The 123,768-nt window shown below is 44.8% G+C and overlaps 4 protein-coding genes across 6 annotated transcripts; all 4 read right to left on the bottom strand.

Moving 5' to 3' along the window:
* Window positions 1–6,203: 6,203 nt before the first annotated feature.
* On the bottom strand, window positions 6,204–28,285 carry Supv3l1 (Suv3 like RNA helicase). Of its 2 annotated transcripts, XM_041656433.1 has the most exons (15): window positions 27,973–28,285; window positions 26,297–26,374; window positions 25,611–25,718; window positions 22,870–22,984; window positions 21,022–21,190; window positions 19,576–19,687; window positions 17,334–17,411; window positions 15,568–15,659; window positions 13,764–13,944; window positions 13,548–13,641; window positions 11,895–12,114; window positions 10,113–10,193; window positions 9,524–9,700; window positions 7,676–7,824; window positions 6,204–6,655 (listed from the first exon to the last, which is right to left on the bottom strand). In XM_041656433.1, exons 1-15 carry the CDS (start codon window positions 28,247–28,249, stop codon window positions 6,241–6,243), a joined length of 2,346 nt encoding a protein of 781 aa, XP_041512367.1. In that variant the 5' UTR covers window positions 28,250–28,285; the 3' UTR covers window positions 6,204–6,240. The 2 variants fall into 2 exon arrangements, with proteins under 2 accessions (XP_041512367.1, XP_041512368.1); XM_041656434.1 differs by lacking the exon at window positions 27,973–28,285 and having other exon boundaries at window positions 25,611–25,717; window positions 26,297–26,360.
* Window positions 10,247–10,697, bottom strand: LOC121451002 (cytochrome c oxidase subunit 7B, mitochondrial). The gene has a single exon (XM_041656436.1). The coding sequence runs from the start codon at window positions 10,622–10,624 to the stop codon at window positions 10,382–10,384; it is 243 nt and encodes an 80-aa protein (XP_041512370.1). The 5' UTR covers window positions 10,625–10,697; the 3' UTR covers window positions 10,247–10,381.
* A 4,525-nt stretch (window positions 28,286–32,810) lies between the features above and the next one.
* On the bottom strand, window positions 32,811–63,280 carry Vps26a (VPS26, retromer complex component A). Its single transcript, XM_041656432.1, has 9 exons — window positions 63,154–63,280; window positions 54,038–54,187; window positions 45,550–45,625; window positions 44,347–44,503; window positions 43,090–43,254; window positions 40,948–41,054; window positions 39,629–39,697; window positions 36,149–36,291; window positions 32,811–34,391 (listed from the first exon to the last, which is right to left on the bottom strand). The coding sequence occupies exons 1-9, from the start codon at window positions 63,154–63,156 to the stop codon at window positions 34,278–34,280; spliced, it is 984 nt and encodes a 327-aa protein (XP_041512366.1). The 5' UTR covers window positions 63,157–63,280; the 3' UTR covers window positions 32,811–34,277.
* A 4,393-nt stretch (window positions 63,281–67,673) lies between these two features.
* Srgn (serglycin) lies at window positions 67,674–105,012 on the bottom strand. 2 transcript variants are annotated; one of them, XM_041656248.1, is made up of 4 exons: window positions 104,912–105,012; window positions 82,532–82,732; window positions 71,611–71,758; window positions 67,674–68,659 (listed from the first exon to the last, which is right to left on the bottom strand). In XM_041656248.1, exons 2-4 carry the CDS (start codon window positions 82,605–82,607, stop codon window positions 68,395–68,397), a joined length of 489 nt encoding a protein of 162 aa, XP_041512182.1. In that variant the 5' UTR covers window positions 82,608–82,732; window positions 104,912–105,012; the 3' UTR covers window positions 67,674–68,394. The 2 variants fall into 2 exon arrangements, with proteins under 2 accessions (XP_041512182.1, XP_041512183.1); XM_041656249.1 differs by lacking the exon at window positions 104,912–105,012 and adding an exon at window positions 98,218–98,311.
* Between the last annotated feature and the right edge of the window lie 18,756 nt (window positions 105,013–123,768).

Raw genomic sequence — 123,768 nt, 5'->3', positions numbered from 1 at the left:
GAGCCCGGCTCACGACAGACACAAGCTTCTCTTCCTCGATCCAATATATATCTGGTAACTAAGGTTCTGGTGGGTTGAGTCTTAACTAGCCTGAAACCTGAATACAGGGCAGTGCTTCAACAGACCCTTCCTGGTAGGGAAAAGGGGTTCCCTGAAAAATCCCCGACTCTTCTCTCCCAAATACTAAGAAAATGTGTTGTAAAGCTAACAGCTGACTAGGTGGCTGAGGCACCCCCAGGGTCTTGTCTCCTACTGTCCAGGTGGCCTCTGTGTCACCCTGGTCAGCTTACAGCCTTAGCTTTAACTGCTTTTCTTCTGCACAGTCTTACCAATCAAAACAACGCTGGCCACTGCCTGGGCAGGGACCTTCCACAGCTGCCTCTTCAGAAACCCCCGGAAGCCTGGCCCAGGTGATCAAAAGATCACATACTTTCCACGGACCAACATAACCACCTCCCCGATGGAGAAACCTCAGCCCTTTCGGTCTGTTTACCCCTAAACTGTGACTTTTATCTCCTTTGCTTATCGCGTAAGCAAACAAAAGGTTAACCTTCAGTTTCCACTCAGCCCCCAAAATGCACACTGCTGGGATTCAGAAATGGTCTCGAACATCATCTTGGGCAGGATGGCTGTCTAGGAAGGACACTGTTAACTTAATTTCTTCTCAAGTGCCTGTGGCACCAGCTGAGGGCATCCACTGCAGGCTGGGATATAAGGTTAGGACCGGCAGTGGGCAGAAGGACACCCACTCCAGCAGAAGTCTCTGCAGTCCCGGGCTGTCTGTGAGGCAGGAAGGTAGGCAGCCTGTGCAATCTCACCGAGGCAAAGGACACTCGGCTGTCCCTGTCAAATGACACACTGCCTCTCACCTAAGCACATTGGCATCTACCTTCCAGGTGTGAGTTAGCTGAGCAACCAAAGAGGTTTAATGATGGTTAAAGACCATGTGTATCCAGAGTCATCAGAACAGACCCTTCATCTTATAGTACCAAGATGAAATAATCCGGTTGGCTTGCCATTCTCTCATGGGCTATCCCTTGGTGTGTTTCACCCCTATACAAGCTCTGTACAGCTGGTCTGGGCATCCGCTTGTGGACCTCGCTTAAGGGCATGAGTGCCGTCACTGTTGTAATAGCTAATACCTATTGTCCGTTTGACCGAGCACCTCGACACAGGAAGTGAAGTTCTCTATACACACGTCCATTTCCACACAGCCTCGTCTAAGCCCAAAGCAACGTGGGCTCTCCCTTAGGTACTGAGCCCGACAGCCTAAACAAGCCTTCCTATTTAGGAAACGTGGAGTTTACAAGGTGCTTTGCAGTATTAATCCCTACAGCAATGACCACATTCTCCATTTTACAGATGGAGGAGTAGAGGCCCAGAGCCCCACTGGTATTTGGTAGAAGAGAAATTCAAACACAGGCAGTCTGACACCAGGGCACAGGGACGGCTAGGGACTCGTCTGGAAACAGAGAGCAGTGGCAAGTGCACAGGCCCTGGGTGCTCACTCTGGCTCTCCCTTCCCTCAAGGTGAAAGGTCAAGGCTGTATCTTCACAGTCACCTTGGTGGTCACTCTGACAGCGGAAGCAAATTGGTGACCACAGAAAAGGGGAGTAGCTTACACTGGGCACACCAAATTCATCGCCTGACTGAAGTCTTCTCAAGGCTGGGGACCCCTCCTAAAACCCCTATTTCATCTCCTACCATAGTCCCCGAGGAAAGGAAAATGTGTGTAGCCTTTCCCATCCATTCAATAAAGCACAACCGTAAGCCACGAGAAGGTACCAGTTCCTGTAAAGGAGTAGAGGCAGCCAGGAATGTGTCAAGATTTTGCTGCTGGATGAGGGTGGTGGAACATGACTTTAGTCCTGGCACTCAACAGGCAGAGGCAGGTGGACATCTATGAGTTGAGAGCAGACTGGTCTACACAGTCAATTCCAGCTAGCTGGGCTACATAGAGACCAGCAGTGTCAAATACTGTTCCTGTTATTAAAAAGAAAATACACTGTGAATGCTATACCGTGTTTCTTTCTAAGTCCAAAATTAAACTGTTCACAGTGCAGATCAGTGTGACCAATTGACATTCAGCTAGCTGCACAAGACTGTGTGGGAGCGAATGTCCACACAAGGACACCAATGCGGAATCTTCCAGACTCCACCACCAGGACAGTGCCCCGTGTCTTCAGGGTAGTGAGCACAGTGAAGCTAATGCTCAGCAGCTTCCTACCAATGGCCCACCATCCCTGCTTCTCACCTAGGAGAGAAGGGATGCTCAGGAACAAGCTAAAGCCCAACCCCTTTCCAGCATAACTGCACATCTGCAAAACACGAAAGACAAACCGCCCAAGGAGATGCAGTTCATAGGGCAGAAGACAACCAACCTGTAAAAGCAAATGAGACTTCTGGTTAGACATGGCATAAACCAAAGTGCTCAGAGCTGGAGAGATAGCTCAGGGTTGAAGAGCCCTGTGCTCTTCCAGAGGACTGGTGTTCAATTCCCAGCACCCACGGGGCAGCTCACAACTGCCTGTAACTCTAGTCCCAGCGGATCTGACGCCCTGTTCTGGCCTCCTCTGGGGACGGCAGACATGCACATGATACATAGACATACATACAAGCAGGATATTCGTACACATAAAATAAGCAAAAACTGAAAAACTAAACCAAAATAAAAGAACAAACAACAACAAATTGAAAAATGAACAAACAAGAAAAATAGAAGAAGACTCCAGGCGCTAAAAGCAAAAGCCGCAGGGAAGGACCCGCTGGCCACAAGCAGACCTGAAATCTGGCAAAAGGCTGTTCCCTGTGCCTGAGAAGAGGTGACTGACCCTCTTCTGTTGCTATTTAAACATCCAGGTTTTCTGCCACAGTTTTTGCCGTGTATAGGGATAATGAAGTGCTGTCCTGGAGTTTCTGTACAATGTATTAGTCTTTAAAAAAAACAAAACATTGTCTCCAGTTTCCACTCAGCTACTTCTACCTTGGTTGTGAATTTAAAGGGAACCGGCTCTGGGGTCCTGTCAGAGCTCGCTGGCTCATCTTCACTGTACTATGGACTCTGTAGCGCCCTGAACTCAGCCAACTCGTTTAGAAGGCAAAATAAATTAATGATATTTTACAAAGTTTAAAGACAGTTTTGTGTCGGGGCTGGAGATGGCTCAGCAGTTAAGAACACTGACTGTTATTCCAGAGGACCCAGGTTCAATCTCTAACACTCACATGGCAGCTCACAGTTGTCTCTAACTCCAGTTCCTGGGCATCCCTTGGCCTCTGACCTCCTGCAGCTCCAGACATGCATGTGGCACACATGCAGTACATGCAGCCAAACACCCGTATGCAAAATATAAATAAAAGGAAAATAATATACTTTTGTGAACACTAATTACACTTGTAGAATATCTGAATGTGCATTATGTTTATGCTCTGGAAGATTTATTTTTTAAAAGATTTATTTATGTATATGGCATTCTGCCTGTATGTACACCTGCAGGCCAGAAGAGGGCACCAGATCGCATTATAGATGGTTGTGAGCCACCGTGTGGTTGCTGGGACTTGTACTTAGGACCTCTGGAAAAGCAGCCGGTGCTCTTAACCTCGAAGCCACCTCTCCAGACCCCAGGAGCATTTGTTTAACAATGTAAAGATGTGTTTCTTTTGTTTCCGCTGTATTCATTTAACTCTGTGAAGCTGTGATTGATTCTCTGCCTGTCTAAAACTCCTGATGGGCTAATAAAGAGCTGACTTGCTGCTAACAGTAAGGCAGGGGAAAGACTAGGTGGGGATGGAAGGCAGAGAAAAAAATACAAGAGAAATCTGGAAGAAGGAGAGCAAGAAAAAGGGCAAGGGGAGGATGAGAGCAGGGATCAGACACCCAGCCAGTCTCAGAGTGAAAGCAAGCTATACAGAAGGACAAAGCCCAGAGGCAAAAGTTAGCTGGGTTAATTTTAGAAAAGCTGGTAAGAAATAGCCAAGCTAAGGCAGGCATCTATAAGTAATAATAGGCCTCCCTGTGTGTGATTTATTTGGGAGCTGGGTGGCAGGCCCCCAAAACACAAAAAGAGAGAGAAATAATAATAAAAAAAATCATACTCAGGTTTCCATAGTCTAAAGCTTTCAAAGAGGAAACTCTTGGCATGATACACATGCTTGTTTCCATACATGTATGCACCAAATATACTATGTTATGTTTGCTTGTTTTTGAGCTACAGTCTCACTGTGTAGCCCTAGCTACTCTGGAATTGGCAAGTGGACCAGGCTGACCTCAATCCAATTGTTTCTGCCTCCTGAATGCTGAGAATAAAGGTGTGCACCACCATGATCAGCAATAACTGTATTTGTCTGATCTAGGTACAGAAAGACGCAATTATGATGGTTTTGGGCATGAGACTGATGATTTGTGCTGACAGTTCTGTCTATCTACAATTCAAAGGAAGTTATTTCAAAAGATCTAGGGTCAGGTTAAGAGCACTGACTGCTCTTCCAGAGGTTCAGAGTTCAATTCCCAGGAACCGCATGGTGGCTCACAGCCATTTGTAATGGGATCTGATGTCCTCTTCTGGCCTGCAGGCGTATATACAGACAGAGCACTCATACAGACAAAAAAAAAAGACCTAGTGTCATGCTATAGATGTGCCCCCCCACGGATATAATATGCAAAGTATAACGTCACCAGTTGTTAATGGCAGCCAGATACATCTAGAGCTGAGGTCAGTATCTGAGCCTCAGTCCACACCTCGTGTTACTGTTCGGAAGAATCAACAATATCAAACAAAGGGTTCTCAGCCGGTGCTCCAAAGCACATTAGAATACTGCCAGGGGAAATGAAAACAGCTATATTTTTTAGAAAAAAATGCAATCATGATTAAAACCAAACATAAGCCCACAAAAAAACTGGCAGTCAGACTTCAACAAGACCAAGCTGCTCAGATCAGTGGTGCTGAGATCAGCTCGGCACCACTCCCATCAGTCCCCGCTTGTCTCCTTGCTGACACCTCCAGTCTCTTCTGCTAAACCACATGGCCTCCTGTCCCTGAGAAGGGAAGGGCAAGAGCAAACTCTCACTGTTCAAGAACCTTCTTCAGCTAAGCACTCGTGCAGCTCTTCCTGAGAGCCCCCTCCCTTTGTAAAAGCCCTGCTGTGGGCTTCAGTCCTTGAGGATTTTGTGAGACCACGTGGACAGAGTAAAGTTGACTCTGGAACCTGGCGTTGTCCAGCACAGGACACCCACACGCTCTCCTAGGCACTCCACTCCGTTCCCCACAAGGAAGGACAGCACTTCTCAGTCTTTGCTCCCATGAAGACAGAGGTCTGAGATGAAGACTGCCTTCTAGATAATGTCACCCCAACTCCTCAGCACCCTGAAGAAAAGCTGTGACACATGAATACCACATCGTATGTGGCTGTTCCTCGAGCCTCCACTCTGGAGTCAGCTTTGATTAGCACACACGTAGGAAACTGGTTTAAGTCTCAGAATGACCTGTGAGTTCCATTCTCGGGCAGAATGGTCCAAACCTTCAGGTTACTCTAGGAAATACTTGCGGTACGCAGGCTGGGACTGAACAGCCTACCATCACTTAACATCCAGCAACTCTGAACATGGCTGTCCACGCCTTCACACGTGCCATGTTGAACAAGGCAGAACCGGGTCTGTCCAATGCCTGAACTAAGGTCTTTAAACTTCTAGCTACGTTTTTAACCAGGGCAGATGGAGACCACCGTGCGGCAGACTGGCCTTTAAACATGGGTGGTCTGACAGTGCCCCGTCCTGAGGGAGCTGACCTTCCCCATCACTTATTTCTACACGTGTGCACTCATTTCAGAGTCACACTGCTTCCACGCTAGCCCACACACTGTGGTTACAGCAGCGCACTAGAGACACAAGCGTCCTTGCCCTGCTTTTCAGCTTCTAGAACAATCTCTGGTAGTGGGTGTAATAGCACTGTGTGCCACAGAATTCCACCTGTGACATCCTCAGAAACAGGCCCCAAGCTGATATGTGCAGGATTTCTGGAACAGTGGTGTCTCAGGGCTGCTCTACGAAAGGCCACTATGAACACGTAGGAAAAACCTTGAAGACGCTCTATTTTAAAGGTTGGAATAAGTACTTTTGATGGCTTTAGGAATTTACTGTTCTATGAAAAAAAAAAATAGTGCAGATGCCCACAATCCTATCACAGGCAATGAATGCCATGTGCATAAGGATTTAAAATTGATTTTTATTTGCAAAATTAAAAAGCCTAATCAGAGTTGGGGTCCTTTTTCTTTCTTCTTGTCCCTGCCTTTTCTCTGCCATGTTCGGGCTGTTGCGTCAGCCACTCTTTCTGGAGCTGCTTCAGCATGTCTGCAGTGAGGAGTCCCTGCTGCACCAGCCTGGAAGCAAGGGGCAGCTCGCTGGCACCGGAGCTGAGTGGCTCTGCAGCTTTACCCCCTGCACTTTTGGTGCCACGTGTCCTTTTTGCTGGGCTCTTTAAGGTTCCTGACAACTGTGACTTGTTCCCTGACTGTGAGCTCTCCAAATTCAAAAGCTTGCGTGACTCAGAAAGTTTAATCAGTTTGGTGATGTTGTGTACACCATCTTGGATAATGACATCCAGTTCTTTCTGGAGATTTCGAACAAGGCTGGAGTCTGGAAACATATCCATGAATCGGTAGCTGGGAAAAGAACAAAGAACATTAGAGCAACAGCTCTGAGCCAGCAGCAACAACCTACACACATTCTAGAGCAAAGCTTCTCAGCATTAATGCACAAGCTAAGACTGGAATCCTGGGTAAAATGCATGATCTGGGCTGCGGAGATGACTCAGAAGGGAAGGTGATTGATTCACAAACATGGTGACCTGAGTTAGAGTCACAGGGCCTACCTAAAACATGGAAGTAGAAACTCCACAAAGTTGGCATCTGAAACAAAATGCACTCTGGCATGTGCATTTCCCACCTACCCCTATCATACAAACATGTACACACACACGTACACACACACACACACACACACACACACACAGAGCAGTACTTTTTAAAAAGTATTTTTTATTTATTATGTATACAATATTCTGTCTGCGTGTATGACTACAGGCACCAGACCTCATTACAGATGGTTGTGAGCCACCATGTGGTTGCTGGGAATTGAACTCAGGACCTTTGGAAGAGCAGGCAATGCTCTTAACCACTGAGCCATCTCTCCAGCCCCCATTTTACTGATTTGTTTTGTTTTGTTTTGTTTTTGTTTTTCTGAGACAGGGTTTCTTTGTAGCTTTGGAGCCTGTCCTGGAATCAGCTCTTGTAGCCCAGGCTGGCCTCAAATTCAGAGATCTGTCTGCCTCTGTCTCTCGAGTGCTGGAAATAAAGGCGTGTGCCACCACCACCAGGCTTAGAGAACTAATATTTTTTTGATGAGAATTTAATTCTAGATAGAGCGGAGGTTCTTTACTTCTGAACAGCTCCCAAGGGATCTTACACTTTCATTAGCAAGGGTCTAGTCAACATCCTCATTAGGTTAAGTATTCCTGAAGTCTTTTCAGAAATAAGTATAAACCAAACTCAAGCACCTTCAAAAAAAATAGAAAGTACCCACCAATTACCTCTACCTTAAAAGAGTAGAAACTCACTCACAAAACCCTTCATTTGCCCCATGAGTTAGAAAATTAAGAGGATAGAAAGGAAAAGGGTTGGTACCTTAGCCACAGGTAGAGATCAAAAACATCATGGACAGCTTCAAGATCCATGAGGTCTTTAATATTCTTAGGTGGAAGCAAAGGCCACTTGATATACCGGCGTAACCACGCAAAGGTCAGGGGCTCATTCCTGCTGAACTGCCTGGCAAACTGAGAGCAGAGAACAAAGTTTGGTAACAACCAGAATCCTCTTAGGTCTAATTAGAAAGAAAAAGGAGGTACAACCTGTTAACTGTGGCTGTTTCAAAAGACAAGCTGGTTTCCTTCATGCTTGACACTTTCCTACATTTTAAAAAACATTTACTACTTTATAAGGGTTTATTTAGTTCAGACAAGGTCTTTTTCAAGCCAGGCTGGCCTCAAAATTGCTACCTAACCTAGAGGCCTTGAATTCTTTTTTTTTTGTTTTTTTTTTTTTTTTTTTTTTTTGTTTTTTGAGACAGGGTTTCTCTGTAGCTTTGGAGCCTGTCCTGGAACTCCCTTTGTAGACCAGGCTGGCCTCGAACTCACAGAGATCCGCTTGCCTCTGCCTCCCGAGTGCTGGGATGAAAGGCGTGCGCCACCACCGCCCGGCCCAGAGGCCTTGAATTCTTGATTCTCTTGCCTCCACCTGGGCACTGGGGTTATGGAACTGTGCCACCATGTTCAGCTTAAAAATATTTATTGAAAATAAAAATGGGCCAGCAAGATTGACTCCTTGGGTAAGAGCACTTGGTGATAAGCCTCATGGCCTGAGTTCAGACCCCAGAATCCACATGGTAAGAGAACTGATTTCTCAAGACCACCATGCTAAGTGGCACCCAAGGCCATCAGCAGACTGAGCTCCTCATAGTTCAGGATGGGATGAGGTAGCAGAGCAGGAAAACCCTCCAGATTTCCCAGCTCCCAACAGAAGGTCTAAGCAATGATAACTTGCATTCTTCCAGGGTCTTTCCTCTCTGGCAGAGGCTCCTGCTTTATTGGAATTGTTGTCTGGTGAATGGTGTAAACAGGACCAAGGCTACAGGAAGCAGCTCCAGTCATGTGAGCATACAGTAGCTGAAGATTACCCACAACCTCCCCCTTATTCCAGTTCTCCCACCAATGACATACTTCTGGGAAAGTACCTAAACACAGACCTCTAAGGCACACTGTTAAGAGATAAGGAAAAAGCAAGTTGCAAAATAATTCATTATAACATTTATGGGAAAACACCCACAAAACGGAACTGGAATTCCTACAGGTACGTGCATGAAGACAAGATACCATGTGAAATAAACTCTAATAGCAAGTGTTCCAGAGGCCTGAGATTGGGGATGGCAGACAGTGTTAACCTTTCCATAATGTGTTAATTTGGTATAACAAATATGTGTGTATTATTTACATAATTTTACAATAACTTACAAAGTAAACTCAGTAACAGATTTAATTGAAATCGAGCTGCTAAACATAATGTTAAGGCCTATGGTAGAGATGGCAAGAAGTCTGGAGAAGAGTTTAGCGGCATGAGGTGAGCACTCAGGATGGAGCACCAGGCAGTTCAGTTTCTAGAATCCTGTGCTCCTCACAAGTCACACCACAGCCCAGTGCAATGGATGAGAAGGAGAGGCGCAGCCCTTACAGTTAAGGAAGTGAGCACCACTGCTACACCAAACCCTAGCCCCTGCAAGTGTGTCAGCTTCTTCACAGTGGCCACCATCCAGGCCCAAATACAAGGCAAGGTTATCCTTCAAAAATTACCAAGTCACTTTATATTTCAATTTTCGGAAAGTTTCCTATATTTGGGGTACTCTCCCAGGTGGACAAAGTATGGTTTGGAGGGAAATAGGTCAACCAGAAACAACCCAACGGCATAGAGCTAAAGGCATACCTGTAACAGGGACGAGCAGACAAAAGGCTGTTTCTTGTTGATGGGGGCTGTGCAGAACACATACCTCACCCGTAGACTTAGTGGAATATGCTGGATCAGCTCTGCAGAGAACTTAAAATCATCCATATTGCAGACAAAATAGTGTCCATCAACTTGTGCAAAGTCTACAAAAATATCCTGGGGGAAGATAAATATGAAATTACTGGACCACCTGGATGTGAATTTCCCCCTGGATGTGAATAAAGAACTCAGGTCCACAAAAGACAACCTCTTTAATCCCCAGCGACCTCAGGAGAAGCGTGCTTCATACTGCTCTCTGAAGTTAGGATGTTTCTCCCATGGTCTTCCTAACCTGCATTTCTTTTTGAGACAGAAGCTCACTATGGCTCCCTGGGCCCGAGCACCAGGCTTACAAGTGTGCACTGACACTCTCAGCACTCCCAGACTTTGGAGGTTTTCATCAGCAGTATAAATTTCATGGACACCAACTGCACAAAAGCAGACTACCCACTCCTGTCCATGTCGTGAGCCAGTACCGACATGGTTGTCAACAATTTTAGAAGAAAACATTAAAAGAGCTTCCACCTACTATGAGGTTGGACAACGTGGTCTCAGGGAGATGGTAGGCAAACATTTCGATCTGCTCAGCAGTTGGGTGGAGACCCGCTGCCTGTAGAAGACAAGATAATCGTAAGCTGAGTTCCCCCTCTTCATCTTTTTTTTTTTTTTGAAGGTTTCAAAGGTACTTTATTTTTTCTTCAATATGCCATATTATAGGGAATACATGATTCTTTGACTTGGCATCACTTATTGATTGGTTTTGAAATAATTCCTTCATTATTGCACCAGCTGGCATGACTACTGATCTCTCCATTCCTTGGGGGTGACTCTGCCAACAGGTGACAGGTTCCATTCTATTCCAATTTGTGTTGCTGTATATGTCCATGCAGAAATACAGAAGAGGCCTCCAGCTGCTAATATAGCATTTCCATATTTGTCGTGGAAATTAGGTGTCCGCTTCTGATGGCTGTGTCTTGCCACCACTTGCTGAATACTTCGAACTTGGAGACGGCTTAGTGCGTTTTTGGCTAAGGGCAACATCGCGGAAAAGATGGAACTACGGTGACGACCGGTGCTGCCTCTGTGCAGATTCGACCCAGCTACCCTTGCAAAGCCCCCTCTTCATCTTTTGAATGGCATTTTCTTCTTTTGAAACAATGTCCCACATTAGGCTAATTTCTTATCAAACAAGTCCCATGCCAAGAATTTCAGTAATACAGAGAAAAAGACATGACTATTTTATATTTACTGTAACTAGAAAAGCTAATAGGACTATTTAATGAAAATGGCAGATATGTAGCCTTCTGCTATGTTTTAGTCAGAGTACTAGAATATGTATTTGACAGAATAACAAAAATGCCTTTGAGGATGAAACAATTTTCCTAATTCTAGTTCTTTCTAGGGAATAAAAAAGAACAAGGAGACCCCAGCTACTTCACCATGGGCAACAGAACATGAGAAACATCTGCACTGGAGATCAGCTGGCTTCTTATATACTGAAGTGTTAAGCAATGCCCACAGCGAGTGTGAGGACAAGGGAGAGAGGTGGAGGAAGAAGAAATCAAAAGATGCAAGCCCCAAACGTCACATTAAGTCCAGAAATGAGGTACACAGGAAGGAAAGGGGCTGAGTATCGAGTGCCCAGGAGCCATCCACTGAGGAGCAGAAGTTAGGCCACCTGCCTTCAGCCCATCACCTCCCATACAATTCCCTTTATATCATCTACTGACAAGTAAGCCACTAACGTGAATTTCTAGAAACGTAAAATTATTAAGTTAGCTTGCTTTAAAATATGATCCAATAACCACATATTGAACTCAGCCCTTACTTGCCTCCAACTGTGTAACTCAGGCTAAGTTTTTCCTCTAGTCAAGATTCAGCTAGTTCTCTACTTTATGACTCTGTGCACCCACAGCAGGAAAAATCAGGCCAACTAAACCTGCTGAATCTGGATCTTTCGCTTGTATACAGTTCTCTCTAAGAGGTATGGATGCCTCTCTAACATACTAGAGGAAAGGTGTGTGTGTGTGTGTGTGTGTGTGTGTGTGTGTGTGTGTGTGTAGCTGAAGCTGGAGTTACAGACAGTTATGAGTTACGTGGCATGGGTGCTGGGAAGCACTCTCGGGTGCTCTGCAGAAACAGTGTACACTCTCGATGCTGAGGATATACTCTCTCCAGCACCAAGGAGAGCTTTCTTGACATGGTTTCCCCAGCTCAAGCTGCCCTTCTGTTTCCCCGCATTTGAGGCAAGAGACTAGGGAAGGAGCGGCTGACCTGCATGCAGCAGGAGCAGTTACATGTTAAGTCTTACCTGTATAGGCTCCACAGGTCTGTTCAAAATCTCCTTCAATAAAGCCAAGTCCTCTCCGTGCATTGTTGTGACCTCTCCCTCTTTAAAGTGTGAGCTGAACCGGCCGGCTCTGCCAGCAATCTGCAGAGCTTGGGAGGTGGTGATTGGCTCTAGTTCTTTCTCTCCCTTTTCATTGATGCTGGGCTTTATAAGGGAGTAAAAAATAATTCTCCTTATGCTCCTGAAATAGAAATAAAAGTGACCCCATAGACTATACACGGCCCTGTCACTTGGGTCTTCACAGATGTGCTCAGTCCAACTCTCGTTTAAGTCAAATGGAGCTGGATAGACAGCTCAGCAGTTAAGAGTACTGGCTGCTCCTCCAGAAGACCCCAGAGTTCTATTCCCAGCACCCCCATGGTGGCTCACAATCATCTGCAACTCGAGTCCCGGGGGATAAGACACCTCCAATTGTACCACACACACACAAGAGTGTTGTGTAGAAATACATTAGGCAAATACCCATACACGTAAAATTAAAAAAAAGTTTTTCCCCTCTCTGCACAGTCTTTGACTTTCTGGGAACTTACTACGTAGACTAGGCTGGTCTACATATTGACCAATGAGTTCCAGGGCAGCAAGGGCTGTTACACAGAAAAACAAACAACAACAACAAAGACAGTCTCATTTGTAGCCCTGGTGGCTTACACCTCAGTAAGTAGCCCTCTTGAATTTGGGATCTTCCTGTCTAGGGTTATAAGTATACATTACCATGGCCAACTCTCAAGCAAGATGTCTGAATAACTGTGTGTATTTACTTACAGTCACCCTTTGAGAGGGCTAATTGTATGATATTCAAATTATTAAGCTAAAGAAAACGACACCAAATAAAGTGCTCTCATACTGCTACAGGTCAGCTGTGCTGGGAACAGTGTGGCCCAGGCCTCCAGTCCCAGGTACTGAAGCTGAGGCAGAGAGACTGGCTGAGCCCAGAAGTCTGAGGTCAGCCCGGGCAGTGTCGTGACACCAACTGAAGGGATGGCTCAGTTGAGGAGCTTTGGCTGCTCTTGTAAAGGACTGGAGCTCCATTTCTATACCTACCATACCTACATGGTAGCTCACAGTGACTATCGCCCCAGCTCCAGAGGTTCTGGCCCCTTCAGTACTACACACATGTGATGCACATACACAAGTAAAACACTCGTAGATCAGACAAAAATTTTAAATCCTTTTCAAAAATCAAAACAAACAAAAAAGACAAACTGAGTGGTAGCCAAGAGTTCAAGGTCAGTGTGGCCTGGGCGACCTGGTAAGACTGTCCAAAACACACACACAGGTAGCTGCCAAGAACCTTTAGTAGTAGTCTTAACAGTCTGGCCACTTTCACTATCTAAAGATAGTAAGTGCCCCACACTGGAGGGTCACATACCGTATGACTGAGAAACCTAAAATAAAGCAAGGGAACAACTGATTTGCCCTAGTAGGGGGTGCTCCAAACCCCAGTGTTCTGTGGTAATTCTCTTTTATTTCCCGAACAAGTATAAAAAGATAAAGCTTAAATCTACATTAATTCTAATCGATTAGAAAACTGAAAAAAAAAATAATAACCCAACCAAACAACAACAACAAAAAACCTAAATCTAACTCACTGTTTATTATAAACAAATTACTTACAAATTAAGTCCCATGCCAATTGCATCTGTAGCTACCAGGATTTTGCACGGATCACTGGGATCATTAAACTTTCTTGCTTGAGCAAGTTTGGTCCCTAGAAGGAAAAGTTCATGTATGTTAATTCCATCTTTCTTACTATGCTTTCTAAACATATCTCCACCTAAATAGAAGACGTAAGAGCTTCTACACCCCGTCACAGCGAAGGCCAATTATTACCAGGTGGGAGGCTGCCATAGATAACAGCGGATTCCAGTCCCCGAATTTCAATCTGTCGGCTCACAGAATAAATATCATTCTTGCTAAAACAGACAATGCAGTCCCCAGGCCGAAGGTTATCTAAAGACTCTAGTGCATGATCTAGCACGGAAATGGGGGTGAGCCTTTCATAGTTGTGAACCTGCAATAAAGACATACACAGAAAAGGAACACAGTCAAGTCAGTGCCAGGTCACTGGAAAGCTTGCAAGATGAGATAGATCTTTTCTGCCTTCTGTGGTCAGTTGCAGACAGGACCCAGTGCAGCGAAGTGCAGGATTTGAATCTGGTATTTCCCCCCCTGCATTCTACTCTATCTCCCTCAGAGACAGCATAAAAGTGTTACAGGTCAACTTAAAGCATTTCTACATCTCTATAAAAGCTAACCTTCACTGTCACCACAGACACATATCTCTGGGTGTGCCTTATGACAGTGTTTGCCAAAGGGTGTAACAGCAGGAAATACCCACCTTAAATGTGAGTAACACCATCCCATGGCTGGGGCTTGGAGAGGATAAAAAGCAAAGCTGGCTGAGCACCTGTGTCTGGCTCTCTGCTTCTGACCCTGCAACTGTGAGAACAAAAGAAGCCCTTCCTTCTTTCCTGCAACTACTTCATCGATTTGCCACAGCAATGAGAAGAGTATCAGATACAACCTTACAGTCTTATTAAGAAATTCTGAATTCGGGGCAGTTTCTAAAGGAAACTAGTGTCTCCCTACTCCACATCTGCAAAATGGGCACAAATTAGATGTGGCAATTACATAAATAACAAAGGCTCCAACGTGAGATACAGAGGACTGAGAACACTCAAGCTTAGGCTGAGCCCAAATAGTCTGGTTCACTTAGCTCTAAAGAGACTTAAAGTCCTGAGCTGTGGATGAAGCTCTGTAGTGGAGCATGCGTAAAGCCCTTGGACCCACTACAAGAAAGTAAACAAACAAACATTTCTGGCTCAGTCCTCCAAAGACTTCATGGAAATTAAAAGCTGAGTGTGTAGGCAATGCCTATAATCACAGTACTCAGGGAGCTAAAGCAGAAGACTGCATTTAAGGCAGAAACAACAACAACAACAACAAAACAGCCTGGCCTTGCCCCCAAAGAATCTCCTACCCACACTGTTGGAAGACACAGGGCCAAGGCTTCACCATCAGAACCTCACATTATGAAGGTTAATCTCATATATATACACATACATATAATATATGTATATGTATGTGTATATATGTATATGTATATATATATATATATATACATTTAAGAGCCGGTCAGTTATAGGAAAATACAGATTTACTTTTTCCTAAACTGTTTTTAATCTTTCTTTCTTTTCTTTTTTTGGTTTTTTAAGACAAGGTTTCTCTGTGTTGTTTTGGAGCTAGTCCTGAAACTAGCTCTTTTTTTTTGGTTTTTTTTTTTTGGAGACAGGGTTTCTCTGTAGCTTTTGGAGCCTGTCCTGGAACTCCCTATGTAGACCAGGCTGGCCTCAAACTCAGAGATCCGCCTGCCTCTGCCTCCCGAGTGCTGGGATTAAAGGCGTGCGCCACCACCACCCAGCTGTTTTCAATCTTTCTTTAAAAAATACTTTTTAGACTGCATAAAAATAAGGGGTCTCCTCATGCCAACCTCACATACACTGTGGTACTTGCGCACGGTGTGTTCAATATGTAGCTAAGTGCTGACTTTGCAAGCTGAGCACTCACAGGAGCCAATGGCTAAGTGCCCTAGGCTCTTGGGCATAGCCCATGGGAAAGCAGTCCAGTCTCTTACCTCTACCTCCTCACCAGTTGTGTACAGAAGCTCAGTGACCAGGTCAATAGCAGCAGATTCTCCGCACAAATGGACTTCCTCAGCACAGAGTCCTGTAAAAGCACACACAGATTTACATTGCTCTGTCTCTTTCTAATGCCATTGTAATTGTCCAACGTTTTCAGTCTCTCTGACCCAAGCCTTCTTTGTATGGGGCAAAGATGAGGCCAGTTTTATATTTTTCCCCCTGAGACAGGGTTTTTCTGTGTAGCTTAGGTGCCTGTCCTGAAACTCGATCTGTAGAGTAGTATAGAGCAGGTCTCAAACCGCCTGCTTCTGCTTCCGAGTGCTGTTAAAGGTGTGCACCACCACTGCCCGGCTCAGTTTTATAAATTTATAGGCCTTTGAATTGCTGCAAATAAGGCTGACGGGGTGAGGCCAAGCAGGACTGGAGGCTGGGACTCTGATGCTTAATGACGGGTGTTAGTTCTAGGCCTGTCTTCTTCAAGTTGGAACTCCACGGAAGCTGAGGTGCTTCAAGGGGTGATGGGGGCCAGTGAGCAGAAACAGCTCCTCCTCAGCTCCACGCTGTCCTACTGTCACCTACTGCCCCACAGGCAAACTCAGGGTCCAGCTCTTTGCTCTCAATCTGAAAATGCCTACCCTACAGCATCCTAGGTCAAAACTCAGTTCTAGCTAAGTATGGTGGGCTAGGCTATAATCCCAACACTTGACAGGCTAGGGCAGGAGGAGCTCAAAATCAGCCTGGGCTACAGAGTGAGACCCTGTTTGAAAAGAGGAAGAAAATTCACTTCAGAAATCAGGCAATACACAAGGCATGGTGGTGCACACCTTTAATCCCAGCAACTGGGAGGCAGAGGCAGGTAGAGCTCTGTGAGTTTGAGTTAATCTGATCTACAGAGTGAGTCCACAAGACAGCTGGGGCTACACAGAGAAACCCTGTCTCAAAAAACAGAATCAAAAACAAACAAACAAACAAACAAAAATCAGGCAATAGACATTTGTAGCCTATGAACCTGAAGAATTCCACTTCTAGGCTCCACCCTATAAAACAAAAACAAATCAAAGGTAGAAAGCTACATCATCAATAACCCTACTACAGCACTGTTAGTGATGAGGAAAATGCTTAGCATCATGAAACAAACGCAGTACCACTTTTCAGCAGATAATATCCAGACACATTCATTTGTAGATTATGAACAAGAGAACCAGAAAAAAGCAAAGTTCTGAGTACCACATGCATTAAAAACTGACATGAACCATACCAAGACATTAACAGTGACTGTAAATACGGCAAGACAAACTTTCTTTCCTTTTCCTTAAGGTAGCCCAGGCTGGCCATGAACTTGCTGTGTAGTTCACGATGATCCCCTCCTCCTCCCAACTGCTAGGATAACTGGAATGTTCAATCATACCCAGTTTATGTAATTCTGGGAATCAGACCCAGGGCGTCATGCATGGCCTGATGCAGGTCCTCTACAAATGAACTGTGTCCCCATACTCAAACTTTCACTGTTTTTGATGCTAAGGATTAAACTCAGAGCCCTCCCATGCTAGGATAGTGCTCTACCACTGGGTTATATCCTCAGAGATTCAAAAATTTCTATTTGTGTTATTTGGTTGTGTTAATTTTATAACTCATAAACTGGATTTTTTTCATTCTTAGAGTAATATTTAAATAATATTAAAGCTTATATCCATGACTTTCTGCTTAACTTTTCTCAGAAGGAGAGGCAGCAGCTGGCTGGAGCAGTAAGAACACTCACCTAGCAGTGCTCTGGTCCAGGCCCATCCTCTGCCTGAGTCTCTAATCATCTGAATCTCATCGATCACAGCCACTTCATCTTAAAACAAAAAGTCACCATGAGCAATAAAACCACTTAAACTGTAACCCCAGCCCCTCACCAGCGTCATTACCATGGTTTACTGGGTGCATCTTTTCTAGAAGGCTTTGTGCCTCTACACTTTTTGTTCCTCCAAAGAGTTTGTCCTTCTTAAGAAACTTATGAGGGTGGGACCAGGACCTATTCCTAGTGCTTGAACTGGCTTTTTGAAGCCCATTCTCTTTGGAGGGATACCTTGCTCAGTCTAGATATAAGGGGAGGACCTTGGTTCTGCCTCAAAATATGCCAGACTTTGTTGACTCCCTTACCCTCTCTGAAGAGTAGATGGGGTGGAGTGGGGGAAGGATAGGGAGAGCAGGAGAAGGGGGGGGGAATGGGAACTGGGATGGGTATGTAAAATGATAAAAGATAGTTTAAAAAAAGAAAAGAAAAAGACACTTAAGAGGTTATCTCCATTTGACAGGAAAGTACACGGAGGCCCAGAGAAGTTACACAGTATGTGTAGGGATGAGACTCAAACCCAAGCCACTTCGTTCTCAACACCACACTCAGAGCCACTCTCCTCCACTGTCTTCATCTGTCCCACCTCTGTAACCCCAGACACACCCTGCTAATTGCCTAATACAAATGACCACATCAGACTGCAGACAGCTTGATGGGTAACAGAGGGTACTTTCAGAGGACCTGGATCTGATGCCCTCTTCTGAACTCTAAGGGCACTTGTGTGCACAAACACACACACACACACACACACACACACACACACACTTAAAAATAAATCTTAGCACAGCATGGTAGGACATGTCTTTGATCCAGCAGTAGAGAAAAAGAGACAGGCAGACCTCTATGAGATTGAGAGAAACCCGGTCCATACAGCAAGTTCAGGCCAGTCAAGACAACAGTCTCACAAACAAACAAACGACCACATCTACACAGTGGCAGAGGAGAAGACAGGCACCTATGTTCCCAGGGGTGAGGAGTGGAGAGCCTTTCAGTGACTCAAGAAGCTTTCCATGAACAGCTCTCAAGAGCATCAAGTGCAGGGGATGGAAGGATCCCTCAGGCCAGCGGGCTCGGCTCATGCACGAGGGTTTTAAGCCCATCGTGGAAAGCAAAGTACTACCTGGTGTCTTTCCTCATGCACAAACACTTCTAACCACGCTACACTGGTTCTACAAGCCACTTTCATTTCCCTCCCAAAATACCGAGGAATTGAGAACAACAAAGAAGGCTAATTTATACTGAAAACCAGATTAAAAATTACTCATCACATCACAACATACAAACAGGCTAAAAATTGGGAAGTAGAGAACCTATAATTTGTGTGTGCTACTTGCACTTAAAGTGTATGACTTTTACAACACACTGAAAAATGTAAACTATTTAATCAAGCATTGATTTTGAAAAGAAAAGCAAGCTGTTAGTAAAAACCCTATGATCGATCCTTACTATATTTAACATAGTTACCTGATGCATACTATACAGTAACAACTAACAAAATCTGAAGACTAGCAGAGACTCGAGAATATACACCACGGGTTAATTAAAAGTCACCATTTGGAGACAGGTGGGATTAAAACATTACATACACTTTAGCATCTTAAAAATGAAGCCAGAAGTCCATTAATGCATTGTATACAATACAGACTTTTTTCACAACTGCAGAACCTAGGGCAAGTGCTCTACCACTGAGCTACATTTCAGACCCATGGCAAAATTTAATTAAACTAAATATTCCTTAATAGGGAAAATGCAGAATCTTTGCCATAAAAAAGAGTACCATGTAACAGTTTAAATATATATGTATATAAATACATATACACACACACACACACATCCAGACTAACCAGACTATGTCTGACTTTTTTTTTTTTTGAAAACAAGGTCTCATTACACAGCCCTGGCTATTTGGAACTCATTATGGAGATCAGGCTGTCCTGGAATTCCCAGAGACCCATCTACCTCTGCTCAAGTGCTAGGATTAAAGTGCTGGGATTAGATTTCATCCAAGACAAAGGACAACAAGCATTCAGAAGAAAGCATGACGAAGTTTACTGTAAAGCGCTAAGTATTTAGTGTACTATCTTCTAGATTTGTAACTTTGTCATCCTAGGCTGTATGTTCTAGGTTTAACTACACCGATTCCCGAGCAGCATATACATACAGGGAGTTGTGACACTGCACATCTCCACAGTACAAGAGACGTGGGCGGCTTGCTTCCCCTCAGGGTCAACCGTCTGCCGCTCTTCACCTGTCACCAAGTCACACGGGACACCCTGGAAGAAGAAACCCAGACTCATCTGACTTGAAAATGGTGTTTAAAGCATTTCATTCCACTACTATCAAACTTATTCAAATAGCTGAATAAAATATTCCCAATGCTTATTTACACCCACATATCCCTACTTTGCTGTACAGCTTAGATAAATCTGGAGAAACGTCCAATCAGAAGAACCCTCAGCAGAGAAACTATAGTGGTTCCCCTGTTTCCTGAGACATAGTCTCTAGTAGGCCAGGCTGGCCTCAAACTCACTATGCAACCACATATGATTCGAACTCCTGCTCCTCCTGCCTCCACTTCCTACATCCTGGGATTGCAGACATGCACCAAGGCTCCCAGCTAATAGTCTGGCTCTGCTGCTTGTTTCCTTTCATAGCTGTAGGTAACCCTACATGGGTCCTCTGAAGGAAAGCAAAAACTCTTAACCAGTACAGCCATTTCTGCAGATTAAAACACTTGAATTTGAATATGGATTAAATATTAAATAATAGTCTATTCTTACAGATAAATATTCTATAGTTATGTTAATGAAAAAACAAAAACAAAATACCAACCAGGTCTTTGTTCTGAAGACAAACATCTAAAATGTATGGCCAAAGTATTATGTATACAAAAAAAGTAAAAGTAATCTCTTTTTAAAATGCAGAATAAAAATTATCTAAACAAAACTGGAAAACCATCATGTCATACCATAGTAAGACAATAAAAAATAGCCCATTTAGTGACACAATGCTCAGACCAAAGGGCTTTGGTCCAGTTTTGAAACCGTGGCTCTAGTCCTGATCAGCTCACAGCATCTAAGTCTGATCCAAACACTGGGGAGCACTGTGAGAAGCCAAGGAGCACTTCAGAGGGAAGCTCAACTCCTGATGGTTTTTCTTAAAAAACCAAATAAATGTTAAAAGAAAAAAAAGGGGGGAGATGAAACACCTAAGAGATGGATGTGGGCTCCTTATCACGGACTGCAAGTTTCTCTACCTAAAATATCCAGCTCTATGTGCGCGGTGTTCTTTGATGTTCTCTTGGTTTTCTGGGACAGGGGCTCCCTACGTAGCCCAGGCTTGCCTCCTGCCTCCACATTCCAAGCGCTGGGACCACAAGCCTTGCATAGCATTTTTTCTGAACTAAGCACACAGCACGCTGGTGGCATGTCAGAGTCCTGCTGCTCTTCCTCCCGCAGCTGTATAGGGCACCACCACCTCTTACGGCTGATGGCTTCTCAGTACGTGACACAGACGCTTCTGTAGCAGTGAATTACTGTGTGCTCTTCCCCACCCCCACCTCACAGAGGAAAGCTATCAAGGAAATGAGTGTTGGTATTATACTAACAGCAGCGTTACTCTTCTCAAAGATCTCGTGGGCCAGCAGTTTCAGAGGGCCGCAGTACACTCCAGATCTTGCAGACAAGTACCTCTGGATTGCATGGTAAGTCTTCCCACTGTTGGTGGGGCCTGAGTGGAATATTATCTTCCGTTGTATGGCTCTGGCTTCTGGGTACCTAAAACATGAACAGACAAAGAGCTTAATTCTACCAACCTCAGAATCCATTCTAGCAGACAGTCTTTGAAAAACTCAATGAACAGATAAATAACCACATCAGGAATGGCACTTACTGGAGGACAAAATCCCGAATGCAAGTGAATGTTTTGGAGACCTCAAGGTTCTGAAAATGAGTTTAAACTGGTCCCATAGATAAGCTGACATCATTCCCACAACTCTGAAGATCAGACCCCAAAGCAGATCTCCCCAGGCCTTCAATTTCAGTTCTTCTGACTATGGTAACTGAGTCTCTGCTTCTGCCACGTGGACTGACTGGCGGGCGAGGAGATATGTGCTTCCACCACATGAAAAAACAAAACTGGGCAAAATACTGCAGCAACTCTTTGGGGCAGAGAAAACAGGCCGTGAGGACTAGACCCTGATGTAAGGGAACACTGGCAACGATCTCCTTACATCCCACCAGGACACTGAGACTGAACCCAAGCAAAGGACAACAGCTGCCCTGAACAAGCTAGAGATCAGACTTAGGTAGCTGCAATGTTTTTTTAAAGACACAGTTTTATGTAGCCTAGGTTGGCCTCCAACTTGCTATTTAGTCAAGAATGACTGAGTTTTCTTTCTTTCTTTTTTCTCCTTCCTTTTTTTTTTTGGGAGGCAGGGACAGGATCTATCTATGTAGCCCTGGCTATCCTGGAACTCTCTATGTAGACCAGGCTGGCCTCAAAATCAGAGATCCTCCTTCGTTTCCTGAGTGTTGGGACTAAAGGTGTGCACTACTACGACAGCAACTTTGAATTCTTTTTTTTTCTTTTTTAAATATTTATTTATTTACTTATTATGTATACAATATTCTGTCTGTATGTATTCCTGCAGGCCAGAAGAGGGCACCAGACCTCACTACAGATGGTTGTGAGCCACCATGTGGTTGCTGGGAATTGAACTCAGGACCTTTGGAAGAGCAGGCAATGCTCTTAACCTCTGAGCCATCTCTCCAGCCCCTGCAACTTTGAATTCTTAACCCTCTGCTCTAGCTCCCAAATGCTGAGATTACAGGCATATACCGCCATGCCTGGCTTTATGCAGTGCTGGGAATCAAGTCTAGAGCTTTGTCCCGCTCAATTGATCTATCAATTGAGCAAAATCTCCAAACTGGATTTTAGCAGCTGGAATTTGAATGGCAGAGGGCAGAAAAGATAAAAAGAGTGGGAGCCCCGAAGTCACCATGTGCAGTGGGAAGAGAGGGTCTGTGGGGTTCTGGCTAAGGCTGGGCTAGAACTATGTAAGGTGAGAACTGGCAGGGTTTAAAGAGCAGCCCGCAGGATTTGAGCGTCCGGAGCGTCTCAAAGGCGTCACAGTGCTGAGATGCTGCAGCTCCAACATCCAGGCAGTCGGCCAAGACATCTGGACTACAACATAGAGCAATTTTGCAAAAAAAAAAAAAAAAACAAAAAAAAAACCTTTATCTGAAATCCATCCTAAGAAAACCATAACTCAAGCTCTATCAGAATGAAAGGGACACACCAACAAAATGTCTGACAGAATTAATTCCTTTGTGATTTTATTTTGCTTTCAGGAAAAACAAAATGTAGACTCTATAATTTATTATAAAACAGAAGCATCAACATTAGTTTCCCCAAATGAGGAAATCCCATATCAGTAAGCACAACAAGAACTAACCAGTTGGGTGGTATCCTCAAGTCACTGATTTTACGGAGATCTTCCTTGCAGTCCAGTACAGGAAATATCTGTTTGGCATGTCTTAAGAAAAATGGAAATAAATCGTCCACGTGGGCTGTAAAAGAGCATAGTGCGTGAGCATACTAGCTCTGCATGAATATTCAAAACTGAACCTCAAACTTGCAGTCCTCCCAGTTCAGACCCCACTGCTACAGAAACCATTTCTTCCTTCCTTCCTTTTTTTTTTTTCCAACACAGAGATTTTCTGTGCAGCTGTAGGTGTCCTGGAACTAGCTTTGTAGACCAGGTTAGCCTTGAACTCACAGAGATTTGCCTGCCTCTGCCTCCTGAGTGCTAGCATTGAAGGTGTACAACACCATGCCCAATAGAAACCATTTCTTTTGAAGGAGGTGAGTTGGACACAGCCAGGGCTGCAGAGCAAGAGGCCCCATCTTTCTCTGGAACCCCACTTTCTATTCCCTCTTTCTCCAAACTTCACTACTTTTCTGGCAAAACAAAAAACTAGCTGCCAACTACCATGCTCCACGCTCTAACTCTCCAGTATAAATAAGCAAAGGTTAACACAGTGGGGAAATAAACTGAAAATAAAGAGCCTGGACATACATTAGAGAGACGTGTACTTTTCTTTTTTTTTGAAATGTCTTGGGTAAAATGGCTGTTGGGGCTTGAACCCAGAGTTTTGTACATGCTAAGCCTGTGACCAAACCCTGAGCTACACATCCACCCTAGCTCAAGACATTGTTTTAATAAAGATTTATTTATTTATTATGTATACAGCATTCTACCTCCATGTACGCTTGCATGCCAGAAGAGGGCATCAGGTCTCATTATGAGATGGCTCTGAGTCACCATGTGGTTGCTGGGAATTGAACTCAGGACTTCTGCAAGAGCAGCCTGTGCTCTTAACCTTTGAGCCATCTCTCCAGCCTTTTTTTTTTCCTTTTATTTTTTTTTTCCTTTTAATTTCAAAGACCAAAGAAAACCACACCTTAGTGACCATGAGAGGAAAGTAGAGTGTGTGTCCCATTTGGCTGTGTGTCAGGTTCTCCCTCAGTGCCACAATCTTAGAGGACAGCACAGCTCTTTCCTGACTTATATACCCTTGATGATTTGGAAGAAATGCAGACAGTAGGGAATACCAGACCCTGACACCTACAGGAAACTGAAATGGAAACTGCCTCTAGACAGACATGGGCCCTGTAAAATGAGGGCATCTCCAATTCAGTACAATTTCACCAGCTCCGGAATTACGGTCTCAAAGTCTAAGCATCAAATACATTTAACACTATAATTAAGAGCCCAAGATACCTGTGGAAATCAAACAATAATGTTCCTAATTTACTTTTTGTTTTAAGGCCCAGGCTGGCCTAGATCTCAAAGAAATCCTGCCTCAGCCTCCAGAGGGACAGGACTAAGAGAGCCACCATACCTAGTATTTTGTTTTTCTTTTAAGACATGAACTTTATAAAGCACGCTCTTTAATATATTCTTAAATTTCTCATGGCTTAAGAGAAGGCTCGGTGCACACAAGTGTTGACTGTGCAAACATTCAACCTGAGTTGAGACCCTGAGTACAGATCCACACACACACCTAGAAGGCCGGACAAGGCTGCCAGCACTTCTCTAGCCCCAGCTTTGGAAGGGAGAGAAGCAGGGAGACAGGAGGATCTCTAGGGCTTGACAACCACCAGCCCAGCTCTAGGTTTATGAAGAGCCAGTGATAGACTGGATCCTGTTGCCTTCCTCTAGTCTCTGTACGAGTACCCAAAGGAGCACACAGGTACACACACACACACACACACACACACACACACACAAAATCACTCATTTAAAAATTCTCAGTAGGCTGGAGCGATGGCTCTGTGGTTAAGAAACTGGCTGCTAATCCAGAGGACCCAAGTTTGATTCCCAGCACCCACATGGCAGCCCACAAGCATCTACAACTCCAATTCTGGGGGATCTGATACCTTCCTCTGGCCTCTGAGGGCACCACATATGTGATGCACAAACATATGTGCAAGCATAACACCCATACACATAAAATTAAAAATTTTTAAAACATCCTGTAGCTGGGTGGTGGTGGTGCACACCTTTAATCCCAGCACTCAGGAGTCAAGAGGTAGGTGGAGCTCTGTGAGTTGTACAGAGTGAGTCCAGGACAGGCTCCACAAGCTACACAGAGAAACCCTGTCTCGAAAAAAACAAAAAAACAAAAAGGAAAAGAAAGAAAAAAACAAAAGCAAAAAGACAAACACCCAGGCTAGAGAGATATCTCAGAGGTTAAGAGCACTGCCTGCTCTTCCACAGATCCTGAGTTCAATTCCCAGCACAGGTGGCTCACAACCATCTGTAATGAGATCTGATACACTCTTCAGGTTGTACAGGCATGCATGTAGGCAGAACACTGTATACATAATAATTAAAATAAAAAAAAAGAGAAAGAAAGAAAGAAAGAAAGAAAAGGGAAAAAAACCCCGTTAAGCAGGCCAAGGAGATAGCTCAAAAAGGAAAGATATTGTCAGACAATCCTAGAAACCTAAAGCTAGAAGAGAACAGAGTCCCAAAAATTGTCCTCTGACCTCCAGCCAAATGAGTGCCACGGCGTACACACACACACACACACACACACACACACACACACTCTTCTTCCCCCAACTCTATCTCCCTCCTCCCTCTCACACATACAAAGTAATTTTTAAAAATAATTCTCTAGCACTTGCCTGCACTGAAGCAGATGTCATTCAAGACAATGTGGATGTCCACATCCAGAGAATGAGATTGCATAATGTAATTTCTGAAGCTTATGAAAGCTTGGTGGAAGAGACGGGCTGTGGAAAACATGAAATCAAAGCATACAAGACTCAGTTTCTACTTCGCTCTCAATACTGAAACATATACACATTGCAGCAAGCTCTCCAAGAGTCTATTACCGTTTGGTTAGCACAGCTGGTTTACTACAAACTGGGCTGAAGAAAACACTAAGCAGAACACCGTGGCAGGCTGAATATGCAGCTCCTGCACTGTGCAGTCTGGCTTGCAAGCTGGGCTGCAGATCACCAGAAAGCAAGGAGAGAGACTTTTCTTAAGACTACGAGTACATAGTATGACTACATATAACAAAGTACAAAGGAAATGTATCAACTCTATAAAGATGTTATTGGCAGAGCTGGAGAGATAACTCAGTGGTTAAGAACACTGACTGCTCTTCCAGGGAAACAAGGCTCCATTCTCAGTAGCCACATGGTGGCTCACAACCATCGCTAACTCCAATTCCAGGATTTCCAATACTGTCCTCCATGGGCACTGCATGAATGTGGTACATAGACAGACATATATGCAGGCAAAAGATACATATAAAATGATAAAGATGATTAAAATAAATGTTAAAAAATGTTGTTGACCTTACCATCAAGTCCATAGTCAGCACTCAGTTTTTGGATTTCTTGCCTCTTATAGAACTTGTCTAAGACCTTCTTTACTTCATCTAAAAGAAAGATATAAAAGTTTAACATCTGTTTCCAAGTTTAGACACATACACAAAAAGCAAAAAGAATTTGAAATCATAGCACGAAAGACAGTAGCCTCAGGAATGCTACAAGAACGTGACACTCTGAGCTGATGCCTCCTGGTGAGGCCATGTGCAATGGAGTGTAAGAAAAACAACAGAAAAAACAACAGGAGAGCTGTGCTACACCACAGACACACGGAGAGAACCAACTCCACAGAGTGGTCCTCCAACCTCCACCTGCGCCCAAAGCTCCCAGAGCAGCTAGCACTTCCTAGAAGAGGTGAACCCTTCTGGTGTCCGAGGCAGATGTACCGCACTGCTAGGAGTAGTGTCAGCCATGGTAGCTCATGCCAGCAATCAGTAACAGTCTCCCGTCTGAGAACAGCCTGGGCTTCTTTTGAGGAGAAAAAGGGTCAAGGGGGAGGAAGGGAAAAAAAGAGAAGTACTAGTGGGGCAGGAGGTGGTGCAGGCCTTTAATCCCAGCACTCGGGAGGCAAAGGCAGGTGGGTCTCTGTGAGTACAGAGCTACTTCCAAGACGGGCTCCAAAGCAACAGAGAAACCCTGTCTCTAAAAACAAACAACACACACACACACACACACACACAGAGAGAGAGAGAGAGAGAGAGAGAGAGAGAGAGAGAGAGAGAACACTACTATTTGTTGAGCTTGGCAAGTGCTCTGTCCCAGGGCTATATCCTTGAGCTCATTTAAAAACAAACAAATCTTAATTTTGAAACAGGATCTCTTTAAGTTGCAGTTGCTGGTTTGGAACTCAACTCTGTAGCCCAGGATGGCACTGAACTTGCCATTCTGCTGCCTCAGACTCCCAAGATGAAGTCTATATTTTAAAGTCATAGTAGGACACACCGATTTTGTTATTAAAGGCAGTTGCTTAAAAGTCGTTCCTGGATAGCTTGTGCCCAGAAGGCCTGTGGTGTTCCTTCATTCAACAAAAATGTCATTCAGTTGGAGGAAACTTTTCACCCTCCTAATCATACAGTGGCAAAAACCATCCATATAATCTGAAGGCCCAGCCCGTTCCACTGAAAACAATTACACGCTTGTCAAACTCACCCACACCTAGTTGGTAGGACAAAAAACCCACTGCCACCCAGTAATGCTAAGTCTTTTTTCTTCATCTCTGGAGCCTGGACCGGTATGGGTATTTATTACTTTTGGCAAGGACACTTTTATCAACTTTTATCTTGTATTTACCTGCCGGTCGACCTCGTGGGAAAAATTTTTATTGAGAAATCGGGATCTGAGACTCGTCGTCTTGGCAACAAGACGGCATCTTAACATTGTTAGACATCTGCGTCCAGTCAATGGCAAAGAATTCTGAAAGTCCTCACTGCCATCCCTTCACGCCCTCTACGGACCCGAGGAGAACAAGCGGCGCATCACTTAAATTTTTCTTAACCCTCTCAATCCAAGAGATAGAGTTTAACCACTCAGAGGAGGGACGGGAAGGGTCAATGTCCCTATAAAGGGAGGTAAGAATAATTAGTTTGCACTGCACCCTGCAGGCCCGACCCTCAGCACTGCCGCTTCACCCGGCGGCTCCAAAACTCACTCTTGTCCAGAGGCCGAGTGAGCTCCGCGCCCACGTCGCCGTCGGCGCTGGGACCCTGAGGCTTCACTGTCAGAGGAACGAACAAGGACGTGTTCGGGGCTTTGGAGCCACCAGAGGCAGAGGAGGAGGAGGAGGCGGCCAGGCAGGGGACGCGTCCTGGAGCCCCGGGGAAAGGCCCCACGAGGGCGCGAAGGGCGGAGCAGGTGGCCGCCCGAGACCCAGCCCCGCGCCCCGCCGGGAGCCGAGCCCACAGCAGGGCACACCGAGGAAAGGACATCGAGACCACGCAGCTCTACCCCGAGCCGGGAGAAGCCCGGCGACTGGGCACTGAACAGTGACGCACGTTGGGAGCCCGCAGAGCGAAAGGACCCAGAGCGGGGTAGGGCTGTCCCAGAGCGCGCCTAACCACAAAGGAGATGTAAGTGCCGGAAACTCGCTCTCTTCAAGAGAGAATAACATCTGTAGGGTACAACCGAGGAAACGAGTGTGCATTCTCTCACTCTTTCGAAGGCAATTGGCAGTAGCTTTCTCCAAGGAAGGGAAAATAGTCAGGCATGTTTAGGGATGCCACAGATGAGCCGAGGGAAACCTTGCAGCGTCGTCACGTGATCAAGCTGGCCCCTGCGGTGAGCCAGCCTTCAGCTGCACGTGGCTTTAAATGCTAAAGTGTACGTCTAAGAAAATTGGTGCGTTTTTATCTTTAGTTTCTTGGTAGGATGACGTTAAAGGACAGAGCTTGACCTGTTACTGATCAAGACGGGTTTCAGAGACCTTTCGTTTACTTAACGACAGTTAAGTCCTTGTATGGCATGTGCGTCGCTCCTCGGTGCTAGGACTCGATGATGCTAGACATTTGTCTCACCACTGAGCTACAGGACTTAAACATGAACGTAAGCAGCTTGTACTCTTCCTCACAACTCGTAAGTCAGAACAAAGTGAAAGTAATTGCTGTATACCTGCTTAAAGATTAATGTTTTTGTGTTGGATACTATTTCCTCCCGAGACTGAAACATATTAAATTCAAAGCAAATGGTCACAAGTTCCTCTTACTTCCCGATTCCTACATTGCAATTTTGTAGCTAAATAACATGTTATATAAGTAATATCCGTGTCAAAAAGTTACAGTTTGCTAAGTGCCTTTTCTTGTTTTGTTTTTCGAGACAGATTTGACTTACAAAGTAATGTTAGGGATTTAAGGAGAGGTCCTTAAATTTTATTATGTTCGGTTGGAACCTCCAGCTCACCCCTGCATCTGGAAAGCTCCCTTCCTCCTTATCTACCTATTGTCAAAGTTTCCCAAGATGGAGGACCAACTGGTGAGCAAAGCAAGTTCTGCTCTGGCTAGTGCTTGCACTTGAGGGGGAGTCAGGGTCTTAATTTTTGTTCTCTGTGTATCTGTTGTGTCTTGTCCTCTTTGGCTGTCTCAAGTACAGAAGAGCTGGTCTGTCCTCCAAGCTCTCACTGCCCTCTTCACCTGAGTTACATGAGCAGTATTAATCCCTTCCCTAGGGGATTATCTGCTGTTGGAGGGCCCTGCTGCTTGGAGTTTGCAGTCCACCAAGTCTGGACAGCTCTCCTGAGCTTGGTGCCAAATGGAGGACTCCCTTCCCCTGCTTCCTGCTCTCTACCTGACCTTATTTGGAAGCTGCTTTGATTCCTGATGCCTTACTTTTGACATAGTTCCTTCAAATGTTCTTCCCCTGCTGCTTCCCATATGGTATTTAGGTATTGAAATCCAGCTGTTTGAGAGGCTCCCTGCTTCCAGGCAGTGGTGGCGCACACCTTTAATCCCAGCACTCGGGAGGCAGAGGCAGGCGGATGTCTGTGAGTTCGAGGCCAGCCTGGTCTACAGAGCGAGTTCCAGGACAGGCTCCAAAGTTACACAGAGAAATCTTGAAAAAAAAAAAGAAGAAGAAGATAGGCTCCGTGCTGCGAAATGCAAATTAGGTGATGCTCACGCAGCTAGTGTTCCCATCCTATATATTCCCCTTACTCTGAAATAAAGTTGAGCTGTAACACTGAAGCAGTCTCCTGGAAAGCTGTTTTCATCGCACTGCACAAAGCACTCCACCTCTGCTCCTTTTGTCCTTGCAGACGAGTCCTCAACCAACAGTGAGGAAAAGGGAGACCCCACAGATCTGCAAACCTACCCTCCCTCTCTTCCTAGGACAAGAGGTCTATATCTACATGAGCAAGTACACTCCTGCGCCCACCCTTCTTCCCTATCTTAAACTCAAAGATCTCACTTGAGATCTTCTCTTCTTGTAGGCTTCTCCAGTCTGGTCCCTTTGACTTTTTGCTTCCTAGATTCACATAAACCTTTCTCCACAATGGAGACTAACCATTCCAAACCTAAACCTACAATGCATGTTAAATATTTTCCTCTCAGTTTTGGGGGAAATTATTGCGTTATTCTTACCAAAGGAAAACTGCATGCTTTTTGTGAGGTAAGTTGGTCCTCATATAAAGTGGGCTGGCCAGCAGCTCCCTGGACCACACCACTGCCTGGCTCACGGTCACGGGTCCCCAGAACCTCAGTCAGTTCCCTTATATGGTCATTGGCTAACTGTTTGACAAAATCCCTATACTTGGCTCAAAATCTGTGCCCTCCAAAACCATCCTACTCTCCTAGTCCAGTTTCCACTTTGGAAACTCTGGTTAGCTCACCCTAACCTCTTCACCCACTTTTGACCCTGAAGATTCCCTTCCTCTGCCTCAGAATTCCCTCCCTACTCCCAGGCTCTCCCATTTCTTTCTAACTCAACCTCCCTCTTCCTTCTATCTCTCCTTGTCCACCTCCCCCAGCACTGAACTTGAAAATTCACAGACTTGGCTAGGCACAGTGGCACACAAAATCAATCCCAGCACTCAGGAGGGAGAGGCAAGAGTAATTCCAGGTTTGAGGCCTGCCTGGTCCATAAGAGTTTCAGGCTAGCCAAGACAACTGAGACCCTGTCTCAAAAAACCAAGGTTCCCTGGGACAGCCTTACTAGAAAGTCAAATGGAACAAGAGTATGTATGGAGCAGTATATATGGACTGGACATGACTAGAGCTGAAGATGTGTTCTGCAATGTAAAAGCTGACCATGCTAATCAGTAGCCAACTTTTGACAATTTCAGGACATTCAAGTCTTTAAAAAAAATAAATTGTACTTAAGGATGTATATTTTCCTCACTATGCTTTTGCATATGCCTGAAAATCTAAAATCTGTAAAGTTGCAGCAGAGGTATATGCCACTGGAGGATGCATTCATATAATGGTACAGCAAGTAACTTTCCCTTACACTCTAATTGAAAGTCCCATATCCATACTAAAGAGGTTCAGGCACGCCACTGATCCCTCACCTAGGAGATGACCCTTCCTGGAACTAACCAGGAAGACAGACTTATTCCCAAGCAGTAAGTGGGCACCATGCCTAAGCCACACAAAAGCTTATGCATCTTCCCAGAGATGCTGTTCTTTTTAAGAAGGTACATAAGCACAGAATTCTACCCACTCCTTTTGAGTTGTGTTTTGGAAACCTTTATAGGTGTATGGTCACATGGGCCTTCCTCTTTTATCATTTAGTGTAAAAGTACAGAGAATCAGGCACGGTGCTTCATGTCTGTAAACGCAGCATTCAAGAGACTGAGAAAGGTGGTGCATGCCTACACAATGTGGGGAGGGGAAGACAGGGATCAGACCTTGGTTAGATAAGGAATTCAAAGCTAGCTGGGCTATAAGACCCTACTTCCAGACAGGGTTTCTCTGTAACAGCCCTGGCTGTCTTGGAACTCTTTATAGACTAGCTGGCCTCAAACTCACAGAGATCCACCTGTCTCTGCTGGGAATTATTTTTAAAAGGTATTTCGAGGTCATCTGCAGCCATATAATAAATTTGAGAACAGCCCTGGCTGCATGAGACCATCTTAAACAAAATAAGAAACATGTTCAGTGTCTCTTCAACCGTAGGTAATTTTGTTTTTATGTTATGTCCAATACATAGAGGTTTTTTTGTTTTTTGGGTTTTTTTTTTTTTTTTTTTGAGATAGAACCTCATTATATAGCTCTAACTAGCCTGGAACTACGTAGACCAAAATGCCCCTGAACTTGTGGTAATCCTCCTGCCTCTGCATCTCAAACACTGGGATTACAGGTATGTATCACTACTCCCAGTGAGATTCTGATTTTACTGTCTAGGTGAAATCTAGGCATGACCATTTTTTTTCAAGTTCTTGAAGTAATCCCAACATTGGACTAAGACTGAGAATCACTATGACACTATGTGTGTCAGTGGACAAATTTAGCTCATAGTTTGCTATTGTTTTTTTATTTACCAACTTTTAAGTGAAATCCTAAATACAGAGTTGAGAAAAATTTTCAAATTGGTCATGCACCAGAAAGTCTCAGGTGGAGTAAAAAAGCATTTTATATGAATTTTTAAGCAAACTAATTAAAAGCATTATATGACTAGTTAAAACTGAAGCTGGTGGAGCTGGAGTGAGAGCTCATGGTAAATAGCACTGGCTACTCTTCCAATGGACCTGGGTTCTGTCCTAGCACCTACATGGCTGCTCACAACCATTCGTGACTTCAGTTCCAGGTGGTCTGATGCCCTTTTTCTGCCCTTCTTGGGTACTGCCCATTATGTCTGGACATTTACACATGCAGGCAAAACAGCAATACACATAAAATAAAAAAATAAAAAACTTAACAAACCTGAAGCTACATACTATTTATAAAAACTCACTGTTATGTCTTCCTAAACCACTGGCAATCCTGTGTTCAACGTACTAACAATGAGAAGATTTGAGAATAAAGTCATTTTACTCAGACTACAAGCACAGACTTTGTTTCAAATTATTTATTATATATCATAGTTGCACAACTTGAGGCTGGTTAAATACAATTGGTTTTCAAAATCTCTGAATATTCCTAGATTACTACATGCAAGTGACCATGAAAATATTTGGCATTTTGAAAATCTGAAACTCTGAACAGGCACTTACATGAAGGGAAACATGGCCATTCTTAGAAATCCACATTACAATAGCTGCTCCAGGACGCGGTATGTGGAACCTTGGCCAGGGTTGGTTGCTGGCCATTTTATCAAAGTGCCATCATAGTAAAATAGATTTAAAGAAATGTAACTCGGGCTGTTCAGCTTCCTCAGAAAGTAAGGCTAACTGACAAAACTTGCTCTGAGGTGTGTCAAGGAATACTGGTAGGAAAGAAAAATGAACTGAGTAACTCCCACACAGCAGGCTTGTCTTGCCCCATGTTCCACATTAGTGTATCTGTGCTCAGATGACTACAGCCACCTTCTTCAGAGACACTGGACAAATGACCTGAATTTAGTGTTTTTGGTTTTTTTTTTTTTTTTTAATGGACTAGGTGGTGTTTAATTGAGTTTGAACAAACCAGTGTTCCAGTTAACAAGAAATTGTCCAGATCTGGTGGATCCCTGTATTTGCTTCCCGGATCCTCTTATCCCCAAAGAAATATATGCATACATATGGCGAAGAATCCTTAAATTAAAAAGCATATACATGTTTCAAAGTACTTATGGAAAAATGATACAGGGCTAAGGCGTTCTAAAATGCAAACGTGTGAGCTCCACACTGCAGAACCTACATGGTAATACAGAAATAGCAAAAAAGGTTAACATGGGGGAAGAGGACCACAACCACATGCCATGTACGCTCTTGGTTGGAAAATTTTAATACACCTCAGAAGAGCCCAAAGATTAAAATTCAGGAAGCTGTGAAATGGCAGATCCAGAAGCATCTACCATGCAACACCAGGTTGGTTTTTGATACACATGTAAAAACAATTCTCAAAAGTACTGAGGAGCCGTGCCTTAAAACTATGCAAGACATAAGGACTGATCAGGTTTTCTCATTTTACTTAAACAAAAAAAATATTTAATTTTTTGCACATAGAGAATAAGAGGTAATCATTAGCATGAAAAAAGAGAAAAGAAATTTCAACATTATGTATAAAGGAAACAAAATTACAAATACCAGCCTACTCACATGAAAATCCTTAATGTTTTTTGCTGATGCATCTGAGTGCTTATCAGTGTGCAGTAAAAAAGAAAACAAAAAAGGCAGCTTAAGAATTCTCCAGTGTTTCCAAGAAAGCACTTTTTAAAATGTATATACACAAAGAATCTTTAATCATACTGTAAGATAAATGCAGCACTTGAGGATAAGGAAGACTAGCAGACAGAGTTGGACTTTCCCCAGGCTGTTACCATCTTTAGTCCACTGAGCTTCAGCTCTTGGCTACAGTTCTTGTTCTTGCTGCTTTTGTCCTATTCTGCTTACATCTCGGGCTGTTCTACAGATGCCTGTGATTCTGGAGATTCAAACCGCTGGTGAAAGTTCGTCCTCTGTTTTCTCAGTTTTTCAGGTGCTTTTCTCCACAGGATGATCTCCTAGGGGAAAATACAAGATAGCAGTAATATTGAAGTTCTCTGTTATGGCTTAGATTTTTACTATGAAAATACTGTCTGCAGGAAGCTGTAAAACAATCTCAATTCCCCCATCAAAGTCTCCAGCCGTCCTGACTCTTCCTGTTCCCACCTGCACTCATGTTCAACACCACCAAAAAATCCACCCTAGCACAAAGTCTTAGTTGTTATTGCTTTAGAGAATCCCCCAAATCTGCTGCGGTTCCATTGCTTTCATTAAGGTCAAGCCCTTGTCATGGCCTTAGAACATGGAACCTACTTTCTGGGAAACAGCTTCTCTTGTTCTAATTTATCCTTCATATCACTGCCGCATTATTTTTACTTGTACATTTCACATGTGTATGTATGCACTTGTGTGCCACAGCATACATGCACAGGCTAAAGAACTTCTCGAAGTCAGTTTTCTTCTTCCACCTTGTGGGTTCTGGGGGATGAATTCAGGTTTTCTGACTTGGCAGCAAGCATCTTTTCCCAGTGAATCATTCACTGGACCCCAAGTTGTCTGTTGTTTTGTTTTTTAATTTTGTGTGTATTGGTGTTTTGTCTGCAAGTATGCCTTGTGAGGGTGTCAGATTCTCTGGAACTCGAGTTACAGACAATTGTGAGCTGCCATGTGGGTGCTGGGAATCGAACTCAGGTCCTCTGGAAGAGCAGTCAGTACTCTTAACCACTGAGCCATCTCTCCAGCTCCCACATTATCTGTTTTATAAACATTGCTTGTATTATTCTTTGATAGTTCCTAGTACCTCCAGGATAAAATTCCAAACATGTGAAGCACCCCATACCTTATGCTAATTTACTAACTCCTTCTCTCCCAAACTGAGTTACTCTCTGCTCTGTATGATGCATGACAACTAAGCTTGCTGTACCTCTTCCCACTAATGCCTTCCAATCCCCACGGTGCTGTCTACCAGTCAATCCCGAAATCTCTCTTCTAAATTCCTGTTTGAAGGCATAACTGGCTGGCCTTTTTGTTTGTTTGCTTAGATTTATATTTTGTGTGTGGGTGTTTGGCCTGCATGTGTGTATGTGCATCATGTGCATATTCGGTGCCTAGGAAGGCCATATGACCCACAGTCTGGGTGCTAGGAACCAAATCTGGGTTCTCTGCAGAGCGACAACTGCTCTTAACTGATGAGCCATTTCTCCAGTCCCTTATTTAGTTCTTATGAGACAAGTTCTTACTATGTAGCCCAAGTTAGTCTCAAACTGTGATTTTCCTGTCTCAGCCTCCAAGTGTTAGAATTTCAGGCGTAAGCCACCATGCCCAGCTAGCACAGAATAATCTCTAACTTGGCTATGAAACACTCTATTAATCCACTTCACACTGAAGAAGACCATTCTAATTACAGCCCTATTCAAGACGCTGTAAAGGCTATTTAATTTCTCCAATGAAAAGTTCTATGTTACACTTAAAAAAACGTGTCAGAACTGGGTATTCCACAGGACATAACAACTACTTATTAAAAATAAAGTGACAACCTCAAAATCTATCAACTACAGACATTAAAAAGCTTGCTTAGAAGAAAAACAAAAGGGCTGACTGACAGTGAAGCTCTCTAGTGGTGTGGAATGGCTGAAAAGATCTCTTATAACACCTACTTCTGTAGTAAGCATTTAGTGTTTCCACACACACTCAGAACCCCACTTTCTCAGCATAGTAAGCGTCAGAGGAAAGGCTCTCTAGATGTTATCAGATCTACCCCAAAATTGAAGCCTACCTGCTGCTTGAAGTACCTTCTGTCTTCCTCATCAACAAGCACCAGGTTCAAAAAGTACCTTACTGAAAACTTCTTGTTCACATCTCTCATTGTGGGAGTTGGGTCATACCCTGCTAAGAACAATCTTATTGGAATAGATTCTCCTGAAAGAAAAACAATATCCATTATTCTCAAATAATTAGATATAATCACATAAAACTTAGGACTAAGAAGCCAAGTGGACACCAGTGCTTTGGTTCCACCCAAGATGCAGCACACACACATGCACACATGAACATAAAAAAAATGACATACCTTCATTTAAAAATATAATAGACTGGAGAGATAGCTCAGTAGTAGAATAGTTAGTTGCCTAGCATGTTCATAATTCTATGTTCATCTTCAATACCAGGAAGAAAAATGTTACTGAGATTTTCATATTTTCTATCCTCCCTTTGTCCCTCTTTTTCTCTATCCTGGCCCTCTTTTGAAATAGGGTCTCCCTAAATAGTAAAGACTAGAGTTGACTCTCAAGTCTTTCTGCCTCTGCCTTCCAAACATTGGGGTTAACATTCATGAAAACACTATGCTGAGCCATGTATATTCAGTATTATCTAAATATTTGAAGTAGCATACATAAATTATGAGTAATGGTTTCCATTTGGAGACTTTCATGTATATAATGTGTTTTGATCATTATCATGTTTACTCTTCATTACACTCTCCTGTAGCCTTCATTACACTCTCCTGTAGCCTTCCAACCGCCAACCCCTGCTGATCTATTTCCCCTCTTCCCAGTTAGTCACCTCTTCTAATTTCATTGTGTGTGTGTGTGTGTGTGTGTGTGTGTGTGAGGGGGGGGGGAGGAGGAGAAACACCAATGAGTTCAATTAAGGTTACTTACAGGAGCATAGGCAAGCATTATTTATACAAGTGTGGATATCTTACTAGTGACTAAACCACTGAAGAAAATGTCTCTCCCTCCCCAGCACCCATTACCTGCCTGTAGGTTCTGATGAAAGAGCATGGCCTAATGAGCCCCTCCACAAAGGCACCTTTGCCCAATGAGCCATCTTGTCTGGCCCCCATTATTTAACTTTTATTTGTAGGGTTTTTTTTGAGGCAGTCACACTATAACCCAAGCTGGCTTTGAATGCACAGCCATCATCCTGCCTCAGCAACCCGAGGGCTAGGATGTCATTTACACAAAATCTATATTTTACATAAAAATTTGAGGTTCTGGTATTTTACAAACTAATATTGCATTGAACAAAAGTGCATGTGTGTGGGCATGGGAGTCTGAAAGGCCTGGGTCAAATGCCAACTATACAGTGACAGTGACTCTATAAGCTGTAGCAAATGTTTTCAATTCTCTGCACTTTTTCATCTGGAAAGAAATAAGTAGTTTAAAGAATAGTAAGGAACTTAATGACACCTAAAAACTATAATGTCTTATTCACAATTGGCACTCAACAAAGATTAGCTCCTTTCTGAAGTAATTTGTACTAGAGTAAGAAAACCTAAGGACATGTCTTAGGTTACCTTCTATTATAAAGACTAAGGCCAGGAGCAACTTAGGAGGCAAAGGGTTTATTTGGCTTACATATCCCAAATCACAGTCTACTGAGGGAAGCCAAGCAGAAACCTAGAAGCAGGACTGAAGTAGAGGCCTTGGAGGAATGCTGCTTACTAACCTGCTCTTGCCATAGCGTGCTCTACTTTGCTATCTTATACAATCCAGGTCCACCTGCCAAGGGGTGGTGCCACCCACAGCATGCTACGCCTTCCCACATCCATCATTAATCAAGAAAAGACTTTCTGACAAGCCAACCTTACAAAGGCATTTTTGCAATTAAGATTTTCTCTTCCCAAATATATGTAGGCTTGTATCAAGTTAACAAAAACCAACCAGAATACTGGTTTCATTGGCCTACTGACTAAAGGTTATGTAATGTAATGTAAACAAGCCATGGTGTGCATGCCTGTAGATCAATGTCATCCTTGGCTACAGAGTAATTCTAACCAGCTTGACCTTGTCTAAAACAAAAGACCATAAAATTCAATGCCTTCCTGGGCAACTTAGGGAGACTCTATCTCAACAACAAAGGGCCAGTCATCCAGATGGCTTAGCAGGGAAAGGCATTTGCTGAGCAGTCTGAAAACCTGAACTCCATTCCTGGGACCCACAGAGAAAGGAGAAAAATCAACCAAATCCTGAAAGTTGTCCTCTGACCTCCACACATAGCCATGGCACAAGTGTCTGCATTGAAACACACATAATAATAATAAAATGGAAAGTTTTTTCTTTAAGTTAAAAGATGGGAGAATACACACACACACACAGCCCAGTAGTACAGTGCTTGCCTAGTATGCATGAGGAGCTTGGATTTAACCTCTAACACTGAAAGAATAAAAATATCATTGCAAGCTTTTTGTTTTTAACTTTAACATTTAATATTTATTTATTTATTTATTTATTTATTTATTTATTATGTATACAATATTCTGTCTGTGTGTATGTCTGCAGGCCAGAAAAGGGCACCAGACCCCATTATAGATGGTTGTGAGCCACCATGTGGTTGCTGGGAATTGAACTCAGGACCTTTGGAAGAGCAGGCAATGCCCTTAACCTCTGAGTCATCTCTCCAGCTCCTGTTTTTAACTTTTTTGTGTTTTGTTTTTTTGTTGTTCTTTGTTTTGTTTGTTTGAGACAGGATCTTTCTTTGTAGCCTTGACTATCCTGGAACTCTATGTAGACCAGGCTGGCCTCAAAGTCACAAAATCTGCTGCTGTCTTCTAAATTCTGGGATTAAAGGTATGTGCTACTATGCCCAGGCATTATTAATTTTAAGAATTCATACTTTCATATTGAATGAAGAGTAAAGTTCAGCTGCCATGAACACTGCCATCCACATACACAGAAGTAAGTGAAAGGCTTCGAGAAGGCTAGGAAGTAAAGGCATTTGCCACCAAGGCTGAAGACATAATTGAAGCAGAGAACCATCTACAAGTTGTCCTATGACATCGACATGCATGCAATGCAAGCACACACCCCTCCCCACACATGAATAAATCATGTACAAAAAGATTTTTAAGGGCTGGAGAGAGGGCTCAGCAGTTTAAGAGCTGCTCTTCTAGAGGATCAGGTTTGATTCCCAGCACCTACGCAGCAGCTCACAACTGTCTGTAATTTCAACTCCAGGAGATCCGATGCTCTCTTCTGGTCTCCACAAGTACCAGGCATGCACATGGTACCCACATACATGCAGACAAAATATCCATACACATAAAAAATAAAATTAATTAAAAAATATTTTGAAGTAAATGAATCCAGATGCAGTGGTGCACACCCATAACCCCAGCACATGGGAGGCAGAGGCACGAGGATCACCACCAATTAGTTAAGGCCAGCCTGATCTAAGGAGAAGTTACAGGGCAGCCAGGGATGTTCAGGAAGACGTCTATCAAATAGGAAGTAGCAGATGAATGCAACTGACTTACCTTTCACTGGCGCACCATCCATTATCTCATATTTAGCAATTGTTTCTGTTTCTGTTGTGGTGCTGGGTCCTAGTATAATGGTAGAAATGACATTGATTTGAATATTCCCAGAAATAAAATCTCTGTCCTGTTTCTGCTGATTACTGCATTGCTACCTTATGCTCTGCTGGCCATTCCCTACTAAGTTCTGTTCTACTCTTATCACTCAGCTGCATACTTGTCTCCCCACAGGTAGATGCAGCTCCGTCAGCCTCACATAGCTCCTGCCATCCTTCCTACTATATGCTAAAAGAGAAGGTACTGACATACATAACTTAACATTCTATCAAGGTTTTCTCTGAAATTTTCAAACTATCTCCCACAGAGTCAATTTTAACATGGAGAAAACACCAAGCTGAATACTTAAATGACACGCATACACAACTTTGGGATTAATTATCTATATTTCAACCCATATCTAAAAAATGAGGACAGTTCAAAGTTTAAAATAAAAACAGCTATATTAAGAGCTAAGGGTGAAGTTCAGCAGTAGAGCGTTTGCCATGCATGTTGCTCGTTATTTTTAATGTCTCTTTTGAGACAGGGTTTCTCTGTGAAACAGTCTGGGGCTGTCGTGGAATTCTCACTGTAGACGAGGCTGGCCTCGAACTCACAGAGATCCACCTGTCTCTGCCTCCCAAGTGCTGGGGTTAAATGTGTGTGCCACCACCGCTGGCTGTTTTGTGTTTTGAGACATGGTCTGGCTATGTAGCCCAGCCTGGCTTCTTTTTCAGCCTCCCTGTACTCTCAGTACTTGGAAACTGAGGCAAGAAAAGTTAGAGGCAGCAACACCTCGTCTTTAAAGAAGAATGGATCAGATTTTTGTAAATACCCATTACAAAATCATTTTAACAGAGGCTAGAGAGATGGCTCAGTAGTTAAGAGTACTGGCTGCTCTTCCAGAAGTCCCGAGTTCAATTCCCAGCAACCACATGGTGGCTCACAACCATCTGTAATGAGATCTGGCACCCTCTTCTGGCATGTGAGCATACATGGAAGCAGAATGTTGTGTATAAAATAAATAAATCTTAAAAAAATTTCATTTTAACAATCAAGCTGGTCTTAATACCTGCGCTCAAGTGATGCTCTGTCCTCAGTCTAGAGGGGCTTGCCACTATATTCAGCTAAAGAACTGTTTTTTAAAAGCACTGAATTACAGCAGAATACTAAATAGCAAAGTTAATATCCACTGTAGATTCCAAATTTGTGTTAACATTCTATGACTTCTACATTTTCAACAAGGAATTTTAATTTTAATTAATTTTTTTTCTTCGACTTACCAATTCCTGTGATCTCTTTCTTGATGAGTTGTAACTCCATGTGTTGTATTTTTATTCTTACTAATAAAAAGTAAATTTTTCCAACAATCACATCCTTTAAATGATACCTATTTGGAAAGAATATGTATCATACACTTCAGTTTCAAAAAAAAAAAAAGAGAGACAAGTTAAAAAGGTAATAAATTACCTCAAGGAAAATAACTATCTCAAAATACCATTGAGACTATCCATATTCTTTAATGTCTTTTCTCAAAGAGTATTAATCAGTTCGTTATGCAAATATGAAATCAAACTTTTACTTGATGGTCAAATATACCTGGAGAACTCAATAGCCAGCCCAATCAATGATCTCTCTTTAAAAGTTAGTTTTCATAGCCAGGCAGAGGTGGCACACACCTTTAATCCCAGCACTCAGGAGGCAGAGGCAGGAGGATCTCTGTGAGTTCCAGGATAGCCTGGTCTACAGAGTGAGTTCAGGACAACCAGGGTGACACAGAGAAAACCTGTCTCAAAAACCAAAACCAAAAAAGTTAGTTTCCAGAGCACTCAAGCACTTAACTGAATAAAAAGTTAAGCTCTTATGCTTGATGTTTACATAACTATATATATATATTAATATGTTTTCAGCACTAAAGTCCTTACTCAGAACTCAATAGTATTAGTGTGATAAGGGCTGAACAGAGAGCAGCTAACCAATCATCTAGTCAAAGAGACCCAGGTGCTATGTTCAGGGGTTAAGTTTGCTGCATTGTATTAAATAAATAAGCCATGAAATCATGAAGTAATAAATTTGAGAACCCCCATAATACTCAGTATTTTTTGCTTCCTCCCAAAACTAGATGTCAACATAATAACCCAGGCACTGATGAACACAGAAATCTGAAGGAAAGCTTCAGTGACAGCTTTTTAGGTTCCAAACTGCCTAATAATTTTATGGAAAGTTCCAAAGGCATATATAATAGTGTCAGTGATGTAAACTTGGAAGTGACAGGAGAATGTCGGAGTTTGAGGTCAGCCTGACCTACAGCGTGAGTTCCAGGATAGCCAGGGCTACACAGAGAAACCATGTCTTAAAAAAACAAGAAAGAAAAGTAGGAATTCAAGAATGCTATCAGATACATGGTGATATAAAGGAGTTACTAATATTTTTGGTATAATGGTATCATAGAGGTTTTTTACATCGTATAATTTTATGAATTATATAATTCGATTCAATATAATAGGAAATAAGACCTTTTTATGTATAAAACCTATCACACCACGTGTCAGTAAACTGACACTGAGTATGGCGGTTACATGCCTAAAAATCCCAGCTGAGACAGGAGTGTCATGAGTTTGACACCAGCCTGGACTATATAGCAAACTTTTCATCTCAAAAATACAAATTCAAGGGCTGGAGAGATGGCTCAGTGGTTAAGAGCATTGCCTGCTCTTCCAAAGGTCCTGAGTTCAATTCCCGGCAACCACATGGTGGCTCACAACCATCTGTAAAGAGGTCTGGTGTCCTCTTCTGGCCTGCAGACATGCACACAGACAGAATATTGTATACTAAATAAATAAATAAGTAAATAAATATTTAAAAAAAAATACAAATTCAAAACAGCTATTGGAGGGGGCCACTACCTATGTGAAGACTTCTATTGATCACTGTATCATTCATGTACCAGTTCCTTGGCATCTTCACATCTTTCACAACTCTCAAAGGCATTATACAGACTAGAAGTAGTGGTGTATACCCTTAGCCCCAGCACCCGAAAAAGAGGCAAAGGCCTGGTCCACATAGTGAGTTCCAGGCCAGCCAGGATTATATAGTTAAGGCCCTTTCTCAAACCACCACCACCAACAACAAAAGGTATTATACAATAAATGAGATCATTTTCTAAAAGTACAAATATAAAAGGCATGTCTACCACCCCTTTTTACCTCTGAGAAGACACACAAGAAAGGCATTAATAGTGGGTTAGTGATAAAGATGAAAATTATGTGATTAATGATTTTCCTCCCTTCATTTCTATATAATTTAAATTGTCAACAGTACACATGTATTATTGCTCAAGTAGTCAGAAAACAAGTCTACAATCTTCACTGCTCTACGCTGACTCTGTCAGGTAGTTTGGTCACAGGGATGCAGAAAAAACTTACTTTGACTTATTATATTCAAACTCTATGTGCAGACAATCTTCAATGCCCACTTCCATTTTAATAGAGTTGTTGACATCAGGATAGGTAGCAAGCTGGTGAACAATAAGATCGTACTCTTTCACTAAGTCTGTCAGCCTTCTCACAATCGTCACCTTAAGAAAATACCTAGGAAGTTAATGAGAAGATGAAATGAACCACCTAGATAGATTAAATTCGGGTGCTTCAGTAAGCAAATGCAAACTAATTCAGCTTTCTCTTTGATGGGACCAAGTGTCAACTTCCTCCACTTGTTTACTCAGAAAGAAACTCTAATTTGAGGGTGCTTTGGGACTAGGGAGTGAATTCAAGGCCCTTGTAAGCTAAGCATGTCCTCTACCCATGCTATACTTCTAGTTTTCCATTTGTTTTTAATGCTGACAACATGAAAAATTACAAAATTCAATTTTACAAATAAATACTTTTGAAATGACTTTAGGGGACCATCCATCAGCTGTTTATTTTATTTTATTTTTTTTGAGTTGGAAAATTATTTTTCTATTTATTTATTTATTTATTTATTACATCAGCTGTTTAAAAAGCCTCTCCATGTCACCATTTTGCTTTTTCAAAGTCTCTAGTTGAGGCAGCATTATTAGCTTTTGTGCCGGCAAATACAATCCTAAATGAATAATACCATGTGAAACAGAAAAAGGCGACCCTGGGACCTGCTTCATTGAGATTCAAGTATTGAAATGTTGGGTGAGTGAGGGGGCTCAGCAGGTACAAGCATTTGCTGGCAAGCCTGACAACCTTAGCTTGACTTCTGGGACCCATATGGTGCAAAGAGAGAACCAACTGGAAGTTGTCCTCTGACCTCTGTATGTGCACAGTGGCATGCAGGTGCCCACACACAGAATAAAAAGACAAACCAAGGCTAAAGAGAACTGAAATCCTACTTCAGTTCTGCCCTTTGCTTGTGTAACCCTGACCATTCAGACTCTGGGGATGAGGGTCATTAGAAAACTAAAGATCTAAACTAACTAATACTAAAAACTCATACAAGGGGATTGTAAAACTGAAACATCTCTGAATCTGTAATGCTGACAGCCATGATTACTGCAAATCATTATCAAATCAGGTGAAACATAATACGTGACAGAATTTTTAAATCTTACGCCTTTCATTCCAGGATTATAATTACGAGTTTATATAAAGACATCGGCAGTAGCATGGTTTTCTAGTTTTGATTCTGTTATAATTTCTAATACACATCCATACCTCAGGCGGACATTGGCACCGATGTATGACTCATATGGCTTTTCAACTTGCATAAATTCAAAATCATAACTTCTGCTCTGAGTCAGTTCTCCGGGTAAGGCTAGTTCTTTCACTAGGTTTACAAATTCATGAGTATTACTCTTGTCATTGAAAAGTTCTAAGAAATTTAAAACAGCAAAAAGACCAATTATATTTAATATCCAATTCAATAAAACCCAAACTTCTACTGCTTAAACAAATAATTTTTTTTACCAAAAGCAATTAGCTAAATAGGCTTCTACTTTAACAATCTAGAGCTATGATCTCAATTTTGTTCCCTCATTACATCCACTTGGGCACAGATAAACTCCAGACTAACACAATGACCCCTTCTGATGGAGAAGTCCTCATTTACTTTCATGTAACTGTACTTCCTAATATGAAGCAGACACATCCCAGTAGTCACCTGAGCATCTTCCCTTTAAATACAATTCTGTTCTGTTTTATTAGACAAATACATTACTTTGATAAAACTACAATGCACAAAAGAATAAAACCAACTATCAATTAATTTCTATAACTTGTTCCTGAGTATGATTTTATCCATAATAGATAAATATCCACCATTCCAGCTTTGGTACTTTAAAAAAGTACAGTAAAAATTAGCTGGATTTTAAACCTAGCTATGGAGAGAGTCCTGGTAAGACATACTTTCTTTCCTGACTCTTCAACACCAGAAAATGTATATATAGTTTTGCTTTCTGCTAACTTGAGTGTCTCCAAAGCACCCACATGGAAATGTACACAATCTGATCTAAGTGAAGAGGAAATTGCTCCTTTCCTTCGTATGTGGAATTTTCTGTTCAGGAGGGAGTCTGGCTATAGGTAGACACTAGCTCAGGAGACAAATGAGGAAACAAAAGATGGAGGTGAAGTGGTCATTGTGAGTAAAACTAATGAAAAATGAAGGCAGATGGGAGACATATGATTATTTTTCAAGGCTGGTAGTTTAATATTTTATAGTAGAGTCTAAGAACAAACGCAGAATGAGTCACATATCATTAAATACAACCGAGATACATGATTTACTATACTAGGTCCTCTTTTAGTACATATAATCAGTTTCTTCTTTTTGTAAAGCTAAGTTCTAATTCAATTATTTAACTGCTAAATCCAACCCTCTTCAGTCATCAAAAGAAAAAAGAATACTATTTTAAAACTCACCAATTTGACCTACAAATTCAATTCTAATTCCTTGATGCTCTAGCCTCTTTCCAGGCTGCTTAAAGGCTAGGTTTACCTGCCAAAACATGAAATTGTCAGAGATGTTAACAGTCCTTTGAGTGCGCCTACCAGATTCCTTCCAGATGAATGTAATCTCTGAGTACTTGAGGCATTCATTCAAGAGGTGTGAAAGGCAGTGACCTCACAGCACCAGGGCAGGCACTGAGGAAGCCATTACTTGCACAAAGTAAGTACCACTTTATTGAGAAGGAATCCCTCATAGACAAGAGAAATATAAAAAGGCTCAAGGATAAAGGAAATCTCCACCTACCTATATATCTGGTCAGATAATGAAACAATTCTAGGACTAATATTTTAATGTGGAATAACCACTGATTCCAAGAATTAACCTATAAGATAATTTTCAGTTTTTTATAACCGTGAACAATATACTTGCTATAACTTCTAGCCTAAAAAACAACTCTCATTAAACCAGACACAGCGGCCCATATTTGTAATCCAGCAGTTGGAAGGCTGAGACAGGATGATCAGGAGTTCAAAACCAGCCAGGGCTACATACTGAGTTTGAGACGAGTATAAAACCTGGCCTCAAAAAACAAAATAAAATAAAAGTTAAAACAACATTTATTAACCTAAGTCTATAACGCATGCTAAAATGTGAAACTTCTTAAGATATAAATTAATTTTAGGTATGGTTTATCTTGCATGAACCCATTTATTCATATTTCAGTGCTAAGAATTGAACCCTGGGTCTTGTTCATGCTAACCAAGTATTCTTCCACTAAGCTAACTCTCCATCCCTGTCTTACTTTTGAATTGCACCACCTCAAAATTCTTAGACTGATGTACCTGCCAAATGGAAATACTAAACTTATAAATTGTTGTTTATTTTTGAGACAAGGTATCTAACCCAGGCTGGTCTCATGCTTTCTATATAGCTGAGGATGGCTGTGAACTTATGATCTCCTGCCTCTATTTCCAAGTACAAGGATTCCAGGCATGTGCCACCATGTCCCACTTTTTGGTAATGTGGACTGAAGAACCCAGCACTTTGTGCATGTGAGCACTCTACCAACAGCTACATACATCCTCAGCCCCTTAAACTTAGAAATTGAATATGAAAAAAATATGTGGATGCAACTATCAACTTTCAGCCTTTTCTGTATTAAGAAAATATGCCAGCCAGGCAGTAGTAGTGAACACCTTTAATTCCAGCACTCGGGAAGAAGAGACAGGTGAGGCCAGCCTGGTCTACAGAGCAAGTTCTAGGACAGCCACGGCTTCAGAGAAACCTTGTCTCAAAAAGAAAAAGAGAGGGAGGAAGGGAGAGGGGGAGAGGGAGAGAGGGAGGGAGAGAGAAAGAGAGAGAGAAAAAAAGAGAGAGAAAGAGAGAATATTCCATGGAATTAAAAGATTTGATGTAGCCTCAAACTCACAGAGATCCGCCTGCCTCTGCCTCCCGAGTGCTGGGATTAAAGGCGTGTGCCACCACCGCCCGGCTTGACAGAAAAACTTTGTACATTATTGTTACTCAATACTGTGTTGATCTAAGATCACGTTTCTAAGCTCTGCTAGAACAGTCCATATCCACACTGATGAATACACAAACATTCCTCACCTAAGTAGCTCAGACTAAACCTACACCTTCATGCACTGTTACATTTACTGCTACAATAGGAAAATAGCATCGTTCAGTGTGGGCAGTCCGGTGCCACCAGGTCAAGGTATTTTTCTATCATCAAGTATCAAGTCCTTGTCTAAAGATGAAATAGTAAAAATGCCCTATGAAAACAAGCTTGAGGGCCGGAGAGATGGCTCAGTGGTTAAGAGCACCAGCTGCTTTCCCAGAGGACCTGGGTTCAATTTCCAGCACCCACATGGCAGCTCACAACTGTCTGTAATTCCAGGTCCAGGGGATCTGACACCCTCACACAAAAGCACAGAAAAATATTAAATAATTTAAAAAAAAAAACAAGCTTGAAACAATAAAAATTGACTTTTATACTAATGTCACTTTGAAATAATTGCAATGATATTAATTATAATTGTTTTATCTTAGCCAGGCAGTGGTGGCGCATGCCTTTAATCCCAGCACTCGGGAGGCAGAGGCAGAGGCAGGTGGATCTCTTTGAGTTTGAGGCCTGGCTGGTCTACAAGAGCTAGCTCCAGGACAGGCTCCAAAGCTACAGAGAAACCCTGTCTCGAAAAACCAATAAATAAATAAAAATATAAATAATTGCTTTATCTTCATGAAATCTAACAGGATCTCAAATTTCTCCTCCTATACAGAACTCATATTTATAGACCCAACGGTTTTGACAGCAGCACCTAACTGCTTTGACAGAAATTGTTTTTAAGCTGGGTATAGTAGTACACACCCTTAATACAGCATTTGTGAAGCAGAGGCAAGCAGATCTCTGAGATCAAGACCAGCCTTGTCTACACAGGGAGTTCGAGGGCAGGCAGGGCTACATAAAGACCCTGTTAAAAATTAGTGAATAAGCCGGGCGGTGGTGGCGCACGCCTTTAATCCCAGCACTTGGGAGGCAGAGGCAGGCGGATCTCTGGGAGTTCGAGGCCAGTCTGGTCTACAAGAGCTAGTTCCAGGACAGGCACCAAAGCTACAGAGAAACCCTGTCTCGAAAAACCAAAAAAAAAAAAAAATATTAATGAATAATAATAATTGTATTAGTTTTTTCATGTAAAAACAATGCCCTTTTATGTCTGCTGTCTGAAAACTTCATAAATAAAGGAGAATGATCTTCTTAGTTCAAAGAGAGTTTTTACTTTCTGCCCTTCTTTATAAAGTTATAATACAAGGTACAGAACATAAAAGAAATTAAGCTGTATACAAATAAGAATTTTTTTGCATAAACTCAAAAATATTCTTAAATTTTTTGTAAAAAGAGGTTTAATTTTTAAAGGTATTTGCACAAGAGCACCAAGACAATGCAACAGAGAAGCAATTCTCTTTTCAGTAAACGGTGGGGGGGGGGGTAGGTGGGCAAATGGATATTAACATTCAAAAGAACAACACTGGAAGACTACTTCACACCAAATAGATTTACTCAAATGGATAAAGACCTAAGTGAGTACAACACCAAAATTCTCTCTCTCTCTTTTTTTAAAGATTTATTTATTATATATTAGTGTTCTGTCTGCATGTATGCCTGCAGGTCAGGAGAGGGTGTCAGATCTTACTACAGATGGTTGTGAGCCATCGTGTGGTTGCTGGTAATTGAACTCAGGACCTCTGGATGAGCAAGCAGTACTCTTAACCACTGAGTCATCTCTCCAGTCCCCAGCAACCAAATTCTTAGTAGAAGATACAAGCATAACTTCAGGACTTTCACTTAGGCTGTGGTTTCCCAAAACTACCAGTAATAAAATAAAATTAAAAAACAGATAAACTGGACTCCATCAAAATTTAAAATTTTTGTGCTGCAGAGACACCATCAACAACTGGAAAGCCGCAGGGTGGTGGCAGCACACATCTTTAATCCCAACACTCCAACACTTAAGAGGCAGAAGCTGGCGGATCTCTGAACAGCCAGGACTGTTTTGAGAAATCCTATCTCAAAAAGCAAAAACAAATAATAACTACAAAGCTGCCAGGCTTGGTGGTGCACGCCTATAAACACAGCACTTAGGAGGTGGAGCCAAGAAGATCAGCACTTCAAGGCCAGCCTTGGCTGTGTGAGCTAGGCCTTTACACTAAAACAGACACACAATAAAGAAACCACACAAGATCTGCGTGTGGTGGCACACACCTGTCATCCAGCAGAAGGCCAACCTGGGCTACAAGAGACTCTCTCAAAAGTATATTTAAAAAAAAAAAGAAGAAGAAGAAGAAGAGGAGGAGGAGGAGGAGGAGAAATATAAGTGTCGTCAAGAATAACGAAAAGTTATAGTCTTCCCTCACCGGAGAAAACAGTCATGCAGCTACTCTCTAAATGCTGTCAGCTCCTCCAAGGGGAAGCAGAGCTGGTACACACCAGCAACTCTGTTCCTAAGTATAGAGCTACAAATCGAAATCTTGACATTAAGACATGGAAACATCTTTTGTTCCAAGGAGAGGGTAAAAGGGGGGGGGGGGCTTAACTCTAACTCACTGTTAGAGTGTTACACTCAGTTTTAGCCATTATCCTGCTTCAACCTTTCAAGTGCTGGGATTACAGGTGTGAGCTACCACAACCAACTTGGCATATCCTTTACCACATGGATACAATATAGAAGGAATATTATTCAGAACAAAATGGATTTCTAACATATGTTCTAATACATAGGGGGAATCTTTTAAAGCATGCTCGATAATGCAGTCATTAAAGGGCAAATTTATACAAAACAGCTGTACCCTGGTCTACAGAGTGATTTCTGGAACAGGCTCCAAAGCTACACAGAGAAACCCTGCCTTGAAAAAAAAAAACAAAATAAAACAAAACAAAGGACACAAGCAATACCATAAGGCTGTTTGGTTAAAATGACAAATTAGGGCTGGCAAGGCAATTCACTAAGTAAAGGCACTTGCCACCAATATTGCTGACCTGAGTTTGATCCTAGAACCTAACATGACAGAAGAAAAAAATCCAATTTCCACAAGTTATCCTATGATCTCTATACACATCCTATGGTATGTACCCTTGCCCACTCCCTCATAAAATAAATGTTTAAAAAAAAATTTAACATGAAAAATGCCTTTAAATCCTTGTTGTCTATATTTTCAATGAAACAATACCAAGAAAACTTGAATAGGCAAAAATTTTCCTGTGATAAATCAGAGTAACAAAACATATACTAATCATTATTAATAACCTTACAATGAAGTTACTAATCTAAAGACCATAGAGGACTTCAGAATATCTAGAAATAATATGTCTGGTAAGCAAAGTCAATGCCTTTTATAAAAGAGGACAAGAGAGCTTTCTTGAATAGAGTTAAAATATTTTTAAATTTAGAATATAGTTTAAGAGAATGAGGTAGAACACTTGCTACCCGAGCCTTGAAAAGAGAGAATGCTCAGTGAAAGGAACCACACTCAAAGCCACAGTGCGACTCCATTTCTATGCAATGTCCAGAACAGGCAACTCAATAGAAAAACAAAGTAGATTTGTAGATGAGAGATTTGCAGGTAGTGGATACTGTTTCTGTTCAGAGGGATAAATGTTCTGAAGTCAGTGGTGAAAGCGACACAACTCTGAAAATACAGCAGGTAGCAACTGAACAAGATTAGAGCCAATTTTATGTATATAAATTACAACTTAATTAGGATATTTAAGAGGAAAAAAGAAAGAGGTATGTGCCACAGAAAATCCAAGAAAACAGAACAAAGAAGCCAGAACAGACCCACATGACCTTTGCTTTGTAACAACGGTGATGACATTATAGCACAATGAGAGGAAGGACAGCTGGTTCAGTATATGCCCTGGATTAATTATAGATCCAAGTGTGGAGACATGTTTGACTTTTACAATAAAGCAAAATCAATTCCAAATGAACGAAGAACCAGGGCAGGACATATAATTTAAAAACTTAAGTGAAAGAAAACAGAATAACTTTGTGTCCCGACTGTAGATGAAAAATGTCTAGACTAGATCTGAAAAGAACAAAGGAAACATCAACATCTGCTAATTAGAAGACAGAAATAAAGTGAGTGTAAAGTCAAGAAAAATAGAGGGAATTAAAAAACAAGAAAGTCAGCCGGGCGGTGGTGGCGCACGCCTTTAATCCCAGCACTCGGGAGGCAGAGGCAGGCGGATCTCTGTGAGTTCGAGGCCAGCCTCGTCTACAAGAGTTCCAGGACAGGAACCAAAAGCTACCCTGTCTCGGAAAAAAAAAAAAAAACCCAAGAGAGTCTGGCCATGGTGTTGAACACCTTTAATCCCAACACTCTGGAGGCAGAGGTAGGCAGATCTCTGAGTAAGAGGATAGCCTGGTGAATATACTAAGTTCTAGTCCAGCAAAGGCTACTGGGGAGGGACACAGACTTTCAATCAAAGGAGGCAGAAGCAGTTGGATGTCTGAGTTCAAACCAACCTAGTGTACACAGTGAATTTCAAGAGAGCCAAGGCTACACAGAAAAACCCTTTTTCAACCACCATCCTCACAAAAAGGGGGGGGGGGGACAACGCTACTACCAAATAAAACCCTTTTTCCTCTTTTAGACAGGCTCTCATATAGCCTAGACTGGCTCAAACTCAAAATCCCAAATGCTAGGATTACTGGAGTGTACCACCATGCCCAGCTATAAAAGACTCTTACCAAAAACATACAAAAAGAGACCAATGGCTCGGCAGGTAAAAGTTCTTGTCATGCAAGCTCCAGAACCAATGTAGGAAAGGAAACCATGTATAAAAAGTCAGATGTGGCGCATATCTGTAATCCTAGCTCCAGCACTCTAACAGCCAGATAGAAATGGGAAAATCACCTAGACCTTCACATATGCAGCCAGTGGGAAAAATAAGAAACCCTGCCTCTAAAACAGGGCAGAAGGAGCAAACAGAGGCCAGAAAAGTTGTTCTCTGACCGCCACATGCTCTCTGTATACCCATACTCTCACATTCACACACACACAGATAAAAATAAATCTTAAAATATATATAAAGTCCTACATACCAATATGAGAGTCAATTAAGTAGTAGCTGAGCAGAACTTGGAAACAGTCAAGACAGTCTTCAGAGGGTGAATGGAAAAAATCAAAACACGTATTTTCAAACAGCCTCACTCTGTAGTTCAGGCTTGTCTGGAAATTACTACGTAAGCAGGCGGGGGTAGCCACAATCTTGAAGCAACCCACCAGCCTTTTCAGCACTCCAAATGCTTAAAAGTATAGACATGAGCCACGGCCAGCACAAGAGTATTATTTAATGTTAAAAACAAATGTGCTACCAAGTCACAAAAAGACACAGAGAAACATCAAACAAATGATAGAAAGTAATCTAAAAAAGCTTCATAATGTATGAGTCCAACTATATGGCATTCTGAAAAGGAAAAATCATAGTGGCATAGGCTTTGGAGACTGGTGTGGATAGAGGTGCCAGTGAGGTACAAAGAGGTGAAACAGAGGGGAATTTGTAAGATAATTAAGCCATGATATTGTAGGATAATTCTTCAAGTTCTTCAAATGATGGATACAAAACAATTTCTGTTTATCAAAACCCACAGAACATGTAATATCAAGCGTGAAATCCTAGTCAGGCGGTGGTGGCACACACCATTAATCCTAGCACTCGGTAGGCAGAGGCAGGTAGATCTCTGTGAGTTCGAGGCCAGCCTGGCGTACAGAGTGAGTTCCGGGACAGGTTCCAACGCTACACAGAGAAACCCTATCTCAAAAAACAAAAAACAAAAAAACAAAACAAACAAAAAAGTGGACCTTAACTAACATTATAAACTAATCTGCCAATACTGGTTCATCAGTTCTTTACATCCTTTACTTTTTGGGTTTCTTGTTGTTGTTTTGTTTTTAAGACAGGTTGGCTTGCGCTGTCTATGTAACTAAAGATGACCCTAACATCTACACCTCAGGTCTCCACCAAGCACTGGGATTACAGTCACATACCACTATGGCTGGCTTACGTTCGTTTATTTGTAAAACTATACCAAACTAAACTAGGTATAATAGTTTATGCATTCAATTCCAGAACTCAGGAGGCTGAGGCAGGAAGACTAAATCACTGTAGTCTAAGGTCAGCCTGGATTACATGATCCTACCTCAATATATAATAATAACAGGCAAATATTGTATTGTTATATTATATAAGAAGGCACGGTGAAGAAGAGGCAACATAAAGAGCTTCCAATTTTACCCAATTTTTCTGAAAATCTAAAACGGTTCTAAAAAAAAAATACAGGGTTAGACAGATATGATAGTCCATGTCTGTAATCCCAGTATTTCAGAGATAGAGGCAGGAGAAGGCCCATAATTTTAATACAGGGAGTTTGAGGCCCACCTGAGTTACATGAGACAAGAAGGAAAAAAGGATTTTACATATTACTGAGTAATGAAAAGGCAAGAGAGGTGTGAGTCTTATAGAAGGAGGAGCTTAAATGTATCTAATTATACACACGTTCCGAAGGAGCTGAAGCGCCTCCCCCAGAATGAAGAAACACGGGCAAATGAGACATGAGAGCACAGAAGAGCGAGCTACAAAAAGTCAGAAAGAACCTTTCATATGCCACACCAGACCACTACTCCACATCTCTCCAACTCAATTTAAAGCAGAAATTCTCCAAAGCTCAAGATACAGTCACCAGCAAAACAATGTCTGTGAAATTCAAAGACTCTACCCTAGAACCCTTCCATGAAAACATCTTCCATTACTGCTATTAATACATCAAGGATTTTAGTTGACCTTCAGAAAAAGGACTTTGTTTCTAATACAATCATCCAAATGTATGTACAGCACAGAATATTTAGTAACTGATTCTAACAACCTAAAATTAGGTAATTTACCAAACAGGAGTTTACCTTTCCTGAAACAGATTCTCCATCATAGAAGAGATAGTGTTTTTCTACTTTGCCATCTTCAGTTTTCATTTCTGCCATTTTCCTGGTTTCCCCATCATTAAGGGAAACATCGATCTCACAAATAGGACCAAAAAAGCCTCCAAGAAAACTCTGAAACAAAATAAAGATGCTCATTAGTATCATGCTTAGCCAGTCACTACACTTTGAAATTCAAACTTAATTACTTGATTTTAAAGCCAATCAAATTACTCATCTATGAGTTAAAAAGTATTAAATTCTACATGAAAATGAACATACATGCACCCAATCCCCAGCACTGCCAGAAAAATCAAGGCAACAACCTGAACTGAGAATAAACTTCATGTTAATTTTTACTATCAAAATTAAAAAAGAACTTGAACATGCTATAACTCAGTCATTTCCACAAGTAACCTACATAATAATCAAATACTAACTTTTCAAAACTATAAGAAGTCAATTTCTTATATCCAAATTTGAAAAGCTGCAACTTTTAGATAGACCTGTAAGTCACTCTTCCATCAGAGAGAAACCTGCACAGTCTAAACTACCCCTTCAAGTTCCAGGGTCATCACACTGTCCTAACTACCATAAAGCCTCTGCTCTATCGCGTCTAAACAGAATGTGTTACAACATGTAAGACTTTTGAGTAATCCTGGCACTAACTAGCATTAGAGGCTGTGAAATTCCTATAAATATTTCCAAAAAAATATATAAGCACTGTAACTTCAGATGACTGCTTCCCAATTGTAGGGCCCGGGTCTACCCTTGTTCTTGGGGTTCATCTTGAGGACAGTTTCTGGTCAGCCAGCTAAAACATTGTTTGTTCCTCTGCTCCCTCTGCCCCGTCTGGTGATTAGCTGTAGGGCATTGTTGACTCCATCTTTGGTGTGGTAATTTTCCACCTGCATGGGCGGAAATCCTTGTGCAGTAGTGAGGTATATAAGGATTTCCCCAAGGTTGAATAAACGGCGTTTGGCTGATCTCCTTTCGAATGACCCAGGTCTCTTTGTGTGTTCTTTCAATCTTCAGGCCCTTGCCCGACTCGCATACGGTACAGTGGCACACAAACTGTACCGAGGGGGTAACACAGAATCGGGTGTTACACCCAATGACAAAGCACTCTAGCTGGCAATGCAGTAACTAATAATGAGCACACACTAGTAATGGTTCCAACATCTAGATACAGCCATGGGCTGTGTGACCACTGATAACAGTGTTCTAGTCTTTATAATGTATCCTTTCTCGTGTGTGCTTTGATGGGGTCCTTCTGTGTTGTGTGATTTGTTCTCTATCCAGAAAGCTTGAGCAGTCCTCCTACCTCAGCTTTCAAGGCAGCTAGGTCCACAGGCACACCCCTCCACACCAGTGCCTATATCCCCCCATTTCTACTCTACTTTGCACAAGTGACCTTTTAAAAACATTCATCTGATCATGTTAAGTAAAATAATCTCAAAAAGATATATATTTAACTACATGTACACACAAACACACACGAATGTCATGAAAGTAGAAAGGAATTATTTGGAGAAGAGGAGACTAGCAAGGAAGGGGAATGATGACAGAGAGTTAAAAAGGGTGCAAATACAAGCAAAATATAATGACACCTAAGTATGAAAATATGGAAACTGGGGAGAGGACCTGAGTTCAGATCTCCAGCACTCATGTGAGGAAAAAAAAACCTGTGACTACTTGTATCCATATCCTCAGCATGCTTGTGGATACACACACACACACACACACACACACACACACAACCACTCAGAAATAAAAGAAAATGTCTTAATGAAATTCTAATAAGATAAAAACCAATCTGATCACACAACTTTTTAAAATATTACAACTTACTGGAGATCTTATAAACTGGAACTACTTTAGAGGGCAGTTTGGGGCCAGAGAAAAGGCTCATTGACTGTGTATGTCTGGAACCAAGCCTTAAAACCTGAGTTTTATGACAGAAGGAGAAAACCAATGCACATAATTTGTCCTTTGAGTTCCACACATGCATTGTGGCATCTGTGTGCACAAGTATTCACACACAGTAATTGATGGCAAATATTTCTTTAATAAAACAACGTACTTAGGCATCTGGTCACTGTAGTGAATGCCTATAATCTCAGCACTTAGGAAGCTGAGGCAGAAGGCTTACCAAAAGTTCAAGGCAGCCTAGACTATGTAGTGAGTTCCAGGACAGCATAGAATACAGAATAAAACATGTCTAAAAACAGAAGCAAACAACAACAAAGAACCTACAAAGCTACAGGAGGAGATGAGGTGCTAATATATGTATTATATATAATTAATATATGTGTGTTATGCATATTTATACATATAATATGCATATATTACTTATATGCAATAGATATTTTTTTGAGACAGGGTCTCACCATGTAGACCAGGCTGGCCTCAAAATCACAGGGCCCCACCTACCTCTGTCTCTTGAGTGCTGGTATTAAAGGGATGTGCCATTATATACCCAACCGAGGTGCTAATAATATTTTATTGGAGCTCTGGATGTTTACTTTGTGGGGTTCATCAATTTGTACAATTTTTTTCATTTATTTTATTGTGAGTATTTAGCAAGCACATAAGTCTGTATCTTTTTTTTTCTTTTTGGTTTTTCAAGACAGAGTTTCTCTGTGTAGCCCTGACTGTTGGGAACTTGTTCAGTAAACCAGGCTGGCCTTGAACTCAGAGATCAACCTGCTTCTGCCTTCTGAATGCTGGGATTAAAGATTTGTGGCACCATCACCTGCCTTATCTTTATGTTTATTGTATGAAGGTTTTGTTTGTGTTTATGTCTGTTTGCTGTGTGTGCTTAATTGCTGTAGAGATCAAAAGAGGGCATCGGGTCCTCTGGAGCAGGAGTCACAGGTGGCTGAGAACCACTGTGTGAGTGCTGGGACCCAAATCCAGATCCACCTCTCCAGCCCCAGCAAAAGGGACAATTTCAAATAACTAACTACAAACCAGACTTTTAACATGCTCCAAAGACACAGTCAGCAATTTTCTTTCTGTGATGATAATTAAACTCAAAATTTATCCAGAAAGCTAATTTTAACAAGCAAACTTGTCATTGACTAAATATTCAGAAAAGATAGAATGGTAGGCAGATGATCTTCATGATCCACTACCAGCTCCTGTTCTGCTTCCTTTCAGGCAATGAGGGCTGAACCCATGCAAGGTCTGGGTTTCTTTCTATTCTACCACTGTGTTTTAACATCCTCTTCTGATCCCTTTTCCTCCAGATTGAGACAGGGGCTAAGCTGCCCAGGTTGGCCTTAAACTTGAGATCTCTCTTGTCTCAATTCCCAAGCAACATTTCAACACTATGTCCTGTGACCTAGTTACCTCAATACAACAAGTCTTGAAAGTCAGAACTTCTTTAAAACACAAACAAACCCCAGTAATTCTGAAAGAGTGCATTTCTCCTAAAACATTATATGTGTGTGTGCAGCTCAAAACTGATTACCTGATATTTAGCAGGTTATCCACTTTGTGCAACTCACTGAGGCAAAAGGGGAGGAAGGTGGTGGCATGAAGAAAGCCTGACACGAAGGGGCAAAGACAATATACCCAAGTAGCTGCCCAAGGAAACTAAGTCAGATCCGTTAAACAAAGGCAACTGATAGTGAAAACAACAAGGTGGATTCCCCTTCCTATAGTGCCAGCATTAGCTGATGTCACAAAACACAGGCAAGGAAGTTAAAATTAATTTCCTCTCCTAACTGTATACTCCACAAAAAATTAAGACATGGAAACTATGAACGTTGTTTTGCATATAAAATAAAATGCGGCCAACTTTTCCCATACATACTCTATAGAAAATGCAGAATGGTCTATCCAATTTGAAATCTGAGATTTAAAGATCTAAGTTAAATACTATTTTAACTAAGTTAAATTGCCACAAGACTGCCAAAACACAAAAGTAGACACAGTTCTACAATATTTTGCAATAATAGGGCAGGAGAGATGGCTCAGCAGTTAAAAGCACTGGCTACTCTTACAGAGGACCCAGGTTCATCCACATGGCAGCTCACAACTGTCTGTAACAACAGTTCCAGGGGATCTTGAAGTCCTCTCAGGCACCCAACAAGCATGTGATGCCAAGACATACATTCAGGCAAAACACATACACGTGAAATAATAATGTTTAACAAAAGCAATTTTACAATAAACAAAAGGTCTTATTTTGACATTATTCATAAATTTTAAAATTACTAGAATTAAAAATATATACAAAACTATGCTATAGCCGCTGGGCAGTGGTGGCGCACACCTTTAATCCCAGGACTCAGGAGGCAGAGGCAGGCAGATCTCTGTGAGTTCGAGGCCAGCCTGGTCTAGAAGAGCTAGTTCCAGAACAGGCTCCAAAACTACAGAGAAACCCTGTCTCGAAACCCCCTTCCCCCCCCTCAAAAAAAACTATGCTATATTCATTTTTATAAGAAAGTATTTCATACCTAGGGCTTACATGTGAAACCAGAGGCTGGTGAGATGGCTCAGTGGGTAAGGCGCTCATCACTAAGCTGGGTGGCCAAAGTCTGATCAGGACTCACATGGTGGACAGAGAGGCAACTTCTGCCAGCTGTCCTCTGACCTCCACACGTACGCCACGGCACACCAGTGACACACATACGTACACTAAACATAATAATTATTTTTTGATTTCTTAAATAACAGTAGTCAAAACCTGAATGCCTTGGGTACATAGTTCATTTGCGGTCACCCTGAGTTCTATGAGACTCTACCTCAGAAAACTTTAAAGAATAATAATAAACATCTAGCATTAGAGTACATACCTAAAATCTCACCATGGCAGAGGCAAAGGTGGGCAGTTCACAGAAAGTTTGGGGCCAGCCTGGTCTACATAACAGGTAAAGAGGCCAATCAAGGCTACATGTGACTATCTCAAAATGAAATAGAAAAAAAGTAGATTTATTTTTTAAAATATTTATTTGTGTGCGTATGAGGTATGTGTGTAATGAATGCCCTGTACAGGTGAGGACAGACAACAACTTTTAGGGTTTTTTTTTCTCTTTCACACATGTTGAACACAGGTTACCAGGCTTAGTGACAAAAATTTTATTCACTGATTCCTGTCACTAGCTCTTATTTCTCAATAGAATAAAGAATTATAACTGGAAAGAATCAGAAGGGATTTTGTTGGTTTTTTTGTTTATTTTGTTTTGGTTTTTTGGTTTGTAGGATAGTTTGCCTATGTAGCCTGGCTGTTTTGAAATTCGTTCTGTAGATCGAGAACTCAGAGATCTGCCTGTCTCTACCTCCTAAGTGCTGACATCAAAGGATTACACCACCACCTCCTGGCTCAGAAAATCCTTTGAAAAGCTTAGGACAGCATATGCAGAGGAGAAACGATGAACAGCACCTTAACAGCTAGACTGCCATTCCTTTAAAAGCCTCCAAACAATTACAGATATCTTCTGGAACAAGACTTGCTCTGGAATGTTTCCCATCAATGTACCCTGGGAGGTGGGAGAACCACATAACCATTATTGCAGTGCAGCAGACGAGCTGGATCTTACAGAGCAACTCTGACCTTTATTTCCTGGCCGACAAGCATGCACCACCATGCTGCCTCTCATTTTTTTGTCTTTTATTTATCTGTTTGAAAGGGCGGCTCAAGCATGTCACAGCACACATGTAGAGGTCAGAGGACACTTTGGAGAGTGGGTTTCCTTCCTACTACTTGGGTTCTGGGGACTGAACTCAGATCATGTGGCTTATGGTAACTGGTCCCAACTTTTGAGCGTTTCAGATTTGTTTTACTTTACGGGCATGAGTGGTATGTGCACCATGAGCATATAGTGCCCTTGAAGCCAGAAGAGGGTATTGGACCCCCTGAAGCAAGAATCACATATAACCGAGAACTGTCACGTAGGTCCTAGGAACCAAACTGGGCTCTTGTGAGAGCATGTTCGTCTCTGAACATCCCCTCCAGCTCCTGACACCAGCATCACATATACACCTTTTCTTTGGGGGGGGGGCAGGGGAGGGTTGTTTTCCTATAATGTGTTTAATTATTGCTGTGGTTTGTTTGTTTGATTTCTTGGATCTCACTTGAAAGAGCCAAAGAAGCACAAAGGATCTAGAGAAACAACTCAGTTGTGAATCTCTTGCCTAACTACTGAAAAACCTTTGATGGTTCCTGAATAACATACACACAAAATCATTTCAGGGGAAATGCTGGCAATTAATATACAAGTTAAAACACTTAGATATCATAGCTTTGCATATGGGCTAATGCCTATCATCTCACCACTTGAAATGTTCAAACAAAAGAATTGCCACAAATTTGCCAGGAGGTGGTTGTATGCGCCTTTAATCCCAGCACTTGGGAAGTAGAGTCTGGCAGATCTCTCTGAGTTCGAGCCACTCTGGTCTACAGAGCAAGATCCAGGGCAGTGAGGCTACACATAGAAACCCAGTCATGAAAAAAAGAAAAAAGAATTGTCACAAATTCAAGCCCTATTTGAGGTACACACAGAGGAAATACGAGGTCAACAAGGTCCACATAGAAAGATCATGTATTAAAAATAACAATATAAAAAGACACTTAAGAGCCGGGCGGTAGTGGCACAAGCCTTTAATCCCAGCACTAGTAAGACAGAGGCAGGCAGATCTCTGTGAGTTCGAGGCCAGCCTGGTCTACAACAGCTATTTCCAGGACAAGCTCCAAAGCTACAGAGAAACCCTGTCTCAAAAAAACAAAAAACAAAACAAAACAAAAAAAGACACTTAAGGAAATGCTCAAATCCTTAGTCATCAGAGAAATGCAAATCAAAACAACTCTGAGATTCCATCTTACACCTGTAAGAATGGCCAAGATCAAAAACACTGATGACAACTTATGCTGGAGAGGTTGTGGGGAAAAGGGAACACTTCTGCATTGCTGGTAAGAGTGCAAGCTGGTACAGCCCCTTTGGATGTGGCGACTTCTTAGAAAATTAGGAAACAACCTTCCTCAAAACCCAGTAATACCACTTTTGGGTATATATCCAAAGGATGCTCAATTGTACCACAAGGACATGTGCTCAACTATGTTCAAAGCAGCATTGTTTGTCATAGCCAGAACCTGAAAACAATCTAAATGCCCGTCGATCAAAGAAGGGATAAGGAAAATGTGGTACATTTACACAATGGAGTACTACACAGCAGAAAAAAATAGCGACATCTTGAATTTTGCAGGCAAATGGATGGAGCTACAAAACATCATTTTGAGTGAGGTAACCCAGACCCAGAAAGACAATTATCACATGTACTCACTCATTAAGTGGTTTTTAAACATAAGGCAAAGAAAACCAGCCTACAAATCACAATCCCAGAGAACCTAGACAACAATGGGGACTCTTAAGAGAGACATACATAGATCTAATCTACACGGGAAGTAGAAAAAAAACAAGATCTCCTGAGTAAATTGGGAGCATGGGGACCTTGGGAGAGGGTTGAAGCGGAGGTAAGAGGCAGGGAGGGAAGCAGAGGAAGATGCAGATTTCAATAAAAATCAATATTTTTAAAATGCATAATTAAACAATAAAAAATAAAAATAACATTATAAAAAGAAACCACACACACAAAAAAACCCAATATTCTTTCTTATAATATGAAATGCCAGTATTGAGCATTACCATGTAACAAAATGACATGTGGATATAGAAAGAATGTAATAAACTTTTTGATCTCCAATAAGAATATTTCTAAGACTGGTTGAAGTTAAAAAACAGAACTTGAAGGAAAAAAATAACCAAAATATATGTGATTTTTCTTTCCATCAAGGGGAAAAAAAGAAATGGAGCTCAGGGGAGCTCAAGGCTTCCACAATGTATTCAGAGCCCACACACAATGAAACAGCAAATTCTCATACATACATGAGACTTTCAAGGTTTTAAAGATTTACAATTTCGTTTGGCCAATATCTTGAACACAACTAGAAGGACTAATTACAAATATAATCAAAAAGTAAGAGAGCTGTTTAGTTTTCTTTTCAAATTGTGAGAAATGGAAGGGTTCCTTAAGACCCAAATAATTCCTTCTTAGTTGTTTATTGCCTTTGTAATTTCCACCTTAACTAATTACCCGAACAAATGGTTAACTCCTTAATCTGCAGCTGCATGGGAGCAGGGGTTAGTCTTACTGTTTATCTGTCCCTGGACTCACAAAAGTACTTAAGAAAACCCTCCCAGAATAAACTTCCCTCTTTCCCCTCTCCCCATCTCTAATAAAAGCAACACGATTTCTGACTTTTCAATTATTTAATCAAAGCAAAGCAAAGTTTTTAAAATAGACCCGGCTGGCGTGGTCTAAAAAATATCAAGCAGATTATTAAAACTGGTGAGCTTAGAAAGAGCAGGTGGCACACTGTCGCCTCTCCGGGTGTACAGGCTAAACATGAGCCAAAAGCTCCAATCTATAACTGCCGGCACACAGTTAAACACTACCGTGTCCAATGGTGTCTCCCATTAAGTGTGCTTAAGTGCTCTGATTTTCCTCCCTCCCTGGCTCCCAAGACATTGCAACATCCCAAAGCGCTAAGTTGTAGAAACCGCTTAGGGAAGGAAGTGAAACCACGCGCTTGAATCGGTGTTTGGAGATAAATGAGGGTCCCCGTTCCGACACCCTTTGCTCTTTTCCCCTATCCTAGTCTACAAATGGCAAAAGCCTCCACCCGGGTCATGAAATCTCAGAAAGTCCCCACATGCAGCTTAAAGAAAAGCAGACTCTATCGAGCTCGGGACGAGGAAGGTGAGCAGATCTAGCCAGAGTCCGGAACTGAGTGTCTGGCCACGGGCTGTCCTCGGCTACCTTGGAAGGCGAGGCCGCGGGGCTCCGGCTCGGCAGACTGCGGGGCCCCAGCCACGGCCCCCAAAGCCGGTCCAAGAAGGCAGGTAGAGGCTCCGACATGGCCAGGACAGTGCGGCCGGCCGCAGGTGCTCAGGCCTGGCCGGGACCGGGCAGCCGTCAGGCCTCACCGCTCCGCGACCCTTCCCTGCAGGATCGGCACCGCGCCCGCCGTTGGAGTCCCGCCACGCGCACCGAGTCCCCGTGGGAGACGGCCGCACAGACCGCCGCGCACTCACCATTGTCACCGCCGCCGGGTCCCCCACTTCACTTGGCTTTTCCTCGGGAGAACTCCCAGCCCGGCTGCCTGCGCCCCGCCGCACGTCACGTGACCGTAGGCCACCAGCCGCACGTGACCACTCTTTCCCTCTCCGCCCTCCTCCACTCTGGCCACGCCCACTGAAGGCACGCCCTTCAGAAAGGCCGTTTGGAGGGGGGGTTTCTTTGCTCCGCCCTTCATGTGAGAGGCGTGGTCGCTGTGGCTGACGTCAGGTGGGAGGGGTCGAAGCACGGTCTCCCAATCCCCCAAAACCTAGAGCTGTCACGTGATGAGCAGTGAGTCCTGGAACTCCTACCCGGGAACTCCTGGAACTCCTCCCCAGGGAAGTTTGGGGGGGCTCGGAAGGAAGCGCGGGTTTGTTGGAGAGGAAATTCTTGCAGGCTTGCTGCATTCCCGACCTTCGCACCTTCCCTCACCTGAAGTGGTTTCCCGCCTCACCCCCGAGACCAATAGAGAGAAAAACTTAATCTTAGAGCCCGTCCTCTGCAGTCCAGGAAGACCTCGCGACCCGGCCAAGGACCAGAGACTGGGCTCACAAACGGGTTCCGCCCTCTTCCCTCGTTTCAGCCCTTCCGGAAAGTTCCGGGAGAGTGCAAAGAACCGTGACCCCATCGTTGTTAGTGCGGGCCTAGAAGAGCTGAGGGTGGAGGAAATACCACCAAGGCTCCCGAGCTGAACCTGTACTCGAATTTCGGGAGAGGGGGAACGTCTTCCCGTCACAGCAAAACTCAGCGTGGGAAGCAGTGCAAGTCTAAAATGTTTAAAGGTTGATATGAGATTTTGGTCTCTAATAACGACAAAATTCAAATACTGGAAATTAGCTTTTTTGTCCCCCCCAAAGACAGTATGTTATGTAGTGTATGCTGACCTAAGTAGAGCAATCCTGCTTGGTCCTTTCCACTTCCAAAGTGCTTCCCAAAGCTGGAATTGCAGCCTTATGTCCAACGGTTTTATGCACTGCTGCAAATGAAACCCTGGGCTTCCCGCAAGTTTAGAGGGAGAAACTGTATTATTTGAGAACAAGATTTAAAGATTTCTATGCCAGGAAGTTTGGGCCAGATGCATGTTTGTGTATCTATTGTTGAGGCAGGGTTTCACTGGCTGGAACACTCTATGTAGCCCAGGCTGTCAAGAAACACATACGTCCTACCTTCAGCCTTCTCAGTACTGGGGGTTACCTGCCTGTGTTGCCACTCACTGGCAAGATTTACAAAAAGGTAAAATAGTATGGAGACAGAGAAGGAGTTTATAGCTCAAAACAGTCTTGATTAAAAACCCGTGACTCGAGCAGTGGGTGGTGCACGCCTTTATTCAGAGGCACTTGGGAAGCAGAAGCAGATTTCTGACTTTGAGGCCAGCCTGGTCTACATAGTGAATTCCAGGACAGCCAGGGCTACACAGAGAAACTTTAAAGGATGGGGGGTGGACACTGAATGGAACAGTGAATCAGATTTCTTGGACAAAGGAGCACCAGCCACTCTGTAGGGAAGGAAAAAGGCAGGCAGAGTGGTTCATAGCAGTAATTCCAGCATTCTGGGCCCTGTTACTGTTGAGACACTGTTACAAAGAAACAAGAGAGAAAAACAATTGCACATAGTCTAAGATCTGAGCGCTTAGCTGAGTGCACATGGTTCTAATACCATTTGTTCAAAAACTTTCCCCTCTAAATTGCTGTGGTATGCTTGTTCAAAAATCTATTAATGGGGCTGGAAAGATGGCTCAGCTAAATGAAGAGCACTTGCTTGCTACACCTCCAGAGGATGAGATTTAATTCCCAGGGCCCAGATAGTGGCTCCCAACGAGGAGGATAGGATGCCCTCTGGTGACCTCCATTGTTACCATTTTACATGGGTTTTTTTGTTGTTGTTGGGTTTTTTTTGTTTTTTTTTTTTGGTTTTTTGAGACAGCGTTTCTCTGTAGCTTTGGTGCCTGTCCTGGAACTAGCTCTTGTAGACCAGGCTGGCCTCGAACTCCCAGACATCCACCTGCCTCTGCCTCCTGAGTGCTGGGATTAAAGGCGTGCGCCACCCGCCCGGCGACCATTTTACATGTTGTGCACAGACATTCAGCAAAACAACCATATACATAAAAGGGTTTGGGATTTGTTTTTAAATCATTTGACTATAGAATGCTGGATCTCTTTCTATACTTCTTATTTGTTTGTTTGCTTGTTTGTTTGAGACAGGGTTTCTCTGTGAAACAGTCCTGCTTGTCCTGGAACTCATTTTTTAGACCAGGTTGTCTTCTAACTCAGAGATCCACCTGCCTCTGTCTCCCAAGTGCTGGGATTAAAGGCGTGTGCCACTACCTCCTACCCAATATTTCTTAAAGAATTTTTACATCAAAGAGTTGAATGGTTATGCTACTAATGTCTTATTTTCTACAGACTGCCTGTCTGTTTTTTTAAAAATAGGGTTACACTTTGTAGGCCTGTCTGCCCGAGAACTCACTATGGAGACCAGAATTGACTCACCTGCCTCCCCTTAGGAAGAGTAGGGATTAGAGACCTTTGCCACCATTCCTGGCTTCCATAAAATGCTGATGGCCCATGCAATAGGTAATGAATTTAAAGATAGCAATGTTACCAATGAGACATAAGCCTCTAAGTGATCATCAATTCCACAAAGCAATTCTGAAGAGGGGAAGACTACTCCCAGGGGATTATTTGGAAATGTTTGGGAGTATTTACCCTGACATCTATGGGAACAATTGCTGGGTAATATGGAGAGGAGTTGGGGACATAGCTAAACATTCCACAATAAACAGGACATCCTCCTGCAACAAAGAAGTCCTGTCCAGAGATTTGGAGTATAGCTTCGTGGCAGAGACTTAGGTTCAATCACCCGTTCAACCAGAAGAAAAGAAGAAAGATGCGAAGAAAACAAAGAAATCCTTCTGAAAGCACCAAAAATGACAAGAATAAGAAATCCTGGTTTAGCATAGAAGGCAGAATACCCAAAGATATAAATATATTAGTATTTTAAACAGTGATTGAAATACTAAGACAAGCTGGGCAGTGGTGGCATAGGACTTTAATCTCAGCACTTGGGAGACAGATGCAGGTGAATTTCTGTGAGTTCGAAGCTAGTCTGGTCTACAGAGCGAGTTCCAGGATAGGCTTCAAAGCTACACAGAGAAACCCTATGTTGGAAAAAAAATTAATAAAACAACAGCAACAAACAGTTTCACCCCCTCATCTCTGATGTATTAGCATTACATTTGGAAAAAAACATGTATAATAAAAATGTATTACAATTATGTGTTTCCACCACTATATTGTGAATGCTCATAAATCTTCCTAATGGTTTGGTCCTTGACTAAAAAGAGTACAATATCAAGAGGAACCTCCATCGACACCTGAGTGTCCTCTATCCTTTCTCAGATATGCAGCAACCCATCCCGTGATTAGCTCCATTACTCCCAAGGTGAGTCCTATATTTGGTTCTCATCCCTAGGCATCCATGGATTAAAATGTCATGCTTATAGTTCAGTAGGACTCTCACACTGTACCCTAGTGGAAATAGTTCCCCCGAGAGCAGAGCATCTGTTCTGTTTCCTTTCTGTGGCTGTGATAAAAGATTCTGACTGAAAGCAACTTAGAGGAGGGAAAGGATCTGCTGGGCTAACACTTCCAGGTCACAGTTCATCACTGAGAGAAATCAGGGCAGGAACTCAAGGCTGGAGAGTGAAGCAGAAACCCTGAAGGATTGCTGATTCTTTAGCAAGCTGGCTTTCTGGACAACCCACTGAGGAATGGTGCCACCCACAGTAAACTAGACCTTCCTGTGTCAATTACCAACACAATCCCCATAGGCCAATCTGATCTGGGCGATTTCTCAATGGGGACTTTCTTCTTAGATGGCCCTAGGCTTCGTCGGGTTCAGGAATGGATAGCATAAATGCAAATGAGTCTCTAATTTCTTCCTCTTAAGGACAAGGAATTACACAAAGATATTGAATTCGTTTTGGGAGTATGTTTTTTAAAACATTTGTGCATTCCTGGTGTCCATGGAAGCCAGAAAGTGACATCGACTCTTATGTTGTGAGCTGCCATCTGAGTTTTGGGAACTAAACCTGGGTCCACTGCAAGAGCAAAGTGCTCTTCACCACCAAGCCATCTCTCCAGCCCAATGATATTGTATCTCTCTCTCTGTCTCTCTCTGTCTCTGTCTCTCTCTCTCTCTCTCTCTCTCTCTATATATATATATATATATATATAAAACGATCTTTAAAAAAATGTATATCTATCTCTCTGTGTGTATATATTTATATTATATACATTTTTTTAAAGATCGTTTTTTTTTAAATTTTTTCTTTTTTTATTTGTTTGGTTTTTTAAATTAATTTATTTATTATGTATACACGTATATGCCCGCAGGCCAGAAGAGGGTACCAGATCTCATTACAGATGGTTGTGAACCACCATATGGTTGCTGGGAATTGAACTCAGGACCTTTGGAAGAGCAGACAATGCTCTTAACCACTGAGCTGTCTCTCCAGCCCCGTTTTTAAAGTAATTATTTCCTGGAGGAGAAAAAGAAATCCCTAGACAGCTTCCTCCCTTAGGTTATATCTTTGCTTTAGTGGAGTGACATTTGAAATTAAACAGGCATCTATGGAAAAGACCAAGCACGGAGAGGCATTGAGAGCACACCGTGTGGTACTGGAGGCATTAAGTTTCTAACTGCACAACCCACAGCAATTTTAGATAAACAACATTCACTGCTTCTCCACCGCATCCACAGCACAACAGAAACCAGGTCACGTAGCCACTGTCGGCGGTCACTCTTTTGTTTTATTTTAAATCATAAAAAGGAGTATTTCTGTAACTCACAATGTGAGTCGTGTTCCTAACACTTTAGGTATGAAATATTATTGTTCATCAATTTGCTATTCAAATTGAATTTTTCAAAAACAGCATGGCTTGTAAAAGTTGTTGCATAATAACAGGGGTGTGAGTTAATTTCATAATGTTAATCCAATACACATATAAATGCAGATATTTTCTAAAGCAATAACAGCATTAACATATAACTCCTTAAGAACTCAGGAGGAAAGGGTGACAGAATTTAAGAGTCTTTTCCAGGTATTTTAAATTTTCTGTAAAGCTCTTTATCCCAAGACTGATCATTTAAACATGGAACACCAAATACAAAAGACCTTGTTCTGTGTGGAGGTGGGGAAACAGAAATGAACACTTTCATATAATAAAATCTTCTGGTTGCCCTTGGTTTGGCTCGTGGAGCATCCTGTCTACAGGCCTATAGTTGTAAAAGAAAACATCGCTGTCATCTGCTGGCGGGTATTCCCATTCCATGTCGCCTAGGAAGCCACTTCCTGAGCCAGAGCCTGAACCAGAGCCAGAGCCAGAACCAGAACCAGAGCCCGAGCCCGATCCGGAGCCAGAGCCCGACCCAGAAACATCTTCAGAAATAGGGAAGAAATTATCCGGAAATCCTCTCGTCCTGAAATACAAAGAAAAATATAAAATTATACTTATAAATAATGTAATTTTAATATTTTAACATAAAGAAATAAGCTGCGTATGGAGCAACACAAATGATTGCAGCTTTTGGGCAGTGGAGGCTGCAGGATCCGAAGTTTGACGTCATCCTTGGATCCATGGTGACCTGCAGCCAGCATGGGCTATCCAACCCTTCTTCCAATAACAAAAATGGGGTCGGGGTAAGGAGCATAGTGGGGAGTGGAGGCAGAACATGGAAATCAATTTAGGCACTCAGTTGTTGAAATTCAAGGAGTTAAAACTGTCTTCAATGCTTCCAAACAAAAGGCCAGGGCTGAAGAGACAACTCAGAGGTTAAGAGCAATGGCTGCTCTTGCAGAGGATCTGGGTTCAGTTCCCAGCATCCACATTGAGGCTCACAACCACCTATAACTCCAGTTTCAGAGAATCTGACACCTTCATCCAGCCTTCTCCAGCACCAGGCAGGCGTGTGGTTCCTGCACATACATGCAAACACTCACACATGTAACACATATATGCAGACTAACACTCACAAACATTAAATGAAAATAGAAAAATCTTGGGTCAGAGAGATGGCTCAGCAGTTAAGAGCACTAGCTGCTCTTCAGAGGTCCTGAGTTCAATTCCCAGAAACCATGCAATGGCTCACAATCTTCTGGGATGAGATCTGGGGCCCTCTTCTGGCTTGCAGGCATACATGCAAGCAGAACACTGTATCCATAATAAATAAATAAACCTCTAAAAAATAGATAATTTTTTTTTGTTTGTTTGGAGCCTGTCCTGGAACTAGACCAGGCTGGCTTCGAACTCACAAAGATCCACCTGCCTCTGCCTCCCGAGTGCTGGGATTAAAGGCGTGTGCCACCACCGCCCGGCTAATTGTTTCTTCTTAAAGAAAGGGCACACCACTAAATCATTCTAGAAAGATGACACTGTTTCCTAACTTAAGCTTTTGACAAAACTTCTATTACTTCTAAACTCACAAAGTGTTAAAACAAAGAGCACTCTTCCTTTGTCTTTTGAGATATGTAGACTGTCATTATGAAGGCCAAGTTGGTCCCAGGCTCTTGACTCTCCTGCCTCTGCTTCCTAGGTGCCAGGTTTGAAATTTTTTTTAGACAGAGTTTCACTTCTATATCCCAGCCTGGCCTAGAACTCACTATGCAGATCAGACTGCCTCTGCCTCCTGAGTGCTGGGATTAAAGGTGAAAGCCACCATACCTGGAAGAGGGTATTAACCTTACCAGAATATAAACATTAGATTTTTCTCTACTAATATAAGACTTGAATATGTACTCCTGAGCTAAAGCAGGAAGCCACCAGGGCTGAGTTACGTGGGTTGGTTCGACACACATAATTTAATCTAAAGAGCACCTAAAAGCCAGACCAGAGAAAACGGTGCCACCCATCCTTGGCAAATCGGTAGCAGCGCATCTTTGGCAAAAATTGAGTTCAAGCCCAGAATGGTGGCACAAGCTAGTAGGAAAAAGAGACAAGGGGATGACCACAAATTTGTGGCTAACCTGGTCTACATACCAAAACCCTGCCTCAAGAGTGGAGGGGGGGTGTTTGAATGTGCTAGCCTGAGGGTCATTTTCTCCAGGAAAATCACAAGTGACATTGATCAGATTTATAGCAGCCATGCATCCAAAAAATAAATTATTTGTTGACCTGTCCCCACTGCTTGAGATACAACAGGAAAAGAAAGGGGAGGTCTCTGATCTAGAAGTTAACACTCTAGTGAATACATCAGTCAGGAAGATGGCAGGGAATGCAGAAACAGGAAGCAAAAGTCATCTAATGTGCCCAGAAGGCTGATTCAGCCTGTCAGGTCACAGAAAGCTGGATGCAGACATCGCAGTTACTAACATACAGATGGGAATAGAAAGCTGTGGAACAGGCAGAGGTCACCTTGAGAAAACACGAAGGCCTGTGACAGAGCCAGGACACACAATGTTAAAATAAGCAAAAGAGAACACAGCCAAGGAAACCCAACAACTCGGAGAAGGTGACCAGTAAAAGCCCACAGAAAGGGGCTTTCAACGGAAGTGGCAAGTCAATCATTTTATAAGGCAGTGAAGTGGTCAAGGAACCTAAACACAGAGACACAATCAATAACTGTGTCTCAGTCACCAAATACTCTGGATTGAGAAGCAGGAGTCCAACTGTATGTGTCGGGAGAAGGGGCAAGCATAAGCGCCCATTCTAGGAAGGGCTGATGTGCCAAGTATGGTGGCGCACACCTTTAATCCCAGCATTTGAGAGGCAGAGACAGGTAGATCTCTGATTTCAAGGCCAGCCTCGCCTATAGAGCAAGTTTCAGGACAGACATCCCATATAGTGATATGAGACCCTGTCTCAAAAAGAAATTTTGATATAATGAAGATCAGAGTGGGGAAATAGCTGTAAAGACAGAGAGTCGGGGTGGTCCATCCGATGTCAGGAAGCCCTAGACTCTGTCTGTGTACTGATGGGAGAAGATGCTGGATCCGGAGAGGCAACTGCAGAATAGAAGTCTGAGACAAAGTGGTGGGTATAGGGTACAGGGAAATCCCTGAATATTTAACTCAAGGGGAGCTGCTTAAACATGGAGTAGTAGGGAAGTGGAGCCAGCAAGAGACAGCAAAGGAACCAGAGATGACCAACTGGCCTCTCCCCACACCCGCCAGCAAGATGGCTCGTCACATAAAGGTGCCTGCCATCAAGACTGATGACTTAGCTTCAATCCCCTAGACAATAACTCGCTCCTGTAAAATGTCCTCCAACCACCACACCTTCCTCAAAGCATGTTCCTGCAGGCAAACACGCGCACACAAATGAAATACAAAAGTACGCTGCTCCTCAACTGTAGACAATCACAGCGCCACCACAGCAGGAACCTGAAGAGAAACACTCCGCCACTTCTGGGAGATCAGACTCAAGTCCACTTACAGAAAAGGATTGCTCATTGGAGGGCCAACGTTGTCGGGTCCATCTGCCATTAGGTCAAACAGGGGTCCTTTCTCTTCCACGCAGTTTGCAGAGATGCTGTCGGGATTGCAGCGTACCCACTGGTACCTGGCTCTCCGAGCAGGATAACCTGTCCGAACAAGGAACCCACAAGGTGGTAAGTATCCCTCATATTGGAATGATTACACTCTGTCTCTAACAAGTTAAACGGATTTTTTCCTTTTTTCCCCCTTCAAAACAGTGTGTCTCTATATATAGACACACACACACACACACACACACACACACACACACACATATATATATATATATATATATATATATATATATATATATACAGTGTGACTGTCCTGGAACTCACTCTGTAAATCAGGCTGGCCTCAAACTCAGAGATCCTCCTGCCTCTGCTTCCCAAGTTCAAGTGCACAACCACTGCCTGGCTGATTTAAATTATTTTTATTTTTATTTATTCATTCATTTATTTATTTTGATTTTTAAAAATATTTATTTATTTATTTATTATGTATACCATATTCTTTCTGCGTGTACGTCTGCAGGCCAGAAGAGGGCACCAGACCTCATTACAGATGGTTGTGAGCCACCATGTGGTTGCTGGGAATTGAACTCAGGACCTTTGGAAGAGCAGGCAATGCTCTTAACCACTGAGCCATCTCTCCAGCCCCTATTTTGATTTTTTGAGACAGGTTTCTCTGTGTAACAGCCCTAGCTGTCTTGAAAGTAGCTCTTGTAGACCAGGCTGGCCTTGACCTCACAGAGATCTGCCTGCCTCTGCCTCCCAAGTGCTGGGATTAAAGTTGTGCACTACCACTGCCTGGTCCTAATTTAAAATTGTTTATTTATTTTTATTTTTTTTTTTTTGGATTTTTGAGACAGGGTTTCTCTGTAGCTTTTTGGTTCCTGTCCTGGAACTAGCTCTTGTAGACCAGGCTGGCCTCGAACTCACAGAGATCCGCCCGCTTCTGCATCCCGAGCGCTGGGATTAAAGGCGTGCACCACCACCGCCCGGCTTTAAAATTGTTTAAACCTACATTTTATTGATTAACTTGGGGGAGGAGCATGTGTGTACTAAAGCACACAAGTGAAGGTCAGAGGACAGTTTTTAGGAGCCGATTCTCTCCTTCTATCACATGGGTTTCAAGGATTTGACTCCGGTCGTCGGGCTTAGTGCCATTACCCGCTGTGGTGTCTTGACGGTCCCTATACAGAGACCAGAGCTTCTTGCCACCTCTTATGGATTTTTTTGTTCTGTTTTGTATTTTTCGACAGCATCTCACACTGTAGCCAGGGCTGGCCTGGACATTCTATGTAAACCAGGATGGCAGGAAATGTGTGGAGATCTATCTGCCAGCCTCTGCCTCCCGACTGGCCTCAAATGTTTGGAGTGCAGGTGCACGCCACCTTTGAAAGCCATGAGATACATGCTTTCTGATGCGCTTTAATGAGGCTGGAGCTGGCGAGAAATACCACAGCACCTGTGAGTGGCTCATCTTCTCCCCATCCAAAGACAGGCTTTATGCAGCTCATAATCACCCAGCAATGAGGAGCGCGCCTAGAACTCTCGCCAAGGAGGGGAAGTAGTTTGACAGCTCAGGATGGAAGAGGAGGAAACATTTCAGAGAAATGGCAAGGTGGCCACTTGTCACAGGATATGGATCAAAGGGTAATAGAAGTTCTGGAAGAAAGTATTGATAGCACAGGAAACCCATAATTATGAATGAGTTTGCTGGGAGTATAGCTCAGAATATGTGCTTAGTGTGCGCCAAACTCTGGGTTCTCTCCAGCCCCCCACAGTATCTCCACTTAATTTCTTTTAATTGTATGAGTGTGTGTGCCCTGTATAAGACCAACAGGTACTTTTAACTGATGAGCCATCTCTCCAGCTCAGGCTCAAAAAAAAATTTTTTAAAGAGATTTGTTTTAATATAACACACACACACACACACACACTGTTCTGCCTGCAGGACAGAAGAGGGCACAGGATCTCACTACAGCTGGCTGTGAGCCACCATTGGGTGCTGGGTATTGAACTCAGGACCTCTGGAAGAGCAAGCAGCCAGTGCTCTTAACCTCTGAGCCATCTCTCCAGTCCCTTAAAAATTTAAGTAGTCCCTTAAAACTATAAGAATGAAGGGCTGGGCAGTGGTGGTTCACATCTTTAATCCCAGCACTCAGGAGGCAGAGGCAGGAGGATCTCTGTGAGTTCGAGGCTAGCCTGGTCTATGGGAGCAAGTTCCAGGACAGGAACCAAAGCTACAGAGAAACCCTGTCTTGAAAAACAAAACAAAATAAACAAACAAAAGGATGAAGGAGAAATAAGAAAGTGCAACACGCCTTTGCCCACATCATCGATTCAACATCAACAAAAAATCAGGAAAGTGGGAGAAAATACATACAAAGTATTATGTTAGTAGAATCTGGCAAGTTTCAAACCACATTTTCTAAACTGCTGTAATAAGCAACATTCCTCTGTGACATAAAAAACACTTAAAAGACTCTAACATAGAGCTGGAGAGATGGCTCAGGGGCTAAGTCCTTACTGCTATTGCAGAGGATCCAGGTTCCGTTCCCAAAACCCATAGGTTGCTCCCCCTCTACTAACTACTGTTGAAGGGGATCTGATGCCCTCTTGTGGCCTCCACAGGCATCAGGCATGCACATTGTGCAAACTTACTTGTAGGCTAAAACCTCATAAACATTAAAAAAAAAAGACATGAAATTATGTTTAAAAGAAAATATAGGTTCCTGGAATGTTGCCAGCACCGTAGTCACAGCTCTCCAAATGCTGGACACCTGGATGAGGGAACAGCCTGGGTCCATTTCTGAGAGTAGACAGCTTGGAGGGAGACCCTGTCACCACTTAGAACCGCTCCGGTTCTCAGTTTACTGGGTTTCAAATGTGAATAATGATACAGTTATTCAAACGAGAAGAAAGTCTGTAAAGCCAGCTGACACAAGCTTTTGCATACGGCCCATGTTCAATGCATTTTAATCCTTTTTCCCTGAACCTCTTGATTTTTCTCTGAGTGTCTTGTATCTGCAGAGAGGGGAAATGCAGCCTGTTGTCCAGCAGAGGGCAATGCCTTCCCACCTCAGCTGCCTTAGGCTAGCCTCTCCAATAAAAACAGCACCAACTCCATCTGAGGTTGAATGTTTCAGAAATATCGTTTTTCTTTGTTTCTTTTCTTCTTTAGCAGCCATAATTTTGAGTTAAAAAACCGTAAAAACCAAGTACATGTTGGTTGAACATATTAAAATATTATCACTTAACAGAATCAACATAAAAGATATGAGTAGGATAATCTATTCTGTTTTAAACCAACTCTTCTATGTTTTGCCTATTTTGAGCTCACATGTTAATTTAGACTCTGCATAGTTCAAGTGTTCTGAAGCCACAGGGAGCTGCTGGCTACTGGATGGGACAGGGCAGTCCCCTCTGCCAGTAGCTGATGCCCTATCAAGTGGAGAAAATGTGAGCTTGAGGAAGTTCTACTGCAGAGCTAACTGAAGGTTTTTACTTCCCTTTCAGGGCTGAGATCAGACCCAGGGCCTCAGGCATCCTCTGCAAGTGCCCTACCACTGAGCAGCATCCCAGCCAACAACATCTTTCCGTAATCGGAAACAAAACAAAAACTATAACTGTGGCAGAAGAGCAAAACAAGTCTCTGAACTGGAAAGATCCCTCCCAGAATTCAGACTACCTGGGAATCAGGAAGGCTTTCTAAAAGCTGATGCTGAGAGTTACACAATCTGTAGCCACATCGTGTATGTAGGGGAGTGGGCTGTATAGCGTAGAAAGGGCATCTTACTAGAATTGCTTCAGGATTAATGAAAGGTAATGAAGGTAGCTCAGCTGGGAGAATTCTTGCCTAGCATGCACTAAGCCCTGGGGTGCTCCCCCAGCCCTGCACAGAACAGATATGGTGGTGTAGATCTGGAATCCTAGTACTCGGGGAAAGTGGAAAGATGGCCACACGTCCGAGGCCAGGCTGGTCTACAAAGCAGGCTCAAAGTTAGCCAGGAATATGTGATGTGGTTCTGTCTCAAGAAAACAAACAAACAACAAGTAAAGGCGGGGTGGAGGCTCAGCTACCAAAGGGTGCCCTTTGAAAGCACAAGGGCTTGGGTTTTATCCTAAGAATTTACATGTGAAGCCAGGCTGTACACACTTTTAATCCCGGCAATGAGGAGGCAGAAAAAGGGAAATCCCTGGGCTCACTGGCCAGCTGGTCTAACCTGATTGGTGAGCTCCAGGCCAAAGGAGATGGACAGTGTTCCTGAGGATGACACTGAGGTTGTCATGTGACCTCCATGTAGACGTGCAGGCTCACACAAATATGCACACACACACTCATAAGTAAACAAATAAGGAAATCAAAAGTAGAAATCGTCCCATTCTGAAATCCACCCAGTTTTTACTCTAATGAAATTAAAGGTCCATTAAAATAAAGAGTACTACTCAGCAGTAAAAAACAAGGACTTCTTGAATTTTGCATGCAAATGGATGGAAATAGAAAACACTATCCTGAGTGAGGTAAGCCAGACCCAAAAAGAAGAACATGGGATGTACTAACTCATTTGGTTTCTAGCCATAAATAAAGGACATTGAGCTTATAATTAGTGATCCTAGAGAAGCTAAATAAGAAGGAGAACCCAAAGAAAAACATATAGGCATCCTCCTGAATATTAACCTTCATCAGGTGATGAAAGGAGACAGAGACAGAGACCCACATTGGAGCACCGGACAGAAATCTCAAGGTCCAAATCAGGAGCAGAAGGAGACGGAGCACGAGCAAGGAACTCAGGACCACGAGGGGTGCACCCACACACTGAGACAATGGGGATGTTCTATCGGGAACTCACCAAGGCCAGCTGGCCTGGGTTTGAAAAAGCCTGGGATAAAACCGGACTCGCTGAACATAGTGGACAATGAAGACTACTGAGAACTCAAGAACAATGGCAATGGGTTTTTGATCCTACTGCACGTACTGGCTTTGTGGGAGCCTAGGCAGTTTGGATGCTCACCTTACTAGACCTGGATGGAGGTGGGGGTTCCTTGGACTTCCCACAGGGCAGGGAACCCTGATTGCTCTTTGGGCTGATGAGGGAGGGGGACTTAATTGGGGGAGGGGGAGGGAAATGGGAGGCGGTGGCAGGGAAGAGACAGAAATCTTTAATAAATAAATAAAAAAATAAAATAAAATAAAGAACAGTTACAGATAACGAATTCCTGACAGAGCTGTTCAGGGTGTGGGAGGCTGTGAAGATACAAGGATCTGGTTCTTGAAGTTCCAAGAGTGTCTGGACTTTATCTTGCTGGAGAGACTGTAAATCTCTAATGATTATCACTGTTTTGTTTTATTGCACTGAATGTTTGCATCCCGGCCCAGGGAGCAAAATCAGCTCATCAAGTTTGGTGACCACTGTCTTTACTCGCTGGGCCACCTTGACAGCCATTTTTAAAAACTTTTTTACTAAAGTTTTTTTTTCTTACAACTTATTTTGATCATAGTCTTTTCTCCTCTCCACCTCCTTCTTCACCCAACTTCATGTGCGCTCTCTCTCTCTCTCTCTCTCTCTCTCTCTCGACATGGTCTTTCTATCTAGCCTTGGCTGGCCTGGAACTCATTACGTAGGCTAGGCTGGCCTCAAAATCATAAAGATCTACTTACCTCTGTTCCCCAAATGCTCAGAACAATGGTGTGAGCCACCATGCCCGGTCATTTTAGGTTTTGAGACAGAATCTCCCTTTATAGCTCAGGATAGCCAAGACCTTGCAATCCTGGCTCAGCCTCCAGGGTTCTGGGATTATAAGGATGCTCTACTGTGTGTGATAACCATAGCTCTCCAGATGAAAGGGAGGCCTTTCATTTCTTCCTCAAAGGCCCCACTCACAGTGGCCCTGCTGGTTGACACACAGTGCGGTCTAAGGGAGACACTCTTTCCTGCTGCCTTCACGCTGTCTGCACACGCTCTCACCAGCTCTGCTAATAGTTCTCACTAGATAGTTCTTGTGGGGAGACAAGCAGGGCAACAGCTCTCTCAAACAGGCCTTCTATCTATCTCTTCATGACCTGCCTACCACACCTCCCACCAGACGGCAATTTACTAATTTCCTTTCCTTCCTTCTTTTTTTCTGTCTTGGTTTTTTCTGTTTGTTTGTTTTCTGTTTTTTGAGACAGGGTTCTCTCTGTAGCCATAGCTGTCCTGGAACTTGCTCTGTAGACCAGGTTGGCCCAAACTCACAGAGATCCACCTGCCTCTGGCTCCCGAGTGCTGAGATTAAAGGTGTACACCACCACTGCCAGGCTGTAATTTCTTATTCTACATGGAAAATTGCCACAGATGCAATAGAAGAACTTAAGCAGAAACTGTCCAAAAGGGAGGTCAAAAACTGTCTTAAAAAGTGACTATTCTGATTCATCAAAAAATAAAAAATGGTAGTCAAGTTCACACCTTTAATCCCAGCACTCAGGAGGCAGAGGCAGGCAAATCTCTGTGAGTTCGAGGCCAGCCTGGTCTACAGAACTAGTTCCAGGACAGCGAGGATGTTACATAGAAAGCTTGTCTCAAAAACAAAACAAAACAAAATGGTAGCATTTAGGCAACTGCTATTATCTGCACTGGAGTTACTTCCTGTCGTTCTATCAACTACTCAAGAAGACCAAGCTTCCCTCTCTCTGGCACCATTTGACAGGCTATAAAAGGCTCCAAGTTTACTTTCAGTTTGCCCTCCCCTCTTCAGGAAACAGCAGAGGCTTCAGTGAAAGGAAAGGTTTTGTTTTAAATTAAGAATGGGAGGGAGAGACTCCGAAGTCTGATCTTGGAGCACTGGCTGATCAGTTCCCAGCACCTACACAGTGGCTCATAACTGCCCATTTCTTGGGGGCCCTGACACCCTTTTCTGGCTTTCCTGGGCACCTGGCATGCACCTGATGCACAGACAAATATGCAGGAAAATCCCTCTTGTGCATAAATAAAATACTAAAAAAAAATTAAAGAACATCTCTGATCCTCGAGTTGTCTAGAAGCTTAATTCTAACCTTGAAACTGAACGATGTGTGAGCTCACTGTAACAGACCTTGGGCAAAACTCACACATATTTGTCAAGGGGCTGACGTAAGGAGCAAGGGAGGCAGCCGCTGTCAGGTCCACTCCGTTCTTCTGCTGTCATAATTCCTCCTGACGTGGACGTGACGGTCATTACTGGGCAGTGATTGTGAAATCACTTTCCCAGCAGCTGTGCCCACAAGTGGACATGAATATTGTTACTTTGAGTGTCGGAGATCTACCCCGAGCCCCTGGCCACGCCTGCTCAGGTTTCATTTGCCCCTCTGTGAGTATTCTGTTTTAAGACAGGGTCTTGTGTGACCCAGGGCTCAGTACTAGCTGAGGATGACCTTTCAACTCCTGATCCTCTTGCCTCCACCTCCTGAGTGTTTATGGGCATTAAAAACAAAACAAAACAAAGGTAGGAGTCACCAGCTTCATTAATGAAGCCCTGGAAACGACATTAAATAGATTACCCATCTGTTTTTTGTTGTTGTTCTGGTTTTTTGCTTTGTGTGTTTGTTTTTCAAGACAGAGCTTCTCTGTGTAGCATTAGCTGTCCTGGAACTTGATCTAGAACCAGCAGACCAACTAGATATGAACCGGGCTAGACTGGCTGACCTCAGTTTCACAGGGATATGCCTGCCTCTGCCTCCTGAGTGCTGAGACTAAAGGCTTGTGCCACCATTGCCCCACAACCGCCTGTTCTTTTTTTTTTAAAGACTTATTTATTTATTGTGCATACAGTGTTCTGTCTGCAGATATACCTGCAGGTCAGAAGAGGGCACCAGATCTCATTACAGATGGTTGCAAGCCACCCTATGGCTGCTGGGAATTGAACTCAGGACCTTTGGAAGAACAGCCGGTGCTCTTAACCACTGAGCCACATCTCTAGCCCAGCAACCATCTGTTCCTATCATCCACACCCATCACCAAGTTCCCATGTACTTGGCACAGTATTTTACATCATGGTTTTCACTGAATTTGGAGAAATAAGTAATGTTACAGGAGTTATTTATTAATGTAGGATTCATTTCATGTGAAGTCCTAACCTACAAGTGCCTCCAATGCTGACAATATTTGGACATGGCCACTGCAAAAGAAGTTAAAATGAGATCATTAGGTTGGCCCTCACCCAATATGACTGGTATCCTTCAAAGAAGAGGATAATGGGGTGTGTGGAGGCAGGGTCTGTGTGAAGACATGGGCACCCATATATGAGTTAAAGAGAAAGGTGTCAGAATGAAGCCAACACTGCCAACACTGCCAACACTGGGAACTTGATTTAAGACTCTGGGACTGTGAGGAAAATAAATTCCTGTTGTTTAAGCTTGACAGTGTATGGTGTTTTGTTTCGGCAATCTAAGAAAACCAGTATAAGACAAAAACCTAAGATCAAGAAGTGAAAAGCCGGGGCTGGAGAGATGGCCCAGCAGTTAAGAGCATTGCCTGCTCTTCCAAAGGTCCTGAGTTCAATTCCCAGCAATCACATGGTGGCTCACAACCATCTAAAATGAGATCTGATGCCCTCTTCTGGCCTTCAGGCAGACACACAAGACAGAATATTGTATACTAAATAAATATTAAAAAAAAAAGTGAAAAGCCTGGTGCGTTTGGCCATTCAAACCAGAAAGCTACAGACACTCTGGTCCTCAAATATCTTTTTAAAGATAAGGAGAAGGCTGGGCTGCCATTGCACAGGTAGAGAGTTGGTGTAGCATCCACAGGGGCCTGGGTTTGGTTCCCAGCACTCCACAAACTGGGCATGGTAGCTCACGTATGTAAGTCCAGCACTTGGGAAGGAGAATCAGAAATTGAAGACCATCCTCAGCTACTAATGAGTTCAAGGCCAGCCTGGGCTAAGTGATTGCAGGCCCTGTACCACTTAAAAAAAAAAAAGACGGAGGGGGAGTGAGTGCTGTTGAATCATACCTGGCACCGCAGAGAGGTATGACAAGTGACGTCACGGCTGTTCTATAGCCCTGTGTGTCACTAACTCATGGCCAAGCACCCATTTCCGTTCCTGTTCAGATATGAGCGTAAGGCATTGAGCCAAGAGCACCTTGGAAACACCCTAGAGTTTTGGTTCATTCATTTTCTCCTTTATTTGCTTCCCTGTCCAGCTGAGAGCTAAATCAACAAGCTGGAAACATACGTGACAGCTCTGCCCACACCTACACCTTCTCCAGGTCTTTTAATTTTTGAGACAGGGTCTCACTGTGAAGCTTTGTCTCCTCCGGAACTAGGTGAACTAGGCTGGCCTCGCCTCTGGAGTGCTGCGTAAGCCACCTACCCGGTTCCTTCTCCATTTCTTGCTAATGATGAAATATGCAAGGTTTGTGTTCCGTTTAGCTTTACCAGACGCTGATGGACTGTGACATTTCTGGGAACTTCTGCAATCGAAAGGCTTACATATACGTCTCTAGTAAGAGACTCACCCATGGCCAACTGGTCTCCCGTGTGTCACAAATTGTGTCTTGCTAGAGCATGAGGTTACTGGGAAATTCATCGCATCAAGCCAAAGGTTTTCCCCTAAAAGATCTGAGTAAACTTGTTCTCTGTGTCAAACAGAGACCCAGGACTCTACCTCAGTGGTGGAGGAGTTACCATTGCGTGAGGCCCTAGGTTCAAGGCTCAGCACCACCCAAGCTGCATAAATAGAAACAAGCTTCAGCAAGGTCACTTCCTGTATCCCTCCAACGTTACCACAACCCAGATCAAAATGAGCTTTTAAACTTCCACTATATGAGGGATTCCCGAGGGTACCTGTGAGACTTCACTTCAGTCGGCAGAAAGAACAGGATAGCTAGGAGTCACTTCGAAGAAACAACCCGAGGCCGTGTACGCCACCGCTGTGACTCAACATTTCCTTTACCAAGTGAGGGAACTTTCTGGTTTTCAGTCATAAACGCTGTGCTGCCTGTTTACCAGACTATAAGCTCCCCTCATTTAGAAAGTTTCCGTATATATCAACGGAGAAGAATTTGTAGATTTTTTTCCCCTTATAAACTTTTCATTGCATCTTCTTAGTCAAGAGGAGTTTTAGGGTGGCTCAGTGGGACTAAACAACCCTACATGATAACCAAACTTAAGGAGGGGTGACCAAACAGACTATTTTCTGAACAAGAGTGCCGACGCTAACACGCTTTGGGCTATCCTCAAAATATATCTTTGGGTTAGGATTAGCAATGCCTAGCCCAAACTGAATGTTCGAGATGAATGAAACTAAAGAAGAAAAGAGAGTAGCTAAATGTATCTCAATTTAAAGAAGCAAAGAAACAAACCTCGCCCACTGTTAAAAATAACAGTGCCGTCAGGATGCTTTCTAACTCGGAGCCCAGCATGGCCACACACACCTGTTATCCGAGCACTTGGGAGGTGGAGGCAAAAGTATCAGGAATTCGGGGTCATCTTCAGTTGTATAGCAAGCTGAAGGCCATCTTACATTACATGAGACCCTACCGCAACATGAAGCAAAGATGGAATTCAGGCAGACAACTCAGGGATAGGTGATACTCTAAAACATTCCAAGATCAGTCATTCGGGTAATTTTTCTTGAGTTCTTTAAATGAATAAACCAACATCTTCACCTAAAAATAAGAGCATTTTTCAGCTACTGGGCTAGGTTTCTTGCCTTAGAGTTTAATTTATTTTTTTATGTATTGATTTATTTTTTTAGAGCAAACTCAAGTGAACTCACACTAGGGAGTTCAGCTTCTTCAAACCCCACAACAGGGCACTCCATACCTGCAGATGGAGACCACCCCTCAAGCAGATGCTGAGGTTTTCACAGCAGAGGACGGAGGATGGGGGGAGGAGGGATCCTGGGTCTTACCTTGAACCAAAGATCCCCAAACCAGGATGAAGGAGAGAACCAGGAGAAGCCTGCTGCCCATGGGAACATGCCGCATCCTGCCCAGTTCAGCACCACACGCCAGCCTCTCGATCACCAAATGCTGCAGGGTGCTCTCTCCGTCCCTTTTAGAAAGAGGTTCCAAAACCTCAGACCCTGCCCAAGAACACACGTCACGGTTTCCTGAACAAATAGAAAGAGATCCACATCAACACCCAGAAAGAAGAAGAAAAAAGAAAACTGTAAAAAAAAAAAAAAAAAAAAAAACCACCAACTATTCATACCCATGATGAAACACCAGACTCTCCCCGAAGCTTTTGTTTTGGTTTGTTGTTTTTTTTTTTTTCCCCAAAGAGTTATGCTGTCTGTCATTTGTATGCTAATTCTTTTTTTTTTTTAAACAAAAAGTTTTTCCCATCAAAAAAAGCTGAATCAGCATTCAGAACACCCTTTCCCCTTCCTTTCTTCAGGTAATGATCTAAACAGTCGAGGACTGAGGCTGGCAGGTCAGGGAGCTCGGGTGTGACAAGCTCATCCCACATCTCACATCAAAGAGAAGAAGAAGCGTAATTTAAGGAGCCAGCTCCAGCAGGCAACTTTCCACGCTGGGGTCTCGTCCACCAGCGATGAGTGGTCCTGGTTCACACACATTTTCTTCTTGGAGTCAGTATTTTCACGGGATCCTTGGCTTTCCCTCTACCTCACGAATAGGTGAAGACTTTGGGTTTAAAAATAAAAGGTAGCCAGGCAGTGGTGGCGCACGCCTTTAATTCCAGCACTTGGGTGGCAGAGGCAAATGGATCTCTGTGAGTTCGAGGCCAGCCTGGTCTACAGAGTTCAGGATGGCCAGGGCAGTTACACAGAGAAATCCAGTCTCCAAAACAAAACAAAACAATTAATCAAGATAAAAGATAAAACAAACAAACAAAACAAAACAAAACAAAACCTTAGCATTCCTCTGTCCCTTTACCTCACCTGCTTCCCTGGGGTTGATTCCATTTATGTTTTCATCTTTTCTCCTGTTTTGTGGCTGTTTTGTTTTCTATTTATGTTGAAATTATTTTTTATATCTTCCAAGTCAAAAGTGAGGAACAAGGGCAGGTTCCCCTTTCAGAGGGTTATGGGATGTAAAAACACAAGCCACATATACTCCTGTACATAAAGGACTAGCGAGAGAGAGAGCGAGAGAGAGCGAGAGAGAGAGAGAGAGAGAGAGAGAGAGAGAGAGAGAGAGAGCCTGGGGGAGTGGGGAGCCGTTGCAGCTCTGAGGCAGCTTTCTCCCTCTTGGCTCTGAAGGGTCCACCACTCTCCATTTCAGGGGTGCTTTTCCTAGGCTGCTCAGATTCTTGCCTGCTTTTCCATTTCATGCTCCCACTCTTTGGCCATGCCTTGACGGGAGGGAGGAGTTTCCCTTCCCTTGTTCGGGATTTCCTGCCCATTCCTTACCATTTCCTGTTAAGGACTGGCCTCAGAGGCAAGAGCTCAGGAGCCCCGGTAGAGATAGTAGTATAGAACTGAGTCTCCTCCGGAGCCTCTCAGAGCCAGAGAATCCTCTACCGTAGGAACCAACTCGTACACAGACCCAGCACATGTCCCGCCCGGTGCAGAGTATTAGTATCTGGTGGAACTTCAGCCCACTCTCTTTGGTTCCTTTTCATCCTAACCTTCAGTTAACTCTCTGGTAACAAAACAAAAGACCCTGTTAATAGCTTCAGTAGGCTATTCACAGCACCTCAGAGACTTTAGAAGCAGTGATGGTTAGTATAGTCAATTTCACACCACCTATGTTCACACGGGAAGAGGGTCTCGGTGAGAGATTGCCAGATCAGGTTGGCCATGGTGGGAGGCTGGCCAAGGGGGTGCCTGTGAGGGATTGTCTTGATTTTGATCTTATTTGATGTGGGAAGACCCAGCCCATGGCAGGCAGCACCATGCCCTGGCTTAGGAACCAGGAAAGTCAAGTAAGAGAAGAGAAAGCTACCATGCGTTTGTTCTTCTTGTTCTGGATTGCCGATGTGGTACGACTAGTCGCTTCAGCTTCGCGCTGCCTTGACACCCTCACAGTGATGGACTGGAAGTGTGAGCTGAAACGACCCCTCTCTTCCCTAAGTGGCTTTTGTTGTTGCTGTTGTTTTTGTTTTTCCGAGACAGGGTTCCTCTGTAGCTTTGGAGCCGGTCCTGGAACTCACTCTGGAGACCAGGCTGGCCTTGAACTCACAGAGATTCTTGCCTCTGTCTGGGATTAAAGGCATGAACCACCACCACCCAGCCTAAATGACTTTTTAATCAGGGTATTTTATCCCAGCAACAGAAATAAAACCTGAAGAAAGAGAAATTGTACCTGAAAATAATAATTGGGGCATGTTCTCACTTGGAAACTGCCCCGCCGCAAGTCTCTGGGTTATGGGTATATTATTTCCTTCCTTCCTTATATATTTATTGAGACAGGGTCTCATGTATCCCCAGCTAGCCTTGAACTTGTCGTGTAGCCAAGGGATTTTGTGAGCTCCCAAGCCTCCTCCCACTACCTCCCCCCAAATCTGGAGACTCCCAAGTCTCTAATCCCCTCCGTTCACACTGCGGGTGTCAGTGGCCAGACCCATTCTAGAACACAAGCACCTGAAACCACACTCCAGAGACAGATGAGCAAAGAGGAAATAAGATTGGTGTGCGTGTGCAAAAGGGAAGTCTCCCCGCTAGCCGTTATGGCTTAGGGGTATCTGCTAAACATTTCCATCCAGGATAATCAAAGACAAATTTGCTCTCAATAACCCGAGGCTGGTTATTTAGTGCTGGGCACGGCACTGGTTTGATCATTGCCGAAGCGGATTACACTGTTCTCCCTGACAGCGTGTGTTGAGAATTTCCGAAAGACGTTTGTTAAAGATCTTTTCCCTTGAGGCTGCCTTAGTGGGAAAGCCTCTCCTGACTTTCTGACTTTAGCTGTATGTTTGTTTTTGAGATGCGGTCTCCATACACAGCCCAAGCTGGAATCCACTGCATTCACTACGTAGCCAAGGCTGACCTCAAACTCTCCACAATCCTGCTGCCTCCCCCTCCCAAGCGATGGGATTACAGGTATGCATACCATGCCCAACTCTTAAATCCATTAATTACTTCTTTTGGAAAAAAATACCCATGGGAAAATTTAAATGACTGTTATCTTGAATCTAGTAGAATTTGAAATATCGGTTTTGCATGTAAGAGGCAGAGGCAAGGAAGACCATGATTTCAGTCAACTCGAGGCCGGCCTGGTCTGCCTGAGACACTGGCCTCAAAAGAAGAAAGGACAAAGGAACAAATAAAAATCCATGCCAACTCTAAAGTTACTGAGCTTTAAAAGGCTAAACAGTGCCATGCTCGAGTCAGGTGCTGAGTATCACTGATGTGAGTGCCAGGGAACAGGAGATATGGTGATTCTCTTAGGAGTCCTTTCACTTATCAATAATATAATATAATATAATATAATATAGGAAGAAAATATCTCAGGGAGACACTCAGGCAGAAGGGAGCAGAAGTAGATCCTTTGAAATGAAGGGTTTAAAAGTTGGTCTAGCATGGTAGCCGATGACCACAACCCCAGCATTTGGAAATAGGGGCAGGGGAACCAAGAGTTTAGAGCTAGCCAGCTGTGGCAGTGCACACCTTTGATCCCTGCACTTGGGAGGCAGTAGCAGGAGGACCTCTGTGAGTTCAAGGCCAGCCTGGTCTACACAGCAAGGTCCAGGACAGCCAGGACTATGTAGAGAGACCCTGTTTCGAAAAACAAAAACGAATTTGGGGTCATCCTGAATTACCTGAGATCCTGATTCAAAGGAGCCTTTATTTGACTTCAAAGCTACTAATCCTTTTCCTACACAAACTGTCAAGCTAGTCTGCAATTACTGTTGTGTGTCATTATTTATCTTTTCTAATTGAAAATCTGTTAGTGATTACTAGGAAAAGGTCAGTAATTAGAGATTTTCAAGGAAGAACTTGAAAGATTGTCGCCTCCTTCCCCAGAGATTAGAAAAGTCATACCCTGCCCCTGGCAATCCAGAACTGCCCATAGCGCCCAGCACACTGGGTTCATTTTCATTACTTTTTATTGCCTTTTTTTATACTCTGAGGCACTATGTGGCCCCATTGATAGACTGCAGATGCCAGTCAGTCCTGCTCCTCATTCAGACGCACTACCTGCAGATTCTAAGCTTCCTCTGGGATAAGCAATCCACCAAAGTTCAAGTCCTCAACTCAGTGACTGGCCGGGAACTCATTACAAAGCGGACTGAGCTCAGGGAGATCCACCTGCCTCTGCTCTGACTAATGGCATGCTCCACCACATCCTGTCTTTTACCGCCTTTGAGGCAGGGTCTCTGGTAGCTCAGGCAGGTCTTGAACTCACTATGTATCTGAGAATGACCCTGAACTCCTGGTTCTCCTGCCTCGACTTGGTACGTGCCAACCATACCCTGCTTTCTCCGTAGCGCAACATTGGCTAGACTTCACAATCCAGCCTCATTCCTGCTTCCTTTTCTGCCCAAAAGAACCCCAAAGGAAGCTTACAGTCCCTGGCATTATAGTAAAGTTGACAGTCATGGAGGAAGAAGGAAGTACTTGCTCCTTAATGTGTGACCACAGAACATTAAGCAGCTCTTCAACGGCCTTTTCATTTCCATCTCCAGGGGCTGACCGCATTGACCAATGAAATTACTACACTTTGGTTGGTTCTTATTTCATGCTGGACTCTAGCACCCCCCCCCACCTTTGTCTTCATTGCAAACATGAAAAAGGAACAAACAGACTCAGTGAAATGCTACTTGGAAATTTAAAGGTTTTGAGAGGCTAGAGATGTAGCCCTGATAACGATAGAGTGTCTGCCTAGCTTGCAAGGGGTCCTCGGTTCAACCCTCAGCAATTCACACACCAAAAAATCTAGGAGGTAGTCTGTCTCTTTGATGGCAGCCAAGGTAGATTTGAACTTGCTGGCCTCTCTGTTCCAGCTTCAGCCTCCTGAGTGCTAGGATTCAAGGTGTGTGGCACCATGCTTGGCTCATGGTAAATTAAAACTTAAGGCCCATTAAACAATAAAGGAATATAAAACCCGGCTGCTTCTGATTAGTAATGAAACGACGTATGTTTTGCTGACCCTTCTTTGATTTTTACTGCCCCTCCCAAACACTTAAGTTTGCAGATGGCCTTAGCATAGATCCGCTTCCACCCCCATCCCCAAGACACTGGACAAGCTCTGCCTGAGGAATCTTGATCTCATGTGTTCTAGTCTTGGCTTCAGAGCGGCTGCTGTTGCTGTGAGACAGGGTTCCAGGTAACTAATACTAACCTTGAACTAGCTGTGTGGCCAAGGCTGACGTTGAACGGCTAATCTTTCTGAGAACTGGAAGTTTGTGTGGCTGCACCCAGCTTCATGTCAGGTTTTGACTGTTACATAATTCGGGCTCCTTTAGCTACTGATCTAAAAAGGTTAACAGCTTTCCAGGCAAGGTTTCCTATGCGCGCAATCACAATTGCTTTGAGAAGAGCTGGGTTACATCTGCACCCCAGGGCTAGCGATGACCCTAGGGTCTCACACGCTCTAGGAAGGCTCCGTTCTACTCAGTCTACTCCCAATCCTGCTGTCATCTGACATAACACTCAAGAAAATTCTTCTTTCTCTCACATGGACGTGTGTGGGTATGTGGGGGGGGGGTATTCAGGCACGTGTGTGCCAGGGTGAGGAGGCTCAAGACTGACATCAAGAGTCTTCCTTGATTGCTCCCCAGCTTACTCACTGAGGCCCGATCTCTTTTGGAGGAAGGGGAGAATTCGAGACAGGGTTTCTCTCTGTGTAGCCCTGGCTGTCCTGGAACTCATTCTGTAGACCAGGCTGGCCTCACACTCACAGAGATCGGCTTGCCTCTGTTTTCTGAGTTCTAGAGTCCAGAACAAGGACTTTAACCACTGAACCATCTCCTTAGACCTAGAAAGTTGCTTTTTTTTTTTTTTTAATTATTTATTTATTTATTTATTATTTGGTTTTTCGAGACAGGGTTTCTCTGTGGTTTTGGAGCCCGTCCTGGAACTAGCTCTTGTAGACCAGGCTGGTCTCGAACTCACAGAGATCCGCCTGCCCTGCCTCCCAAGTGCTGGGATTAAAGGCGTGCGCCACCACCGCCCAGTTGAAAGTTGCTTTTATTAAAAAGATCATTTATTTTTATTTTTTATACATATGAGTGAGTACCTACATGTATGTATGAATGAATGTATGTATGTGAACCCTGTGTGCCTGGTACTCAATGAGATCAAAAGAAGGCATCATCAAATCCCTTGGAATTGCAGTTACAGAGTTTGACATGTAGAGAGTATCCCAGCCTCATCCTTCCCCGAAATCATTTTGATAAAGTACAAAAAGTTAACTTGCCAGGCAGTGGTGGTGCACAACCTTTAACCCCAGCACTCAGGAGGCAGAGGCTTGCAGATCTCTGAGTTCAAGGCCAGCCTGGTCTACAGAGTGCAGTTCCAAGATAGTCAGGGCTACACAGAGAAACCTTGTCTCAAAAAACCAAAAGATAAGATTAAAAGTTCTTTTAGGGGCTAGAGAGATGGCTCAGCAGTTAAAAGCACTGGCTACTCGTCTACAGGGATTGGGTTTGAGTCCCAGCTCCTACATAGTGGCTACAACTGTCTGAAATTCCAGTTCCAGGAGATCTGATAGCCACCTCTGGCTTCCGTAGGCACCAGAGACATATGTGGGGCACACACATGCGTGTGGGGCAAACGCTCATACACATAAAAATTAATTAATTAATTAAAATATTTTAATAGAGAGCAAGCCTTGAATAACCCCCTTAGGGTCCAATGAGAATAAGGAAGTTAGGTCAGAAGTCAGGTCTCAAAAACCACCTAAAAAAGAATCGTAGTTAGGGCCATGGACACAGCTCAGTGGCAGAATATGTCAACCTGAGACTCTGGGAGTGACCCTCAGCATAGTAATAATAATAACTACTGTTACTATTATATACCTCAAGGTAGTGTAGCTGGAAATTACGGTATCCTGGGAGGCTGAAGAGAAAATAAATTTGGGGATGAAACAGTCCCGCTGGGTCACAAATGAAGCGTCCTTCAATTTTGGAGCATCCACGGAAGCACTCACGTTAGCTCACAGGGGTGAAAGGGAGGTAGGTCCCTTCCACTTTGAGTTTTTCTCAAGAATTTGGGACTAGGAAAAGGAGACCTACTTCAACAAACTTGCAAGAGATTGCAAGAAAGATGTGTGACTACATCTTAAAATGACAGATGGAGAGACGGAGGAATGGGGGAGGACCCGTCCTCAATCAAGCCAGGCTTCCCCAAGGCACACCCTACCTCAGAGAAGGCCGGGAGGGATGTGTCTGCAGCGGCTCAAAGGACAGTCCTCTAAAGAGAGAGGGTGAGCGCGCCTTCCTTTTGGAGTGGTGGGGATGGGCAGGCAGAACAGGGCTGTGGCGTTTCTAAGTGTGCCCATGCATTTTGGTTTCGGGATATAAAGCCATTCACCCAGAATAATGTGTACTGAATGTATCCAGAATGCTAGCCCATGATCTTCCCCCTCACAGTTTTACCTTCGGCTAATGAGGTCACTATTAGTTAAGGATCTTGAGTTCACAGGGCTCCCTGAAGGCTCAGTCCCTGAAGAACCTCCTCTGGTAGTTTTCCTGTCAATGCTAGCTTTTAAGTAGGGCTACTTCTCAGTTCCGAACCGAACCCCTGCCTCACTCCACTCCCTTAGTCTCTGCTGACAGTCAATGAGAAGATAGTCCCAGAATTTGCAGTGTGTGTGTGTGTGTGTGTGTGTGTGTGTGTGTATTTGTGTGCTTGTGTGTGTGTGCATGCAGGTGCTCATGCATGCATGCATGCACATGAGTGCAGGGTATGTGCATATGCAAATTTGGATGCCACAGTACACTTGTGGAGGTCAGAGGACAAATTTCAGGAGTCATTTCTCTCCTTCCACCATGTGTCCCAGGTATATTCAATCAGGTTGTCAGACTTGGTGGGAAGTTCTTTACCCACTGACAAAAATGACTGTACTTAGCAAAGTGACATTTTAGAATATGTTTGCACCGTGAAAGAATTCAGTTGATCCAAGTAACACACTATTTCATACACTTTTTGAAGTGAGATTTTAAAAAATCTATTTGTTTTTCTTTTTTAAAAAATTGTTTTCCTTGATGTTTGGGATAAGGTCTTCGTCTTTAGCACAGACTCCCAGAACTGGGAAAGACAGGCACAAGCTGTCATGCCCAACATATTACATCTTCAAGTGGATAATCCAATTGATCACCAAATGGCAATGACTCCTCTTATGACCTTTCAACCCCATGACGCTGTGAACATGGAATGCACGTCATAGGAACTGTATTTCAAACTCTGAATTTGCTCTTGCTGCAGGCAGGGTATGTGACCCTGTATTTTCTGGCAGTGAGCGAGCAGCGACTCCCAGTTAGCGGGAGATTCAGCAGTGGCCTGGGGACTGACAGGTAGTAAGTCTGTGATGGGTCAATGGATACAGCCCTGTAAGTTACAAAGCGCCAGTGCCTGTTACTAACCTTTATTGCCAGTGTCTTACAGTAGATCTCAAACCCATTCCTCCCCAGCTGACACTTTTGTCCAACATCTGCATCTTCATAGAGAATGAGAATCATTACAAGCCTGAGGGTGATCGCTTGAAAATTTAATCCTAAGGCAGAGTTTAGTAGGGTAGGTCACCTCTGTAATCACAGCAGTTGAAACCTGAGGCAGGAGGATTGTCATGAGTTCAAGATCACCCTGCCTACAGTGAAATCCTGTCTCAAAAACACAACAAAAGTATCCTCATAGTGGGCCTAGGCCTAGGGTCACACACCTTTAATTCCACCTCTTGGGAGGCAGAGGCAGGCAGATCTCTTGAGTTTGAGACCAGCCTGGGCTACATAGCAAGATCCAGGCCAGCCAGAGCTACCTATCTTTCTTTTCTTTTTGGTTTTTTTGAGACAGGGTTTCTTTGTGTAGCTTTGGAACCTATCCTGGAATGAGCTCTCTCAGAGGCTGCCAGGCTGCCTCTGCCTCCCGAGTGATGGGATTAAAGGTGTGCAGCACCCCCACTCGACTTGAATACGTTTTTTTGAGACAGGCCCAGGCTGGCCTCCAACTCACTGTGTGGCCAAAGACAACCTTGAAGCCCTGATCCTCCTGCCTCCACCTCTCAAGGGTTGGGATTACAGGCCTGTATGTCTGCACAGAGTCTGTGCAGACCTGAATGGAATCCAGGGCTTCCTGCATGCTCTCCCAGCTGAACTGCATCCCCAACCCTTCGGCATCGTCTCCATACCTATGATGCAGATGAGGAAACCGAGCAGCAAAGATGTTCAAATGCTACTGGGATTTGCTGTCTGGCAGTCTGGCCCCAGACCTTGCAGGGCCCACTCTGTGGCCCTTGCATGAGCTCTCTCTTGTAGGAAGAAGGGATTTCCTTCATTGGTCCTATTTTCCCAGCAAGTCCATCTCACCTCTGTCCTGGTAGTGAAAAACCAAACCTCTACCTAGCATTGTGGCATACACCCTTAATGCCAGCATCTAGGAGGCAGAGGCAGGCAGATCTCTGAGTTCAAGGCCAGCCAGGAATACAAAATGAGACCCCTGTCTTAGAACAAAACCAAACGCCCTGTCTGTCACGAGCAAGGAAATTCAGAGTGGAGCTGACCAAAGCTTGTGCCTTTACAGTGTCCCCAGTGGCTGCTCAGTGGGCTCAGAACACACTAGCTCCCTGAGTGTCTAAAGGTTAAGACATTTGCTAGGGTTTTTTTTTCTGTCACCCCCACCCCCACCCCCATTGCACAATACTTTCTAAATCTTCCCAACGGACAGACAGACAGTTAGCTGCTTGCAGAGGAACCTTCCCACAATGCAGACTGTGTGGTGGAAAGGGGACTTTCATGCCTTTTATTTATTAAGTTCCCCCTCTAGGATCAACCAAGAGCCTTGGCCACGCCATGTAAGCCAGGGAGTGCCAGGCCTGGCTCTCACGAGTTGTTTTTCCTGACCAAAGACTTCGTCCTGCCTGTCTTCTCCTCAGACCAAGTCAGATGGCTTTTCTTTTAGTGTTAAAAGTCTCAATACAGGCCAGTGAGATGGCTCAGTAGGTGCCTGTCTCCAAGTTTAATGACCTGAGCTAGTCCCTGGAACCTACTTGGTGGAAGGAGGGAACCAGCTCCCACACGCTGTACTCTGAAAACACACACACACACACACACACACACACACACACACTTTAAAGTCTCAATATTAGCAGGCTGAACAGGGTATCACACACTTATAACACCAGCATTTAGGAGGTTCAAGTAGAAGAATCAGGAGTTCCAGGTCATCCTCAGCTACATAGTGAGTTTGAGGTTAGCCTGGGCTATATAGAGAAACCCTATTTCAAGAAAACAAAAAACTAAAGTTTCAATACCGAGTGTGATATCATTAGTTTTGTAATCCTAATTACTCAGGAGGCTCAGGTAAAAGAATTGAAAGTTTAAGGCATGCCTGGGCTACAAGAGTGAGCTCAAAGTTAGGTTGGACAACTTGGGCAGACCTAGTGTCTCAAAGAAACAAAAGGCTAGGAATATTCTGTGGTAGGGTGCATGCCTTATAAGTGTCAGGTATTTGGCTTAATTTCCAGTATACACATACACACACACATGTGCATGCATGCACACACAAGCACATATACACCCAAACACACATGCATGTACATACACGCACATTACATGCATACATACATGTACACACACAAGCATATACAAACACACAGATGAGCACTTGTGTGCACACACACATACACATACAGGCACACACACACATGCACATACACATGCACATACACGCATACACACAAGTCTCATTACTAAAAGTCATTACTCGGGGCTGGAGAGATGGCTCAGCGGTTAAGAGCACTGACTGCTCTTCCAGAGGACCCGGGTTCGATTCCCAGCACCCACATGGCAGCTCACAACTGTCTGAAAATGCAGTTCCATGAGATCTGACACCTTCACACCAACGAACATAATAAAGTTAAATAAATAAAAAGTTTAAAAGTCATTACTCTCAAGAGATACCACACATATTGCCTTATTAATAGCACTGTTGCTGGGAGGTGGTGGTGGCGCACGCCTTTAATCCCATGACTCTGGAGGCAGAGGCAGGTGGATCTCTATAAATTCGAAGCTAGCCTGGTCTATAAAGAAAGTTCTAGGACTGGCTCCAAGGCTACAGAGAAACCCTGTCTCGAAAAACAAAAACAAAGCAATAAAGGCACTGTTAACATTATTAAGGACACCTGAGGTCAGCAAGCATGAGGTCAATGAGAGGCCTCATGAGATACAGGGCTCGTATGGCTATTGTATAGCCCAGGCTAGCCTAGATCTTCCTGTTCTAGCTTCCCAAATGCTGGGGTTGTAGGCTCTGGCCATCTCCTTTTACATTGAGACCACTGAGGCCCAGGAGACAAGTGCTTACTCAAGGTCATGTGTACTTGTGAAAGAGGTGGGATAGGAGTCATTTCCACAAGCCACATTGGTCTGCTTTCCGTTAGCCCAGGGTTTTGCACAGAGCTAGTCCAGGATGGGGTAAATCACCCCACCCACAGGGCAGCCACAACACAATTAGCATCTTCCTCGGTTCCTTTGGCCCCCTCTCAAAATCCTTATCTTTTGGGTGGCCGCCTTCCTGCTGTTTGTGCTGGATTTTGTTTCTTGCAGACTCTGGCTGCTCCCCAGACTTGCAAAACTTTATCTGCATCGTCCTGACGGGGTTCAGTCCCTCACCATCTTCAAACCTTCTGATGGATGCAGGCCCTGAGACCTCACTAATGCTTTGAACCCCCCCCCCCCCACACACACACACATTCTTCACTTCCGGGAGCCACAACCTTCTAGCTTTCCTCCTCAGCCTTCCCTGTAGTATTAACCCATCACCTGCCACACCCGTGGGATGCCTACCACACGAAGAAGGAATTTGTTGCTCACTGATGTGTTTCCAAAGCCTAGAAGAGTCTTTGTCTGCAGCTCACAATCACTGAAATGGAAATGGTCTAGCCTGTGCTTAAAGTTCAGAAATTCGTATGGTTAGGGACCTCAGGGCAAGATCAAGGAGAAAGTCTCTTCCACACACCCCAGAGTACCTTGGGTTCACAATGAACTCTAGTCTGTATAAAATGTTGAGAGGACCGTGAGCAATTGGACCTTGTGTGCCTGAGGCTCAGGGTTTGAGTCTAGCGCCCATGTAGTGTGGATTAGAGACCACCTTTCTTATGGCAAACATATGCAAGTATTGTGCCAGTTAAGTTATATCCTGGCCAAACACCTTATTTTAAATTTAGCAATGTTTATATATGTGTGTTTGTGTGCGGGTATGTGCTTGTGTGTGCAGGAACCCAGCAGCCAGAAGCATCTAACCCCCTGGAGCTAGAAGGAGGCAGTTGTGGGTCACTTGACATGGATGCTGGGAACTGAACTGGGGTCCTCTGGAAGAGCAGCGCTTACCATGCTCTTACCTGCTGAGCCACCTCTCCAACACGCCCATGCATCTTTAGTTATTTATTATATTGATTTACTTATCATGGCAAGCATGTGGAGGTCAGAAGACAACTTGTAGGAGTCGGTTTTCTTCTGCCATATGGGGCCTCCCCGATCTCAAACTCAGTTGTTAGGCTTGGCTGCGGGAACGCTTGCTCGCTGAGCCTTCTGGCTAATACCCCCCTCCCAAACATCTTTACATTTTTTTATTTGTAGTGCTGGATATCAGTCTCAGGGCATAAGCAGCTAGGCAGGTCCTCTGTCCCTAGCCCCTCCCCCAATTCTTTATCCTTTTATTCAACTCCAAAAATTGGAATATAAAACCAAAAAAAAAAGTGTGTGGCATGGTAATATTCACCCATAATCTCAGTCTCAGAGGATCATTTCAAGTTCCAAGTCAGACCATGGCTGTACCTGTCTCACACAAATCAAGAAGAGGAAGAAAGAAAGGGAGGGAGGGAGGGAGAGAGGGAGGGAGGGAGGGAGGGAGGAAAAAAGTGAAAGAAAGAAAAGAAAGAAAGAAAAGAAAAGAATCAACGACAAAAGAGCAAAATCAAATAAAATTCCAAGTAGGATCAGAAGACCCCAGTGTGGTTTGCTTCAAACCATGGATATCCTTAGGCACGACCTCACTGCCCGGGACAGAAGCAGGAAGAGAGAGTAACTAGGCAACTCCAATGTTCTCCTTGGGCCGGAGACAGGAAACCAGCTCCAGGGAAGGAGCCAGGCCCCCCAGCCTCAGAGAAGAATAGTTCAGAGTTCAGTCCCCAGGACTGTTTTCAAGCCTTGAAAGGAACAGCCAGTCAGCAGTGTTCCCTCTCCACAGGTGATGGAGCAAGAGAAACAGACGCCGTTTTTGAGCACAGGAGAATTCAATCAGGTTTTAAAACAATGCCTTATTTAGAAGATTAACCAGCAGTAGATGTAATGGGGGGAGGGGGGGTGGAATTTCTAACACCAGGGATAACAGATCTTCCAATAAGAAGAGACCAGAGGCCAGGCATGGTGACCCCTGACTGAAATCCCAGCTATGAAGGTGGGACCTGCTTGGCTACATAATGAATTCGAGAGTAGCCAGGGCCAAATGAAACCCTGTTTTTAAAATAGAAGAGAGAATGGAGGACATAGATGGAAGGGGAGTAAAAACGATACGGAGAAAAGCGCTGCCATTTATAGAACCAAGACTTCAATCCTTCGCTAAGTTGCATGAGACCTGGTGCTTCTGGCGAGACTTCATGGATTCCCTGTGATCTCAGGCACTTTTGTCTTGGCTTCTCTGTCTCTTTTGTTTGTTTGGTTTTGGTTTTTGGAAACAAGAGTTTCTCTGTGTAGCTCTGGCTGTCCTGGAACTCACTTTGTAGACCAGGTTGGCCTCAAACTCAAGGAGATCCTCCGTCCTCTGTCTCCCAAGTGTTGAATTAAAGGTGTGCGCTAGCACCACCTGCCCCCCTCTGTTTTTGGGGGTTTTGGCTTTTCTGTCTACTATCTTTTTTATGAAAGTGAGCCATATCCGCCAGGTTGACCACACGTCTCCACGTTAAGAAGGGGGCGGGGCTGAGGCTAGCTGACAGGGGTAGGGAGGAAGTTGGGGTGTGCCCAGCTCTGTTTTGGAGATTGGGTGCAATTAAAATTACCCACATAAAACAAGGGCACACTCTTCTCTCAGCGCTTTTCACAGATAAATGCATTTACCTCTCTCTCTCTCTCAGTACTCTGGGACAGATAAAGAAGACGAAGGTATAATTTGATCTTTATGGTGATAAAGCCCAGAGGGACCTCTCTAATTCAGGGCCTCAGTGAATGAAGGAGAATCTAGACCTGTCAATCACCCAGCAGCCAGAGCTGGCTTGCTAAAGCCTAATTAGAAAGCGGGTGCGATAACTCTGCTTGCAAGCATGAAGACATGAGTCTGATTCCCAAAACCCACATTAAAAACAAAAACCTATGCCGGTGGTGACAGCACATGCCTTGAATCCCAGCCCTTGGGAGGCAGAGGCAACCTGGTCTACAAAGCGAGTTCCGGGACAGTCAAGGCTACACAGAAAAACCCTGTCTCGAAAAACCAAAAACCAAACCAAAACAAAAACCTGGGCTTGGTCACCCATATTTGTGACCCCAGCACTGGAAAAGTAGAGACAGGCAAATAGATCCCTGGGGCTCACTGACTGACCAATCTTGCTGTCCCTAAAATGTAGAGAGCCTGAGGAACTATACCCGAGGTTGCCCTCTGACCGCTACACACACGTGTTAAGGGGGTGGATATCTTATCTGCCGCCTCCAAAACCCTTCACAACCAGAGTCACCCAGTCAAACCTAAATACTTGTGTAGGAATCTCCAGGTAGGCCCCTTAATCCTGCCCTGACAATGGTGCGGGAATAGGCTGTTCTGTTAGCACCCTGGGATGGCATCTCCTATCCTGTGCCTGTTTGCTGAAACAGAGATAAGGAAAGTCTCCAGAGGGCGTGTGGTGACAGAAGCCCCAGAGAGGTCCAAGTCCAGAGATAAGAAGGGCCTTGAGACACTTGACTGCTCGTCAGTTCCCCACACAGGGTGATGATTACCTCAGGGCAGTCCGACTAGATGGAGCTAGGGTCATCCTGCTTGCCCTCCCCCACGCAGGGGAGACTGAAGCTGGGCTGGTTTTGTGTGTTGGCCCAGTATCTCACAGACGTCCATGCCCCTCCACCCCACTTGTCTCCCCATGATGTCAGCACATGTGACTCACCAGAGCAGCAATTCACAACCCCTTTGAGGGTCGAACAACCCTTTCCCTGGGGTCACACATCAGATCTCCTACATATCAGCTCTTTGCATGACAGTTCATAACAGTTGCAAAATTACAGTTACGAAGTAGCAATGAAAATAATTTTATGGTTGGGGATGGCCACAGAATGAAGAACTGTATTAATGGGTCACAGCGTTAGGAAGGTTGAGAACCACTGTATCAGAACAAGGACTGTCTGAACCCAGGACAACTAACTGTATGTGCCTGGCATATAGCAGGCTCTCAGCGTGTGGCTCAGCCCAGGACTATAGACAACATGGACAAAACTTGGCAGAGTGCACTGTCCCCTTCTGTCACATGAATGCCCCGAGGAAACTAATAAACTTACCTGAACTTAGTGTCCACACCTGTTAAAACAGGACAATTAGCCCCCTCCTCCTCACAGCTGTTAGGAGGGTTGAGTTGACCGAAGTTCGTGCTGTTTTGAGAGAAGATCTTATGTAGTCCAGGCTGGCCTCCAGCTCAGTTGCTATGCCACTGAGACTAACCACCACACACTTCCGAAAACTCCAGCCTCAGCCTCCCAGGCGCTGGGATCGCAGCCATGCTCCCTGACTGCCGGTTTATGTGACAGTGGCCATCAAACCCAGGGCCTGGGATATGCCAGTAAAACACCAGGTGTGCTGCCTCCCAGCCCCTAGGAGAGCTGAGCTGTAGCTCCCTGGCCCGTTTGTACTGAGTGGTGGCAGCTCTCTCCCTATTAACACACCTGCTACTTGCTAGATTGGCTGTGCCTCTCTTCTGACACCTCGCTTCTGGCCGGTCACCTGCCTCACGAGGCTGTGGGGGTGCCGCATGTACAGGTCTTGGCGCACTGCTTATAAAACAGTATAGGAAACCAGCATCCTGTGCTGTATACCGTCTTCTGGGGAATCTTGGAAATTGAGTGGCCATCCAGTTAGTTGCCCACATGGATGAATGCAGCGCAGTAGTCCACAATGAGACTCCGGTCTTCTGGTAGAACAGCCAGTGCTCTCAACCACTGAGCCAGCTCTCCAGCACCAAGGTAGAGTTATTGAATGGTTTGGAGTTCACCTACTAGGCTAGGCTGGCTGGCCCAGGGAGCTGGCCATAAAAGGGTCTTCTTGTCTCCTTTTTTTGTTTGTTTGTCTTTTGTTACTTTGTTTTTGTATTTTTTTGAGACATGGTTTCTCTGTAACTTTGGAGCCTATCCTGGAACTAGCTCTTGTAGACCAGGCTGGCCTCCAACTCAGAGAGCCACCTGCCTCTGCCTCCCGAGTGCTGGGATTAAAGGCATGCACCACCACCACACGGCTAGAACGTTTTAATAACTTAGAACTTTTCATGACAATGAAACACATCTGCTCCTGGCAGCATCAGTTACTTCAAGAGGATGATGGGCATCGAAGAGGCTCCTTATGGAGTTGGTTAGCCATTTGGGCAAGAAACTGCTCTTGCCTGGACTGCTTGATGTTGTGCTGTATGAACTGGACATGCAACACCCACAGAGAAATGACTGCTAAAGTTGCCTAAAGGTGAGACAGTCCTTTAGGGTTCCTGCTTCATGAAAGAATCTGCTAGACATTCTGCAGGACACAGAAGAAAGCAACTGATGGACTTTGCCATTACAAGGCAGAACAGATCTTCAAATTTCCTAACTGATGGAAAAGTCTGCTGGGTACTATGAACCTATAGACTGAAGATGGGTGCCCCAATGTTATAGAAGAACTTCTGGTGACTGTCTAGGCAGTGAGATGTCTCTGTCATTTCTAGAGTTGCTGCTAATAATGCACTTTCTGTTTACTTAGGTAATATCCTTGTGGAGTCTTTGATGTAATTGAAGAATAGTTATAGTTCTTCTTAGCTATGATAAAAGATAAAGTAGATATAAATATTGTAACTGTAATTCCTGCTTGATACCTGTTTTGTTATATGTAATTTTACTATGTTAAAGGTAAAACCTTCCTTTTTATTTAGACAGAGAAAGGGAAGTGATGTGGAAAGTCCTTCTGTATATGTGTTGCTTTTATTGGTTAATAAAGAAGCTGCCTTGGGCCTGTGCATGGCAGAATAGAGATAGGCAGGGAAAACTAAAGTGAATGCATGAGAAAGAAGGCAGAGTGAGAGAGATGTCATGAAGCCACTGCCTGGAACAGATGAGCCAGAACCTTACCAGTAAGCCATGTGGTGATACACAGATTAATATAAATGGGTTAAATTAAGATGTAAGAGCTAACCAATAAGAAGGTAAAGCTAATAGACCAAGCAGTGATTTAATTAATACAGTTTCTGTGTGGTTATTTCGAGTCTGGGCAGTCAGGAATGAACAAGTGGCCTTCCACAACACCCTAGGCTTCATGAGAGTTTGTCTTAAAAACCAAAACAAGCCAGGCAGTGGTAGTCTTGCCTTTAATCCCAGTACTTCACAAGCAGAGACAGGTGGGTCTCTGTGAGTTCAAAACAAAACCATTTTACAGAATCCATTTAATTGAAAAGAATTGACTTACACAAAGGCAAGATGAAAGATTCTTGGCTCCTGTAATTCTGGTTCATACACTGGAAATTACAAACTATTCTCCATGGGTGGGCTTCCCTGAGGTTATTATTTTGTTTTTGCAGTATTGAGGATGAACATACTAGGTAAGCAGTCTTACCCCTAGAGAATGCTTCTCTCTCTCTCTCTCTCTCTCTCTCTCTCTCTCTCTCTCTAACTCAGAGATGCCCATTTGCTCTATCCAGATCTGTCAAAGAAATCACCATCCATCCCAGTGGACCTTCAGACTGGGAATGCCAGCAGGCCATTTCCGTTAAATGTGAGGGCACCTTGAAGGCCTGGCGAACAGGCCCTGCTGTGGGAACCAAAGAAATTCCATTTTATCCCTTTATTTAGGTTATTTGAAACAGGGTCTCTCTGCACAGTGCTGGCTGGCCTCAAACTCACAGAGCTCTGCCTACCTCTGCCTCTTGAGTTCTGGGATTAAAGGTGTGCGCCACCAGGCCGGGTGAACTTTTACATTTTCAGGATGACAGAAGTGTTTAAGGAAGTCCCAACCACCAGCAGAACTGAAACCGCCTCTCCTAGAGAGGTGTTTCTAAAGGGCAACCTCTGGTACTTTGGGTGACTGAGGGAACCAGCCCCCTCTATTTCAGAGTGAATTCTCTAACCCTACTGGCTAGCCAGGAGATCCAGGCCTCCCGATGCCCTACCAGGGCTGTGCCTAGCACAGAGGAGGAAAGCACTTCTGAAAGGAGGCCCGTAGTTCTTATTTCCACGTCGAACAATGCTTCCAGTCTCCTCAGATAATAGAAATAAGAGCTCGGGGTATGTGTGTGTAGCAGGGGCTACCTGTAATCCCAGCACCGGAGGCTGAGGCAGGAGAATCATGAGTTTGAAACTAGCCTGGGCAACGTAGTGAGTCCCATCTTTAAAAGGGAGTGGGGAGCCAGGCATAGTGGCACACGCCTTTGATTCCAGCACTTAAAGGCAGAGGCAGGTGGATCTCTGGGAGTTTGAGGCCAGCCTGGTCTACACAGTGAGACCCCGTCTCTAAAGGGGGGGGGGGCAAGTATCAAAGGAGGGGTGGAGGAAAGAAAACAAAGATAAAAATAAATAAAAATACACATTCGCTTACTCTATTAAAGACTGCCTTGGTAAGCCTGTAATCCCTGCACTCAGGAGGCTGGCAGATCTCTGTGAGTTCGGGGCTAGCATGGTCTATATAGTAAGTTACAGGACAGCTAGGGCTACACAGAAAGACCCTGTCTCAAACAAAATAAAACAAAACAAAAGCCTGTTAGAGAATTTTAAAAAGACTGCCAGGAGGTAGTGGTGCACACCTTTAGTCCCAGCACTCGGGAGGCAGACGCAAATGGACCTCTGTGAGTTGAGGCCAGCCTGGTCTACAGAATGAGTTCCAGGACAGGCTCCAAAGTTACACAGAAACCTTGTCTCAAAAAAAAAAAAGAATTTAAAAAGGTTACTAGCCAGAAACTCAAACAACCGTGTGCGTGTGTGTGCCTCTGTGCCAAGGCTTGGAACTATCTGTGAACATAACGGTGGGAGATGTTTAGTGCTCAGATTCGACCTGGAGATTTCCACACATCAAACTCCTGTATTCTTTGTCTCCAAGGCTGGCTTTGGTGTCCTTCAAACTTTGGGGACTTGCCAAAGCATTTCTCACATAGGGTCACACTGTGACAGTGTACTGAGCCTTAGGGCGTTCTGAGGGAAGGACACTGAACCTGACTCTCTGTTTCGAGTCCTGGAATCTGTAAATAAGGAGCTCTCTCTGAAGTTTCATCCCACCTCATCTTTATCAGATAAGGGATGAAGGAGAAACCACTCCAGGCCCACGGAAATACGAAACCACAGTGAGTCCAAAATACATTTGTTTCATCAGTTTTGTTGGGTGGAGTTTTGTTGTTGTTGTTTGAGATAGGGTCTCACTCTACCCCAGACTAGCCTGAAAGTGGTCTCAAACTGGTGACTCTCCTCCTGCCTCAGCCTCTCAAGTGATGAGAGTACAGATTTGAGCCTGGTTTAGAATTGGTGTTTTATAGACAAGGGTGTCCTAGGGCCTCTGGAGCCCACTACCTGAGGTTAGTCACCCCAAATCTGGCTGCACATGAGAACCACTGGAGGGACTCTGGGGCCAGAACAGACGAGATTTCAGGATAAAGTCACACCTCTTTAATTTGCCCTTCTTCCTGCATTCTTTCTCTTAGACTTCCCGGTGGCTGGTTGGATTATTTACTTATTTAGGTGCTAGAGACTGAATATAGAACCTAAGCAGTTAGGGAAGGACTTTACCACTGAGTTCTATCCCTTCAGCCCTTTTCTTAACAAACAAGACAGAACTGTGTGCCTCTGAGTGACTGGGATCAGGACAAGGACGTATGTGGCTTCCCCTAATGATTCCAATATTAGCCAAGATTAGGGGCCAAAGCTCCTCCTTGGGCCAGTCAGGACCTAGCCTCCTCCCCTCTAGATGCTAGACCTCAAACAAGGACACACAGTGTCGCTGGGCTCCTCACTCCACAGCTGTCCCCTTGCCAGCTTGCACAGAGCATCTCGAGTGTATGTGGCTATGGTGCCACACTGGCATGTATTCTCCACGGCTGATTCTCACACTTGGTATACATTGGGATTGAAAGAAACAAAAGATGGGCAGGGAACTCGCTCAGTCAATACATTTGTGATACAAGTAAAAAGTCCTAAATTTCATCCCTAGAGCCTTTGGAAAAACCAACCAACCTACCTACCAAATAACCAATCAGAAAGCTGGGCACGGTAGCATGTGCTTGCAAGCCCCATGCTAGGGAGGTGGCTCCCTGGCCAGCTAATCCTAGTCAAATCTGCAAGCTCCGAGTTCACTGACAGAACCCTGCCTCTAAAACCAAGTCAGAAAAAGTTTATAAGCTGGCGTGATAGCACACGCCTTTAATCCAGTACTTGGATTGCAGAGACAGGTAAATCTCTATAAATTCAAGGCCCGCTTGCTCTATTAGTGAGTTTCAGGCCAGCTGGAGCTAAATGAGGAGACTCCAGCTCAAAAACAAACACTAACCAATCAACCAAATAAATAAAACTAAACTAAAAGCCAACGTAGGTGCTCTGATTGACTTCTGGATTACATATGTGTGTATGTACATGCACATACACAGGTGCATGCGCACACACACACACACATACACATAGACATACATAAAAGAAGGATGCAAGTACTTCTTTTATGAAGTTAACTATAAGAAATATGTTTCTTATATGGTTTCATTCCAATTCTACCTCAAATAAATCAATCAATCTCTCTCTCTCTCTCTCTCTCTCTCTCTCTCTCTCTCTCATCTTCAGTGAGTACCTTTACATACCCTTTACTGATGAGTGAATTCTATGACTGCAAGGCAATCAATGTTTGTCTCAATCCAAAACAAGCTACATTTTTTTTTGTTTTGTTTTTAGAGATGGGGATCTCAAGTAATCAAGGCTGGTCTCAAATTCAATATGTAGGCTGAGATTGGCCTTGAACTCCTGATCTGCCTGCTTCTGTCTCCCAAGTGCTGGGATTCCAAGCCTACAACCACATTTTGCTTTCTGTTTTGTTTGACCCAGGGTCTCAGTCTGTAACCCAGTCTGGCCTGGAACTTACTCTGTAACCCAGAGCGGCCTAGAAATGGAGGTGGTCCACCTGCCTAATGCAACGCTCCCTCTTAGACACTCAATGGATCAAATGACATTCAAACCCCAGGTTTGCCACAAAGTATCTAGGGGAAAGAATGAATAGATTGGTGGGTCTCAAATGGACCAGTTTCCTCTAGAGGTCAGAACAGAACGCTGAGCCTCTGCAAGGAGAACATCTTGCCCCAGGCCATACGATCAGCAGGGGAAAGCCAGGATCCAAGCCTAGCTGTCTACAAAGACAGGGCTCTTTAGTTTGACAGCAGTCAACCCAAGATTCTGATCCAGGCCCCCAAACTCCAAGTCAGGGACTCTTTCTACCATCAGCAAAGAGAGATGTTCTTGGGGCACTGTGAAAGTCACAGCCAAGGTCTTCTCAGCAGATAGAAGTAACAGTCAAAGAGGACAGCCTGGGCCAGGCAGTGGTGGTACACACTCCCAGCATTAGGAGCAGATGCATCTCTGGGTTCAAGGTCAGCCTGGTCTACAGAGCAAGTTCTAGGACAGTCAGGACACAGAGAAACCTTGTCTCAAAAAAACAGAGAGAGAAGTGGGGTGGAGGAGGGAGGGCAGAACAGCCTGGAACACAGACTAACAATGCCTGGAGTGAAGCCCCCAGGTAGCCTCCAGTCCCTCCATGTCCTCAACCTCAGCCCCTCAGCCCGGATGACCTTGAATACAACTCTTCCATTCTGCATTTCTTTCTCCGATGTGGCGTAGCCATGGTTGTGTCCAAGGCAGACCGACTGAGGTCAGACGCACAAAGGCCTAGTACTGGTAATGTCTTCTTTATAACGAAAAATGGACCTAATTTTACCCTAAGCCAAGCCACCTCCCGGGAGAATCACCAGGTTACTTCCCGAAGAGACAGAATACTTCTACTCACCTGTCTCGAGCCCCGTGCCTGACCTTCCTGGGCTGTTCTGACAGGACTGTGATCTGTTGAGAGTCTCTTTCCAGGGAGATCTTAAATTGCCGGCCACTTGGCACAGCTGGAATAGAGAAAGTTTAGTTAAGAGTCTTTTACATACAATAGGACTGGCTTCCGGTCAGCTGACCCTCTGATCCAACAGAGGGGTTCAGAGATTATGTCTCAAGGCCTACCCAACGAGGGGGGGGGGGGAGCAGTAGCAGTGGGGAAAAAGTCAGGCAACAGATTCAAGGTCCCACTGTTTTGTGGACCGGGATTTGTTTCTTGTGTTTGGGACTTAGTGTTTTAAAGAGAGTCCTGGTAGCTTGAGGGTGGAGCTTGGTGTACTTGCCTGCATAAGAGATGAACTGGGTTCAATCCTGGCACTAGAAATAAATAAAAACACAAAAGCAGTGGTACCAAATGTAAGTAGGGTGTAATTTGATTCTTTGTTGTTGTTGTTGCTGTTTTATTTTGTTTTGTTTTTCAAGACAGGGCTTCTCTTAGTAGCCCTGGCTGGCCTCGAACTCACAGAGATCTGAGTGCTGGGATTAAAGACAAGTGCCACCACCACAGGCTGTAATTTAATGCATTTTGTTTTTGTTTCTTCGAGACAGGGTTTCTCTGTGTAACAGCCCTAGCTGTCACGGAACTAGCTCTTGTAGACCGGGCTGGCCTCAAACTTACAGAGATCCCCTGCCTCTGCCTCTGCCTCCCACTCACTGGGATTATAGGCGTGCACCACCACCGCCTGGCCCTGTAATTTCATTCCTAACCCCTTCATCTACTTCATTTTCTCTTTCCTTCATTCTGTGGCCCAAGTCACAACCAATGAGTGAGGTTTAAGCATCTTTCACAACCCGACACCTCAAGGAGTTCAGTCGTGATCTCATCACAAGAGTCTCTGTCCGCTGAATTTGATATTAAGCCCCTAACCCTCAGAGAAGCCCCCATGAGACATTAGTGTGCAGGAGCTCAGTGTTACAGTGCCAAACACCAGGGCAGTTAGATCCCCAGTTCTAACAAAGGAAAACACACTCTGAACACTGACCAAAACCATAAAATCATTCACGGCATCATTGGGTTTTTTTTTTTTTTGTCTTGTTCTGTTTTATTTTATGTGCGCTGGTGTTTTGCCTGCCTGCATGTCTGTATGGGGGTGTCAGGTACCCTAGAGCTGGAGGTACAGATAGTTGTGAGCTGCGGTGAGAATGCTGGGATTACCCACAGCATTTATAACACAGAAGCACAATTGAACTTGCGGTTTGCTCCCCTGGTTGAGGAATTCACCTAGAATCTGCCCATTCTTGTGGATGTATCCATGAGATGTGTTCAGGCCTCAGTTTCCCCAATTGTAACAAGAAGTGTCTAGATTTATTTGACTGGCCACCTCAAAGATGGCGGTTCCACAGTTCTCCTACATGTTCCCATTCTCAGAAGTCATGTATGGAAGAGGCACTCAAGGAGACCTTAGGAGCCCTAGTGGGTGAACACGTAAAAGGCACAGGGCAAGGCCCTGGGGGGAGATAGAGGAAAGAATGCTTGTCCCAGCACAAGATACTGTCAGCTTTCCCTCGATCAAAGTTTGCCCTGATCATGGAGGAACAAGCCCTATGGTCAGGCCACACCTTTCTATCAGACAATGGCCAAGGGAAAGACATTCAACCAGTAAACAATGATTGCGGCAAACTCTGGGGGTGTGAAGAAGAGTGTGGAGGCGCCTGACGTCATGGAGGGGCAGACGGACCACTCCCAGATGAGGCAGTCACAAATGAAGAGGACAGATTCAGTTGCTCACCGCTGAGCCCCAGTGCTCGGAACAGTGGCCCGGTGTTTGTGGGTATCCAGCAAATACTTCTGGAATGAACGACGCCTGATGGAGTAGCTTTGGACTGAAGGAGATAGCGGTGTGTGTAGAAGGTGGAGGAGGAAGGCCGGGCGTTAGGCCACCCTGGATGTATAGTGAACTTGAGATCATCCTGGGCTGCATGAGACCTTAGCTCAAAGAGTTAAAGAAAAGTGGGTGCAACAGTTATATCCTTAAACCCAACACTCACTCAGGAAACAGAGGCAGGGGGATTTCTGTGAGTTTGGGGTCTCCCTGATCTATATAGAAAGTTTCAGGTCAGGCAGATGGGAGAAAAACCAACAGTGGCAGAGGAAAGGAAAGTCACCGAACCTTGAGGTGTTGGACTGAGCAAGTTTCATCTTAATTTCCCCTTTAACCTGTGGAATCGCAAACACTGGGATCCCAGCCGACAGCGGTGTGGAGCTGGTTCTCTCTTCTGCCATTGTATGGGTCCCAGGGGTCAATGGCATGTTTGCTCAGGAAGAGCATTTCCCAGCGCCCAGACAGCTCGCTGGCCCTGGAGCACCAATTTTGAGGTGTGTAGCTTATGCCAGCCCTATTCCTTTTTTTTTTTTATGGGCAAATAGCGTTCCATATATCTGTACCACCAGGTTTCCTCCACTCATCTGGGGTGGACGTTAGCTACAGGTAGTACTTCTGTGAACTTTGTCATCTGTGGTTTTATTCGACATACACTACTTTTATCTCTTTCTCACGCATATAGCCAAGACTGGAACTCCTGGGCCACTGAGGAACTCTGTGTTTCTTTTTCTTTCTTCCCTTTTTGGATTTTTCAGGACAGGGTTTCTCTGCGTAGCATTAACTATGCGGGAACTCACTCTGTAGACCAGCCTGGTCTAACTCATAGAAATTCTCCTGCCTCTGCCTCCATAGTGCTGGGATTAGAGGAGTGGGTCACCACCGCCCAGAGCACTTTCCTTCCTTTTCTTCTTTTTTTCTTTGTTTGTTTTTCAAGACAGGGTTTCTCTGCAGCTTTGGAACCTGTCTGTCCTAGAACTTGAAGACCAGGCTGGTCCTGAACTCGCAGAGATTCTCCTGTTTCTGCCTCCCAAGTGCTGGAATTAAAGACGTGAGCCACCACTACCTGGCATACATGAAAATACTTTTTAAATAAACGAATGGGCTGGGTGCAGTGTCACACGTCTTTAATCCCAGCACTTGGGAGGCACAGGCATGTGGGTCTCTGTGAGTTCGAGGCCAGCCTGGTCTACAGAGTGAGTTCCAGGACGGCTGGAGATGCACAGTGGAGACCCTGTCTCGATGAACAATCTACTGAGTGTAACAGAGTGGATTGAAGGTATCAAATCCTATAAAACACTTAAACCCAGGCACTAGTAAACACCGGTTGGACAGTAGCATTCAAAGCTGATTGTCATATTGACATTGGGGTCTGAGTGCTGGTCCATCCAGCTCCCCACCGGCACGCTGCCCTGCACACAGATGGCTCTGACATTAACCAGGACACCCTGGTTTCAAAATCTCTGCAGTTCAGGGCATCTGGTGGGATGCTCGGATTAGAGTCCCCCATGCACAGAGAAGGAAGTGGCTCTATATGATTTATCCTTTCTCCCTAAGCAGACGGCGAGGACTTTGAAGTCGAGTCCTTTTCCTCCTAGAATCGGAGGCAGAGAGAGGGGTGGGAGGCTGAAGGTGCTTAGCGTCTGGAAACGGATGGACTCGAGAAGACAAATTCCCACTCTGCTTTCAGTAGCTGTCTGACTTCAGTGCTCTCAAGACTGTCCAAGCCCCTTTAGTCAAGTCAGCCGTGACCTGTACGAGGTGGTGGCACTTGGCAAACAGGGCTGCTGGGAGCCAGAGTCCTGCCTAGACCACACACCCGGCAGGGCCAGTGGACTACAGGAAGGACACAAGGCCAAAAGGAAGCGGTCCTTGGGAGTTGTCCTCTGATCGTTATCATAGCTGTGGTGAAATGGAAGTTGCTGTTCAGAGCTTTGTCATCTCCTAGCTCCGTGGATGCTTCTCTTGCTATTTTTATTAAGTAGGAACAGGAACAGAAAGTTTTCATTGAACTTTATGAAGATGAACCCGAAAGGCGGAGGAGCTGAAACCAACGCCCCGGCTGCTGCGCTTCGTCATCGGCCCACGAGTCCCAGAAAGGGTCAGCACCCTCAGCTGTTCCCTGTTCCTAAGAATCTCGAGAGTTGACTCTGATGCATTATTGGTGAGTTATGACGAAGAGTAATCTTTTCCTTGCGAAGCCAAGGCCACATCCGAAGTGAACGTCACGTGCTTTCCCTTCTCCAGTGTGAGGACAGACACGTGTGTCTTTGGAAGGGTCTCTTTACGTGAACTTCACTAAGAATGGCTTGCTGTCTGTTTAAAAGGAGATCACAGAATTTTTTTCTACTGAAATAAATAAGAATCTAAAAAATAAAAAAATCTGGGCTGGAGAGATGGCCCAGCCATCTACAGTCTGCTCTTGCCGAGGACCTGGGTTCAGTTCCAAGCAGCCACATCTTAGCTCATGACCATTGTCCCATGGTCCCATGGGCACCTGGCCTCCCAGGGTACACACAACATTTATACATACAAAATAATCAAATCTTAAAAAAATTAAGAAGGTTAGGACTTCAAAGCTAGCCTCGGCTACATGGTGAGTTCTAGATCAGGCCACCCTGTGCTACATAAGACTGTTTGAAAAACAGAATTAAAGTCTGCTATAAAACGGGCTGTGGTGTTGCAGGTCTGTGATCCCAGAAATGAGATGGGTGGGGACGGATCCGAAGTTGAGGTCATCCTGAGGAACAAGGAACTTGACAGACCCCTGGCAGGGTGACAGATTGGGGAGAGGGGACACAGAGATAATAAAAGTGGTGAACTCTGGCTTCTCCCTCGCCTCCAACCTGAGACAAAGGCCTGGCGGGCTTATTCTCCCACCAGCATGCCTCTTCTGGCTGACCAGTCCAGGATGGTTTGGGAACGAGGAAGGCCAGTTATGAACATGCTCACCTGACGTCCTGAGTCTGTAGCTCCCTCTTTCTTAGTCTCAGAGAATCAAACCCACATTAGGGGATGGGGACCCATCCCAGGCCACCAAGGACGCTTAGGACCTCTGGACTTTTGTCAGGGGAATGTATTTCCGGCCCCTCTCTGCTCTGCAGGGAGTCTTTCTCTGTGGTGCTTTGCTCTCTCTCTCTCTCTCTCTCTCTCTCTCTGTGTGTGTGTGTGTATGTGTGTGTGTGTATGAGTGTGAGTATATGTTTTTTCAGTTGTAATACAGTTTGTCACCTGTTGCTGCCTGCTGTATCTGAGATTTCTCCTGCCTTATAATCTTATAATTTTTTAGTCAGTGGAGAAAATGAACCCAGTCAGGGCCACAAGACAGTAGTAGTCCTTGGCTCCATTGAGAGTTTGAGGCCAGCCTGGGGCAGGGATCCTATCTTGAAACAAAATGAAAAAGCACCACACATTAATATTTTAAGGCTTTCCTTTTTTTTTTCCCAGTGGTAAGTTGGGATTCTCTTTATTTTCTTCCTTCCTTTTCTTATTTAAAATTTTTGATATGGAGTCTTCCTTGTAGCCTAGACAGCTCTGGAACTCTAGGCTGGCCTCAAACCAGTGGTAATCCTCCTGCCTCAGCCTCCCAAGGGTTAGGTTTACAGGTGTGAGCCACCAAGTATAGCTTCTATGACAGTTTCAAGAAGCTAGGGGGGCTAGGCGGTGGTGGTGTACTCCTTTAATCCCAGCATTCTTGGGAGGCAGAGATAGGTGGATCTCTGTGAGTTCAAGGGCAGCCTGGTGTACAAAGTGAGTTCCAAGACAGCTATTGCAGTTACATAGAGAAACCCTGTCTCTAAAAACAAACAAAAAAGAAGGTAAGGGGATATTAAGCTTCCATGGGATGGGGATGTGGCTTGAAAAGTTCATCTCTGGCTTATGTTTTGAAGGCATTATTAGCTAGGAGAGTTTTATGGACAAAGAACACCAGAATACAAGACTCTACTCCCCAACTCATTAATGCTGACAAGGGTGGGGCAGGAACAGACGTTTGTTTGGAAGACATCTGAGACAGGGGGATAAATTATACAGCGATCCAGGGAGTTTCCCTAAGAACATAAGGAAACGTAAGGAAACACATTCTCCAGCAAGTCTGTTGCCCTAAACTGATAAATTATCGAATTAAAACCCAGATAAAGCCTGGGAGTGTGGGTCAGTGGCTGCCGAGCATAACATCCTGGCTTCTACCCCAGCACAGCAAACAACAACAATAAAAAAACAAAACAAAAACAAGAGACCGCCTTGTAGGCAGGAAGAAAGAGCTGGCTTCCCTTTGATGGTGAGAAACAAATCAAACTGAATAATAAAAAGAAAAGGCAAAGAAGCAATACAAAAAACCAGAAGACAGTGAGGCCCCAGAGAAGGCAGAACTCTCCAGGCCATACTCGCATGGGCTCCCCCAGGTCCTGCCCATACCAGGTATCCTAGGACCTGCCCTCAGACCTCAGCAATGAAGTTCTGCCTCCATACTTGAAGGGTGACAGCTTAGACGAAATGGACACAGAGATCACCCTGGGCCTCTAGACACAGAGCCCTAGACGTACAGCCGGAAATTGGCATCCCGGATCGCTCCGGAGCCCTTTGGGGATGTGGGTTAGCCCAGCTCTGGGGAGGACCAGTCCCTGATTCCCCCCTGGTATTTGTAAGTAGAAGCAGTTGGGAGCTTTTGAAACATCATCCACTATTTCCAGCAGGTTCCTTGTGTTCTCAGCAGCCCTTCTAGGAAAGGCCAAGAGAAGCCCTGAGAGGTGTCTGTCCTTCCGAGGGGGGACACCAAGAGGACACCACTTCCTGGTGCACATGCCAGCCACTGGCCCACTTTCCTGTTAGATTCAGAAAAGATGGATATTCTGAGGTCACTGTGGTTTGGTTCTTGTTAAAAGTCTGAGTCTTTTAGTATGGGCAGGACCAAGATGGCACAGTGGGAAAAGTCTGGCGACTGAGCTCAATCCCTGGAAGCCATACGGTAGGGGGAAAGAACCAGCTCCAGCAAATTGTCCTCTAGCCTCCGCGCGCGCATGCCACGGCACATGCGCATGTCCACGTGCAAGCCACATCACATGCACACGACCACAGAAACGCACATCTATACGTAAAACCAATACATAAATGAAATAAAACAAAATCTGAAGCTCTGCTGGGCTAGTTCCAGGACAGGAACCAAAAGCTACAGAGAAACCCTGTCTCAAAAAACCAAAAAAAAAAAAAAAAAAAAAAATTGAAGCTCTGAGTCTGGGGGCTCAGGATGTAGGTCAAACGATAGAAAACTTGCCTTGTGTACACTTGTGTACATGAGGCCCTGCACTTGCTTTCAGGCTTTTTGGTTGGTTGTTTTGTAAAGACAGGCTCTGCTGTAGCCCAGGCTTTCCTCCAACTCACTACTTAGTAGAGGATGATCTTGAACTCTTGACCTCCAGCCTTCAGTTCCTTAGTGCTGGGTTGAGTGGTAAGCGCAACCACACAGTTTATGCAGTGCTGGGGATCAAACTCAGGGCTTTGTGCATGCTGGGTAAGCACTACCAACAGGGCTACACTCCCAGCCTCCTTGGGTTTGATCTTAAGCAAAAATCAGTTCTGAGCCTTCCTCTGCAGGAGGAGGAGAAGCTTAAATACAGGAAGACCTGCTGGTCTGGCACAGAATCAAAAGGTCGGAGGAGGATGAGAACTGGGAAGAATCCGGAGGCCTCTTTTATCTTCTGTCCCCGAGCGTCCTGTGTTTATTCTTACCATTTAATTTCTCTAGTGTGTGATGGAAATGGAAGTGTGGGCTCCCACCACCTCCATCCCACTTCCTCCTCTGTGAGGGAGACGGTGAAGAAAAAAAAAGATGGCACACAAGCCACCAGGTGCCACGCACCACCACGCCGTCTGCGCTCTATGCGCCACCATACAGTTCGCGAGCTTCAGGCAAGGGACTGGAGGTTGAAACACACAAAGACACACACAGACAGAGAGACAGAGACTTGGACCTCTAGTCACTGGTAAGAAGCCCTTTATTCAATAGCACCACGAAGGCTTATATACCCAACAGTCAGGTGGGCCAACAGGTGGAAACCTTATCCTCTGATCCTCAAGGCCAAGGCAACTCGTGCTCGTGAAGCAGAGCTGGTAAACAATTTTGACACAGCTTTCAGTAACTCAAATCAGAAGGAAAGAAAAGATCGCTAACAGGGAAGAGCAACTGGAGGCCAGGACTCCAAATGGTCCCAACAATCAGGTTCCCCGGGGTCCTGGCTGTGTCACGAGCCCAGCCATCAGTGGACTTGGGGGCCTCCATCCCATGTCCCCAGCCTCGCCTGTCTGCTGCACACACAGGGTTTTCCAGTCTTTGGGAAGCAGTTTCTGCACTAGAACACAACCTTCACGTGATGCCTGATCTTTCTTCAGGGCCTGGAAGAGTTCCCTGGCCCAAGAGAAGTAAAGTTTATATCCGAGGGCCTGGTTCTCTGATGCAGTCACTTCCTGAATCTGACGTTTGACAGTTTTATGTAAGTTGTTACCTCAGGCTTGAAGTTCAGACATCTCCTATGACTCACGACTATCTATTTTGCTCTTTAAAGCCTTGGGTCGGTGAGATGACTAGGCAGGTACAGGCGCTTGCGGCTAAGCTTGATGACCTGAGTTCAATCGCCAGGCCCACACTGTGGAAGGAAAGCATCAAGTCCCACGAATTGCTCTCTGATCTGCATGCATATACTGTAGCACACACACACACACACACACCCTGTGGAACACACACACACCCTGTGGCACACACACACCCTGTGGCACACACACACACACCCTGTGGCACACACACACACCCTGTGGCACACACACACACCCTGTAGCACACACACACACACACCCTGTGGCACACACACACACACCCTGTGGCACACACACACACACCCTGTGGCAAACACACACACACCCTGTGGCACACACACACACACAAACCCTGTGGCACACACACACACACACCCTGTGGCACACACACACAAACACTGTGGCACACACACACACACCCTGTGGCACACACACACACACACACACACACCCTGTGGCACACACACACCCTGTGGCACACAAACACACCCTGTGGCACACACACACACACACACCCTGTGGCACACACACACACACCCTGTGGCACACACACACCCTGTGGCACACCCACACACACGCTGTGGCACATACACACACACCCTGTGGCACACACACACCCTGTGGCACACACACACACACCCTGTGGCACACACACACACTGTGGCACACACACACACCCTGTGGCATACACACATACCCTGTGGCACACACACACACACCCTGTGGCACACACACACACACCCTGTGGCACACACACACACACACCCTGTGGCACACACACACCCTGTGGCACACACACACCCTGTGGCACACACACATCCTGTGGCACACACACACACACATCCTGTGGCACACACACACACAAAACCTGTGGCACACACACACACACACACCCTGTGGCACACACACACCCTGTGGCACACACACACACACACACACCCTGTGGCACACACACATACACCCTGTGGCACACACACCCTGTGGCACACACACACACACACCCTGTGGCACACACACACACACACCCTGTGGCACACACACACACACACCCTGTGGCACACACACATCCTGTGGCACACACACACACATCCTGTGGCACACACACACACACACCCTGTGGCACACACACACACACCCTGTGGCACACACACACACACCCTGTGGCACACACACACACATCCTGTGGCACACACACACCCTGTGGCACACACACACACACATCCTGTGGCACACACACACACATCCTGTGGCACACACACACATCCTGTAGCACACACACACCATGTGGCACACACACACATCCTGTGGCACACACACACACATTCTGTGGCACACACACACACATTCTGTGGCACACACACATATCCTGTGGCGCACACACACACACCCTGTGGCACACACACACACACCCTGTGGCACACACACACACCCTGTGGCACACACACACACCCTGTAGCACACACACACACACACCCTGTGGCACACACACACACACCCTGTGGCACACACACACACACCCTGTGGCACACACACACACACAAACCCTGTGGCACACACACACACACACCCTGTGGCACACACACACAAACACTGTGGCACACACACACACACCCTGTGGCACACACACACACACACACACCCTGTGGCACACACACACCCTGTGGCACACAAACACACCCTGTGGCACACACACACACACACACCCTGTGGCACACACACACACACCCTGTGGCACACACACACCCTGTGGCACACCCACACACACGCTGTGGCACATACACACACACCCTGTGGCACACACACACCCTGTGGCACACACACACACACCCTGTGGCACACACACACACTGTGGCACACACACACACACCCTGTGGCATACACACATACCCTGTGGCACACACACACACACCCTGTGGCACACACACACACACCCTGTGGCACACACACACACACACCCTGTGGCACACACACACCCTGTGGCACACACACACCCTGTGGCACACACACATCCTGTGGCACACACACACACATCCTGTGGCACACACACACACAAAACCTGTGGCACACACACACACACACACCCTGTGGCACACACACGCCCTGTGGCACACACACACACACACACACCCTGTGGCACACACACATACACCCTGTGGCACACACACCCTGTGGCACACACACACACACACCCTGTGGCACACACACACACACACCCTGTGGCACACACACACACACACCCTGTGGCACACACACATCCTGTGGCACACACACACACATCCTGTGGCACACACACACACACACCCTGTGGCACACACACACACACCCTGTGGCACACACACACACACCCTGTGGCACACACACACACATCCTGTGGCACACACACACCCTGTGGCACACACACACACATCCTGTGGCACACACACACATCCTGTGGCACACACACACATCCTGTAGCACACACACACCATGTGGCACACACACACATCCTGTGGCACACACACACACATTCTGTGGCACACACACACACATTCTGTGGCACACACACACATATCCTGTGGCGCACACACACCCTGTGGCACACACACACACACCCTGTGGCACACACACACCCTGTGGCACACACACACACACCCTGTGGCACAAACACATCCGGTGGCACACACACACACACACACCCTGTGGCATACACACACACACCCTGTGGCACACACACACACACACCCTGTGGCACACACACACCCTGTGGCGCGCGCACACACACACACACACACACACCCTGTGGCACACACACCTTGTGGTACACACACACGCACACCCTGTGGCACACACACACGCACACCCTGTGGCACACACACACACACACCCTGTGGCACACACACACACACCCTGTGGCACACACACACACACCCTGTGGCACACACACACCCTGTGGCACACACACACCCTGTGGCACACACACACACCCTGTCGCACACACACACACATCCTGTGGCACACACACACACACACCCTGTGGCACACACACACACACCCTGTGGCACACACACACACACACCCTGTGGCACACACACACACATCCTGTGGCACACACATACCCTGTGGCACACACACACATCCTGTGGCACACACACACATCCTGTGGCACACACACACATCCTGTAGCACACACACCATGTGGCACACACACACATCCTGTGGCACACACACATCCTGTGGCACACACACACACATTCTGTGGCACACACACACATTCTGTGGCACACACACACATATCCTGTGGCGCACACACACCCTGTGGCACACACACACACACCCTGTGGCACACACACACCCTGTGGCACACACACACACACCCTGTGGCACACACACATCCTGTGGCACACACACACACACACACACCCTGTGGCATACACACACACACCCTGTGGCACACACACACACACCCTGTGGCACACACACACCCTGTGGCGTGCACACACACACACACACCCTGTGGCACACACACCTTGTGGTACACACACACGCACACCCTGTGGCACACACACACACACACCCTGTGGCACACACACACACACACCCTGTGGCACACACACACACACACCCTGTGGCACACACACACACACACCCTGTGGCACACACACACCCTGTGGCACACACACACACACCCTGTCGCACACACACATACCCTGTCGCACACACACACACCCTGTCGCACACACACACACACATCCTGTAGCACACACACACCCTGTGGCACACACACACACATCCTGTAGCACATACACACCCTCTAGCACACACACATCCTGTGGCACACACACACACACATCCTGTGGCACACACACATCCTGTGCCACACACACACCCTGTGGCACACACACATCCTGTGCCACACACACACATCCTGTGGCACACACACACACACCCTGTGGCACACACACACACACACCCTGTGGCACAAACACACCCTGTGGCACACACACACACACACCCTGTGGCACACACACACCCTGTGGCACAAACACACACACCCTGTGGCACACACACACCCTGTGGCAAACACACACACATCCTGTGGCGCACACACACACACACCCTGTGACATACACACACACACCCTGTGGCACACACACACACACCCTGTGGCACACACACACCGTGTGGCACACACACACACACACGCTGTGGCACACACACACCCTGTGGCACACACACACACACACACCGTGTGGCACACACACACACGCTGTGGCACACACACACACACACCCTGTCACACACACACACATCCTGTTGCACACACACCCTGTGGCACACACACACACATCCTGTAGCACATACACACCCTGTGGCACACACACACATATCCTGTGGCACACACACACATCCTGTGGCACACACACACATCCTGTAGCACACACACACCATGTGGCACACACACACATCCTGTGGCACACACACATCCTGTGGCACACACACATCCTGTGGCACACACACACACACACATCCTGTGGCACACACACACACACCCTGTGGCACACACACACACACACCCTGTGGCACACACACACACGCTGTGGCACACACACACACCCTGTGGCACACACACACACACACATCCTGTGGCACACACATACACACGCTGTGGCACACACACACACACACACCCTGTCACACACACACACACACCCTGTGGCACACACACACCCTGTGGCACACACACACACACACCCTGTGGCACACACACACCCTGTGGCACACACACACACATCCTGTGGCACACACACACACCCTGTGGCACACACACACCCTGTGGCACACACACACACACCCTGTGGCACACACACCTTGTGGTACACACACACGCACCCCCTGTGACACACACACACCCTGTGGCACACACACACACACTGTGGCACACACACACACACACTGTGGCACACACGCACCCTGTGGCACACACACCCTGTGGCACACACACACACACACACACCCTGTGGCACACACACACACACCCTGTGGCACAAACACACCCTGTGGCACACACACCCTGTCGCACACACACACACATCCTGTAGCACACACACACCCTGTGGCACACACACACATCCTGTAGCACATACACACCCTGTGGCACACACACACATCCTGTAGCACATACACACCCTGTGGCACACACACATCCTGTGGCACACACACACACATCCTGTGGCACACACACATCCTGTGCCACACACACACCCTGTGGCACACACACATCCTGTGGCACACACACACATCCTGTGGCACACACACACACACCCTGTGGCACACACACACACACCCTGTGGCACACACACACCCTGTGGCACACACACACACACACCCTGTGGCCCACACACACCCTGTGGCACACACACATCCTGTGGCACACACACACACACATCCTGTGGCACACACACATCCTGTGCCACACACACACCCTGTGGCACACACACATCCTGTGGCACACACACACATCCTGTGGCACACACACACACACCCTGTGGCACACACACACACACCCTGTGGCACACACACACCCTGTGGCACACACACTACACACCCTGTGGCCCACACACACCCTGTGGCACACACACACCCTGTGGCACACACATCCTGTGGCAAACACACATCCTGTGGCACACACACACACATCCTGTAGCACACACACACCATGTGGCACACACACACATCCTGTGGCACACACACATCCTGTGGCACACACACACACATTCTGTGGCACACACACACACATATCCTGTGGCGCACACAGAGGGATATTCTTTACTCTGGGGCACTGTTTTCAAATACATTTATTATTCAAATAAGTAAAACATAATAAGAAAATTTAAACAATAAAAAAATAAAGCATTGGCTAAATTTCTAGCCTGAAAGGTCATGTTCCATTGTGGTAACATTACTGCTTCTCACCAAATCACTGGTGTGGACTTGGGGGACAGGAACTGGGAAATGTGGATCCAAGGGACTCATCTAGCCTGGACTCTAAGACTCCAACATCTTTCTTGTTCAAGTCCTTAGTTTTGGGTTTCTTTTTTCGGGGTGTGTGTGGGGGGGGTGAGGCAGGGTTTCTCTGTGTAGCTCTGACTATCCTGAAGCTCACTTTGTAGACCAGGCTGACCTTGAACTCAAAGATCCACCTGCCTCTGTCTTCCGAGTGCTGGGATTAAAGGGGTGCTCAGCCACAACCTGGCCTTAGTCATGATTTTAATAAGAACCAAACCACAGTGACGTGTGCATCTGTCCAGCTTCTTTGAAACTAGAGGAAAAGCGGACTGCCGGAAGAACTGTCTTCACAGCAGAAGCCCAGCAGCCTGAGACAGGCCACCACCCCAGGTCTCTCCGGTCGGCACCACCGGGACACTCACCCTGATGTAAGAGTGGGAAGGGGCTGTCAGAAGGCCACCTACCTGCTTCCAACTTGTGCCTTGCCACAGTCCCGTCCAGAACTTGCCCCTGTCCAGGTCCCAGCCCCAGTCCCAGCTACAAGGCTGTCATGTGCCCTCTCCTCTCATTCTCAACACCCAGCCCCCAGTCCCTCATCTACCCAGCAAAGCACCCTGAGGGGACTGTGACTGCAGCCTCCACTTCCTTCCTCAGCCCATGTCCTGTCGATGAGAGAAGGGCAATGGTGAGAGACAACAGACAGCCATTGGTCAGTGCACAGTCAAGACTCAGGGACGGCCCTCCCGTCTAAAACCGAGTCTTACCAGGCTAGAGGGAAGTGGTTAGGAGCACTTGTTCATGCAGAGGACCCTGGTTCTGTTCCCAGCACCTACATGGAAGCTTACAGTCATCCTGCACTCTAGTCCCAGGACATCCAAAGGTCTCTTCTGATGCCTGCAGACACCAGGCAAGCAGAGCACCCCCTATACATACATGTGAGCAAAACCACTCATACACATAAAATAAATAAAACCTAAGAAGAGTGGGTGGTGGTGGCACACTAGGGAGGCAGAGGCAGGTGGATCTCTGTGAGTTCAAGGCCAGCCTGGTCTACAAGAGATAGCTCCAGGACAGGCTCCAAAACTACACAGAGAAATTCTGTCTTGAAAAACAAACAAACATGCAAATCTAAATCTTTCTCAGGAAGAGGTGCTGGGGGTTAGCCTAGATCCCGCATCACAGAGCTATTCTGCACCCCAGGGACGCTGTGTTCAAATACATATAAGATTCAAAGGCAGGCACAGTGTATGCCGGTGGTCCCAGCACAGTGAGACAGGGGAATTGCTTGAACCAGCAGCTGCCTCAGAACCAGCCTGGGATGTATTGTCAGACTCTGTCTCTTCGCTTGTTTTTGTTTTTGAGACAGGCTCTCAAGTAGCTCAGGCAAGCCTCAAGCTTGATGGGCATACCTGAGAATGACCTTGAATTTCCGATCCTCCTGCCTCTCTACCTCCGGACAGGCAGCCACCGCGAGTTCCTGCAGCAAAGGAATGGAACCTGGTGCTGTGTGTGCTAGGCAATCACTCTACCCACTGAGTTACACCTTCAACCCAGACTGCCTCTATAAAAAGAAAACTAGCCAGGCATAGCATTACATAGCAGCATTACATAGCTACAGTCTTAGTACTTGGGAGGTGGAGGCAGAAGGGTTGAGAGTTCAAGGCCAGCTGTCCTAGTTACAGTTACTCTTGCTGTGATGAAACACCATGACCAAAGCAACTTGGGAGGAAAGGGTTTGTTCAGCTTACACTTGCATATCGTCGTCTAACCACTGAGGGGAAGTCAGGACAGGAGCTCAGATGGAGCAGGAACCTGGTGGCAGGAGCTGATGCAGAGGCCATGGAGGGATGCTGCTGACTGGTTTGCTCCTCATGGTTTGCTCAGCCTGCTTTCTTATAGAACCCAGGACCACCTGCACAGGGATGGCACCACCCACAAGGGGCTGGACCCTCCCCCACCCATCACTAATTTAAAAAATGCTCTACAGTCTTGTCCATAGCCCCACTCTCATGGAGGCACTTTCTCAATTGGGATTTCTCCTCCCAGATGACTCTAGCTGGTCAAGCTGACAGTACTCCAGTTTCAACTCCTTCACGAATTCGGGAGCCTCTGCCTCAGAAAAACAAAATAAAAGAACAAATCCTTAGCATTTCAATTGAAACAATCATATTGAACACTACTAATGTGTGTGTGTATGTGTGTGTATGTATATCTATATCTATATATATCTATATCTATATATATATTTGGTTTTTCAAGACAGAATTTCTCTGTAGCTTTGGAGCCTGTCCTGGAACTAGCTCTTGTAGACCAGGCTGGCCTCGAACTCACAGAGATCCTTCTGCCTCTGCCTCTTGAGTGCTGGGATTAAAGGCGTGCACTGCCATTGCCTAGCTAATCTTAATATTTTTTAAACAGTAGCATAGGGGCCGGGCGGTGGTGGCGCACGCCTTTAATCCCAGCACTTGGGAGGCAGAGACAGGCGGATCCCTGTGAGTTCGAGGCCATCCTGGTCTACAAGAGCTCCAAAGCCACAGAGAAACCCTGTCTCGAAAAACCAAAAAAAAAAAAAACAAAAAAACAAAAAAAAAACAGTAGCATAGGGGGCTGGAGAGATGGCTCAGTAATTAAGAGTACTTGCTGCTTTTGCAGAGGACCAAGGTGTAATTCTCAGCATCCACATGGCCACTTACCATCATCCATAACACCAGTTCCAGGGTATCTGATCTCTTCTTCTGGCCTCTATAGGTGCCAGGCGTGTACATGGTACACAGACATGTGTGCAGACACTCATACACAGAAAATACATATAAATCTTCTTAAAAGATGGTAGTAGAATGATACATACTATTGCCTTATTAGCACACTAAATCATACAATCCAAGGGCAGATAAGTCTGGAAATTACCTTACTTTTTGTTCTGGGGTTTAAATTAAAAACAAAACTGTGGGATGGAAATATTTGTCTTCATTTCCTTTCCTGATGCTGAGCTCGGGCACTCTTACAAGATGAAATTAGGAGGAGAAACGGGTCCGTTTGAGTTTAGTCTCCGGAGGCAGGGATGGCGAGGTGGCAGGAGCTTGAAGTTGCTGCCCCACTTCAATACAGTTCCTTATGTTGTGCTGACCCCCAACGAGAAAATCGTGCCCACTGCTGCTTCTTAACTGTAATTTCACTGCTCTTGTGAACAGTAATGTAAATGTTTGGAAGATAGGGGTTTACTAAAGGAGTCTCAACCCATTGAGAACTGGCGTTCTAGAGTATATCAAGTTGAAAATTAACCCTCACCATCAAAGATTGAGCTCAGGGCCTCGTGTGTGTTAGAGCTAGGTCTCTCTCTCTCTCTCTCTCTTTCTCTCTCCTTCTTCTCCTTCTTCTCCTTCTTCTCTTCTTCTTCTTCTTCTTCTTCTTCTTCTTCTTCTTCTTCTCCTTCTTTGCGATTTTCATGTAGCATTACATGTAGGATTATAGGCCTTCAATACCACCAAACCCCAACGACCTTATTTTTGTAGTGCAAATGAACTTAAATGATTCGCAAAATGCCCGTGCTATCTGTGATCTCCATGGGTGACAAAGTCACAGGCCTGGCTGACACTGTGTGTGCATAGCAGAAGAAAAGGCTCCGTTTCAGGAGGGAGCTGGGGGACGTGAAGCTGTGATTTGTTCCCAGCAGTTCACGAATGTTCCTTTGAGTTCTGTGTGTCACTCTAGCTGTGGCAGAATGCTTGGAGGCCCCGGGTCCAATCCCCAGCACCCATGCTCATACATGCGCGCACATGCACACACTCACGCGTGTACACACACACACACACACATTCTGAAACTGCAACAAATTAGGGTTAGGGTCAAGCACTAGGTTTTAAACTTGTCTCCTGAACTGGAATCCCAACCTCAGAATCTGTTGTGGTTTAGAAACTCCCCTGTGGGGAGACTGGAGAGATGGCTGCTCAGTGGTTAAGGTCATTGGCTGCATTTCCAGAGGACTCTGGATCCATTCCCAGCACCGGAATGGCAGCTCCCAACTATCTCAACTCCAGTTCCAGGATCTGATGCCCTCTTCTGGTCTTAGCAGGTACTGCATGCACATAGTGCTTAAAGTCCTGGGGTTCAAGCACAAGCATGGCATAACCTGGATGCCTTGGCCGATTGTCTATAATCCTGGCACTTGAGAAGGGTAGGCAAAAGGATCAGGAGTTCAAGGCCAGTCACAAGAAAGCCAGCCTCAACAAACCAAGAAACAAGAAGCTGTATAGGATATACGGGGATGTGAACAAAGTCAAGGCTTATTGATATTCCGCCATGGAGTGCATGCTTCTTAGATAAAGAGGGCCGGGGGGGGGGGGGGGGCTCGTCAGGGTGATGTAGGAAGTAC

Source organism: Microtus oregoni, unplaced genomic scaffold (genome assembly GCF_018167655.1).
Source record: "Microtus oregoni isolate MIOR12 unplaced genomic scaffold, Mior012 000007F_ref0000211, whole genome shotgun sequence".
In the NCBI taxonomy this organism is placed as follows: domain Eukaryota; kingdom Metazoa; phylum Chordata; class Mammalia; order Rodentia; family Cricetidae; genus Microtus; species Microtus oregoni.
The sequence above is the reverse complement of the archived record's forward strand: the minus strand, read 5'-3'. Positions and strand labels throughout refer to the sequence as shown.

Coding starts and splice junctions, on each gene's coding strand:
- LOC121451002 (XM_041656436.1), bottom strand. CDS start 10,624: ATGTTGCCCTTAGCCAAAAACGCACTAAGCCGTCTCCAAGTTCGAAGT.
- Supv3l1 (XM_041656433.1), bottom strand. CDS start 28,249: ATGTCCTTTCCTCGGTGTGCCCTGCTGTGGGCTCGGCTCCCGGCGGGG. Junction 15,660..17,333: donor CTGGACCAGAGCACTGCTAG/GTGAGTGTTCTT, acceptor GTGCTTTTACAG/GACTCTGTGCTGAGGAAGTC. Junction 13,945..15,567: donor CAACTGGTGAGGAGGTAGAG/GTAAGAGACTGG, acceptor TCTTTATTGCAG/GTTCACAACTATGAAAGGCT.
- Vps26a (XM_041656432.1), bottom strand. Junction 36,292..39,628: donor GGATGGTGCGCCAGTGAAAG/GTAAGTCAGTTG, acceptor TTTTTCTTTCAG/GAGAATCTATTCCAATAAGA. Junction 34,392..36,148: donor GAAGGTACTTCAAGCAGCAG/GTAGGCTTCAAT, acceptor ATTTTCCCCTAG/GAGATCATCCTGTGGAGAAA.
- Srgn (XM_041656248.1), bottom strand. CDS start 82,607: ATGCGGCATGTTCCCATGGGCAGCAGGCTTCTCCTGGTTCTCTCCTTC. Junction 71,759..82,531: donor TTGGGGATCTTTGGTTCAAG/GTAAGACCCAGG, acceptor TTGTTCGGACAG/GTTATCCTGCTCGGAGAGCC. Junction 68,660..71,610: donor CCAATGAGCAATCCTTTTCT/GTAAGTGGACTT, acceptor TTTGTATTTCAG/GACGAGAGGATTTCCGGATA.